Source organism: Oryctolagus cuniculus, chromosome 7 (genome assembly GCF_964237555.1).
Source record: "Oryctolagus cuniculus chromosome 7, mOryCun1.1, whole genome shotgun sequence".
Classification (NCBI taxonomy): Eukaryota; Metazoa; Chordata; class Mammalia; order Lagomorpha; family Leporidae; genus Oryctolagus; species Oryctolagus cuniculus.
In genome coordinates this window covers 125487058-125630202 of record NC_091438.1, presented here as the reverse complement: position 1 = coordinate 125630202, position 143145 = coordinate 125487058, and the positions used below count along the sequence as shown (strand labels likewise).

At 44.9% G+C, this 143145-nt stretch overlaps 3 protein-coding genes, 1 non-coding gene and 1 pseudogene across 14 annotated transcripts in view; 1 reads left to right on the top strand and 4 right to left on the bottom strand.

Annotated features, from left to right (window-relative positions):
* Nucleotides 1–7706, bottom strand: part of TAL1 (TAL bHLH transcription factor 1, erythroid differentiation factor) — a 15186-nt gene extending 7480 nt beyond the window's left edge. The window contains exons 1-4 of one of the 4 annotated variants that reach the window (XM_051856504.2): nt 7646–7706; nt 4998–5158; nt 1509–1955; nt 389–483 (exon numbers count right to left, since the gene is read on the bottom strand). In XM_051856504.2, the coding sequence (XP_051712464.1) occupies nt 389–483; nt 1509–1954 (541 nt within the window). In that variant the 5' untranslated portion in view covers nt 1955; nt 4998–5158; nt 7646–7706. The other 3 variants (XM_051856500.2, XM_051856499.2, XM_070076987.1) reach the window with 3 other exon arrangements.
* Nucleotides 7707–24504: 16798 nt separating this feature from the next.
* Nucleotides 24505–107750, bottom strand: STIL (STIL centriolar assembly protein). 7 transcript variants are annotated; one of them, XM_051856492.2, is made up of 18 exons: nt 107613–107750; nt 107184–107289; nt 91011–91094; nt 83999–84106; nt 81828–81940; nt 81351–81538; nt 80205–80452; nt 75824–75907; nt 70418–70504; nt 65405–65555; nt 62554–62663; nt 58085–58199; nt 55361–56323; nt 51739–51904; nt 47506–47737; nt 36667–36874; nt 35136–35386; nt 24505–26792 (listed from the first exon to the last, which is right to left on the bottom strand). In XM_051856492.2, the coding sequence occupies exons 3-18, from the start codon at nt 91049–91051 to the stop codon at nt 26003–26005; spliced, it is 3855 nt and encodes a 1284-aa protein (XP_051712452.1). In that variant the 5' UTR covers nt 91052–91094; nt 107184–107289; nt 107613–107750; the 3' UTR covers nt 24505–26002. The 7 variants fall into 7 exon arrangements, 6 of the variants coding, with proteins under 6 accessions (XP_051712452.1, XP_051712454.1, XP_051712458.1 ...); XM_051856494.2 differs by lacking the exon at nt 91011–91094 and adding an exon at nt 90870–90968; XR_007923643.2 differs by lacking the exons at nt 107184–107289; nt 107613–107750 and adding exons at nt 29396–29502; nt 93474–93815 and having other exon boundaries at nt 26656–26792.
* Nucleotides 70687–74144, bottom strand: LOC100340502 (sodium/potassium-transporting ATPase subunit alpha-1-like; annotated as a pseudogene). The gene is made up of 2 exons (XR_011390172.1): nt 73746–74144; nt 70687–73398 (listed from the first exon to the last, which is right to left on the bottom strand). The product of XR_011390172.1 is annotated as a sodium/potassium-transporting ATPase subunit alpha-1-like (transcript).
* LOC127493783 (U6 spliceosomal RNA) lies at nt 87045–87151 on the bottom strand. Its single transcript, XR_007924327.1, has one exon. It is a non-coding gene; the product is annotated as a U6 spliceosomal RNA (small nuclear RNA).
* Nucleotides 107654–138220, top strand: CMPK1 (cytidine/uridine monophosphate kinase 1). The gene is made up of 6 exons (XM_002715114.4): nt 107654–107815; nt 130801–130947; nt 134110–134262; nt 135833–135909; nt 136146–136242; nt 137155–138220. The coding sequence occupies exons 1-6, from the start codon at nt 107654–107656 to the stop codon at nt 137194–137196; spliced, it is 678 nt and encodes a 225-aa protein (XP_002715160.1). The 3' UTR covers nt 137197–138220.
* Nucleotides 138221–143145: the final 4925 nt, after the last annotated feature.

Genomic DNA, 143145 nt, shown 5'->3' with positions numbered 1-143145 from the left:
CATCCCAGAGTGCAGGGACCTGGGAAGGGACACTTGAAGGTGCAATCCCAGGCAGGGCAGGGCGCAGGCTGTACACTCCACAGAGCAACTGGGAGGAACGGTGGGGGATCCCCGGGCTCAGCACTGACGGCCAGAGGCACAGGGATGGGGACCAGACCAGAGATCTTGGCTAAGCGCCACCGTGTGTCCCTCTCTGGGACCCCTCTCAATAGGACTGGGAGCTCAGGTCCAGGGTGAAGGGGCCTCAGCACTTTTGGGGTTCCCACGTGGCTTTCCCACTGATGTGAGACTCCTTCCTACACAGCACCCAGTGTCCCCTCCCACAGGGGCTGTAACCCACCCCAAGTGTACAAAGGCAGAGGCGGGGCGGGGGGGGGGCCAGACTCACCATCGGTGATCTCCATCTCGTAGGGGGAGGGTCTCCTCTTCACCCGGCTGTTGGTGGTGAACATGGGGAAGGCATCAGGCTCTCCAAAGAACCCGCTGTGGGAGGGAGCAGCCAGGTCACATCGTCACCCGTGGAAGAGGAAAAGCAGCCCCCAGGGATTCTCCCCACACCTCTGGAGCCCCCAGGCCCTGGCGACCCTGCTTCACACTAGATGGGGGACAGGAGGAGCATTACCCACCCTCACTCACCACACACGCACCCCCCTCATGAGACAGACGGGGGCCCAAATCTACACATCCCTTCTCACACACACACACACACACACACTCAGGCAGAAGGAAACAAATAGGTGGAGCAGGCACAAATGCACATGCATACACACACACACACATACACATACACACACCCCTCCTACAGGCAGTAAGCGCCCATACATTCCCAAACAGGTGCCCACACAGGCAGCTCGGATCTTGACCCCAGCCTCAGCTCACAGGACCCGGGGCTCCCCACACTCACTCCAGGATCCCACTCCCCACCTTCACAGGAGCCCCCACAGCGCAGCGGGTGCTCACACTGGGAGCCCAGGCTACCGAGAGCAGCGGGCCTTCCTGCCACACCCCCAGGTGCTTTCCTGCACTTGCTCGCTCGCTCTCTCCTTCCTTCCCTCTCCCTCTCCTTCACTCTCCCCCAGCGTGTCTCTCTCTCTCTCTCCCCTCAGCCCCCCTCACCCCGAGCGCACATGGCCACTCCTGCCTGGGACCCACACACGGGGAGTGGGGTGGGGGGTCCCTCCTGCCACGCGCGCACTCAGCACCCGCAGCCACACACCCGCACACCCAAGGCGACACCCATCTCTTCAGCTGCAGCCGGGCGCACCGCGCAGCCACATCCAACCACACTAGCGCTCTCCGAGGGCTCCCTTCCCACTCCGCACGGGGGCTCCAGCCTCTACCTCCCCCGGGTTCCAGCGCCCTCCTCTCGCGGCTTTCGGCCGCACAGCCACGGCCGGCCGGAGCCCAGTCCATTGCCGAAGCGCTGAGGGCCCGGGGCTGCTGGCCGCGTTGCCCACCCGCCCGTCCCGTCCCGTCCCGGCCGTCCCGCCGGTCCCTCCGGCCCTCACCTGCCGAGCGAGGCCAGCGGTTGGCTGAGGCTGTAGAGCAGCGCGCGGCCCGGGGCGGCGGGGGCCGCCGGCGCGGACGGGCTCAGCTGCACCATGCGGCCGTCTCCGGGCAGCTCCGCGGCAGCCGGGGCGGGCGCGGGGGCCGGCGGGGGCCCCGGAGGTCTGCACAGCTCAGTGGTGGGCACCCGATGGCGCGCTTCGGCCGCCGCTGCGTCGCGGCCCTTTAAGTCTCGCGCGGCGCCGCCCCCACCGGCGGGGCCGCCCCCAGGGCCGGGGCGCGCGCCCAGCTCAATGACCCGGGGCTCCGCCGGCGGCGCGCGGCTCGTCTCCTTGGCGACGCCGTTCAGCAGGACCAGGTGCGGGGGGGCCATGCGGGCCTCGGCCTCGTCCCGTCCCTCTAGCTGGGGGTCACTGCGTGCCGCCTCGTTCGGCGGCTGCTCGGTCATCCTGCGGGCAAACAGATAGCGGGCGCCCGCTGAGACCACCGGCGCGGGCCGGGATGGGGGCTCGGCGCGGCGCTGCGAAACCCGAGAGGCCACGAAACTTGGCGCCACGTGCTGCGGCGAGATGAGGGGGGGTGGGTGTCTCCGGAGGGGGCCGAGGGGAGACACCGAGGCAGGGCCGAGAGACTCGAGGTCGGAGAAGACTACAGGGACAGGAGAAGAAAGAGAGGGAATCCAGCCGCTGCAATAATCAGAGAAGGAGGCAGGAAAAGTACAAAGAGGCGAGAAAGATCTCCGACACCCTCCTCCTCGGGCCTGGGGGAAGGGGCGGGAATAAACCCCGACCGCGCTCTCCCACCCCTACCCCCACCCCACCTCCACCCCACCCCCGCTTTGGTTTTGGCGGCGGGGGTGGGGGGCTATGGGGCAAAGGTAGAGTACTTTTGGAACCTCCCAGTGATACCCCCCCACTGCCCATTGCCACAACACACACACACACCCTGAAACCTGGTGAGGAGCACATGTGGGGAGAGGGGATGGAGGCCACAAGGACTGGGGTGCACCGAGCCTGAGCTGGCAGGGAATAACCCAGAAGAACCAGCTCCACCCCTACACATATTCACCCTGCAGAGGGAGTGCATCCCACCAAGCAACCCCGGCAGCCCCCCACCACCGCCCAGACCAAAGGAAGACGGACGGACAAGGGCAGCAGATCCTGGCATGACAGCCCACATGCCCTTCCCCATTCTGTTCAGTGGACTCGGGAGTGAGACCGGGTCTTCGAGGGAGCCTGGACATTCAGAGCATGCCCCACCCCAACCCCCACCCCCAGGCCAGGGGAGTCCCAGCTCCTGTACAAAAGCAGGTTTGAGTTTCAAGAAGGCCCTTGAACTCCTCCAGACACCCTGCCCCATCTGGGACTCAGTGATCTTCTCTGGGAAATGGGAGGAACCCCTCCTTGATGCATTTGAAAGTACTGTGGCAAATGCTCAAGTCAGCACCACGCACCTGCAACAGCCAGACCAGAATCCCAGTCTGTTTTACACTCCCAGGGACCCCCCCCCCACCTTCCTCCAGGAGGATCACAGCCACCCCACTTCCCACAAAGCACTGGGGCTCTTCCATCACTCGGCTCCCTCCAGCTGGAGCCAGCCTCCCCACTCCGACAACCGAAACGGAAAAACCTGGAGACTCAGGGTTCAGAGTCAGGGACGCTTGTGAGTTATTTTAATTGTACACATAAAATCAACCAGACAGGCTTCGCGATTGTTCAAAATAAGGCTTCTGCTCTCAGAATTATATAATTGGGAGTCTTTTACAACAGAAACTAAATGCACAAAAATCCAATTTGGCCCCAGAGTCCAAGAAGCCATTCACAGCAGCCACTGAGCTCCCGTTCCGCTACTGCAACACCCTGCCCCGGGGTCGGGCTGGGAACCACGCTTCCCCTCCCGGACGGGAGTCTGGACCTTCTGCAGCCTCCTGGGGGAGCGCAGCCCAATCGCAGCAGATACTGAGCACACGAAGACTCTTGTGCGCCTACTCGGGGGCTGCCACCCTCCCAGCCCAGCCCAGAAGTGCTAGAATTGTCCCAGATCTGGTGTACAGAAGCTGCAGGGGCAGGAGGTGCACTGGGCTTCATTAGGAGTGAGTTTTCAATTATGGCGGAGACAATAGGGCCAATATCCACAGTGCCACTGAGACCCCCTGGCCATTGGAAATGCACCAGCAACATCCAGCCACTCCTCCACTCCCCCTGGCTGGGAAGAACACCAGAAATACAGCAGTCCCTGGCCAGCCATCCAAGCCCCAAGGTGCTAGCTCCCTGACCCAGGTGTTTCAGCCTCAGCTGTAAACAAGTGACAAAAGGTGTGCCCTGCAAACAACAACTGTGCCCAGGCTGTTAGGATTCATTTGTCCCCTCTGATTCCTTCTGCAGCTCCCTCCACAGGAACCGGTTCCCAAGGGGGCAAGGGGAGCGCATGTTCCCGATGAGATGACCCTAGCCAATGCCCTCTCCCAGATGCCGGTAAACACCCGCATCCCTAAGGCTCCCTGGAGAACTGCACAGTCCCCGCTGCTTCCAAGACCTCCAGAAACCCGGCTGACTCTTCTGCAACCAGGATCACCCATCGAGGGCTCCACACCCTGGAGGACGCCACCAGAGGACCCCTAATGGGTGTCTGAGACGAGAAAGGAAAGCCTGCATGCTTTGTGTGTGTTTTTAACCTGGGTAGGAGCAGGCCTGAGGCTGAACGGCTCCTGAGTAAGGTACCAAGCACTGCAGCTCCCGTCTTTGTGCAGTCGCCAACACCCATCCGCACCTCCAGACGGCCCGACCTACTCTGTCCGAGTGTGCCTGAACAAGGAGGTCTGGCCGGCTCCTTCCTGGGGGCAGGCAACCCTCCCTGGCAGGTGCTGCGGGGCAGCTCCCAACGCCCCCCCTCCCCCAGGAAGAATTTCTCAGATGAAAACCGCCTCGGTGCCTCTGCCTAAGACCCGTTCTCCAGCCCTTCTAACCGCACCCATACCGCCCCTACACCGCAGCAGAGCTGGGAGACTGCACCAGAAGCCAAGCCGGCAGCCAGCGGTGCGACTCTGCCCTCGCCGCAGGAGCCGAGCGGTGTTCCAGCGGTCCCGCCCTAGGCCTCAGGGCCCAGTCAGGGCCCACCCTCGTAGGGACCGCGCCGGCCAGGATGGCTGCCGCCTTCTTCCTGCCCTTCTTCCTGCCGGAGATCCAGGCACGGCCTGCAGCACTCGGACAGAGCCGCCCCAAAGTTTCCCCGCCTCACGAAGGCAGCCACAGAACCCGGACCCAGGGGACAGTCCTAGAGGACTAGGTCCACCCAGGCTGGCTCTCCCCAGGGCGAAAAAGGCAAGGGCTTGCTGGAGGCCACCGCGGCGGCTCCGGGCGGCCGGATCCCCCATTTCCAACCCTCCCTCGCTTCTCCCTTCCCCCACCCAATCCCAGACTGGGCCCGCTCGCTGCGGGAGTCTTGCCCACCCCAGGCGGAGACCCAAGCCTTGCCCCCCCCCCCAAACTTACCTGGGGCATATTTAGAGAGACTGGCCCCTCTAAATAGGGTCCCTACTCCTCCACCAGAGAGGGGCGGTGGCTGAGGTCGCGACTGTGGATGGAGGCGTCCTCGCTTTCCTGGTCGCTCCCTAAGAGGCCAACAGTTAGGCTGCCGTGTGGTCCTGGGCGGACTGCCGCGCCCAAAGCGAGTTTCCAGGAAAGATGGGGGTGGAGAGAAAGAGGGAGGGCGAGAGGGAGGGAGAGAGAGAAATGGGGGTCAGTGGCTGGGAATTACCTCACGTCCCCCACCCCCCAACCCGTCCAGGGATTCGCAAAGAGCCTTCCACCCCCAACCTGCAGGTGTCTGGAGCCTTCCCCGTGAAAAGAGACCCCTCCGCCTGACCAATCAGCTACAACGATTTAGTGCGACCACTCCCGGCAGCGCGCCCGGAACCGGGCCGCCTCGGAGCCCTCCACCAGGGACGGGCCTGCCTCAGCGCGGCCCAGCTTGTTTTCTAAGCGCGGACGCGTCTATGCGGTTTGCTCGGCCACCCAGGCCAGGCCCGAGCTGCCGCCACAGTCGCAAGGGACAGCACCGGGGCTGAGGCGGATGGAGGGTGGGGGTGTTGGGAAAGGTTAATGCCGTCTTCAGACCCTGGTCCAGAGGGCAGAACCGCGGAGTACCTGTTCTCCAGGACCCCCAGCTCTCCACGTCCACCCCAAAACGAAACCAGAACCCAATTCCAAGGGCTGCAGTTTGCCGCAGGAATGGAGTCACAACGGGGGGGGGGGGGGGGATGAATACGCGATCTATTAGGGGCCTTTTTTTTCCTACTAAGGCGAAGAAAAAGAGGCAGAGGGGAGGAAGGAGAAGAGGAGAGGAGGAAGGAAGAAGGAGGGAAAGGGAAGAGAAGAAACACCAAGAAAAGGGGAGAGAGTCCCCACCCTCTCCACCGCCCCTACAGAACAGGTTTCGATTTTTCGGGATCTCGACGGGCAGAACCCCAAAGATCCGCCGCAGCACCGTGCGCGGCAGAAGGGCGGGCGGATAAAAACAAACCGATTCGGTCGACGAGGCTGTAGCCCAATTCCGGTCGCTTTTATTCCCCCCGCCCCCGGTGGGTTCTGTTTAATACGGTTTGCCCGCACCGTCCGGCGCCCACCGCGAGGGCCTCTTCGGTGCCGAGGCTTTGTGGAACAATTCTTCCTCGGGTTCCCATCCACCGCGGAGGCTTCCTTTCTCTTCGTCTAATCCCGTTGGGGGAGGGGAGGGGGGCCACCCATCCCCGTTGTCAGCCTGGAGGGGACGTCTGCTTTATGGTCGACTCTAGGCGCCCGTCCTCTTCTCCATTTTCCTCTCCCTACCCCGAACCCAGCAACTTAGAAAACGAAGCCGGGAAAAAAGCCCGCGTCGCTTTGTTCTCCCCGCAGAGACGCTAACGGGACCCAGCGACCGCGCTCTCGGACGATTATTTTAATTAAAACAGGCCGTTAACGAGGAAGAGGACAGCAGCGGTTACAGTAAAAGGCCAAACAAAATCGCTTCTTCCCGGGCTGGAGCAGAGCTGAGCCCGCCCTTGTACGAAGCCGACGCGACGGTCCCGCCGCGGGGAAAAATGTTCCCTCGCGAGCCGCGAAGCTTGGAGCGGGACCCCTCCCCCAGACCCCGGTGGCCGCACCCGCAACACTAACCCGAAATGGACGAAGCCCGCGTGCGGCGCGAACGCGGCCTGAAGGTGCCGGCCTGAGCGAGCGCCGCTCGGCTTCCAGCCGGGAAGAGCCGCCGCTCACCGGCGCACCCCTCTGCGCCGAGGCACCGACTGGCCCGGGCTCCGTCCGCCCATCCCCGTCTACGCGGGCTCCAGAATACATCATAATTTGGAATAAAATGTGAGAGCCCGCTCCCCGCCCCCCATGCCGCCGCGATCCCTCGCTCGCCCTCCCCCACTCCCGCCCCCAACGATTTTGCGCGGGCAGCGCCAAAGGACGCTAGCGTACGGGCGCACCCCTCGGCACGGCCGGGGCCCCACGCGACGGCCGCCAACACACATCACGAGCCGGCAGGGTCAGGCCCGCGCACGGTCCAGTGCGACACAACGAAATCACACCCGCGCTGTCGCCCACGGACGCGCAACCCGACCCAGCCGGGAGCACGCGCGCCCGGCCAAACAACGACACCTCCAGGACACGTCCGCCGCCGCCGCCGCCGCCACGCAGAGCCGCAGCCCAGCTCACACGGCCCGCGAGCGTCGGCGAGAGCTACAGTCACGACGAGGCGGAAGGGCCTCGCGGGGTCCGGGGCCACGCACCCACGGCGCACACCACGATACTCGGACACGCACCCTGCGGCGGGACGGCCTCGCTCGGGAGCAGTCGACATGGCCCACAGCGCCCACGCGCGCACTCTCCACCCCACCGCATGCACACAACACCGGGGAGAAATGAACACCAACCGCCGCCGCGCGCGTTGCTGTGCGCTGCGTAAGGAGAAGGGGAAGGAAGGAAGAGTCGGCGGCGGCGGGAGGGGCGGGGGCGTCCGTGGAAAATGCCCCCCACGGAAGGGCCGCGAGGAGCGGGAACCCCCCTCTGCGGGCGTGGACGGGGAGAAGGCGGACTGAGGAGGAACTCGGCGGGAGGCCGCAGGTCGCTCGTCCCCGGCCAAAGGCCCCAATGCTCACGTTTGTCCGCTGCGGGGGTGCGCGCGTGGCCATTTTGAGGCCGGGCCCGGGCGTGAGGCCGGCCCCGCCCGCGCCGCCCGCCGCCCCGCCCGCGCCCGCGCCCGCGCCCGCGCCCCGCGCCCCGCGCCGCCCGCGCCGGGCCCCGCCGCGCCGCGCCGCGCCGCGCTCTAATCCCGCTCACGTTCGGGGGGCCTCGTTAGCATGGGCCGAGGCGCGCGGGGCCGTGTGCGCCGCGGAGATAAGGCACTGCCGCGGGTCCGCCCGCCCCCGATAAGCGCCTCGGCCATTATGGGCCAAATGATTCATTTTAATTTGGCAAATTCACCGGGGGTGGGGGTAGGGGGGAGGAGAGGGGACCGGCTCCGGAAGGCGCCGCGTGCGGAGCTGCGCGCTGGCCGCCCGGGCAGGCCCAGCCTCCATTTCGGATCCCGAGGCCTCGCGGGAAGCCCCGCGCCCCCAGCCACAGGCCCTCGGCCTTCCACAGGCTTCCATTGAGCGACTTCCATTGAGCCCTTGGCTCTGTCCCTGACTCTGAAGACTGCGGCAACACCGAAGCTGCCACCTCCCAGTCCTCCCTCTCCAGGGTCCCGGACCCCTGCAGATCTGATCCCAGAAAGCCCCCAGCTCCTCCCTCCCCGACCCTCCAACCCCTTTAGCCCTGGTCCTTTTCTGCTTTGAAAATGGAGCTGGCAGCTCAAACCCAGAGGACTCCTGGGACGGAGTGGTGAGGCCTGAGCCCACAAACACCACTCCTGCATAGTAATTTTTTTAAGTTAGTTTATTTATTTGAAATACAGAGTTACAGAGGCAGAGAGAGACAGAAGTCTTCCATCTGCTGGTTCTTTCCCCATATGGCCGCAACGGCCAGAGCTGGGCCAATCTGAAGCCAGGAGATTCTTCCAGGTCTCCCACGTGGATACAGGGGCCCAAGGACTTGGGCCATCTTCTGCTGCCTTCCCAGGCCATAGCAGAGAGCTGGATCGGAAGTGGAGCAGCCAGGACAGGAACCGGCACCCAAATGGGATGCTGGCACTGCAGGCTGTGGCTTTCCCATTAAGCCGTAGTGCCAGCCCTACAGAGTGTTTTTAACAAGCATTTTAATCTTGCTACTGGACCCCATTCTAAGAACTGCACAGATACTAACTTATTTAATCTTCATAAACAACCCTGAGAAGGGGTTATTATTTTCAATTGCGTTCTGTCATCTTTGTATCATCCTTAATTCCAGATAAGGAGCCTGAGGCACAGAGAGAAAAAGCACCTTTCCCAGTGTCGGAGACCTAGTGAGCCGTGGAACCTGGTTTCCAGGAAATTCGGCAAGAGGTCTATTCTGTGTTCAGCTGATGAAGCGGGGCAGCCAGAACCTAGGCTGGGCTGGGGGATTGCACTGCCCTTACGGTGGGAACCGCAGCAACACTGGGGCAGGACCCTGGGTTCAGTGCCAGCCCAATGACCGGGGTCTCGGGTGCAGGGGAGAGGGCACAGGCTCACTAGTCACTTAGTCCCTCAGTCTCTCCGTCTGTAAAATGGGGATTAATACCTATCTCACAGAAATGTGAGGATGAAATAAAATGGCTTTTTCAAAGTAGGAGAGTTTGGCTTCTTTCTTAAATGCTTATTTATTGGAAAAGTAAAGAGGCCAGCATTGTGGCACAGCAGGCTAAGCTGCTGCCTGGGATGCACATTCCATATTGGAGTGCTACTTTGAGTCCCAGATGCTCTGTTTCCAATCCAGCTTCCTAGGAATGTGGCTGGGAGGGCAAGTGATGGTGGCCCAAGTACCTGCCACACTTGTGAGAGAACTGGGTGGAGCTTCTGGCTTCTGACTTCATTCTGGCCCAGCCCTGGCTATTGTGGCCATCTGGGGAGTGAATCAACAGATAGAAGATCTCTCTCTCTCTCTCTCGCTCTCTCTCTCTCTACCTTTCAAATAAGTAAAAATAAATAAGTCTAAAAAAGCAGCAAAAGAGATCTTCCATATCTTTCATCTGATCGTCTACTCCCCAAATGTTTGCAACAGCTGAGGCTGGGCTAGCAGAAGCCAGGTCTTCCATATGATGGGTAGAGCTCCAAGTATGTGGTTTAATTTTTTTAAAGATTTATTTATTTGAGAGGCAGAGAGATAGCAGAGTGAATCATCTGCTGGTTCACTCCCCAAATGGCCACAAGGGACAGAGCTGAGCTAATCTGAAACCAGGAGCCAGGAGTTTCTTCCAGGTCTCCTGAGTGGGTGCAGGAGCCCAAGCACTTGGGCCATCTTCTGCTTTCCCAGGCTATTAGCAGAGAGCTGGATAGGAAGTAGAGCAGCCGGGACACGAACCTGGTGCACATATGGAATGTGGGCACCACAGGCAGAGACTTACCTACTATGCCACAGCACCAGCCCCAAAGACCCAAGTAGTTCAACCATCATCTGCTGCCTCCCAAGATGCATTAGTAGGAAGCTTAAGAGTAGCTGGGACTTGAACCTGCACTCTGATATGGGATTGCAGGCATCCCAAGTGACAACTTAACCTGCCATGCGTGCCACAAATTCTGGCCCCTTGTAAAATGACCTTCAAAGGTGGTGGTGAGGGTGCTAACATATGGAAGTGCACCCGGCCCTGTGTTGGGGTCAGCCTCACATGTGTGTCCTGGCTGGAGAGGAAATTAAAGCACAGGAGGTGGCCTGGCCAAAACTTACAGTGGCCCAGAGGGAAAGCCAGGACCTAAACTCCCGTGTCCAAACAGCAGTCCCCCACCTCAGCCGCTGGGCCAGGCTGATTTCCTTCTAGTGTCTCTGGTATTGAGCTCCCTTTGGAGCCTGAGAGCTGGAGAAAGCTCCCACGGTGACCCCAGCGGGAGTCCCTGTCAAGGACTGAGCCCAGAGTGTGACGCTCATCAGGACTACCCCCTCCCCCAACACACACACATGGAGAACACACGGTTCACTCACTCAGTCCAGCCTGTCTCCTCTGGCCCGGGTGCTCTCTGGCAGGAGCTGGGCTGCAGGGGACTGTCACAGACTCCCATGGTAGCAGGGCTGCCTGTTGTCTGAGAACAAGAGTCCAATCCGCCCTTGCCACCGGGCCCTAGACTTTGCTGCCTCATTTAACAGAAAGAGTGGGAGTCATGCCATTCTGAGTGTGAAACTCAGCTCTGCCGCTCGCGGGCTGTGGGACACTAGGGCAAGTCATTTCCTGGCTCCAGGCCCTCCAACCACTCCCACATTGGAGACCCCCTCCAAAAATGAGGCCTGGAATGAAAGCCAAGAGTGAGATTTGGGCGTGCGGAGGAGGGAGCTTCCAGAACATTCCACATGGGCCCAGCAACCAGCTGGGCTGAAGGCTGAAAGCAGAAGGGCCATGTTCATGAGAGAAGCAGAGGAGAGCCCAGTATGGCTGGAATAAGCCACTGGACAATTTAATGGTTGGGGGAACCCATTTAATTTGGTTTGAAGGTGGGCATGGTGCACCATACAGGACCAGATTTGCATTTCTAGAAAGCTCTTAGGCTGCAGTGTGGCGAGGGGGTGTGGGTGGGTGGAAGGGGTGAGGGAGATCAGTTCTGGGACCAAGGCTGCTGGGCCAGGGGAGGGGATCAGAGCTTGTTCTGCTGCACCAGCAGAGAGGTGTGAAGGGGACCGAGAAGGCAGGGCGCCTGCTGCGGAGCTGACGCCACCGGAGAGGCCCACGCGCCACATCCAAGGGCCTGCGTGCAGCTGCCCGCTAATGGGCCTGGGAGGCAGCAGGTGATGGCTCAACTACCTGGGTCCTTTTCATCCAGGTGGGAGCCCAGGCTGCTGTCTTCAGGTGAGCATTTGGAGAGTGAACCAGCAGATGAAAGATGAGAGAGAGAAGAGAGAATGAAAATGACCTGTATTTAGGATATAAAACTTCACAACTGGCTGTGTGGGGTTGGGGTGAGGGAGTGGCAGCACCCCAGGAACTCCCTTCCCCGGGGGTGGGGGGGGCTCTGCTATCTGACCCTGGAGACTGGGGCATGGGAAGGACTTTGCCTTGGGCTTTGTCTTCTGACGCCTTTGAGGCACCTGCGGACTGTCAGATTGCTTTACAGCGCCTTAAAAACCTCCCAGAGTAGGGTGCTGGAGGACCACGGACTGCTGGGAATGTTTCTTGGAAGCCACGGCAGGGGGCACAGTCCTGGGATCTGTCTGCCACTCCTGCACACAAGGGCGCCCCGCACCTGTGACGTTTACACCCTCCCCCTTCCCCGCGTCCGGCGGCCTCCGGAAAAACGGAAACTGCGTGCTAAGCAGGGCGCCGTCCGAAATAGCATCTGGTGCCTGTCGGTCAGCACAACATTCGAGCGTCCCTGGACGGTGACGCGGCGCGGCCAGGAAATGCCACCCCTCCTCCCCCGCCTCGAGCCGGGCCTCCTTAGGCAGGAAACCCCAAGCCCCGCAAGGGAGGGGCGCCTGAGACCCGGAGCTGGAATCTGCAGCCGGGACCTGCGGGGTCGTCCACCCCCACCCCCAGCAAAGTCTGGGTTCTCCCGAGACCCCAAAACCGACGCTTTAAAAAAAAAGTTTGCACATTTGTGTCTCTGGGAACCGGCGGCTGTGTGCCGGCTCTGAGCTCTGGGCATTGGGCCACCGTCATTACGTGCCAGCTGCTGTCCTGGGAGCGCAAGTCAATTCCGGGAGCCCTGACAGCAGCCGCCAAGGCTCGCACTCCCCTGTCTGTACTGCGGAGGTAGCAGAGAGGTTGGGCACCCTGCAGGGGACACACAACACACAGCGGTGAGCGCTGCCTGGGGCAGGCTGGCTTCAGGCCCTGGTGCTCCCAAGGCAACAGAGCAAGTGCACTAGCAGGTAGGCCTGCACTCCCAGGCAAGTGAGTCCATCTTGGAGGTGGCAACTGTCCAGTAAGTCCCCCTTCCACTTCCCTGTGACAGTTCCCTCCATTTCTGTGTGTCCTGGGCCCCGGAAGAACCCCCACCCCCACCCCCATCAGGGAGCAGGCCTGAGCCGGGAATCCCAAGCTAGAGTCTCATCTCTGCTTCCAGACCCCAGCCCAGTGGTCGGGTTCCCAGGGCTGGGACTTGAGGCTTTTGGTGATTCTCAGAGAGGCCGCTTGGCTCACTAGGCTAATCCTCTGCCTTGCGGCGCTGGCACACCGGGTTCTAGTCCTGGTCAGGGCAACGGATTCTGTCCCAGTTGCCCCTCTTCCAGGCCAGCTCTCTGCTGTGGCCCGGGAGTGCAGTGGAGGATGGCCCAAGTCCTTGGGCCCTGCACCCGCATGGGAGACCAGGAGAAGCACCTGGCTCCTGCCATCGGATCAGCGCTGTGCGCCGGCCGCAGCGCGCCGGCCGCAGTGGCCATTGGAGGGTGAACCAACAGCAAAGGAAGACCTTTCTCTCTGTCTCTCTCTCTCACTGTCTACTCTGCCTGTCAAAAAAAAAAAAAAAAAAAGAAAAAGAAAAGCTCGGTTCTCGGGCTCCACTCAGGCCTGCCAAATCAAACTCCAAGCGAGCAGCCCAGCAGTGTGCACTTCCAGGCCTTCCAGGTGACTTCTGATGCACCCTGAAATCTGGGAACTGCTGTTCTAGTTTACTTACTCCATGTGTAGAAGGGCAAAGTAAGGTAACTGCGTGTATTAAGAAAGCACTGGGGAGCCACTCTGTGGGGTAGTGGGCTAAGCCTCCGCCTCTGGTGCCAGCATCCCATATGGGTGCCAGTTCTAGTCCCAGCTGCTCCACTTCCAGTCCAGCTCTCTGCTGTGGCCTGGGAAAGCAGTAGAAGATAGCCAAGTCCTTGGGCCCCTGCACCCACGTGGGAGACTCGGAAGAAGCTCCTGGCTCCTGGTTTCAGATCAGTGTAGCTCTAGCTGTTGCGGCCAATTGGGGGAGTGAACCAGTGGATGGAAGACTTCTCTCTCTCTCTCTCTCTCTCTCTCTCTCTCTCTAACTCTGTCTTTCAAATAGATAAATAAATCTTTTTTTAATCTAAATAACACAACTTTAAACAAAAAAAGAAGCACTGCTTTCCAGTGTTCCACAGCTGTTTCCCTTTCCTAACTCATGCGGCTTCCAGAAGCATACCGAAACCCAGAGCTGCTTTCCAAACTACAGAAGGGACAGTGCCCACGCTTGTCTGTCCTCCTGAGCCTGGAACCCCAGCGGCCCTGCTCTCAGTGGCTTTCCTCCCAGAGCTGGGGGATGAGCATGCATCAAGTGTGCAGCACCTGCTGCCAGGCCAGCTGTCTGTGGTAATAGACGGGGCCCCTGGCCCGTGTGTACGCATGAAGACCGTGCGAGTCTGAGCACCTGCCGCGTGTGCTGCACCTGCCGCGTGTGCTGCACCTCCCAAGCTTCTGCCTCTCTCCAACCTTGGATCCTCCACTGTGCCCCTGCCCCGCTGCTGCTCTAGTGCCACCTGAGAAAGGAGGAAGCGCACTCTTCTCACCCAGAGTCACTCAGCTGGTGCACACCCACGCCAACTTGGCCCTGCGGCCTCGCCAAGCCTGCTGCCTGTCATGCGTGATTTGCTACACTGAGACAGCTGCTTCAAAAATCTCCAATGCTTTTTATTTTCAAAATCTCATGTAAACTTGGATTAGAGAAATCTCGTCTCAAACTTGGATTAGAGAAATGTAAATTAAAACTGCAATAAGATATGATAACACACCCGTTAAAATGGGTAAAATGTAAAAGACTGACAGGGGTAGGTGTTGGGCATAGCGGGTTAAGACCCTGCAGGGGACACCTACATCCCGTATCAGAGTGCCTGAGTTGGAGTCTCGGCTCCACTTCCAATTCCAGCTTCCTGCTACTCGCACACACTGGGAGGCAGCAGATGCTGATGGCTCAAGTACTTGGGTTCCTGCCACCTACACGGGGGACTGGACTCCTGTCTTCAGCCTGGCTCAGCTCTGACTGTTGTGAGCATCGGGGCAGTAAGTCAGCAGATGGGTGATCTTCTCTCTGTCTTTCTGCCCTTCAAATGCTGAAAGGAGACGTCTGCACTATGGTGCAGGGGTTAAGCTGCTGCTCGTGTTGCCTGCATCCCATATCAGAGTGCAGATTTGAGTCCCAGATAATATGCTTTTTTTTTTTTTTTTTTGACAGGCAGAGTGGACAGTGAGAGAGAGAGACAGAGAGAAAGGTCTTCCTTTGCCGTTGGTTCACCCTCCAATGGCCGCCGCGGCCGGCGCACTGCGGCCGGCGCACCGCGCTGATCCGATGGCAGGAGCCAGGAGCCAGGTGCTTTTCCTGGTCTCCCATGGGGTGCAGGGCCCAAGCACCTGGGCCATCCTCCACTGCACTCCCGGGCCACAGCAGAGAGCTGGCCTGGAAGAGGGGCAACCGGGACAGAATCTGGCGCCCCGACCAGGACTAGAACCCGGTGTGCCGGCACTGCAAGGCGGAGGATTAGCCTAGTGAGCCGCAGCGCCGGCCGATAATATGCTTCTAATCCAGCTTCCAGATGATGTGCCTGGGGAGGCCATGGATGGCCTGAGTGCCTGGGTCCCTGCTACCCATGTGGGAAACCTGGGTGGAGCTCCTGGCACCTGGCTTCAGCCTCCTCCAGACTGGGGCACTGAACCAGCATGTGGAAGATCTCTCTGTGTTTCTCCCTCTCTCTGACACTCTACCTTTCAAATCAAGAAATATTTTTAAAAAGAAATTAAACAAATAAAACATTTTAAAAAGACTGATGATACCAAGTGTTGGTGTGGATGTGGGGTAATTGGAATTCTCATACATTGTTGAAGGGAGTACAGAAGTTACTCAACCACTTCCGGGGACACCAGCAGTCTCTTATAAGCATGCTGTTACAGATAGACTCTTACTGTGCGAATGTAAAAATATACATCTACAAGTACACTTGCATATAAGTATTCACAGCAGCTTTATTGTAGTAGCAAAAATGGACACAACCCAAGCAGCTGTGAACCAGTGAACGGGTAAACACCTGGCAGCACAGTTACAGAACAAAATGCTTCTCAGCAATAAAAAAGAAGCCGGCCACTGCTGCCTGCAGGAATGCAGCTCGGAAACAGAGTGCGGTGTGTGGTTCCACTTCCGTGAGCCTCTGGGAAAGGCAAGGCCAAGGTCTAAGGGCAGGGTGCAGGTCAGGGGCACCGCGAGCCGGGCCAGCCTGCAGAGGCCCAGGGCAGCTTTCCGGGGGAAGGGAATTCTCTATCTTTTTTTTTAAACCTTTTTTTTTTTTTGACAGGTAGAGTTACAGACAGTGAGAGAGAGAGAGAGAAAGGTCCTCCTTCCATTGGTTCACCCCCCAAATGGCCGCTATGGCTGGAGCTATGCCAATCCGAAGCCAGGAGCCAGGTGCTTCTTCCTGGTCTCCCATGCAGGTGCAGGGCCCAAGCACTTGGGCTATCCTTCACTGCCCCCTGGGCCACAGCAGAAAGCTGGACTGGAAGAGGAGCAACCGGGACTAGAACCTGGTGCCCATATGGGATGCCGGCGCCGCAGGTGGAGGATTAACCAAGTGAGCCATGGCGCCGGCCCCGGGAATCTTCTGTCTTACCGTATCTTGTTTGCACATGTATGCCCTTGTCAAAGCTCAATAAACTAGACACTACAACGAGTCTGTTTCACTGTATATAAACCATGCTTCAGTCAATCAAGCTCTGCCCTGATCGTACATCGTCCAGGAAAACGTCCCTGACCAGGGACACTGCCCTCCCCGCACCACGTGTAGCCCTCCACCTTCTTAACCACTCAGGGCCCAGCACGTGGCCGCAAGGAACCATCTCGGGAGAGGAGGCAACCGAGCTGACGGCCTTGAGATGAGTGACAGAGACATCTGCCAGGAAGTGGAGCCACTGCTTCCTCTGACCCCCAGTTTCCCGGGGTGGGGGGACCACAGGATCCCTCTGTGCCCTTTATCTCTGGCCCTCCCCTCCCCCCTCTCTCTCTGAATCTGCTCCTCTTTCCTGCCTCCTGCCCTGTCGCTGCTTTAATCAGTCTCTCACCCACCACTGTGGCCTCTCCACTCAGGATCTCACTGACGCTCCAGCTCTGCCCCAGTCCCCCGTGGACACGGGGCACCCCGAATCGCTCGCCACATTGCTCACGGTGGGTCAGACAGTCCAGAGCTGGTTCTGCGAGGCAGGGGCTGGGTGTGTGGGTGTGTGTGTGTGTGTGTGTAAGAGAGTAGAAAGGGAAGGGACTGTTAAGGAGGTGCACAGGCTTCATAAAACGGAGCAGGGACTCGGGCCCCTGGAGCACTGCTAGGCAGCTCTGAGTTACAAGGTGAAGCTGCGGCAGGAGGCCCCTGGGTGCTGGGTGCTCAGCCCAGCCCCCACCTCGCGGGACAGAGCCTCACAGTAAGGCCTAGGACATACGACTGACTGACTGCCAGGCCACTCCTCGGCAGTAGCTGAGACCCTAAGCGAGTTACATGCACTTTCTGTGCCACCCTTTCCCTGTCGCTAAAACCACGGTGAAGACAACACAGGGCTCCCAGCTGCTCGGGGAAGGCTCTGAGCAGACGAAGGGCCTTCAACAAGTTCATGGAAATGTGAAGGATGTAAAACTACGCATGGATCCCCAAATCTTCCTGCCCCAGAACAAAATGACCTTTTAGTCCCATTAGTCCCCTTGGATAATAAAGCGTTAGGCATGGTGCCCTGCAGCACTCAATAGACAGAGCTACCAGTTTTTTATTAGGAGCCTCTACTCCACAGCAGGCCCTATACACAAACCAGGGACACTGAGATGGAGGAGATGGGCACAGTGGAGAATTATGGCACAGCTTAATCGACACTGCTAGAGGGGCCAGCAATGTGGAATAGCGGGTAAAGCCACCGGCTCGTGTCCTGGCTGCTCCTCTTCCAATCCAGCTCCCTGCTAATGGCCTGGGAAAGCACTGGAAGATGGCCCAAGTGTTTGGGGCTCTGCCACCCATATGGGAGACCTGGATGAAACTCCTGGCTCCCAGTGATGGCCTGGCCCAGCCCCGGTCTTTGCAACCATCTGGAAAGTGAACCGGAGGATGGAAGATTCTCCCTCTCTCTCTCTATCTCTCTCTCTCTCCCCGTCTCTGTCTGTGACTCTTTCAAATAAGTAAATAAAACTTAAAAAAAAAAAAAAACACTGCTAGAAGGAGGTATGCAAAGTGTTTTGGAAACCCAGAAGCTGAGTCTGTATGTGTGTATGTGTGTATGTGTGTTTGTGTGTATGTGCTTGTATGTGTGTATATGCATGTGTGTGTGTGTGTGTATGTGTTGGCTTTTGTGGCAGGCAAGGCTCACACAAGACTTGTGACACTGGCATCATCTGCTTGAGTGACAGGGGTTGAGTAGGAAGGAACAACAGCAAGTGCAAAAGCCCGGAGGCGGAGGCGGAGGGTGCGTGGGGCCGGTGCGTGGGCAGGAGCACCGCAAACGGGACAGAGGCAGCTGGAGGAAAACTGAGGTAACGCAAAACCGCCTGGCAGGAACCTGGGCCGTGAACTTGGAGGAAGCGGCTCCGACCCGCCCTCCTGCTCCTTGAGAAGTGTGAAAGTGCACCCTGCGAGGCCCTTGTGAGGGGCGAGGAAATGCAGGCCCTGACGCGGGGGGGTGCGGAGGGACGGCCGCTCCTCATCTGCAAGGACAGTCTCTTGCAGGGTAGGCAGCCCCCCGGGGGTGGTGTTGGGGGTCCGGAGCGCTCCCCCATCGGGGGGACTCAGCGGTGCCCTCCCAACAGGTGGCTGAGACCTGGCACTGCCTCACCATGTGGGAACGGGGCTTTGAGGGCTGTAGCACACGCTTTCCCTCTGCCCCCAAGGGAGAAAGAGGAGAAAACAGAGAGGGAGAGGACACGGCCCTCAAACCGCAGCGTCAGCACTGACCTCCCCGTGTGACGCTGGGCTTTACACCTGCGTGTCTGCTGCCCCACGGGGTGGGTATGCCTGCTCTGGCGCTCAGGTTAACAGCATGGGCTCCGGAGCCAGAGTGCTGGCTCCCGGTATTGGCTGCCTGGCCTTGGGGCACATTACTCAACCTCTCCTTTTCCTACTTCTGCTCTATGAAAAGGGGATAATAAAAGTATCTACTTCGTGGAGTTGCTGTGAGGAGCAAGTAGGCTAACCAGCCTAACAGACTTGGGTCACAGCAGGGGTGTTCAGCAAAGGTTAAGAATTGGTCTTGGGGCTGGCACTGTGGCAGTGGGTTAAGCCTCCATCTGCTGCACCAGCATCCATATGAGCACTGGTTCAAGTCCCGGCTGCACCTCTTCAATACAGCTCTCTACTATGGCCTGGGAAAGTAGTGGAAGATGGCCCAAGTCCTTGGGTCCCTGCACCCATGTGGGAGACCCAGAAGAAGATCCTGGTTCCTGGCTTTGTATCAGGCCAGCTCCAGCCATTGCAGCCATTTGGGGAGTGAACTAGCGGATGGAAGACCTCTCTGTTTCTCCCTCTCTCTGTCTGCAACTCTCTCAAATAAATAAATAATCTAAAAAAAAATGTGTGAGTGTGGGTGTTTGCGTTGCTTTCTTTTGTGGCCTATCCAGGGGAACAGGGACGGCCTGAGTTTGACTGCTTACAATCTAACCTCCGGACTCAAATACCTCGGCACAGGATGGCGTGATTGGAGGCTAGCGTCCCGGGTTCCAGTCCCAGCTCTCTGCTTACCCCATCATAGGAGCTGGAGCAAACCCCTTCTTCTCTTTGGGAGCCAGTTGCCTCACGTGTACAATGGGCACCCAGTGACTTCTGAGGCCCTGCAGCCCTGACACCCGTGGATACCTGATGTCATCCCTTCCATTGTGTTTTTCATTCGACCCCCTGCCCTCGTGGCCCAAAACCTCCTGCCAAGAGGCAGGACACAGAGCTCTCCCCAAATCCATCCTTTTCCTGGAGTGAGCCTCCAGCAGGAAGCCGGAGAGCAGGATTTCCTCTGAGGATGTTCCCGGTGCCCCAGACGCTTCCGGGCAGGGCAGTGCAGAGGAAGAGATAGGGAGCATCACCCCGGCTTTCAAGCCCTCACGCGCCGTTTGCTGTGTTTTATGTTTTTCCTCCGCAGAAACTTGAGCTCCTTTAAAGCCGGGACTTTGAACGCTCTAATCACAGGAATTCAGAGGTGCAGAAAGAGTCCTTCAGACAAACCAGCCAGCGTTTCGGTGGGGAGCACCGAATTCCCGTTTTCCTTTTTCACCCTGAAGTGAATTAAACACTACAGAACAGTAACATTAACATCAGACATTCCTCACCCCGCCTGCGGGATTCCCCACAGCGGTTCCGGGCCAACCCCGGGCTCTGGGCTGCAGGAAGCCCGGCCCTCCGCTGCGCATGCCCCGTTTGTGCAGCCGGGGGCCCACCCCTGCCGGCGGAGACTGTCACAGTGTGGGGCAGAGACAGTGGGCACCCAATCGCTGCTCACTCCTAATGTGGTGTTCTTTCTACTCTCTCTCTTTCCTATCTGTAGTTCCCTGGCCCCGGCCTCCTCCGCCGATGCCATCCTGATTCATGGCTCCCTGCTTTTGCACAAATCGCTCCCTCTGTCAGAAACCTCCCTTCCTCCCCACCTTTTCTCCCTATTGCTTCTGAAATGTCCTAGAATGTCCTCAAAATAACCTTCCTCCCAGCTTTTCCTAAAAACATTTTTAGATTCATTTATTTGAAAGGTAGAGTAACACAGACAGAGGGGGAGATCTTCCCTCGGCTCATTTGCTCTCCAAATGGCCACAACAGCCAGGGCTGGGCTAGGCTAAAGCCAGGAACCAGGAACACCATCTTGGTCTCCCACATGGGTGGCAGGGACCCAAGCGCATTAGCAAGAAGCTGGAGTGGAAGCTGAGCATCCAGGACTTGTCACTAGCATTCTGATACGGCACACCAGCGCCTGCAAGCAGCGGCTTCACCTGCTTCTCTGATGTTCTCACGTTCCCTACTTCTATGACGAGCACTTTATCTGACTGTAATGCTGCCGTTTGCATTAGATTGAGTTCCTACCAGGCCTGTTTTTCTTCCTGTATCATTTCATGCTCAGCATGTAGCTCAGACGCCAGCAGGATCATCATGATTCACCTGTTGAATGGTTGGGTGTGAAAAACGGTGCTGGTATGGAGAGGAAGGGCTGGAGGGAGCAGCTGCTACTGGACCGGATGCTGGGCGGGAAGACTAGGCTGGAGTCCTGAGAGTATGGCTCCAAGAGTCTTGACTTCGGACAGCTATATGTTCCTTGTGTCTGTTCCATCACCCGTAGAAAGGGGCTCGTGGCGCTGCCATCCTGTTGCAGTCAGGCTTCAGCTGCGAGGATTCTGAGAAACTATGTGGGAAAACGCTTTGGGAAACGTGATGCAGTTGGCAAACTCTTTCCTGACATTGGCACTGCAAGTGAGGGCCTCTCCATTCACCTAGGAAGCTTGGTTCTGTCCTCATGAGCAATGCCTAAAGAAGTGCACAGAGGGACATCTGTTCCTCTCATCTCCCGGAGCCCTGAGAATCTAGGCTCAGTAACTGCTCAGCACATCATACAAACCACCGCAATGAGGCCAGCACCGTGGCTCAATAGGCTAATCCTCCGCCTGCGGTGCCGGCACCCCGGGTTCTAGTCCCGGTTGGGGCGCCGGATTCTGTCCCAGTTGCCCTTCTTCCGGTCCAGCTCTCTGCTGTGGCCCGGGAGTGCAGTGGAGGATGGCCCAGGTCCTTGGGTCCTGCACCCACATGGGGGACCAGGAGAAGCATCTGGATCCTGGCTTCAGATTAGTGCGGTGTGCCGGCCGTGGCAGCCATTGGAGGGTGAACCAACGGTAAAGGAAGACCTTTCTCTGTCTCTCTCTCTCACTGTCCACTCTGCCTGTCAAAAAACAAAAACAAAAACCAAACCACCGCAATGAATCCTTTCACAGGAACAAAGCCAGATCTGGCTACTGCAGGACTTGGGGGAACAAACAGGAGCTTCTGCCCCTGGCTAATGGGCACGGCACCCTTCCTGAAGGAAAGGAGAGTAGGAGAGCTTGGAGGACAGCACGGTATTTCAAGTCATTCAGCTCAGAGCCACTTCTTGCAGGCGCTCTTCCTGGAGTCCTCAGGTCTGCACTCAGCCCTGGAGTTACACAGCCAGCTTCAAACGCTGGTAGTCTCTTCCTTGGGAATGTTACCCCCTAAGGCCCTCCTCTCGCAGGAGCCAATGACTTAAGTGAACTAAGGCAGGTTAAGTCCAAACAAGAGGGGACCAGCATGGGGACACTGCTGTGGCTCCTGGATCTGGAGCACTCATTGGCTTTTTCCTTTTTTTTTTTTTTTTCAAGATTTGGTTATGTATTTGAAAGGCAGAGTGACAGAGAGATATCTCATCTGCTGGTTCACTCCCCAAATGCCCCTGACAGCCAGGGCTGGGCCAGGCTAAAGCCAGGAAGTCCATCTGGGTCTCACGTGGGTAGCAGGGATTCAAGTGCTTGAGCCATCATCAGCTGACTTTGCAGGCACATCAGCAGGAAGCTTAATGGGAAGCTCAGTAGCTGGAGCTCAAACTGGTGCTCGGATATGGGGTGCAGGCATCCTCCATGGCGGCTTACCCTGCCGTGCCACGCCGCCCCACACTGGCCTTTCATCATACTCAGAAGGTTGTGATGTTTCCTGGGTGGACCTGTTTTCCTAGTCTTTACAGACTTTACAAGGCTGCATCTGTCTACACCCACTTTTGTGAGGCTTAGCACAGGGTGTGGGTAAGGCAGAGGACAAGCGAGATAGAGTGATTGTTGATTTAAATTAACCAGCCAGGGGCTTAGAGGTTGAGTGAAGGGATGCTTGGTGAAGGCGTTGGGGGGTGGGGGTGAGCTGCTAACTGGCTGGGACCCTAGGCTAATGGGTTTGTCTCCTACAAGTTAGGTAATAGGAGCTCTATCACCGATGTATTTCACTAGAAGGACTCATGTGTCTTTATTTTTTATAAAATATTTATTTGAAAGTTAGTTACAGAGAGGGAGGGAAGGAGACAGATCTTCCATCTGCTGTTCACTCCCCAAACAGCTGCCAATGGTCAGAGCTAGGTGAATTCGAAGCCAGGAGCCATAATCTTCCTCCAGGTCTCCTATGTGGGTGCAAGGGCCCAAGCACTTGGGCCATCTTCCACTGCTTTCTCTGGCACATTAGCATGCAGCTGGATCAGAAGTAGAGCAGCCAGGACTCAAATTGGTGCCCATCTGGGATGCCAGTACCTCAAGCAGTGGCTCCACCAGCTACACCACAGCACCTGCCCATCACACGTGTTTTTTTTTTTTTTTTTTTTTTTTGACACAGTGGACAGTGAGAGAGACAGATAGAAAGGTCTTCCTTTTGCCGCGACTAGCATGCTGCGGCCGGTGCATTGCGCTGATCCGAAGGCAGGAGCCAGGTGCTTCTCCTGGTCTCCCATGGGGTGCAGGGCCCAAGCACTTGGGCCATCCTCCACTGCCTTCCCGGGCCACAGCAGAGAGCTGGACCAGCAGAGGAGCAACCGGGACAGAATCCGGTGCCCCGACAGGGACTAGAACCCAGGGTGCCGGCACCACAGGCAGAGGATTAGCCTATTGAGCCACGGCGCTGGCTCACACGTATCTTATAAACAGTGCTCTGTGGGACTGGATGACAAAAATTCAGATAAATGTCACTTGAGGGGCAAACGTCTCGAAAATTTTTAAATCCAATTTTCTCAGTACTAATGTATTTTCCAATGATATCTAAAAGCTATCATAGCAACTAATTTGCCAAATAACTTGCCATAGTGAACCATTCTTTTTGGAGAACTTTCTAGAGTAGCTTTCATTGGTAGTCTCTCTTGTCCTGGCAAGTGTTTAGTAGAAAGACATGTTTTATTCAATTAATCTGCAGTCTAAATTCAGTCCCCCAAAATACTTAATCATCTTATCAGAGGCCTTAACTTAGGTGTGACAACCAAGTAACCGAATCAGATTTTGTCTAAAAAGCCTCAGGTTCAGTATTCATTGCTCACTTGGATTCTTATTTGGTACACAGGTTACAGAGTTCCTAGTGATAAGGAAGACAACTGATGAGGCTCAGTTGATCCCATCACATTGACTGGTTTTACGATAGTGTGCAATATAAACTGTACTATGCTCACTTCTTGAGTGAAATACTGAGGGCTAACCTTAAGCAGAACACACCTGAAGTGGTATAGACAATTCCCTTACTTAAATCTACTTCAGTGAAATATGGATATATATTTCATGCTTTTAAAATAACTAAAGCCTCCAACAGTGTGCAAAGAAACAAAGGGAAAGACATCACCATTGCCATGGCCATATCTTAATTTTAACTTGAAAAGAGCAACAATGTAGCAAAGATGTATGGCCTAGTCCCAGGGGGCACAGAAGAGCACATGACACTAGGTTACTATACATCTGCTTACTAACTATAGATTGTTTTATCCTTATTGTCTCAAAAAGTGACAACTGGAATGGAAAAGTGTTTAGAAATCCCAAATCCACAGCTTTCAGATTACATAGAAAACTTTTTAAAGATTTACTTATTTATCTGAGAGGGACAGTTAGAGAGAGAGAGTGTGAACCCTCTGAAGGTTTACTCCCCAAATGATCACAATGGCTGGAGCTGGGCTGATCCGAAGCCAGGGGCTTCTTCCGGGTATCCCACGCAGGTGCAGGAGCCCAAGTACTTGGGCCATCTTCTACTGCCTTCCCAGGCCATAAGCAGAGAGCTGGATCAGAAAAGAGGAGCAGCCAGGACACAAACCAGCGCCTATTTGAGATGCTGGCACAGCAGCCAGGCTTAGCCTACTAAACCACAGTGCTGGTTGTGGTTTATTTATATAAATAAATGTTTTTTTATATACATATAAAACTTTTATGTATGGTAATCACATCTTAGTTTTGGCAGAAAAGTTTTCCTCTCAAATGAAAGGGGACTTTTTCAATTACATCCAGAAATAAATCACTTAAAACTTAAACCTTTTTTTTTAAAGATTTATTCTTATTTATTTGAAAGACAGAGTTACAGAGAGAGGAGGTCTTCCATCCGCTGGTTTACTCCCCAGATGGCTGCAACAGCCAGAGCTGAGCCGATCTGAAGTCGAGCCAAGAGCCTCCTCCGGGTCTCCCACATGGGCGCAGGGGCCCAAGGACTTGGGCCATCTTCTGCTATCCCAGGCCAAAGATGAGAGCTGGAACAGAAGAGGATCGGAAGAGGAGCAGCTAGGACCAGAACTGGTGCCCATATAGGCTGCTGGCGCTTCGGGCCAGGGCTTTAACCAGCTGCGCCACAACACCAGCCTCAAAACTTAAATCTTAAACAAGGTGGGAGGGGGAGAAAAGAACTGTTTCATATATTCAACACCTTGGATGGATCTCCAAATGTTTTGCTGAGTGAATATAGCCAATTTCAGAAAGCCATACACGATATGATTCCATTTATATGACATTCTCAAAATGACACGAGTCAGTGATGAAGAATGGATCACGTGTTGTTGGGGGTGAAGGAGCCGGGAGGAAGGGTGTGTTTTACGAGTGCATGAGGTGTTTGTGGTGATGCTGATGGTGGTGGTAGGAGAATCTGTCAGTTTCACAGAGCAATACATCAAACAGTAAATAAATATTTGTAAAACTTGTGAACCTTCGAAGTCTGTGCTTTAGTTATTATTATCATTCCCAATGTCAATTTTGTGGTTTTGATAATGTACTATGATTACATCAAATATTATCAATGAGGGGTACCAGGTGAGGGGTAAACCTGAACATTCTATATTATTTTGGGGAGCTTAAAACAAAAGGCAGAGAAGGATCAATTACAGCAGAGAACAAAGGAAGACTTTTTATTAAGTTCTATTAAAAATATTAAGGTATTTGAAAAACTCACTTTATAAAACACACTCATACCCAATAATTTTCTCATCCTGTGGTAGCCAGTGCTCTGTTTAAAATGCTACATTAACATCAACCCATCTGACTGCAGAAGTTTTATTTCCGCAGAGTTTAACAAATACATCTTAATTAAGAGGAAATACATTCCCTGTATAAAACATTTTAAGTTATTTTCAAAAATAACTCTTTCCCTTACACTCCAGAAGGGTGGATTTTGCTCATTTAGCCCAGGTCATGATAATTTCATGCTCTTTCAGTGCCACTGAGCAGATGCAGAGATGCAACCTGCTGGGAAAACGGACTCGCTTCTTAAAACCTCCCGATGAGAGAGTGCATATTCAGAGCTGCGTGGTGTCTGTTCACCTAAGTTTGTCGAAGTAACTGATCTCAGGGTTGGTTGGTTTAAAGGTGCAAGATGGAGAACAGCTCCGACGGACCAACTTAGCCTTCCCACAGACAATCAGGTCACCTGTTCAGCCCTTTGCAATCGGCAGCTACCAAGAGACAGACTGACTCCTACAATGACTAGGAATCTCAAAACTACCAAAAGGCTCTGGGCTTCCTATCACAGGGCAGGGAATTAAAGGTTTAAAATAGCTTGGGCAGCTGTCTGAGCCGCTTCACATCTAAGAAGGTGCCTACTGAATTCATGCTATTCATCTGCTTTAAAGTCTCAGAGGGCTGCGAACTTGCAGGGAACAGTGGAGCTTCCCTCTTGTTTTCCTTCTCAGGATGGTGAGTGAACTCTGCTTTTCCAGTTCGGAGGTTCACTGCAGGACTTGGTTTAAGTTTCTTTAATAAGAAATCTGGGTTTTCACTCGATGGCTGGTTTGCGTTCTGCTCTACAACTGTGTTTGTAATATTTCTCAGCACTGGCATATCTGTGTGGGTGCTCACAGCTTCACAGTTGTGACAATTCCCTACTTCCCAGGCATTCCTGGAAGGCTCTTTCTGACGACCGAGTTGTTCGGGTGTGGATGTGAGATTCTGCATCAGCGTGGGTTCACTCTTGCCGTCCGCACCATTGGGAGGGTCCTCCTCATCTTCACTGTTGTCACTGCTTTGTATGAGTCCGTATCTCTTCATGTATTTTTTGGTTGCAAATGACATGTTGTTTGGTGAGATTAAACTCAGCCCCACTGTGCTTCTGTCTGTATTAATATGTAGAAGGCTGAATGATGAGTCACAATTATTTTGGTTTGATCGAGTAAGAGATAGTTGTGACAGCTGATTTTCATTTAAGTATTTCAGAGCTATAGCATTTGCCTCCATGCTTAAATCCACACCATTGGGGCTTAAACCACTCATGCCAACATTAGCAAGTGACATGTAGTTTAATCCGGAGATCACTGCTTCTGGGCTGATGCATGCCAACACACTGAAAAACACAAAGCAATCATTCATTATTTACCTTATTTTCCCCTCCATTTATTTGAAAGGCAGACACAGGGATCTTCATCTGCTGGTTCACTCCCCAGATGCCTGAAAACGCTGGGGCTGAGCCATGCCCAAACTGGGGAGTCCAAACTCAATCTGAGTCCCTCATGTGGATGGAAAGGAACCAAGCACTTGAGCCATCAACTGCTGCCTCCCAGGTTGTACATTTGCAAAAAGCTGGAACGCCAACCGAGGCACTCGGATAGGGGACGCTGATGTCCCGAGAGTCATCTTAACCGCTGTGCCAAATGCCTGTCTACTTTATTTTATAATAAATAATACCATTCTAAATGTGCTCTATTCTACAGAAGTAGAAAGGTCTTCAGCTTAGAGCTCACAGTGTTTTTTATCTGAGCACTCTAAGTCTTGATCCAGATACATATTTGAGTAATACATATGATAAACTGAAGGTATTCCATGATTTGTAAAAACTAAAAGTGGACACAAATTCATTTCCTAAATTTGTACATCAGTCATGATTTTAAGAACAAATATAAGGCCACAAATGTGATTCAATAATGCCATGAGTCATTTGATTTGCAACTATTAACCCCAAATACAATGAAAGATGAGCTAATACTAAGTGTAAGGTAAAACACAAAAATAAAATCAAACATTTGATGATACAACAGTACAAATGTTGGTAAATGGGGCTGGTGTTGCAGTGCAGTAAATTAAGCCACCCTGTAATGCTGGCATCCCATATGGGAGCCAGTTCCAGCCCTGGATGTTCCACTTCCAATTCAGCTCTCTGCTAACATACCTAGAAAAGCAACGGAGAATAGTCCAAGTCCTTGGGCCCCTGCATCCACGTGGGAGACCCGGTTGAAGCTCCTGACTCCTAACTTCAACTAGCTCAGCCCTGGCTGTTGTAGGTATTTGGGGAGTGAACTAGCAAATGGAAGATCTCTTTCTTTCTCTAATTCTGCTGGTCAAATAAATCAATCTTTGTTTTGTTTTAAAAGATTTATTTATTTGAAAGGCAGAGTTACAAAGAGAAAGGAGAGAGAGAGATCTTCAATCTGCTGGTTCACTCCCCAAATGGCTGCAGTGACCAGGGCTGGGCTAGGCCAGAGCCAGGAGCCAGGAACTCTGAGTTTCTCACATTTGAGCAGGGGTCCAAGTACTTGGGCCATCCTCCACTGCTTTCCCAAGCACATAAGCAGGGAGCTGGATGGGAAGTGGAGCAGCTGCTTGAACTGGTTCTCTTCTCCCATATGGGATCTAGCACTGCAGGCAGCAAGTACTGGGTCATCTGCTGTGGCTTTCCCAGGCACATCATTAGGGAGCTGGATCAGCAGCGGAGCAGCTGGGGCTTGAACCAGCACTCCAACATGTGATGTCTGCATCACAAAGCTGCCCACTAAACAGGATCCTTTTATGATAATATTCAGAGTCACAATACTTTTTGAATAGGCTTTTTCTACTTTTTTTTTGCCCATGTCCTCAAAATGATAAGCAATTTGCATATCAAATGAGAAAACTTGTACATTTAAAAAAAGATGTAAGTATAGTACCTACAGATAATATTAATGAAAATGATTTAATAAAAGCAAATGAAGACTTCTAGTTAAAAATGCTATTTAGAAGAAGACTAGTTTTAATTAGGTCAATGATAAAATATAAAGATCCATGAAGCAGTCAGTACCAGTTAGGAAGCTTCTTCACGCTTTCTTGTCTACTTTAGCTCACTAGTTTCAACTGGGAGGTGGGGATAGAACACTACTACTTTGAAAGTAAAGCCCACCAGTATTACTCAGAACCAAAGCTTATGAACTTGAGTGTAATTAAGATGAAAAGCAAAAAGAGGTCACTCCACTAATCAAATCCTAAAAGCCTTGAGCATAAATATTCTGTTGGAATCTCATTAGATGTGTAGTCACAAAATGATGATCAAAGTCCATGAATAAGTCTGTGTAAAACAGTCACATGCCAACAACTAAGGAAAGCTCAAAATTGTTCCAATTTACTTAAAGATGAAAATCACCCTTAATTTATTGTCCTGATTCCAGATTAGTTATCTCCTACTTTTTTTTTTTTTTTTTCCAGGCAGAGTGGACAGTGAGAGAGAGAGAGAGACAGATAGAAAGGTCTTCCTTTGCCGTTGGTTCACCCCTTAATGGCTGCTGCGGCCAGCACACCACTGATCCAAAGCCAGGAGCCAGGTGCTTCTCCTGGTCTCCCATGTGGGTGCAGGGCCCAAGCACTTGGGCCATCCTCCACTGCACTCCCTGGCCACAGCAGAGAGCTGGACTGGAAGAGGAGCGACCGGGACAGAATCCGGCGCTCTGACCGGGACTAGAATCTGGGGTGCCGGCGTTGCAGGCAGAGGATTAGCCTAGTGAGCCGTGGTGCCAGCCATATCTCCTATTTTTTCAACCAATAAGAGAGAGTCAGGAATCACTCAGAGAGACTGTTGAAGATATATTTTGAATTCCAATGGTCACTCCAAGTTGGAAACCTACAGGTAGAGGTTGCTGCCAGATCTCCATCTCCTGTACAATTTCGTGTTATGTCTGGGGCCTTCTTCCCCTGCCTTCCTACCTCTGGATCCTCTTACTCTCTGCAATGTTCTGGAAGAGGAGAACAGAAAAAATTCTTCTTTCCCCTGCCTCAGCTACTCTTCTGGTAGGAGTATGTGCTCCTGGAGTCTAGAATGGGAACACAAAAGGAATTTTAACACAGACAAAATGGTAAAAGATTGCTGGTTTATAGGATCAGAGGAAAAAAGATTACTTTTCCTGGAATGCCTAGCCTATCACTTGTAATACTGTTTCTATAGGAAAATGTGTCTAAAATTCTAACAATACAAATTCATAAATACCGACAACAATATTACAGAGATAACAAAAATGAATGTTCATTACAAACTTTAGTGATGACTTAAGTGGTTGGGATTTCATTCATTTAGCAAATAACTCATTGAAGGCCCATTAAATGTGGGATACACAGAACTCACAGCTACAGCCAGCCTTCTGCATCCATGGTGCTGCATCCTTGGATTCAACCAACCACAGACCAAAAAATATTCAGGAAAAAAATGCTCCTGTACTAATATATACAGACTTGTGTTCCTGTCATTCCTCCCTATATATAATATAGTGTAACAACTATTCATATAGCATTTATATTAAGTATTACAAATAATCTAGAGATAACTTAGAGTATTCAAGAGGATGTGTGTTAGTTATATGAATATTATGACATTTTATAAGGGATATGAGCATTCATGGGTTGGGGTATCCTGGGCAGGGAGTTCCTGCAACCTATCCTCCATGGATAGTAAGGGGACTGGTATATAATTCTTACAATCTTACCAGACTGTCACAAGCACATGCTAGCATCTATTAGGACAGGTGTTCTGAGAGAACAAAATATCAAGTCTCTGAGAGGTCCAGAAAACCTCAAAAAAGTGCATGACATCTGAGTTCAGCTTTGAAGGATAAGAACTCTGGCAAGCAGAAAGGTAAAAAAATCCATCCCAGATAAAAGTAAAGGCAAAGACCTTCACATATGTCAAAAGCAGGCGGCCAGCGGTGCGGCTCACTTGGCTAATCCTCCGCCTGCAGTGCTGGCACCCCGGGTTCTAGTCCCGGTCGGGGCACCGGATTCTGTCCCGGTTGCCCCTCTTCCAGTCCAGCTCTCTGCTGTGGCCAGGGAGTGCAGTGGAGGATGGCCCAAGTGCTTGGGCCCTGCACCCGCATAGGAGACCAGGAGGAAGCACCTGGCTCCTGGCTTCAGATCAGCGCCAGCTGCAGCAGCCATTAGGGGGTGAACCAACGGAAAAAGGAAGACCTTTCTCTCTGTCTCTCTCTCTCACTGTCCACTCTTCCTGTCGAAAAACAAAAACAAAAACAAAAAAAACAAAAACAAAAAAAAGCAGGCAAGTTGCACTAAAATCACTAACATGTGAAAAATAATTTCTTGTATGTTAGAGAAATAGTGTCTGTGCAGTTTCCTTTTTAATCAATTTTGATTTAATAATTTAATATTTAATAACATTAAATATTAATGTATTGAACATATGATAAGATAAATTTTCAAAAATTTAAGGGTTTTTTATATTTTACATTGGGTTATACAGTATGAAAATACTGCCAATGTTAGTGACCTTTCCTGTGTACCTCTCTAGCACACTACAGCCTTCCTTTTCATAACAGCTAACAGAACACTTTATAATCGACTGTATCTGTGTGTCTTTCCCACTGACTGCAAGCTCTATGAGAGCAAGGGAGTTTTTACTAAGTTATTATGCAATTTCTCATAGCTGGCTCATAGCAGAAGCTCAATACACATTTGCTGAAGTGAAAGTACTGGTGAAATGCTAATATATAGAGCTAACAGGAATGCAAAACCTTACTCTGTGAGAAAGTAATTTAGGGGCCAGGGCTTGGTACAGCACTTGAGATGCTACTCGGATGCCTGCATCCCATTTAGCAGTGCCTGGGTTCATGTTCTGGTCACACATCTGATCCAGTTTCCTCCTAATTTGTACTCCCAGGAGACAGCAGGTAACGACTCAAGTACTTGGTTACCTGTCACTCATGTGGAAGACCTGGATCAAGTTTCTGGCTCCTGGCTTTGGCCTGGCCTAGACCTGGCTGTTGTGGGCATTTAGGGATTGAATCAGCAGATGATGATCTGGCTGTTTCTCTCTCTCTCTCTCTCTCTGCCTTTCAAATAAGTAAAAATTAACAAAAGTAAAAAAGGAAGCCACTTAGCAACAGTTTTAAACTGTTCATTCCATTTTGACTTAGTCTTGCCATGTCCAAGACTATTCTTCAGCAACTAATACTAAAACTGAAAATCACAACACTTGCAAAAGGTGTTTATCATAGCAACATTTAAGACAGAAACTGCAAGCAATCTGACAAGTCACTTCTCTCAGTTCTGACCAGAGAGAAGGGCTAGGTAAACAAATGTTATGTCCATTCAATGCAATATTATATCTCCACTAAACAGGATGCTTACAAAGGGTCACAATAACTTGGGGAACACACTTATTTAAATAGATACCCAAAAAGTTTCTTTGTGTGTGCACATGCATGGACAGCACAGCTGAAACACAAAGCAGTAAAATATACACCCCATCAACTGTCATCACGAAGCTGCACATAAGCAGGAAGGCAGCAGAGCAAGTATATTTTTTATTTTAAAACTGGGCTTTGGAACTAGAGAAGAGTGGTTTTAAAAATCACACTGTGGCGTAGAGGGTGAAGCTGCCACCTGCAGTGCCAGCATCCCATAAGGGCGCTGGTTCTAGTCCTGGCTGCTCCACTTCCTATGTGGCTCTCTGCTGTGGCCTGGGAGGGCAGTGAAGGTTGGCCCAAGTCATTGGGCCCCTGCACCCATGTGGGGGGCCCGGAGGAAGCTCCTGGCTCCTGATCAGTGCAGCTCCTGCCATTGCAGCCAACTGGGGAGCGAACCAGCGGATGGAAGACCTCTCTCTCTGCCTCTCTTTCTCTGTGTAACTCTTTCAAATAAATAGATTAAAAAAAAAAATCTTTTAAAAAAAAAATCACAGCTGTGACGTCTTGGGTAAAATAGCACTTAATTTCCCTGAGGTGCAGCTTCCCCAGTTATAAAACAGGAATAATAGTATCTACCACATAGTTTAGTTGAAGGATGAAATGAAATAGTGCTGCATAAAATTTTAGCAGTTCTGAAACACTACAAGCACTCAATAAACAGTTGCTGGTAGAATTATTTAAGAAAAAGACTGAAAAGAAATATATAAGCAAAATTTTAATAATAGTTGAGTTCAATAGATAAGAATGATTTTTTTCTGTTCTAAAATTTCCAGAATAAGCTTAATTTCTTTGATAATGGAAATAAAACAAGTAACTTCTATTTCCTAAGCAACAGTTTATACTATATTATATGTTTTGTCTTTTTAAAGATTTACTTATTTACTTGAAAGTCAGAGTTACGCAGAGAGAGAGAGAGAGAGAGAGAGAGAGAGAGAGAGAGAGGTCTTCCATACGCTGGTTCACTTCCCAGATGGCCACAATGGCCAGGGATGCACTGATCTAAAGCCAAGAGCCAGGAGATTTTTTCTGGTCTCCCATGCAGGTGCAGGGGCCCAAAGACTTGGGCCATCTTCTACTGCTTTCCCAGGACACAGCAATGAACTGGATAGGAAGTGGAGCAGCCAGGACTCTAACTGGTGTCCATATGGGATGCCGGCATTGCAGGCAGCAGCTTTACCTGCTACGCCAAGGTGCTGGCCCCTATATCATATGTTTTTTAAATTTCCAAATGAAGATATAACTAATATTACTTAAAATGTTTGCCAACTTACACCTCTACAGAAATATTTAATATATTGATTTTTGAACTGAGAATTCTTTTAGATCTGAGAATTGAATTCCTTTTGCATCTGCTTTCATTTCCTTGAGAAAATTATCTTATATGGAACCAAAATCCTATCTGAGTGTATATGAATTTTAATTCATACATAATCAAAATTATCTTATTTTTTATTTTAATTTTTTTGAAAGGCAGTGAGACAGAGATCTCCCATCTGCTGGTTTACTATCCAAATGCTTGCAACAGTTAGGGTTGGGCCAGGATGAAGCCAGGAGTCTGGAACTCTATCTTGGTGGTCTTCCATGTGGGTGATAGGGACCCAAGTACTTAAGCCATCATCTGCTTCCTCTCAGAGTGTGTATTAGCTAGAAGCTGGATCAGAAGTGCAAGAACAAGGACTCGAAGCAAGCAGTCCAATATGGGATATGGGCATTCCAAGTGGCAACAACTGCTGAGCCAAATACCCACCCCAATAATGGAAATTTGAAAAAATGAGTATACCTTACAAAAACCTGTTTTATCATGTTATATTAAGAAAAAATAAAATTACACGTATGGCAAAAGTGATGTTTTTTGCATGTTACTAGTTGAGATGACTCTTTTTTTCATTTTCTAGGTTAAATCATGAGTATATATAATTTAGATAGTACAAATTTATAATATAAATCATTTCAATGATGAGAACAAAATCTTGATTAAAACAATCTGACTACCCCACACTGACACATCAAAAGGACTTTATTTTTATATCATTTTAGATACTTAGAAAACAAATGAAGTTAATTATATACTAAAATTTATTAATTTCAATGTCTCACACTGAAGACATTAACATAGGATGACCATGGTGAAGAAATACAGTATCTAAAAACTACTCTCCCAGGGGAGCCAGACCAGAACTGAAGGGTTCCAGAGTTACCAGGGCAACTGGTGCCTTCCAGCAAAGGTCACCCAGCCTCTGTCTTGCAGCAGCAAAAAGCTGGTCTCATTCTCTACAGCACAGTGGGAACATACATTGGTATAACTATTTGGTGAATGATGTAATATCTAAAGCTTTAAATGCACATACCCTTTGATCCTGCCTACCCAGGAATTTACCTTACAAAGATACTTCCCAAGTACCTGTACAATAATGTTCACTTAGCACTGTTTGAAATTAACAAATAAGACATTCATCCATTAACAGAGTACCAGGGTTCAATGTAGTATAGTACATGGGTACAACAAATATTATGCAGACATTTAAATTTAAGAGAAAAACAATATATGCCTACAAGTATTCAACATAAAATAAGTTAAAAAGATCACATAACTTAACACACACATAGGATATCTGAAGTTTCACAGAACATTTCTAGAAGAATACAAAAGTAACAGGTAAGAAAAGTAACTGTAGAGAAGTCAGACTGAGGAGTTTGGGGAGTGGGGACTTTTGCATTGTATCTTATATACTTCTGTATTGTTCAACTGTTTTCTAAACTATGAATCTGTATTACTTTTCTAATTGGAAAACAACAATAAAAAAAAAAAAACATGCTAGCCTTAAATAATATAATTTCCAGACTTTATCCTCTTTTTAACAAGTATGTGCTGAGGTCGCCTTCAGTGAAGAGAAATATGAACAGAAGGGCATGACCTTGCACGTATTCCTAGAAAAAGGAATATTTTTGCTTTTATGATAGCAAAAACACCTAACTAAATACCCAGCTGCTGGTGTAGACACTATCACCACCAGAAAGTCTTTTCAGACACTGCCAATAAAACTCATTTCTCTTTTCCAAAGTATGCTGTTGCCATCTCTACTCAGTCGACATCCTACAGTACCTCTCAAATCACTCATATATGCAACTTTTTTCTCCATCCTGAATAAAACAATCAGTCACATGAACTAAAGCACAAGCTGACACAATTTCTCACCATACTGCTGCAACACATTTAAAATGTGTTAGTCTTTTGAAATGAATTTTTAAGTTACCTGGCATGATCCACTTTATGTGCATTTTTCTTCACTTTAGTGGGAGAATCAATTTTTACTCCAAGGCTTCTTAGCTGCTTAAGAGTTGCATTAAGGACACAATCTTTGTCTACCAGTCCTGAATCACGCTTTTTCTTCTTTGTATGGTAAACATTTTGGGTTCTGGTACATTCGTGGTTAATGATTACTGCTTTGGCAGATGGCTGCTCAGTTTCTTTGGAGGAGCTACTTAATAGATGGTTTACTTGGCCCTGAAGAAAAGAAAAATACACACTTTAAAACCACTATTCAGGCCGGTGCCGCGGCTCACTAGGTTAATCCTCCGCCTTGCGGCGCTGGCACCCCAGGTTTAGTCCCGGTCAGGGCACCGGATTCTGTCCACGATTTCAACTTTTTTTTAAAGGTGTATTTGGTTATTTGAATGGCAGGGTGACAGACAGAATATGAGAGACAGAGAGAGATCTTTGATTCACTGTTGCACTGCCCAAAAGGTTTCAATAGCCAGGTCCAGGCCAGGTCAAAATTAAGAGCCAGAAACTCCATCCTGGTCTCCCATGTGGATGACAGGGCTCAAGTTCTTGGGTCATATTCTATTGCCTTCCCAGGTGTGTTAGCAGGAAGCTAGATGGGACCAATGTAGCTAGGACTTGTAAGCAGACACTTAACCACAATGCCAGCCCCCCAAAATAATATCATGTCAAATTACACAAGCTGTCAGGTATATTTGCAAGTATTGTGGAGTTTTAATGAAAGAAGCCCATCCCAATGATTTCATCCATTTTTTAAAAAAGGTTTATTTTATTTATTTGAAAGAGTTAAACAGAGAGAGGGAGAGACATAGAAAGAGAGAGGGAGAGATCTCCCATTTGCTGATTCTCTCCCCAAATGGTCACAATGGGCAGGGCTGGGCCAGACTGAAACCAGGAGCCAAGAGCTTCTTCTGGGTCTCCTGCATGGGTACAGGGGCCCAAGCATCTGGGCCATCCTCCATTGCTTTCCCAGGAGCATTAGCAGGGAGCTAGATCAGAAATGGAACAGGCAAGACTTGAACTTATGCCATATGATATCTTTTCTGAGTTTTCAAGAGCATAAATTGTCATACTCATCTTCATATTATCCATTTTACATAGCTCACTTCCTTACACTAAGCTAAATATTTAATAAATATCTGCTTATTTGAACTGAAATCATTAAATATTATGATAAATATCTCACTATTTTCCACTTTTCACACTTCCTACAAACTCTTGTTTCTTCTCTAGTACTAACTTTAATTTGAACTTGGCATAACAGGAACACATTTTAAAACTAAGATTTTTCTTCTGGCTAAGTACCCGATGACTGGCATGTTTATAGTGAAATACTGAATACCATAATTTGTGAACAGCTAAAAGAGACAAACGATAATACTGTTAATTAGGAAAAATATTTTTATTTCATGCTCTCAATCAGCTTAAATCTAGGAAAAGTTTAGTATGCACTATACTAAATAAACATCTCACAAAAGATGAAAAGCTCTACATTTTCTTACCAGTAAATCCTGATAAATTCTCTGGTTTTCTGATGGTCCATGTGGCAGGGGTTGCATTACTTGCTCTATTTTTGGTTCCCCTGACGTTTCCGGGTCATTGGCGCCCTCTGTTGGTTGAGTCTGTAAGCACATGCTGACACTCTCCACCAGCCCGCCACTTGGAAAGAACACAGACACCTCAGATTCTTTCCTTTTATCTGGAGAAGAACTGTTTGAAAAGATGTATAAGGCAAGTGTTAGTTAGCAAGCACCTTTAACACAGATGTGAAATGCAGTAACTTGGGAAGGAAAGGGTAAGATTCAACAAACATGTGGTTTTTATTTTCAGCTCTTTGTGATACCATACAAACATTCCATCCTGAAAGACTGCATATAAACTGAATAACACCTTTTAAAAGTTATGTTATTAAGACAACTATCTCTGAATCAGGCTGGAAAACATCAGATGATTTCTTCTGACCTTGATGCAATGAAAACTTTAATAAATTTGTTCACTTAGAATTTAAAAATTATAGTTAAAATCCTTGTCCAAGTAAGGTTCATAATTTGCCATTTATAATCACATTATATATTCGGTGGCATTTATTTTCTATATGCTTTTATGTATTTTTTCAATTTTATACAATAAGCATTAGTTTCAAAATAAAAAACATTTTTATAATACCTTAGGAACAGTGTTAAAAATAAATTTTGTGTTAAACAGTAATCTGTGGCTATTCCAAGAAAATAGGGAAAAGTGTTAATAATAAATATTAGCTAGTATAAAGCTTATTATGGGCCAAGTACAATTTCAAACATATCATATCATTTAATCCTTACCAAAAAAAATCCCAAAGTATATTGTATAGTATCTCCATTAGACAGATGAAGAAAATGGAGCACAGAGAGGTTAAGTAATTAACCTACACAAAGTATGAAAAAAATAAAAGTCACAGGTAATTTAGGACATTTGAGAACCACTGCTAACATTTTAGAGTATTTCCATCTGTTATTTTTTAAGATGATTTGAAATGTGGAGTGACCAAATAAGTGAAGAAGAAAAAGCTTTTTTACAGAATAATTCCGATTTTTAAATGTAGAAGGAATGAGTAAATACAAACTCACTATTAGGGAAAAATACCATCATTGCAGGCAAGATACATAGACGGATGCTAAAATCAAGGGGAGACTGCTTGTGGAGAGGATATTTGCAGAGTTTCCAAACATCTAAAAGGCATGTACTAATTTATTTCTCCTCAGAGAATATCAAAACAGTGAACGTAACTGGCAGACATCACCTTCACTGAGTGATCAGGTTAATAATATATACGACACATACCCATAGGTATGAAGCATAAACGGATATCACAATATCTCTGTGCTATTCTCACCAAAAACACGAAAACTCAAATTAATCATGAGGAAGTATAAGACACATCTAAATTAACAGACATTCTATAAAACAGCTGACCAGCACTCACCCAAAGTGAAAGATAAGAAAAGACTAAGGGGGCTCTAACAGACTGGGTTAAGAAGACACATTAACCACTAAATCAATGTGGTTTCCTATATTGGTCTAGAACAAGATTATTTTTTAAATGATATAAGTAACACTTGCAGTTTATTATCACAGTGCCAATGTTAATTTCCTGATTTTGATGATTCTATCATGGCTAGGTAAGATGTTAACAATAGAGGAAAGTAAACTCTACTGTATTTCCAATTTTTCTAAATCTACATTCAGTTCCTTTTTATCTAAAGAAATTTAATAAGGCTGAGATACTGAAGAACGACTAATATGACAAAAATACAATTCATATCTAATTTAGTAAAATTTACAGAGATCGTTATCATCACCATTTTTAGTACCTTAGACACACTTGTTCTTCAAATAGCTGCCATAGCTATGTCTGGGCCAGGCTGAAACCAGGAGCCAAGAACTTCATCTGGGTCTCCTACATAGGTGCCAGAGGCCCAAGTACCTTGGCCATCTTCCCCCTGCCTTTCCAGGCACATTAAAAGCATTAAAAGGAAGACAGATTGAAAGCAGAGCAGCTGCAACCCAAACTGGCACTCTGATATGCGATGCTGGCATCCCAACTGGCAGGCAGCTTACCCACTGTGCCAAAACACTGGCCCAAAGACACACTGGTCTTAAAATCAGGAGGAAGCTTTGCTAGTAACCCAGCCTATCGCCATCCTTATGAGACTGTATTTAACAACGCCACACTTCTGGATGACTTTCATTTCGGCCTGCTGTGGAAGTGTAAATCCTTATACAGACAGCTGCTTAAAGAGGCGTCTGGTGAGGATGCCACTGTAAAACCATTCTCCAGTTCTCTGCAGTGCAGGCATCAGGACAGCAGTTTTCCAGATTCCTCTCCAAAATGTCCTTCAAGTCACTGATTGGCAATACATTTAAATACTATCCTCCAAATTGGAAATAATTTCAAATATATAAAACTAAATAGTTGGGCTAGTATGTACAAACACAAGTTGACAAGCTAATTCTAGAGGAATATATATGCCTAGAAAGGGAAGGAATCACTTGGTGATTTTAGCTAGAAGCTTCACCAGCTACAAAAACTCCCACAACAGAGACTGATAATACCCTGTGCTTCATCTTGTCATTCAAATACTTATATTCTATTGCATAATCTTTGGACTGGAGAAAGAAAAATGAAGAATATTTGTAATCTTGTAATGGAGTATCCACTTGCCTTTGAAAGATTCACCAGTAAGGGTCCTGCATGTGCAACATTTGTAAGGATATACATTGAACCAACACTACTTCTCCTTCCTTTTAGAATTATAAAACACCTCTAACTCTTCAAATTATATTTATTGGTAGTTCAATTCTGAACATATTTAGCTTATGTATTTTAAGTACTTGGGAAAAACTGGATAGTGGTATTGAAATAGAAATGTAAGTTAGTCATTTAATGATGGATGTGTACAAACTGTTCTTTGGACCATAGGAGAGGCAGAGAATGAAAATATGTAGCTTTTGGATTGATTCATGTTATATTTTTATTGGCTTGATCTTTAGAAACTGACTGAATCAGATATAAATATTTAGTTTTTTTAAAAAGTTTTTAAAAGTTTTAAATGATTGATGTCACAACATGTCTGGCTGCTTATGGACCCTGCTAAAAATGGTAAATCTTTCTTTTGAAACACAGGGAGGCATTCTGAGTCAATTCTATGTACAATTCTCCATTTGTTTTTTGAGTGATAAAGGGTAGTATGAAACAAGGGGACATGGAAATGGTTTATGATATAAGAAAAATAAGGCATTGTTTATGTGCATTTGACAACATTGTATGAAGTACAAAATATTATTTATGGCATTTGCTGATGTAGATTGCTAATGAGAAGTTTGCTAAAAGGTATAAATATTTTAATGCAGGGTTATAGAAATGCAATTGTTCGAATAGCTTAATAATATATGTAAAACTTTTTTTTTTTGATTATTGTTGTGGATTTTCCCCCCAGGAGAAATTTAAGTGTAAAACTGTTATAAGGAATTTTATTTATTTTTTAAAAGATTTATTTATTTATTTGAAAGTCAGAGTTATACAGTGAGAGGAGAGGAGAGGCAGAGAGAGAGAGAGAGAGAGGGAGAGAGAGGGAGGGAGGGAGGGAGGTCTTCCATCAGATGGTTCACTCCCCAATTGGCCACCCGCAAGGGTCAGAGCTGCGCTGATCCGAAGCCAGGAGCTAGGAGCCTCCTCTGGGTCTCCCACATGGGTGCTGGGGCCCAAGAACCCAGGCCATCCTCCACTGCATTCCCAGGCCATGGCAGAGAGCTGGATCGGAAGTGGAGCAGCCAGGTCTTGAACCGGCACCCATATAGGATGCCGGCGCTTCAGGCCAGGGCATCAACCCACTGCACCACAGCACCTGCCCCATAAAGAATTTTATTAAGGCTGCTGTATATGGAATTTGTGAATGTTGATGTGAGTCTTCCTTATTTTAAAAATATGGTATACAATTTTGGTTTAATTATGGAATTTCAAATCAACTTCTATCAAAAAAAAGACAAAGCCAAAAGTAAAATATAATTTCAAAAGAACTTCAGTTATATTATACTGCTTAGTTCTCTTGAGCATACAAATATGATACACTGAAAGAGACAGCAAGAATTAAATCATATATAGAGGAAAAGTGCCTTAAAAAGATCTTAAACTGAAGAAAATATTGGCAAATCATATATCTGATAAGGGAAAAAGGGTGACTATCCAAAATATATAAAGAACTCTTACAATGCAACAACAACAAAAAATCAAAATACCTACTTTAAAATGGGCAAAAAACATGAATAGATATTTCTCAAAAAAAAATATTAACAAGAGAAGGATGGCTAACAAGCATATGAAAAGACAAAAAGTATCACTAATCAGAGCAGTCAAATCATACCACCTCTCAACCATTAGGATGACTACTGTCAAGAAACTAGAAACTAGGGGTAGGCATTTGGGATGTTCCTTAGGATGCTGGCATCCCTATCAAAGGGCCTGGGTTAGAGTCCTTGCTCTGCTTCTGATCTAGTTTCCTACTAACGCATATCTGATTCAACAATCTCACCTTTGGGTGTATATCCCAAAAAACTGAAAATAGGTTTTGAAAAGCTATTTCACACCTACATTTACAGGGGGATTATTCATAAGTACCACATGGAGGAAGTAACTCAAATGATCAACGGTGAATGAATGGGTAAACAAAATGTGGAATATACATAAATGGAATATTATTCAACCTTAAAAAGAAAGAAAATTATGTCACATGTCAAAGCATAGATCAACTTTGAGGGCATTATGTTAAATGAAATTAGCAAGCTACAAAAAGACAAACACTCTGATTCCGCTTCTATGATGTATCTACAGTAGTCAAATTCATAGAAACAGGCTTCGATACTGTGGCTTAGTAGGTTAAGCATCTCTGCCTGCAGCGCTGTCATCCCATATGGGCGCTGGTTCAGGTCCTGGCTGCTCCGCTTCCAACCCAGCTCCCTGCTGATGGCCTGGGAAAGCAGTAGAGGATAGCTCAAGTGCTTGGGCCCCTGCATCCACATGGGAGACACAGAAGCAGCTCCTGGCTCCCAGCTTCTAATCAAGCCAGCTCTGAGTGAACCAGGGGATGGAAGATATCCTTCTCTCTGTCTCTCCCTCTTTCTCTCCCTAACTCTGCCTTTCAAATAAATACATAAATCTTAAAAAAAAAAATTGATATAGGGCTGGTGCCATGGCTCACTTGGTTAATCCTCTGCCTGTGGTGCTGGCATCCCATATGGGCGCCGGGTTCTAGTCCCGGTTGCTCCTCTTCCAGTCCAGCTCTCTGCTGTGGCCCAGGAGGGCAGTGGAGGATGGCCCAAGTGCTTGAGCCCCTGCACCCACATGAGAGACCAGGAAGAAGCACCTGGCTCCTGGCTTCGGGATCAGTGCAGCGCCAACCATAGCAGCCATTTGGGAGGTGAACCAGTGGAAGGAAGACCTTTCTCTCTGTCTCTCTCTCACTGTCTATAACTCTACGGTCAAATTAAAAAAAATTGATATAGCATTAATGGAGTTATAAAGCATCTAGCATAGTACCAGATACACTCTACTTTGTTTCTATGAATCTGACTTCCTTAAATATCTTCTGTAAGTGGGAGCAGAGTGTTTGTCTTTTCGTAGCTTGCTTTTATGCTTTCTTCATCTCCTAAGCCTTCCTCATGCTCCAGGTATCGGCTTAGGTCACTATCTTCCCCCATGTTAACTAGTCTCACTTTAATGAATATCATCACAAATCTCAAATGAAGAAGCCAAAATCCAGACTTAAGGGATTTTATGGCTTTTTGAAATATTGCTTCCAAGGAGTAGGGGCTTTATTATCCAAACATTTGCAAAACAATTTGTTAAAGAGGTCCATCTACGTTACTGGGTTGCCTGACTGTCCTTTACTTAAATAACAGTAATTAGGTACTAAGGCATGTTCCAAGTGCTTTACACACATTAATTCACTTAATTCTCACAACAGTCTTCTGAAATGGGTTTTTATTATTCCCATTTTATAGATAAGAAGACAGTCACCAGGAAACTTGGAGGTCAAACCCTAGCACTCTTGACACCAGATCACATGCTCTTAATCACTCTGCTCTACTGTCTTATGGGTTTAAAATTTTCTGTTCTGGTTTCTAATCTAGCAAGCAAAAACAAAAGCTGAAAAACATGGAATAGAACCAAAACATCGCAGACTTCAAACCTCAAAAGATTTAAGATTAAATCAAAAATATGAAAGATAGTTCTAACATGCAAAATGTTATTAGATATGTCTAAAGTATGGCTTCTAAAGAAAAATAAGGGTCATTTTAAAACAGTCTCTTATAAATATCACTTGCTACTTTCCATTGGGAAAAAGCAATCAATAAGCAATTAAGCTGCAAGGCAAATAAATTTATCTTTCACACACTGCTTCAACCTCAGAAAGATTGATCCAGCAAGACATCTTAAGGGGGACAAGGAGCCCAGTCGGTAGATGCCATCTCTAAATACTCAGCAATGGGAACCACTGCACAATGAATCAGAGCAGATGCTTGAGAAGGATCCTTGAAAGGTACCCAAACCACCATGGACCACATTGGAAGCAGTATTTAATTCAAATCAATACATTATGTTGAACAAAGACTAGATTTACATCTAGTTATGTGTTAAGATCAATGAAGCTGATTAATGGCTCTGAAAAAGCAATTAACTTCATTCTACTAATTAACTCAGATGTTTCTGAAGTTAAAAACCACAAAGTTTAAAGACTTTTAAGTTCTAATTTGAAAATGCCCATAATTCTAGAAGGTAGCATGCTGTTTATAGAATGAAGTCAAAGAGGATAAATACGGATAACTATAGGAAGCTGGCACTTTGACGCAGTAGGTTAGACCTCTGCCTGTGGTACCGGCATCCCATATAGGCACCAGTTCACATCCCAGCTGTTCCTCTTCTGATCCAGCTCTCTGCCATGGCCTGGGAAAGCAGTGGAAGTTGGTCCAAGTGCTTGGGCCCCTGCACCCAAGTGAGAGACCTGGAAGAAGTCCTGGCTTCAGATTGGTCCAGTTCTGGCAGTTGTGGCCATTTGCAGAGTGAACCAGCAGATGGAAGACCTTTCTATCTGTAATTCTGCCTCTCAAATGAATAAATAAAATCTTTAAAAAAAATTTAGGGACTAGTGCTGTGGAGTAGCAGTTAAAGCCGCTGCCTGCAGTGCCAGTATCCCACATGAGCGCCAGTTCGTATCCCAGCTGCTCCACTTCCAATCCAGCTCTCTGCTATGGCCTGGGAAAGCAGTAGAAGATAGCCCAAGACCTTGGGCTCCTACACCCATATGGGAGACCCGGAAGAAGCTCCTGACTCCTGGCTTCAGATTAGCACAGCTCCAGTCATTGTGGCCAATTAGGGACTGAACCAGCGGATGGAAGACCTCTTTCTCTGCCTTTCCTCTCTCTGTGTAACTCTGATTTTCAAATAAATTTTTTTAAAAATTGTATTTAAGAGGCCGGCACTGTGGCTCACTTGGTTAATCCTCCGCCTGTGGCGCTGGCGTCCCATATGGGCACCGGTTCTAGTCCCGGTTGCTCCTCTTCCGGTCCAGCTCTCTGCTATGGCCCAGGAAGGCAGTGGAGGATGGCCCAAGTGCTTGGGCCCCTGCACCCGCGTGGGAGACCAGAAGAAGCACCTGGCTCCTGGCTTCGAATTGGCGTAGTTCCAGCCAGAGCAGCCATTTGGGGGGTGAACCAGCAGAAGAAAGACCTTTCTCTCTGTCTCTCTCTCTCACTATCTAACTCTGTCAAATAAAAAAAAAAAATTGAATTTAAAAAAAGAAAGATAACTATGGTTCATTCCTCAGTTTTTATTATTGTTCCAAATAAAATGTGAACCTAGCTTGGAGCTCACCACAAATTGCTCTTCCTATCAGTGAACATTCATGAAGAAATTAATACAGAGGACTAGACACCTGACCAAGTTCCAAAATACAGAAACGAATATGATTCCCACCCTGTAGGAACTCATTCTAGCCAAAGAAATGTACACAAAAGATCTTTTCAATATACTGTGGTAATACAGTGATTACTTAATTGTATTATGTTTGAAATATATACTACATTGAAATGAGATAAATGCTTTCTGTAGTATTCTGGAGAGGCAGTTTGTAGTCAGGGTAATTTAAAATGTTAAATATCATCATAAGGCTTATTTAAAAAAATGTAATTCACTGCCTGCCCCATGCCACCTCACTGCCAAGTTCACCTCTTTTAACTGTTTCAGAGGATATTACTCTAAGGTATTTTATACCTTTTTTTTTTTTTAAGATTTTATTTATTTATTTGAGAGGTAGAGTTACAGAGAGAGAGACAGAAAGGTCTTCCGTCTGCTGGCCTGCTCCCCAATTGTCGCAACTGCTAGAGCTGGGCCAATCCAAAGCCAGAGCCAGAAGCTTCTTCCAGGTCTCCCACAAGGGTTGAGGGACCCAATCATTTGGGACATCCTCTATCGCTTTCCCAGGCCATAGCAAAGAGCTGGACTGGAAGAGGAGGGGAGTAGCCAAGACTAGAACTGGCACCCATATGGGATGCTGGAGCTGCAGGTGGAGCCTTAGCCTAAATGCCACAGCACTGGTCCTGCTTATGTTATTTTTTATCTTCAAAATTTATCCCATACCTGGTCCCTTCCAACATTTCCACCATAAGTCCAAATCACCTTCATCTTGTTTGGTCTTAAGTCTACTAACCACTCTCCCAACTTTCAATATGAACCTCCTTTAATTCTCTAAAAAACAACCAGACTGGTCTTCAAAAAAATGAAAATCAGATCCTAACACTCCATTATTTAAAATCCTCCACTGGTTTTAATGAACATAGAATAAATCCAAAGTATCTTTCTACATCCTACAGAGTTCTATGTAATTTAACTGCTGCTGCCATTTCTGGCCTCATTTCCTATACCCTTCCTGTCTCAATGGACTATGGCCAGCACCACTGGCTTTCTTGTTTGTTTCTGGAACTGTCAAGCTCATGCACACCTCAGGGTCTCTACACCTGCCACTTATCTTACTTCCAGGGCCGGTCCTGTGGCAAGGTGGGCAAAGCTGCAGCCTATAGCTCCAGCATCCCTTATGGATGATGGTTTGAGTTCCAGCTGTTCACTTCCGATTCAGCTCCTGGCTTATGTGCCTGGGAAAGCAGCAGAGGATAGCCCAAATCCTTGGGACCCTGCGCCCACTTAGAGACCCAGAAGAAGCTCCTGGTTCTTGGCTTCGGATTGGCTCAGCTCTGGCTGTTGCAGCCATTTGGGGAGTGAACCAGTGGATAGATCTTTCTCTCTCTAATTCTGCATTTCAAATAAATAAATAAATCTTAAACAAAAAACCCAACACTCTTCCCCAGATGTTCTCAACACTGGCTTCTTCTCATTCATGTCACTGCTCAGTAGTCACTCCCACCAGCTCACTCCCATGTTACCACTCCAATTACACTGAATTGGATCAACTTGGCTCACTTTACTCAGAGCTGTTGTCACCATACAAAATGGTTTCGTCTTTGCTGAAGTGTTTAAATTCCATAAAATTAAGAGATTTGTCTAACCTTCCGTCTACCTTTTCTCGAGTGCCTACTTCTGTGGTAGCATAAACAAGAAGCTCAAAGAGTATTTGTTGACTTTGTTTCCACATTTGCAGAGGATCTGAATTACTTTGGAAACCTCATTTTTTAACAGGAGATTTCATAATGAAAAATTTCCAACAGAAGATAAAATTAACAAAAAAATATAATGTTTCAAGAATTAGTAACTCTTAGTCAATTTTATTTCATTTATACCCCAAGCCATCTTATTTCCTACCAGATTATTTTGAAGCATAACACAGATAACATACCATATATAAATATTCAGCTTGTATCTCTAAAAATAAAGACTTTTTATATATAATTGCAATATGAGGAATCTTTAAAAATGCACAAAATTCTGGGCACCTACAACCTAGAATTATCAGAATGTCTAGGGTGAGACTTGAGAATATGTATTTTTTCAAGTTTTCTTCAAATATTTGGATTCAGCCAGATTGTTAACATATCTAATGACTGACATAAGGGAATGGTTCTAAGAGGCTCAGAATTATCAGTTACGTAAGACATATCAACTAAAGACACCAGTGAAATATCATTTAGAAAACAAACAGCTTGAGTTACAAGATCAAAGGAATATCGGAACCTAGAAAGAAAAAACTGTACAGAATGATGACTATAATAATGTACTGTATATTTCAAAATCTCTGCGTTGCCGGCGCCGTGGCTCAATAGGCTAATCCTCCACCTTGCGGCGCCGGCACACCGGGTTCTAGTCCCGGTCGGGGCGCCGGATTCTGTCCCGGTTGCCCCTCTTCCAGGCCAGCTCTCTGCTATGGCCAGGGAGTGCAGTGGAGGATGGCCCAGGTGCTTGGGCCCTGCACCCCATGGGAGACCAGGAAAAGCACCTGGATCCTGGCTCCTGCCATCGGATCAGCACGGTGCGCCGGCTGCAGCGGCGGCCATTGGAGGGTGAACCAACGGCAAAAAAAGGAAGACCTTTCTCTCTCTCTCTCTCTCACTGTCCACTCTGCCTGTCAAAAAAAAAAAAAAAAAAAAAAAAAAAAAAAAAAAACAAATCTCTGCGTAGATTTTAAATGTTATCACCACAAAAAATAGCAAGTAAGGTGATGGGTTTACTGATTAGCCATATTGTAAACATATGTGCAACTATCATATTGTACCCCATAAATACAAGCAATTATTTGTCAATTAAAAATAAAATCAAAAGAAAAAAGAAGTAGAATGAAACAGAATCAAAAAGACCTTACTTGGATATAGAAAGTGGTTGATTAAAATCTTCTTCCACAACAATGTTGCTCTCTTCAAAACTTGGAATATCAACTGCTTTTAAGGAAGATGCACTACCTGGAGGACTTGTGATTTCATTATTAATATCAACAGAAAAATTCATGTCCTCACTGGAAATCTTGGTATCATCCTGCTTCAGCTGAGGGTCTGGCTCTTCATCATCACCTGCTGCATTCCAAAACAAGCTAGCACCTGGAGGTTCAATGAGTTAACAGACACTGGAACAATCAGCTATACAAACAACACTCTGACAAACTTTTGTTAAGACTAGCTGTAGGGGCCGGTGCTGTGGCGTAGCAGGTAAAGCCGTCGCCTTCACTGCCAGCATCCCATATGGAATATGGTTCGAGTCCTGGCTGCTCCACTTTCGATCCAGCTCTCTGCTATGGTCTGGGAAAGCAGTAGAAGATGGCCCAAGTCCTTGGGCCCCTGCACCCAGAAGCGGTGCAGCTCCGGCCGTTTCGGCCATTTGGAGAATGAACCAGCAGATGGAAGACCTTTCTCTCACTCTATCTTTCAAATAAATAAATAAATCTTAAAAAAAAAAAGACAAGCTGTATTATTATTTTTTAAGTTATACAAGTTTCATGTATTTTAGCTGTATTATTTTAAGACAGTTACTTAGAACTGTTTTTTTTTTTAATAATTTTTTTATTTTTATTTTTTTTTGACAGGCAGAGTGGACAGTGAGAGAGAGAGAGAGAAAGGTCTTCCTTTGCCGTTGGTTCACCCTCCAATGGCCGCCGCGGCCGGAGTGCTGAGGCCGGAGCGCTGAGGCCGGCACACCACGCTGATCCGATGGCAGGAGCCAGGTACTTATCCTGGTCTCCCATGGGGTGCAGGGCCCAAGGACTTGGGCCATCCTCCACTGCACTCCCTGGCCACAGCAGAGAGCTGGCCTGGAAGAGGGGCAACCGGGACAGAATCCGGTGCCCTGACCGGGACTAGAACCCGGTGTGCCGGCTCCACAAGGCGGAGGATTAGCCTAGTGAGCTGCGGTGCCGGCCAGAACTGTTTTCAAATTTTATTTCCTCAGAAATGCCATGAAGAGTTAGGCCAAAAAATAAATAAATAAATAAAATAAAATAAAATACAATCAAAATCAAAATCAAAATCAAAAACAGGGGCTGGTACTGTGGTGTATCAGGTGAAGCTGCCTGAAGCACCAGCACCCTACATGCACGCCAATTGTGCCCCAGCTTCTCCACTTCCTATCAACTCATTGTTAACGTTGCCTGGGAAAGTGGAGGAGCATGGTCCAAGAGCTTAGGCCCCTGAACTCATGGGGGAGACCGGGAAGAAGCTCCTGGCTCCTGGTGGCCCTGACCCAGCCCTGGCCACTGGGGCTATTTGGGGAGTGAACAAGTAGATGGAAGATTTGTCTCCCCTCTCCGCTGACTCTCTAACTCTGCCTTTCAAATAAATAATAGATCTTTAAAAAAAAAAACAACTGAGGGCAAAGCCACTCTTCAAGAGAAGGGGCTCTGAAATGATCTGCTTTACATATTAAGCTTCTGAATACAATTTGCAGATGTATGTTTGAAAATTACTGTGCTGGGGTCAGCATTGTGATACAGCAGGTTAGGCTGCTACCTGCAATGTCATCATCCGATATTCACTGCTTCACTTCTTTTTTTTTCCCTAAGAATTATTTTATTTATTTGAAAGTGTTACAGAGAGAGGTAGAGACAGAGAGAGAGGTCTTCCATCTGCTGGTTCACTCCCCAGATGGCTGCAATGGCCAGAGCTGCGCCGATCCAAAACCAGGATCCAGGAGCTTCTTGCGGGTCTCCCACGTTGGTGCAGGGGCCCAAGGACTTGGGCCATCTTCAACTGCTTTCCCAGGTCATAGCAGAGAGCGGATTGGAAGAGGAGCAGCCAGGAGTAGAACCGGCGCCCATATGGGATACCGGCGCTTCAGGCCAAGCCTTTAACCTGCTGTGCCACAGCACTGGCCCCACAATGCTTCACTTCTGATCCAGCTCCCTGCTAATACACCTGGGAAAACAGTGGAAGCTGGGCCAAGTGCTTGGGCCCTTGCCACCCGTGGAGACCTGGATGGAGTTCCAGGCTCCTGACTTTGGCCTGGGCCCAGCCCTGGCTGTTTGTAGCCATTCTGGGAGTGAATCAGTTGCTGGAAGATTCTCTCTCTCTCTTCCTGTAACTCTGCCTTTCAAATAAATAAATAAATCTTTAAAAAAGAATTGCTGCTCTGAGTAACAGGAGAAAATATATGAAACACAATTCCCTAGGTTCTCTGGCTTTAAACTTTAAATATCTGACTACATTAGAGATGTAACAGATGTAAGTAGTATCAGGCAAGTATTTGTTTCTCAAACTTTATAGGCTAGGTACACATATTTTAGGATCTACTTGCATGCATTAACTGTTGATGTTTTTCTCTGAATTAATTCATTTTTACCAAGCTTTATCATTTCTCTGAAATCACAGATTTGATGTGCTAGTTATTTCTAATACTCATAAGAATAAATACATCTACAAAACATAAAATATTCATCTATATACCACCCTAAAACATCTTTTGCACCATAAGCCATCTACAATCTGCAACTTGAGAAATACTGCTACATGTAGTGGTTTAAGAAGTGGTTAGGCAGGGTTACACTGTGGCATAGGTTAAACCTCCACCTGCGACACTGGTATCCTATGTGGGCGCCAGTTCAAGTCCTGGCTGCTCCACTTCTGATCCAGCTCCCTACTGATGGCCTGGGAAAGCAGTGGAAGATGGCCAAAGTGCTTGGGCCCCCACACCTATGCTGGAGACCCAGAGGAGGCTCCTGGCTCCTGCCTTCAGATCAGCCCAGCTCTAGCAGTTGTGGCCATTTGAGGAGTAAACAGGTAGATGGAGGATCAATCTCTGTCTGTCCCTCTTTCTGTGACTCTGTGTTTCAAACAAATAAATCTTAAAAAAGAAGGGAGGGAGGAAGGAAGGAAGGAAGGGAGGGAGGAAGGGAGGAAGGGAGGGAGGGAGGGAGGGAGGGAGGTTGGTTTAAGCATGGGTATTGGGGTATTGGGTATTTGGTGCGGTGGTTAGAATGTGACTTGGAACACCTGCATCCCACATTGGAGTGCTTGGGTTCCAGTTTGAGTTCTGCTTCCAATCCAGCTTCTTGCTAATGCACATCCCATTAGGCAGCAGATAATGGCTCAAGCAGTTGAGTCCCTGCATTTGGGGAGTGAGCCAGTGGATGAAGACCTCTGTCTCTCTCTGTTGCTCTGCTTTACTAATAATTAAAACTTCAAAAACTTGTTTCTTAAAAAAAAAAAAATATGGTTAAAAAAAAAACCAATGTTATGGCTCAGCAGGTTAAGCCACTGCTTGTGACATCAACATCCTATATTAGAGTGTAGATTCAAGTCCTGCTCTGCTTCTGATCTACCTTCCTGCTAATGCATCTGAGAAAGCAGTGGAAGACAAACCAAGTAGTTGGGTCCCTGCCACCCATGTGGGAGATAGAATAGAGTTCTGGCTCAGCCTGAGCCATTCCTGGCCATTGAAGCAATTTGGGGAGTGAACCAGTGGGTGGAAGATCTCTCCATCTCTGTCACCATGCCTTTCAAATTAATAAATAAATCTTAAAACAAAAAGCAGGGGCCAGCATTGTGGTATAGCAGGTAACATCACTGCCTGCAGCACCAATATCGCATATGGGCACCAGTACATGTCCTGGTTGCTCCACTTCTGATTCAGCTTCCTGCTAATGGCCTGGGAAAAGTAGCAGAAGATGGCCCAAGTGTTTGGGCCCCTTCCACCCACATGCGAGCGAGGCCTAGAGGAAGCTCTTGGCCCCTGGCTTTGGCTCAGTGTTGGCCATTGTAGCCTTTTGGAGAGTGAACCAGCAGATGGAAGACTTCTCTCTCCCTCTTTCTGTAATTCTGCCTCTCAAATAAGTAAATAAAAATCTTTAAAACTATTTAAAAAAATAAAAAAGAAAAGTAGCAAAGCCAAACAAAGTATCATGTTTTGTAGGTTTGTATCTGTGTCCAGGTATAGTTTTATTTCATAAAGACTAAAAATTACACAGGCTTAAACAAGTCACCTTAGTTTAGGTTCTATTGTACTGTGCACCAATTTCAATGTGAATATTCAAAAATCAGGTAAGAAAAGTATTTTAAAAGATGCTTTTAAGATGCATAAGTTTTAAGTTCATAAAAGATAAAGAAGAAATTACCTGTGCTCACAGCAATGCTCACACTTTTTTTCATCTGCAACCCAAGGGAAGGCTGTGCTTCCATGGAAGCCGGCTCCATTTGTCTCGCAGCTTGCACTGTGTTTTCAACACTGGTTGTCTTAGAGGAAGCGGACTGCAGAGACTGTGCTGCTAATAAACGCTCGATCTGTATCAATTAAAGGCACACTTTAAATTGATGGTGAAGTAATCAACAAAAAGTGGCAGCAGCAGAGTCTAATAATGAATTCTAAAGTGACCCAATAACTGACTTTAAATTATTTTCTCATATTTCAATTATATCACATCATGAAACATTTAATGTAGAAAATTATCAATTATTAAAAAGAACTTTAAACTAAGTATAAATTTAAAAGTGAAACAAAGCTGTTTAGTATTCATAAACTGACATGTAAGAAAAGTCTCAAATGGCTAATAATTCAAATCAACATTTTATTACTATTTCACTTATAAATCAAAAGATTGGGGGTGTACGCTGGAGGTGAACATTTCACATAAGATTTTTTTTTTTTTTTTTTTTTGACAGGCAGAGTAGACAGTGAGAGAGAGAGAGACAGAGAGAAAGGTCTTCCTTTGCCGTTGGTCCACCCTCCAATGGCCGCCGCGCTGCAGCTGGCGCACCACGCTGATCCGATGGCAGGAGCCAGGTACTTATCCTGGTCTCCCATGGGGTGCAGGGCCCAAGCACTTGGGCCATCCTCCACTGCACTTCCTGGCCACAGCAGAGAGCTGGCCTGGAAGAGGGGCAACCGGGACAGAATCCAGTGCCCCGACCAGGACTAGAACCCAGTGTGCCGGCGCCGCAAGACAGAGGATTAGCCTAGTGAGCCGCGGCGCCGGCCCTATAAGATTCTTCTTATAAAGGTTAATCAGAAATGCCTATAACTAGAAATATTAATAATATTTGATATGGCGTGGGTGTAGCAGGTTAAATGGCCACTTGGGATGCCTGCATCTCCTATCAGAGTGCCTGGTTCAAGTCCTGGAACCTCTGCTTCCAAACCAGCTTCCTGCTAGTGCATCCTGGGAGGCAGCAGATGATGGCCTAAGTACTTGGGCCCCAACCACCTCACGGGAGACCAGGATGGAATTGCAGCTTCTTGGTTTTGGCCTGGACCAGCTCCAGCTGTTGGTAGCATTTGGAGATGAAGCAGTGGATGGAAGACTTCTTTCTTGGTCACTCTGCCTTTCAAGTAGATAAATACAACTAAAAATCTTAAAAATAGCTAATACTGGGAACCGGTGCTGTGGTGGAGGGTTAATCCTCTGCCTGCGGTGCTGGCATCCCATATGGGCACTGATTCTAGTCCCGGCTGCTCCTCTTCCGATTCAGCTCTCTGCTGTGGCCTGGGAAAGCAGTAGAAGATGGTCCAAGTGCTTGGGACTCTGCACCCACGCAGGAGACTTGGAAGAAGCTCCTGGCTTCGGATCAGCTCAGCTCTAGCCACTGTGGCCATCTGAGGAGTGAACCAGTGGCTGGAAGATCTCTCTGTTTCTTCCTCTCACTGAATGTAACGCTATCTCCCAAATAAATAAATAGAATCTTAAAAAAAAAAAAATAGCTAATACTAGGGCTGGCGCTACAACCCACAGTGCAGGCATCCCCTATGGGAGCCGGTTTGAGTCCTGACTGCTCCAGTTCCAATCCAGCTTCCTGCTAAGAAGAAGGCCGATTTGGGGCCCCCGCACCACTTGTGAGATCAGGAAGAAGCTCCTGGCTCCTGGCTTTGGATTGGCACAGCTCTAGCCATTGTGGCCATCTAGAGAGTGAACCAGTGGATGGAAGATCTCTTTCTCTCACTCTGCCTCTCTGTAACTCTGCTTTTCAAATAAATAAATCTTAAAAAAAAAAAAAAAGTATGGTATTGTAAAAATTATAAGAAAAACAAGAAAAGGACGGAGAGTGAGACTGAGGAAGGGTTAGGTAGGTTAGGAAGTATCATTATGCTTTTAAAATTGTATTTATGATGGCCGGCGCCGTGGCTCACTAGGCTAATCCTCCACCTACAGCGCCAGCACCCCAGGTTCTAGTCCCGGTTGGGGCGCCAGATTCTGTCCCGGTTGCCCCTCTTCCAGTCCAGCTCTCTGCTGTGGCCCAGGAGTGCAGTGGAGGATGGCCCAGGTCCTTGGGCCCTGCACCCCATGGGAGACCAGGAAGAGACACCTGGCTCCTGGCTTCAGACCAGCACAATGCGCCAGCCATGGTGACCACTTTGAGGGTGAACCAATGGAAAAAGGAAGACCTTTCTCTCTGTCTCTCTCTCTCTCACTGTCTAACTCTGCCTGTCAAATAAATAAATAATAAATAAAAAAAATTGAATATATGAAATACACAAAATTTATTCCCTCTGTATAAATAAAAATATTTTTAAAAATCATATATGGTTTTTATGACAATCCTGTGAAGACTACTATTAAATACATTTTACAACTAAGAAAATTTATAGCACTGAAAAGTTAAGTTACTTGTCCATGTCAAATAACTAATAAGTAGCAAAGCTGAGATCCAAATACTAAAATCCTTCCTACTCTTATTTATTTAAGATTTATTTTATTTATTTGAAAGGCAGAGTGACAAAGAGAGAGGGAAAAACAGAGAGAAAGAGATCTTCCATCTGCTATTTTACTCCCCAAACGGCTGCAATGGCTGGGACTAGGACAGGCTGAAGCTAGGAGCTTGGATTCTGTCTGGGTCTCCCATGTGGCTGGCAGGGGCTCATGTACTTGATCCATCTTCCACTGATTTCTTAGGTACATTAGCAGAGAACCGGATGGAAGTGGAGCAGCTGAGATCTGAATGGGGTTCCCCAATATGGGATGTTAGCATCATAGGTGGCAGCTTATCCCACTGGGTAACAACATCCTTCTTCCTTAAATTAATATATAATTCACATGTCATAAAATCCACTGCTTTAAAGTGTACAATTCAGCGGTTTTAGTGTCTTAAGTTTACAACCATCCCCAGTATTTAATTCCAGAGTACTACCCCTAAAAAAACTCGGGGCCCATTAGTAATCACCCCGCCTTCCCCATTTCCCAGTCTCCGTCAACCACTAATATATTTTCTTTCTTTAGGAATTCGCCTATTCTGGACATTTTATATATAAACAGATCCATATAATATACAGCTTTGTATCTAGTTTCACTCAGCATATTTTCAAGGTTGTAGCATTTATCAATACTTTATTGATTCTGATTGCTGAATAATATTCCATTTACAAATATGCCACATTGTGTTTATCCATCAGTAGGAAGACATTTGGGTTGTTTATAGTTTAGACTATAATGAATAATGTTGCTACAGATATTTATACACAGGGCTTTTTGCAGAAATTTTTTTTCATTTCTCTTGAGTATATATGCAAAAGTGAAAGAATCTCCCTTTTAAACCACTGATTTTTTATTTCCTTATAAATGGCACTATTGTACTCAACTAATCACATTAATTTTAGAGGATTAACCTTATTAATATAGAAAAATAAATATTATCAGTAAACTATTAAGGTTGGTTGAAATATAAACACATAAAAAATAATTACTGAAAAGAGTTGGTAGTTTTCAGGAAACCAAAAATTTAACAGAACAAAGAAAGTTCCAAACAAACCTGGGCTTGAAGTAGTCTCAGCTGTCTGTCTTGTTCTGTGAGGAACCGATACGCATCTGGAGTCAGGCCCATCATGCCATTATCAGACTCAGTCTTCGGTGTGTGAATGCACACTGCACAGGGCTGTGGGTTAGATGAATCCACACGTGAAGGCAATTTTGTCACAGGCGATGGTTCTATATTGCTGCAGGGAGAACAACTGCTCATACCTCCCTGAGGTCTCAAGGCTATTGGACTACTTGAAGAATACAAGGCATTATGGCACATAGCAGGACATCCATTTGGGTGAAATAAAGAAGGTTTTTGAAGAGCTTCAGACTGCAGGTCTTGAACTGATCCTACTTTATTTGTTCCTTGCCAAGAATTTACTGGACTACATTGAATATGGCCATGATGCTGACAACAACTGCAAACATTTGTGGGATAGTAAGATGGTGGGGGTGCAGCGGGCATATGAAGTTCCATTGGTCTTCTCAAGTTATGGGGTGAAAAAATAAAATTGTGTGGGTGAGGCTGTGGAGCAAGAGAAGACTGTCTAGAATTGAAGGTAGAAGGTCTCATGGGATACTCTTCTTTTGGTACATTTCCAGCAGACACTGCTTGAAGCTTTTCAGCTGTATCAGGAGATGGCCCATTAGGAGAAGATGGTTTGACAACATTCCCAATGTAAGGGCTCCCTTTCGCACAGGTAGATGGCTGTCTTACTTTGCAATGTCTCAAAGGAGCAGTGACTTGCTTTAACTGATTTGATAGCTGTCTCAGGGAAGGTTCTACAGGTTCAAAGCTGTGTTTCTCATCACAGAGCTGGGGTTGCAATGGTCTCAAGTGTTCAGAGTGGTTCATTGACAAGGGAGGATTTTCATCATTCACCATTTCCAGTGGATTAGGCAGAGGCTTTGATTCTATAACATTGCCATCCAACACAAGTGAAAGTTCAGGAACTGATGGTTGAATCTTAGAAACCTATAAATGAGAAAGAAGAACAAAAAAATGTATTTTTAAGGGGAAAATGTGCATATAACTTTCCTTAGACTGGGATTTCACATATTATATCTGATTATGTATTAAAAAGTATTCATTATTTAGATCATAAATAAATATCTACTGGGCATCTTCAACGTGCTAGGCACTAGGAATACAACTGTGAACAAAATAAATAAGGCTCTTACCCTCTGAATGTAACTAAACATTTCAAATGCTTATTTAATAACTGAATGTCTTTTAATGAAATACTGATTAACACTGCCTAGATTACAGAACATGGGAAACTATGCAACAGACATTTTTACTCAGCAAAAAAATTAATCACACGTAGAATGCTTCAACAAATCTAGCAGCAAATAATGTTTATACATCCTTAACAAAGAATCTTCAAATAAATATTTCAAAATATTTCTCCATTAAGCGAAGTCACTCACTCCTATTCCTCCTACTGATATCAAAAGAGCTGAAAGACAGCAAACTGACTGTGATGAATTTGGTCATAAATTGTAGTTTTTAAAAACCTATCCCATTCCTTTTTCTTCTCAAGTAAGCAACAGTCCAGTAAAGGTAAATAACAAATCTAAAATAGCCTTCTGGTAGACTACAGTCAAAAAGCTATGGGCCGGTGCCACGGCTCACTTGGCTAATCCTCTGCCTGCGGCGCTGGCACCACGGGTTCTAGTTCCAGTTGGGACACCGGTTCTGTCCCGGTTGCTCCTCTTCCAGTCCAGCTCTCTGCTGTGGCCCAGGAAGGCAGTGGAGGATGGCCCAACTGCTTGGGCCCTGTACCCGCGTGGGAGACCGGGAGGAAACCATGGCAGCCATTTGGGGGGTGAACCAACGGAAAAGGAAGACCTTTCTCTCTGTTTCTCTCTCTTACTGTCTAACTCTGCCTGTCCAAAAAAAAAAAAAGCTATGATAGGGGTTATTAGTAATTAACCTCTGAGAACAAGCAGGATATTTTCTAATATGATAATAAAAACCAACATCAAACTGTGGTTATAGAGAAAAATGTTCAATCTATATGGCTGTTAAAAGCACCAGATTCTGGGGCTGATGCTGTGGTGTAGCAGGTAAAGTCACCCCCTGCGGTATCAGCATCCCAGGTGGGCACCAGTTCGGGTCCTGGCTGCCCCACTTCAGATCCAGCTCTCTGCTGTGGCCTGGGAAAGCAGTAGAAGATGGCCCAGTTCCTTGGGCCCCTGCACCCACGTGGGAGACCCAGAAGGAGTTCCTGGCTCCTAGCTTTGGATCGGCACAGCTCCAGCTGTTGCACCCAGTTGGGGAGTAAACCAGTGGATGGAAGAACTCTCTCTCTCTCTCTCTGCCTCTCCTTCTCTCTCTGTGTAGCTCTTTCAAATGAATAAATAAATCTAAAAAAAAAAAAGCACCAGATTCTGAAATTAAACATCCTAAATTAGAATCCTACCTTTACTACATTTCACAGGTTTATTTAATAACTGAATGCCTTTGTGTGATTTTCAGCAGGAAACTTAACCAATCTATGCCCCAGTTTTCTCTAGGAATACTAATTATGTACTTATTATATTTATATATCACTACATGTATATATATACCGGTGAGATATCTATCTATCCATATATACATAGAGAGAGAGAGAGAATCACATATACGTTAGAGTGACATTTAAATAAGCTTGTGTCATATTCAGAGCTTTAACATGAAAAGACTTTTAGGTCTCTAACCACAAAGGTGAACTCATTATAAGATCAGTGATACCTTCTGACTCACTGGATGAGGACTAGGAATTGGTCTTGGAGAAAAATCTTCATCTTCAACACCAGAGTCCTGATCATTTACTGGCATTTTCCCAGGAGATAACTTTTGGGAAGATCTAGAGAGTAGAGGGAGAGACAAAAAAAAAAACAAAAAAACCCTGAAGTAATCTAGCGTTCTTCCCGTTTTTTTTTTAAATTGAATAAAGTCAATTTAATAAATTACAGTGGTATTTGCATCACTTAATTTAGTATCTGAAACCATAGATTATTATCTCTTTCAGCTCAATCTCCATGTTAGATGACCAGCGAAGCTGGTCTAGTCAGATTCATGATTAATAAACTTCCCCTTATGCTAGATCATGTTAGGTTTAACCCCATATTGTTAATGTCACAAGAATCAACAGTTAGTGAGCATCTTTTGGTTGACTACTTCAGAAATAAATAAGACACATGCTGTGAAAAAGTTCATAATCTGGTGATAGAAATATACACCCACCGTACTAAATATTAAATAGCATGAAGTTAAGGAAAACCAGGGGCAAGCGTTTTCCCTTGTGCTTAAGATGCAGGTTAAGGCTCTTAGTTCTTCATTGAGATGCTGCTTGGCCCATCAGGTATACCCTCTGCATTATTACTTTCCACTGACTTTTAGTAACACTTCACCAAAAAAAAAAAAAAAAAAAAAAATGCAGGTTGAGACATTCACATGTACCTGAGTTCAAGTGCCAGCTCCATACCTGATGCTGGCTTCCTGCTTATGAGGAAGGAACCTGCAAGGCAGCAGGTGATGGCTCAAGTAGTTGGGTCCAAACATGGAACTACATTTTCCTATATATTTGTATCTTTGGTGGGAAAATACTTTGAGAAATTGAGGCATCACCTCCCATTTAGTAAGTTGTAGTCATTGTATCACAGGTAGCATGCCTTAGCAGAACACAACAAAATTTTGAGTACTGGCACGGAGTTTCAAAAGCAGAATTAGGGTTTTATTTTTAATGATTTATTTTATTTATTTGAAAGAGTTACAGAGAGAGGTAGAGACAGAGAGAGAGGTCTTCCATCCACTAGTTCACTCCCCAATTGGCTGTAATGGCTACAGCTGCACCGATCCAAAGCCAGGAGCCAGGAGCTTCTTCCGGGTCTCCCACGTGGGTGCAGGGCCCAAGCACTTGGGCCATCCTCTACTGCTTTCCCAGGCTGTAGCAGAGAGCTGGATCGGAAGAGAAACAGTTGGGACTAGAACTGGCACCCATATGGGATGTCAGTGCGTCAGGCCAGGGTTTTAACTTGCTGCGCCACAGTGCTGGCCCCTGAATTAGGGTTTAAAACTAAGATTTAGGGCTGGTGCTTTGGCTCAGCCTTATCTCTGTGTAATTGTCTTTCAAACAAATAAATACATTTTTAAAAAATTTTAAAAGAAAACTTTAATATTTAGAACAGTACATGTCGGGGCCGGTGCCATGGCTTACTTGGTTAGTCCTCAGCCTGTGGCGCTGGCATCCCATATGGGCACTGGTTCTAGTCCCAGCTGCTCCTCTTCCAGTCCAGCTCTCTGCAACGGCCTGGGAAGGCAGCGGAGGATGGCCAAAGTGCTTGGGCCCCTACATCCGCATGGGAGACCAGGAGGAAGCACCTGGCTCCTGGCTTCAGATCGGTGCAGTTCCAGCCATAGCAGCCATTGGGGGGGTCAACCAACAGAAGAAAGACCTTTCTCTCTGTCTCTCTCTCTCTCTCTCACTGTCTATAACTCTGTCAAATAAAAAAAAATTAAAAATAGAATAGTACATGCATCAAGTTTTTCATATCATAAACTAGTAATAGGATGCATTAGGAAAAAGGGAAGATTAAACCAAAAGGAAGCTCCTGCATCCTGTATACTCCTCAGGATACTCCTTGGTAGCAAGGAGAACAGAAAACTCCAGGCAGATTTGAAGATATCGAGGAGACTTGCCCTAAAACCTAGTAACCTGGAAAAGCAGACACTCACAGAAATCTTTCTGTGCAAGTATTGCAGCAAAGCAACCAGAAAGTCTGTATGGTATGCTTAGGCACCTGCACCAGTTCCCCAAAGAACTCACCCAACATTCAAGAATGACATGGAAAATACAGAATGATATCCCATGTGCTCAGTGTGGCATGAACATGACAGAGAACTAGCGACCTGAAAAGTGTCAAAGGAGATGCAGCAGGAACCTACATAAACTTGTGAATACCAGCTGTAAATGAAAACACCTCAGGCTGGCACAATGGCACAGTGGATAACGCTGCAGCCTGCAGTGCTGGCATCCCATATGGGCGTTGGTTTGAGACCTAGCTCATCTTCCAATCCAGCTCTCTGCTATGGTGTGGGAAAGTAGAAGATGGCCCAAGCCCTTAAGCCCCTGCACCCACGTGGGAGAACCAGAGCTCCTGGCTCCTGGCTCCAGACTGGTACAGCTCTAGCCACTGTGGCCATGTGGGGAGTGAACTATTAGATGGAAGACCTCTCTCTCTCTCTCTCTGCCTCTGCCTTTTAAATAAATAAATAAATCTAAAAAAAAAAAAAAAAAAAAAAAAAAAAAAAAAAAAAAAAAAAAACAAAAAAAAAAAACAAACTCAACAGGGACGGGTATTTGGCTTAGAGTTAAAACTCAAGTTAAGATATCCATGTCCCATATCGGAGTACATAGGTTGGATACTTAACCCTGTTCTTGACATCAATGCAGACCCTGGGAGGCAGCAACTAATGACTCAAGTAGTTGGTTTCCTGCCCTCTATTTGGGAGACCTGGATTGAGTTCCTTGGCTCTCAGCTTTAGTCCCCAGCTCAGGGCCACTGCAGGAATCTAGAGAGTCAACACGCAGATGAGAGTGTTCTTGCTCTCAATCTCTCAGTCTCCCAATTAAGTAAATCTTCTCAGAGACACAGCAGCATAGATGTATGACCACCACATGACCCCTTATCATCAGTATTGGTATACCACTACACATAACCCCAGAGGAAAGGAGATGAAGAGACCTTGAATTGACTGAAATTGGTTTCTATAACCCACTAGAATGAATTGGGGCCCAAAACAGACATTAAGTTCAATAACTTAAAAAACACTGCATTTTTGTACACCTGAGTTGTGGCATGGAATTAATGTTTCACACTTACTTATGATACATACAAAATTGATATGGAGCAATAAAATCATTTTAGCCTTTTAAGTACTCAAAGCAAAAAGAAAAAACTTACATAGTTACAATACCAATTTGTCACATAAGACAAAATTTTACTAAAATATGAGATGAATGATCTTTATTAAAGCCTTGGTCAGAGTTGAAAATAAACGAGGCTTTTAACAACACTGCTAAAGAAATTCCAACCATCTCCTCAGTTTGGCTTTTTCTTCCATAGAGTCAAAAAAAATGAAGCCCTAGAATTTAGGATGTGGAGGTGTTCCTGCAAAGCCATAGAATTTGGTGGTTCTCTTGGGATCTAACCTGTTTCAAGGATCTTGAGGGGGTGGTTATTGTGAATTGTCCAAGTGATCTCAATGTAGTCACAAAGGACTGAAAAGAGGGAGGCAAGAGGATCTGAGTCAGAGGAGGATGAGAGTGGAAGCACAGGCTGGAGACTAAGTAGAGATGTAAAGTGGAGTAAAGAGGGAGGAAGGGAGAGAGATGAAGATGCTATGCTGCTGCCTTTGAATCTGGAGTGAGGTGCCAACAGACAAGGAATGTGGGTGGTCTCCAGAAGCTGTAAAATACAACAAAACCTATCATTCCCACAGGAATGGGGTACCTTTTTCAGTCAGGAGCCTTTTGGATATTTATAACACCATTTGTGGGCTACACAAAATTAGCAACTTGAAAAGTAGTCTGCTGTAGTTATACTGAAGTTCAAGTCCTGCAGGAGGTTGCCTTTGCATGACCAGAGCAAATGATTTCAGAAGCCTCATATACCCTGTGGCCTGGGTGTTCTCCATCCCTGCCCTAGAGCCCCTAAAAGATATGCAGTCTTGCCAACACTTTGACTTTAGTTCCTGGATTTCAGATTAGTCAAAAAGTGGAGAAAATAACAAAAACTGCTAGGATGAATTAGGAAACTCACCTGGGTCTCTCACATGAGCAGCAAGAACCCTGGCCCCTTGGGAAAGCAGTAGAAGATGGCCTAAGTGTTTGGACTCCTGCACCCATGTGGAAGACCCCAAAGAAGCTCCTGGCTCCTGGCTCCTGGCTTCAGACTGGTCCAATTCTGGCCACTGTGGCCACTGGGCAAGTGATCCAGTGGATGGAAGACCTTTCTCTCTGTCTCTCCCTCTCAGTACATAACTCTACCTCTCAAATAAATAAAATCTTAAAAAAACGAAAAAGAAAAATACCTATGGGACATATGATTTACAAATAATCTTATCGTAAATAATTGAAAAGTTATGTTGATTACTCACCAAAAACTAACAAATGATTTTTTAAAAGGTTTATGTCAGGAAAAAAATTTATCCTTTACCTCTTAAATGAAAAATTCTTTGACACCTTGTTGAAGAACTCTGTTTCTGCATTATGGCTTTCAGCACTCAGTTCAAAATGGATTGGATTTTTGTCAGAAGGTTCAACATTCTGAAATAAAACAGACTTAAATAAAAACACCAGAGAACTCTACTTGGATGAGCAGTCGCTCAGAAACACTAAGGGGGTGGAGGGACACTTCTAATTTCTATTACTGTAATCTTCTTTTACAACTGTCTGTTTCCATGGCTACATAAACAAAAACACTTAATCATCTACATCACATAACTTAACCAGGAACCCACTGAATATAACTATGAACTGAGGATACCATCTAAAGAATAAAATGATATATGTCTCTACCACAGACATCTGGTCTAGTGGTTAGGACACCACTGGGGACTACTACATCCTTCATTGGGAATGCCTAGGTTCAAGTTCCAGCTCCATTCCCTATTCCAGCTTCCTGCTCGTCACACCCTGGGAGGCAGCTAGGTCCCTCTCACTCATATGGGAGGCCAGCATTGATCTGGCTCCCAGCTTTAGACTGACCCAACTCCAGCTGTGGTACATATTCGGAGAGTGAACCGGCAAACGGGAGCTCTTTCTGTCTGTCTATAATGAAAATGAATAAAAATGCATATAAAAATAAATCATAAATTTAAAAAAATAAGCAATAGGTCTCTAAACTAGAAATTATCAGATCTCATTTAGAAATATTACATTTATAATTAAAGCTTAAAAACTTGACTCATGACTTATAAATGAACTTACAGAAGGCACAACAACAGGGTCTGAATATAGATACATATGGTTATTTAGAAGCATTAAATATTTCATACTAGGGGCCGGTGCTATGATGTAGCAGGTAAAGCTACCACCTGCAGTGCCGGCATCCCATGAGTGCCAGTTCGAGTCCCAGCTGCTCCACTTCCCATCCAGCTCTTTGCTATGGCCTGAGAAAGCAGTAAAAGATAGTCCAAGTCCTTGGGCCCCTGCATCCACAAGGGAGACCCAGAAGAGGCCCCTAGCTCCTGGCTTTGGATCAGCCCAACTCCAGCCATTGCAGCCATTTAGAGAGTGAACGAGCAGATGGAAGACTTCTTTCTCTCTGCCTCTGCCTCTCTGTAACTCTGCCTTTCAAATAAATAATTTTTTTAAAAAAATTTCTTTTTTTTAAAGATTTGTTTATTTGAAAGTCAGAGTTACACAGAGAGAGGAGAGGCAGAGAGAGAGAGAGAGAGAGAGGTCTTCCATCTGATGGTTCACTCCCCAATTGGCCACAACAGCCAGAGCTGTGCCAATCTGAAGCCAGGAGCTAGGAGCTTCTTCTGGGTCTCCCACGTGGGTGCAGGGGCCTAAGGACTTGGGCCATCTTCTACTGCTTTCCTAGGCCATATCAGAGAGCTGGATTGGAAGAGGAGCAACCGGGACTACAACCGGCATCCATATGGGATGCTGGCGCTTCAGGCCAGGGCTTTAACCCACTACACCACAGCACTGGCCCCTAAAAAAATTTCATAATAAACTAAAGAATGCATTTTGATTGTTGGTCTTAGACCTAGGATAAGCAACACTCTTACTGAAAAGTGGTCATTGAACGTTTTTATATACTGTTATCTATAATTTAAAGGATCTGCTTTTTCTGTGATCATCACTTAGATGATTTGTATTGACCTAATACAGAAATAATATATTCTGGTGTCACAAATTATATATATATTGTCTTCTAAGTGTGAAAAACATTTTTGTCTTATGAACATATTTTAAAAATAACACTGTTAAGAAAAAGAAAACTCAGTACAAAATTAATGCTCAAGAATATAAAATGGCACAACATATAAACTATTAATACATTCTTCAACAATTTAAAAAAAAATTGTGGGTAAGTTAACCTGTGGGTAACCTTAAATTCTGTATATAATTTGGTTCTGGAGATATGGGTTAAGATTTACTAATGGGGGCCAGTGCTGTGGCACAATGGGTTAAAGCCCTGGCCTGGAGCACTGGAATCCCATATGGGTGCCAGTTCTAGTCCCAGCTGCTCCTCTTCTGATCTAGTTCTCTGATATGGCCTGGGAAAGCAGTAGAAGATGGCCCAAGTCCTTGGGCCCCTGCACCTACATGGGAGACCCAGAAGAAGCTCCTGGCTCCTGGCTTCAGATCAGTGCAGCTTTGGCCATTGCGGCCATCTGGGTAGTGTACTAGCAGTTGGAAGACCTCTCTCTCTGTCTCTACCTCTCTCTGTAACTCTGTCTTTCAAATAAATAAAATAAATCTAAAAAAAAAAAAGAAAAAAGATTTCCTAATAAAATATAACAATAAATGTGAATAAACTTAATATTTAATAAGATTATTTATAAACAAAGCCAGGGTCAGCATTGTGGCATAGTGGGTAGAGCCACCGCCTGCAGTGCTGGCATCCCATACAGGTGCTGGTTCAGTACCGGCTGCTCCACTTCCAATCCAGCTCTCTGCTGTGGCCTGGGAAAGCAGTAGAGGATGGCCCAAGTCCTTGGGCCCCTGCTTGGGAAGACCCGGAGAAAGCTCCTTGTTCCTACTTCAGATCACCGAAGCTCTAGTGGTTGTGGCCATTTAGGGAGTGAACCTGCAAATGGAAGACCTCTCTCTCTCGCTCTCTCTCTCTGCCTCTCCTTTTCTCTCTGTGTAAATCTGACTCTCAAATAAATAAATGTCTTTTTTAAAAAAAGAAAAAATAAGCAAACCCCACTAACTTGAATTACTATTTTAAAGGGTAGAAGCCACTGGTTTTAGCCTCCAAACAGTTGTTAATATACCAGGTGTGTTAGCTCCAAACAGTTATTAATATACCAGGTAATCAAATGACTTACTTTGAAAAGATGTAATGTTTCTTGGCTGGTTAGTAACTGAAACTGAAGGTCACAGATCCCAACGTCACAAGGAAGGCATTCATAAAACTCAGGTTCCTTATGTGTCACAGAGTAGAGAACTATGATGAAATTTCCAGATTCTGAAAAAACCCTGGACATAAAATGCATTTAATTAAAATATACTGAGGTAAACTTCATGGGAGGTACTTAATCTAGTTAACAGATTGACTAAAGAGTCCAATTTTTGGAAGAAAACTGGGAGGCAAATTTATGCATACTTCTTAATGTTAATTTTTAATTTTTAAAATATATTTTATAAAAGAAAAAACAAAAAACATAAAAAGAAGAAAAATAGAAAATATATTGTTATGAAATACAAGGGATCCTCGGGGCCGGCGCCATGGCACAGTAGGTTAATCCTCTGCCTACGGTGCCAGCATCCCATGGGGGCACCAGTTCTAGTCCCGCTGCTCCTCTTCCAATCTGACTCTCTGCTGAGGCCTGAGAAAGCAGCAGATGATGGCTCAATTGCTTGGGCCCCTGCACCCACATGGGAGACGTTTAGAAACACCTGGCTCCTAGCTTCAGATTGGCACAGTTGCAGCCATGTGAGGAGTGAACCAAAGGAAGGAAGACCTTTCTCTCTGTCTCTCCCTCTCACTCTCTGTAACTCTACCTCTCAGATAAATGGATTAAAAAAATCTTTAAAAATAAAAAAGATAGAAATACAAGGGGTCCTCAAAAAGTTCATGGAAACTGTTTATCAGAAAACTACATATGGAGTGCAAAATTTTTTAGACCAAAATACACTTGTCTTTTTATTTTTTTAAAAATTTAAAAATATTTATGTTATATGAAAGGCCGAGTTATGGGGTGGAGGACAGAGACAGAGATTTTTCTATCCACTGGTTCATCCCACAAACAGCCACAACAGATGGAGCTGGGCCAGGAGCTTCTTCTGGGTCTTTCACATGTGTGCCTGCAAGCACTTGGGCCATTCTGCTGCTTTCCCAGGAGCATTACCAGGGAGCTGGATTGGAACTGGAGCAGCCAGGAATAGAACTGGCCCCATATGGGACGCCAGTGTTTAAGGTAGAGGTTTAATCTGCTACATCACAGCACTGGGCCCCTGAATTTGTCTTTTGAGATGATTCTGCCATGAACTTTTGGAAGTTCACTCATACATACTCCTTATAAAAACCTCAAACCAAACTGAAATGTATAAAATGGAGAATGAAAATCACCCCACTCTACTCTATAGTTTAGGGAATACTTACAGAATTTTTCAAGCACCCACCAATGTTCTATATAATTCAACAAAAATGGAGATACAATTTGCAACAGCTTTTATAAAATTATAAAAAATTTTTATAAGAAAAAATTATTTCCCCAATGCAGAAAGAAAGACAGAAAGGGGGAGTGGATAGAGACAGATCTTCCATATGATGGTTCACTACCCAAATTGCTGGAAGACCTGGACCTAAGGCAAGCTGAAGCCAGGAGCCTGGAACTCTTTCCTGGTCTCCTATGTGGGTGGCAGAGCCCAAGCACGTGGGCCATGTTTCACTGCTTTCTCAGGTACTCAAAAACTGGTACTCCAACATGGGATGTCAGCGTCCCAAGTATCAGTTTACCTTGCCTCACCATAACACCAGCTCCACAACTGTTACTTTTGAATATGACAATCTACCTTATATCTCTTCCTATATCACTATTCTGTATTATCACTCAGGGTCTTCCATCCACTGGCTTGCTCCCCAAATGGCCACAATAGCCAGAGTTGGGCCGGTTCAAAGCCAAGAGCCAGGAACTTCCTCTGGGAAGTTCCTGCACCACACAGGTGCAGGAGTCCAAGCACTTGGACATTTTCTGCTTTCTCAGGCCATAGAAGAGAGCTGGATAGGAAGTGGAACAGCTGGGACTCGAACTGGGACCCATATGTGATGCCAGAACCACAGGCTTAGGCTTAGCCTACTATGCCACAGCGCCAGCACCCTTACGCTTTTTTTTTTTTTTAACAGGCAGAGTGGATAGTGAGAGAGAGAGACAGAGAAAAAGAGAGAAAAAGGTCTTTCTTTTGCCGTTGGTTTATCCTCCAATGGCCACCATGGCTGGCGCGCTGCGGCCGGCGCACCGCACTGATCCAAAGGGGTGATCCCATGCGGTGCAGGGCCCAAGCACTTGGGCCATCCTCCACTGCACTCCTGGGCCACAGCAGAGAGCTGGACTGGAAGAGGGGCAACCGGGACAGAATCCGGTGCCCTGACCAGGACTAGAACCTGTGTGCCGGCGCCGCAGGCGGAGGATTAGCCTAGTGAGCTGCGGCACTGGCCAAGATTTTCTATTTCAATAAGTACATCTGGAGTAGGCAAACCCTTTCCAAGTAAGATAGAAAAAAGACTGATAAGTTTGACTTTTAAAGAAAAGTCTGCTGGGGCTGGCGCTGTGGCGCAGACGGTTAAAGCCCTGGCCCACAGCGCCGGCATCCCATATGGGCGCCGGTTTGAATCCCGGCTGCTCCACTTCCGATCCAGCTCTCTGCTATGGCCTGGGAAAGCAATAGAAGATGACCTAGGTCCTTGGGCCCCTGTACCCATGTGAGAGACCCAGAGAAGCTCCTGGCTTCTGGTTTCAGATTGGCTCAGCTCTAGCCATTGTGGTCATTTGGGGAGTGAACTAGTAGATGGAAGACCGCTCTCTCTCTCAGGCTTTACTTCTCTCTCTAACTCTGTCTTTCAAATAAATAAAATACATCTTTAAAAAAGAAAAAAAGTCTGCAAAAAATACTATTAACTAAAGTTAAATGTAAAGACAATTGGGGGGTATCTTTGCTTTCATATACTCATACACATACTTCTCTGTATTATATTACACACACACACATATAAGTAGGCTGGGAAGCAAGAGGTCAATGTGCTCTTACAAAGCAAATGACGGTGCCGGCGCCGTGGCTCAATAGGCTAATCCTCCGCCTGCGGCGCCAGCACACCAGGTTCTAGTCCTGGTCAGGGCGCCGGATTCTGTCCTGGTTGCCCCTCTTCCAGGCCAGTGGCCCGGGAGTGCAGTGGAGGATGGCCCAAGTGCTTGGGCCCTGCACCCCATGGGAGACCAGGAGAAGCACCTGGCTCCTGCCTTTGGATCAGTGCGGTGCGCCGGCCGCAGCATGCTGGCTGCGGCGGCCATTGGAGGGTGAACCAACGGCAAAGGAAGACCTTTCTCTCTGTCTCTCTCTCTCTCACTGTCCACTCTGCCTGGAAATAAAAAAAAATAAAATTAAAAAAAAAAAAAAAAAAAAAAAAAAAAAAAACAAAGCAAATGACGGGCCTGTCTCATGACACAGTGGGTTGAGCCACTGCCTGCAATGCTGGTACCCTACATGAGCACCAGTTTGAGTCCTGGCTGCTCTACTTCTGAACTACCTCCCTGCTTATGGACCTGGGAAAGTAGTGGAGGATGGCCCAAGTACTTGGGCCCCTACTATCCATGTGGGAGACCTAGATGGAGTTTCAGGCTAAATAAATTTTAAAAAAGACGCCCAATCCAAGAGAAAAAGGCCAGAAGACACAAATTATGGTTTTCAAGAGATGAGGTCATAAAACACTGGAAAGGGGTCAGCATTGTGGTATAGCAGGGTAAAGCTATCAACACAGTTCCCTGCTAATGGCCTGGGTAAAGCAGCAGAAGATGGCCCAAGTACTTAGGCTCCTGCCACCCATGTGGGAGACCTGAATGAAGCTCCTAGTACTGGCTTCAGCATGACCCAGCCCCAGTGGTTGCAGCCATCCAGGGAGTGAATCAGCGGATAGAAGGTTGATCGATCTCAGTCTCTTTCTCTCTCTGTAACTTTCAAATAAAGAAATGAACAACTCTTTAAAAAATTGGAAAGGATAATTTTTTGTCTATCACATTAGCAAAGAACAAAAGTTTAACAATGGGGGCCAGTGCAGTGGTATAGCAAGCTAAGCCTCTGCCGGAGGTCCCGACTTTTCCTCTTCCAATCCAACTCTCTGCTAAGCAGAGGAAGATGTCCCACATGCTTGGGCCCCTACACCCATGTAGGAGACCCAGAAGAAACTCCTGGCTCCTGGCTTTGGACTGGCCCAGCTCAGGCCATTGCGACCATTTGGGGAGTGAACCAGCAGAAAGAAGACCTTTCTCTCTGTCTCTCCCTTTCTCTGTAACTCTACTTCTCAATTAAATAAATAAAATCTTTATAAAAAACATTTAACAATGGCCCTCTACTTAGCTCTCTGAACTCATCTCCTGCTACTCTCCCTTTCCCTCACTCTTCACTAGCCACAGCAGCCCCCTTGCCGGGCCTTGAAGAGACAAGGTAAGTTTTCACCCAGGATCTTTGCATTTGATGTGTCCTTTATCACAACAGCCACAGGACTTACTCCTTCACCTCAAGTATCTGCCTCCCTGACCACCTATTTAAAACTGCAACTCTGTACCTGCCACTATCCTGCCACAACATCCTCCTCCTGGCTTTATTTTTCTCCACAGAACTCATCATTGTTTTTTGTTGTTGTTGTAGTTGTTGTTTTGTTTTGTTTAATTTATGGTTATAGAAAGACATCTTCCATCTGCTGGTTCATTCCCCAAATGGCTGCAATGGCCAGGGTTAAGCCAGGCCAAAGCCAGGAGCTTCATCTGGGTCTTCCATGTGCATGCAGGGACCCAAGTATTGGGCCATCTTCTGCTGCTTTCCCAGGCACATTAGCAGGGAGCTGGATAGCAACTGGAGCTGCATAGAGTTGAACTACAGCCCAAGTGGGATACTGCCATCACAGTCAGCAGTCTTCCCACTACTCCACAATGCTGACCCCTATAAGAAACCCCTATAAAGTTAAAATGCCGACCCCTATATAAAACCCCTATAAGGTTTTTCTTAATGTACTTGTTTATTAGTGCTGTGGAAGTTTAAGGTAATATTATATGAATTTTAAATGAGACCAATAAAATACAAATGGAGGAAAAGAGAAAAATAAGTACTGCAGGACTATCACTTGCCTTTCTTGAATAGCAGAACTGAACATGTATCGCAAGCAGCAAGCCCATACTTGAGGACTATAGATATGTATAATTCCAGAGAGCCAACTAAAAGAAAAAAATAGAAATTAAAAACCAGTCATTTACTAATGAACATACTTTATGTTCTCAAGGTAATATTAACCAGCAACATGTTAAAAGGCACAAATAACAAATCAACAAGCACCAGAGTATGCTGATACTTAAGAAAGAACAATGAAGTTACTTCAGAGTCTACGTGGCATTGTGGCCAGCACGTTAAGCTACTGCCTGCAACACTGGTGGGGGATGGGGCACTAGTAGTAGGTTTCCTTCTCCACCCAGCCTCCAGGGCGCCGCCTGATGATGAGCTTCCTGATTTCGTCATACACGAAGATGAGGAGAGAGTAGGGGAAGGCACAGAACCACCAGGTAGGCTTGAGGGGATACATCCTAAGGGCAACGCCCATTCCAGGGCAGGAGAGGAAGGCAGCCAGGGCTGTCTCTTCAAAGAGGCCAAATATCAAGATCTTGTACTTCATGCCCTGCTGGAAGACGGAATTCCTCCTGGTCTTGCAGATGACCAGATCAGCCCACTGTACCACCACGATACTGACGAAGAAGGCCATGTGGCAGGTGAACTCCACGATCTTCCTCTGCTCGTAGGTCCACTGCTGCCCGCAGCTGTCTTCCACGTCGTTGATCTAGCGGTCATCCCAGTCCACTCGGATGCCCAGCAGGTGGAAGGGGAGGAAACCATTCTCAGCCAGAATCACGAAGTACGTGAAGAAGCCCCCGAGGGCCTGGATCATACCAATCTGTCCGTAGGCCATGCTGATCAGCCGCTCGTTCACCAGTTTGTCCATTTTGGGATTTCTGGGCTGCCTCTTCATGATGTCACGGTCAGCTTGCTCATAAGCCAGGGAGATGGCAGGAACCATGTCAGTGCCCAGGTCAATGCACAAGATGGTCACGGTCCCCAGTGGCAGTGGAATGTTTGCAATGATAAATATCAGGAAGGGGGTGATCTCTGGAATGTTACTGGTCAGGGTGTAGGCAATGGATATCTTCAAGTTATCAAAGATCAGATGACCTTCCTCCACGCCAGTCACAATGTAGGCGAAGTTGTCATCCAGGAGGATCATGTCCGTGCTTGCTTGGACACGTCGGAGCCCGCAATGCCCATGGCCTCGCCGATGTCTGCCTTCTTCAGAGCAGGAGAGTCACTGACACCGTCGCCGCTGGCAGCCTTCCACAATGATGAGCTTCTGCTGCGGGGAGGTCCTGGCGAACACGATCTCCGTGTGGTACTTCAGGATGTCATCCAGCTGCTCGGAAGTCATGTCCTTCAGGTCACTGCCATGCATGACGCAGGCCTTGGTGTCTCTGGGGTTCACCTGGCTCACTGGGATGTTGAGGCGGGCAGCAATGTCTTCTACGGTCTCATTGCCTTCAGAGATGATGCCCACACCTTTGGCGATGGCTTTGGCTGTGATGGGATGGTCTCCCGTGACCATGATGACTTTAATTCCAGCACTACACTTGCCCACGGCATTGGGGACAGCTGCCCGTGGAGGGTCAATCATGGAGATGAGCCTGATAAAGCAGAGGTTTCCACAGGGAAGTTCACTTCATCGGTGTCAAACTGGAATCCTTCAGGGAACTGTTCGTCTGGCAGAAGGTGGCAGAACCCTAGCACTCGCTCGCTGAGGCCCCCCAGCTCCAGGTAGGCGTTCTGAAAGGCAACCTTCAACTCCTCGTCCAGGGGCTGCTCCTTGCCGTGCAGGAGGATAGAGCTGCACCGGTCCAGGATCCTTTCTGGAGCGCCCTTCATCACCAGCAGGTGCCGCGGCTCATTGGCGTTGAGGTTCTTATGAATGGTACTTATTGGTGGAGTTGAAGGGTGTCTCGACGATTTTGGTGTATCTCTCCCTCATCTCCTTCATGGAACCGCAGCACAGCTCGATGCACTTCAGGAGTGCCGACTCGGAGGCATCCCCTGCAACAGCCCGCTTAAGAATAGGTAGGTTTTCCTGGTTGGCCTGAAACACCGCCCTGTTACAGAGACCTGCGATTCTGGACAAGGCGAGCCAGGTGGCTGACGTTTTGTCGAATGAGACATCACTCTGGTTCTCTGTCGTGTCAGCTTCGTGGATCTGACTGTCAAACCACATGTGGGCCACTGTCATCCGGTTCTGAGTCAGAGTTCCAGTTTTATCTGAGCAGATGGTGGATGTGGACCCCAAGGTCTCCACAGCTTCCAAGTTCTTCACCAAGCAATTTTTCCTTGCCATGCGTTTTGCAGTAAGCATCAGACACACCGTGACGGTGGCCAGCAGACCTTCTGGCACGTTGGCTACAATGATGCCGATGAGGAAGATGACAGCTTCAAGCCAGGTGTATTCGAGGATCAGAGAAAGGATGAAGAAAGACACACCCAGGAACACAGCCACACCCGTGATGAGGTGGATAAAATGTTCAATTTCTGCAGCAATGGGTGTCTGGCCCCCTTCTAGCCCAGAAGCAAGTGTGGTGATTCTTCCCATCACCGTGCGATCCCCAGTGTATATAACGACGCCACATGCAGTGCCTTCAACACAGTTGATGAAAAAGGCGGCGATGTTCCTCGTCTCCAGTGGGTTTTCATTTGTAAAATCCGGAGACCTGGTCTGGGGTTCTGATTCACCAGTGAGTGAGGAGTTATCCACCTTGCAGCCGCCGCCGATATGATTCTGAGGTCAGCAGGGATGCGGTCTCCCCCCTTCACTTCCACCAGGTCCCCGACCACCACATCCTCTGCATTTATGCTCATCTTCTCACCATTTCGAATCACCAGGGCTTGCTGAGGGACCATGTTTTTTAAGGACTCCATGATCTTTGAGCTTTTCACTTCTTGATGGTAGGAGAAGCAGCCAGTGATGATCACGACCGCAGCCAACACCACGCCAAGGTACAGATTATCGTTGTCAAAATCCTCTTCCGGCCGGCGCCGCGGCTCACTAGGCTAATCCTCCGCCTTGCGGCACCGGCACACCGGGTTCTAGTCCCTGTCGGGACGCCAGATTCTGTCCCAGTTGCCCCTCTTCCAGGCCAGCTCTCTGCTGTGGCCAGGGAGTGCAGTGGAGGATGGCCCAAGTGCGTGGGCCCTGCACCCCATGGGAGACCAGGAGAAGTACCTGGCTCCTGCCATCGGATCAGCGCGGTGCGCCAGCCGCAGCACGCCAGCCGTGGTGGCCATTGGAAGGTGAACCAATGGCAAAAGGAAGACCTTTCTCTCTGTCTCTCTCTCTCACTATCCACTCTGCCTGTCAAAAAAAAAAGAAAAAAAAAATCCTCTTCCGTAGCAGCTAGGATGCCGTAAGCCAGGAAACAGAGAATCGCTCCGATCCACAGCAGCATGGAGAAGCCCCCGAACAGCTGCCGACAGAACTTCACCCATTCAGGAGTGGTGGGAGGGCGAGTGAGGGTGTTGGGCCATCTTGGGCCAGGATCTCAGCAGCTCGAGCAGTTGTCAAGCCTCGGCTCAGGTCTGTCCCGTATTTCCGATGCAGCTCATCAAGGCTGTTTGTGGTCATCCATAGAAACTTCTTTCTTTAGTTCATCCATGTCCCTCTCCTTCTTGGCCTTTTTGCCCTTTTTGTCGCCATGTTCGGAGATGGCTGCAGGTTCATATTTATCGCATCCAACCCCCTTCCCCATGATCGCAGTACTCTGAGCCCGGCGCCAGGTCCTATGGCGGTGAGGCGGAGAGGAGAGGAAAAGAGCAGCTCCCGGCCAAGAGCGAGTGGGGCCGGGGGAGCCAAGCGCGGGGAGCTAGGGCTGCACTGGGCGGGAGGGAGGGAGGGTGGCAGGCGGCTCAGGCTGACGCCGCCGCCGCTGCTGTTGGGGCTGCTACCACTGCTGCTGCCACGTGTCCTCCTCCTCCCGCTGCTGCTCCGCGCCCCAGACCCCGCCGCAGCTCAAGCCCGCGCCACCTGCTCACTTCCTAAAATATGCAACCTGCGTCTGTGAATATTTTTATATACAGATTTTCTATAAACTTTTTGAAGACCTCTTCATATATCCATATAACTATATCTAGAGAGAGACAAAAAGAGTGAGAAGAAGCATGTCTGTATTCTCTTCTACCTGAGATATGGAAGAGAAAATGGTAAACAGTAGTAAAAGAAAGCTGCTAGAATGAATTACCTTAGACAGAATGGGCTAAATTAGAGGAGACTGAAGTTTGTAATCAAAAACTACTCTATAGAGTTGTTGAGAGGATTAAATGCCATAATATATTTTGGTACTCTGTGACACAGAAGCCTTTTAACAAATATTCACTTAGACATCAATAACCTATAGCCAATACCAAGACCACAGCAAATAGACTCTAAGTAGATTTCATGGTCCAGAGACCAGCTGTACGTTCTCATTAACTTGCACATGCCATTCCCTCACATGAGTTTCCTTTCCCAATAATCCTCCCTTCTACTAGTGAAACAATTAAAGGTCCAGCCTACATGTACCTTTCCTAAGATAGTACCCCATCATGCCTCTTTCACAAACAGTAATAGTCCTCACTCTATCCTGCTCATTTTATAATAAATCATATTCTTTATTAGTTCTTTGTGTGAATATTTGATTGCCTCATTTTGAACATAAATTCTTTGAGGAGTTTTAAGCCCCCCAAAAGCACAAAGCATAATACTACATATATGGTAAGCACTCAGTAAATACTGAATGAACTTAAGTTTCTCAATGATTTGTCCTTTAACCACTAACTGAACAGAAGTGGGCTCTGGGTTCTTCAAAGTACCAAAGGACGAGGGTAATGAGAGAAAGCTGAAAAAGGGGGAACTCTAAGACTACAACCTCAACCAGAAAAATTCAACTTTTATCTGATTTATACATAGGAATTCTTCCTAAGACTAGGCAAAATCCTATTTCAGCTGATTTTATTATTAAAAAAGAATGCTTATGAACTGGCCTTTGATGATCTGAACATAGTACTACTGATTCACACGCTTGTATATATCTGAATACATAATTAGCTTAAAAATGCTTTAAAAGGAGCCAGTGCTGTAGTGTAGCAGGTTAAGCCGCCATCTGCATTCCCAGCATTCCATATTTCCCGGTTGTTTTACTTCCAAATTCCCTGCTAATGTGCCTGGGAAAGCCACAGAAAATGGCCCAAGTACTTGGGCCCCTGTACCCATTTGGGAGATATAGACAGAGCTCTTGGCTCCTGGCTTTGACTGGCCCAGCCCTGGCCACTGCAGCCATCTGGGGAGTGAACCAACAGATGGAAGACCGTCCTCTCTCTTTCTCTCTCTGCCTCTCCTTCTGTCTCTGTAATTCCTCCTTTCAAATAAGTAAATAAATAAAGCTGTTAAAAAAAAAAGTTTTAAGAAATAATCCAACACTTACATTCCTACTAATGGTAGAGAATAAACCTTGGGATCAGATTCCAGCAAAAGTAACAATTTGCGTGTTTCATCCATGGTAAGATACCTAAACAGAAGACATTCATGTGAAAGCAAATTAAAGTATGTACTTCCTGCCTAAAACAGACAATCTGAGTGCTAAAGCATATTTTAAGTCAGGCACATGGTTGATACAAACATTATCACACATGGAAAACAGTTCAAAATGTTTGACTCAGTAAAAACAAAATTCCAGTAAGAGGAAGAGATGAAGGAGATTTAATGTCTTCAAACTTCTACTATATATGACTTTTAAAACTTTACTGATAACTCACTTAATCAAATATTTAACACAAAGGCAGACAAATTCAGGACTAAATAAATTTCCCTGGAAGAATCTCCTGTTACTGGAAGTGTTCAAACATCCAGCTTGAGTTAACAGGACTGCAAGAGATGTAACTTCTCACTAAAGGAGGTAACTTAAGGGAGGTATAATCGACCACCTTGTACTAAAAAACTTTGGAACCATCACGATAAAACCGTAAAGCTAGGGCCGTACTGTGGCACAGTAGATTAATCCTCCACCTGCAGCGCCAGCATCCTATATGGGAGCTGGTTCTAGTTTTGGTTGTTCCTGTCCTGATCCAGCCCTCTGCTATGGCCTGGGAAAGCAGTAGAAGACGGCCCAAGCACTTGGGCTCCTGCACCTAAGTGGGAGACCCGGAAGAAGCTCCTGACTCCTGGCTTCGGATCAGCCCAGCTCCAGCCACTGTGGCCATTTGGGGAGTAAACCAACGGATGGAAGACCTTTCTGTCGTACCCTCTCACTGTCAGTAACTCTACCTCTCAAATCAATAAAATCTTAAAACAAAACAAAACCTAAAGCTTTCTGTTCCCCAAAAGGACATTATACAACATTTATATATCATTATATTTATTACTGGCAGTAGGCTTTGGGAATATAAAAAAACTGAGGTAGAATTGTTGAGAGTTAATTTCATTGTTTTGGTTTTAAATCACCTACAAGGGAGACCTGTATCACATTCCTGGCTCCCAGCTTCAGCTGTTCATTGTATTTGGGAAGCAAATCAGCAGAAATGAGAGCTCCATCTACCTCTTTGTCTCTCAAATAAATTAATTTTTTAAGATTGAGTTAATTAAAGCCATGTTAAAAAGTCTTGGTAGCACCACTGATGATGATCTATGTTATTGTTAAAATAACCCTAATACACAGATAATGAACTTATCAGGCTATGTGACAAGAAGATTAAGCCTGAATTGGCATAAAATTTATGTATCAACAATGATACTTAAACTTGCTTTGCATGGCTTCCCTCTGCCTTATCTTTAAAAGATAAATTCTTATCTTTAAAAGAATTAGTTCAGGCTTTCCATGATCTTCCCAGGCAATTTTGACACACCTTCCTACTTCCCCAACTCTATATTTAAACCCCCATTATAATACATCAAGTTTAGATGCTAAGATACATAATGGACAGTAAGTACGATTTTTAAAAATGTATTTCCAGAGTCTAACACAATACCTACTACACAGTGAATTCTAGTATTATGGTGAATAAATGAATGTAAGCAGTTGCAGAAAAGAACAAATGTATCAGATTAAATTCTAGACAGGTAAGGACAAGGGAAATAGACATTTGGATAGAATATTGAGCATGTAGGGTCTGGCGCCGTGTTTAGAAGGTTAAGCCTCCACCTGTGGCACCAGCATCTCAAATGGGCACCGGTTTGTAACCTGGCTACTCCTCTTCCAATCCAGCACTTTGTTAATAGCCTGGGAAGGCACTGAAAGATGGCTCAAGTGCTTGGGCCCCTGCACCCATGTGGGAGACCCAGGAAGAAGCTTCTGGCTCCTGGATTCAGATCCGCCCAGCTCTGGCCATTGCGGCCATTTGGGGAATAAACCAGCGATGGAAGACCTTTCTCTCCGTCTCTCCTTCTGTAACTCTGCCTCTCAGATAAATAAATAAAATCTTTAAAAAAAAGAATATTGACCATGCTAGTTACTATTAGCATGCAAGGGGTCACAGATGGATAATTCAAAGGTAAATTCATGTTGTAAAGGTAAATGGGAGGCCGGCGCCGCGGCTCACTAGGCTAATCCTCCGCCTAGCAGCGTCGGCACACTGGGTTCTAGTCCCGGTCGGGGCGCCGGATTCTGTCCCGGTTGCCCCTCTTCCAGGCCAGCTCTCTGCTGTGGCCAGGAAGTGCAGTGGAGCATGGCCCAAGTGCTTGGGCCCTGCACCCCATGGGAGACCAGGAAAAGCACCTGGCTCCTGGCTCCTGCCGTCGGATCAGCGCGGTGTGCCAGCCGCAGCGCGCCGGCCATTGGAGGGTGAACCAACGGCAAAGGAAGACCTTTCTCTCTGTCTCTCTCTCTCACTGTCCACTCTGCCTGTCAAAAAAAAAAAAAAAAAAGGTAAATGGGCATGGATATTAAAAAAAAATAGGGGCCAGCGCTGTGGCCTAGCAGGTAAAGCTGCTGCCTGCTGTGCCAGCATCCCATATGGGCACCACTTCGAGTCCCAGCTGCTCTACTTCAGATCCAGCTCTGTGCTGTGGCCTGGGAAAGCAGTAGAAGATGGCCCAAGTCCTTGGGCCCCTGCACCCGCGTGGGATACCCTGAAGAAGCTCCTGGCTCCTGGCTTTGTATCAGTGCAGCTGCAGCCATTGTGGCCATTTGGGGAGTGAACCAGCGGATGGAAGACCTCTCTCTCTGCTTCTCCTTCTCTGTGTAACTGACTTTCAATAAATAAATAAATCTTTAAAAAAAAGAAAAAAATAATATTCTAATAAATTTCAATAAAAATTCCACATTTCAGTTAAGAAACACTAATAAAATTAATAAATGTTCCATTTATTTAATTCAAATTATCGTCTGATTACTATGACGTTGGCCACTCCAGGTCTTCGGCATTCACCAACACTTTTTCCTCTGTGTACTTCAACCTGAAAGCATCACTGGGCAGAACCTGAGGCTCTAAAAGGGCTTTTGTTGCTACTCCATGGACTTTCTAAAAGCAAAATTCTCTTTTCTTCACCTTCTTTTGAAAAGTTATTTTTAGATACAACTTGGGAGTTGAGCCCACCCTGGCAAATATTTACAGTTCTAGAGAATTTACAGGAAGTAGGATGGAGTCAGTGGGAAAGGAAGCCAGAAGTATAAGGCTCAGAGCTACCTCTGGTCAACACTTTAAAGCAGAAGGTGCTAAGATAATTGAAAATTAATCATGATGGCCGGCGCCGCGGCTCAACAGGCTAATCCTCCGCCTAGCGGCACCGGCACACCGGGTTCTAGTCCCAGTCAGGGCGCCGGATTCTGTCCCGGTTGCCCCACTTCCAGTCCAGCTCTCTGCTGTGGCCAGGTTGGGCCCTGCACCCCATGGGAGACCAGGAAAAGCACCTGGCTCCTGGCTCCTGCCATCGGATCAGCGCGGTGCGCCGGCCGCAGCGCGCCGGCCGCGGCGGCCATTGGAGGGTGAACCAACGGCAAAGGAAGACCTTTCTCTCTGTCTCTCTCTCTCACTGTCCACTCTGCCTGTCAAAAAATAAAAATAAAAAAAAATTAATCATGATGTGAAGGGGAAGGGGAGAGGGAGTGGGAGAGGGGAGCGTTGTGGGTGGGAGGGAAGATACGGGGGGGGAGGAGGCTATTGTGGTCCATAAGCTGTACTTTGGAAATTTATGCTCATTAAATAAAAAAAAAAAGCAGAAGGTGCTTACAGTGTCTAACCCAGTTCAGCAGACAACAGATAAAAAAAGCAGATGAGGATTCAGAGAAGCAGTGGCTGAGGATTAGAAAGCATACTCTTGCCTTACATTTCCTTAAGAAACTAAGAGTGGTGATAAGAAACTAGAGAAGGCTCTGCTCCAGCTATGTGAGAAAGCTCTACCCTCAAGTAGTTGACAGTTTGTTAAACAAGAGTAAATGTTAAGTTTTTATTTCATTATCCCTTTTCTCTACCTGCAGTGTTCATCATTCACAGTTAAAACCACATATTACAAATTCTCCAGCCTCTCTTAGGTTCAAAACTATTCATTATAGCTTACAATCCTAAAACTGAGGCAAAATACAAAGGAAAATTAGTACTAGAAGGTACTTTTTCCAATATTTTCAAATCATAAAATATCAACCAATTTTCATATAATTTTTACTACCAAATTTTATGGGATGGTGGACAACAACTCTTTGAAGGAAAATTCTGTATTCAAAAAAATTAACCATGTTTTTCTTTCCTGGTTATTGATCAAGTCACCAGTTCTCTGGCATGTAAACAAACTGCAAAATTATATTATGTGGATACCTTAGAAAATATACTAATGTATCCAATATTTAACATTTTGGATTAATATCTTTTACTTACCCATATTTATAGGTTCCTTGAACTTGAGAAATATTCAAATTACTGCTTAAGTTTCTTGCCAGAGCTGTTGGAATAATAGGAATGGGTCTCACAGGTGTGCATCTGAAGTTATTTGCTAGGGTTACTGCTGCCCAATGCAATTCAAAATCCACGTCGTCCAAATTCTCCTGGGAAGTGATATGAGCTCTTAGGGAAAGCAGCTTACCACAGTCCAAGGACTCTTTGCTACATACATGGTGCTGCAAAGCCTGAGGAATCAATATGACACAATTACTTTAAAACTTTGAAATGTGCCCTTACCTCTGAAGCTCACTTTATATTGGTGTATATATATGTATAGTATCTTACAATGACAAAATTAAATTAGTTCTGATTTATCACATTCTCTCATTTCATCCATGTGACCAAAAGTTTACAATAATTACTTCAGAAAAATAAGATTTATTGTCCCATGGTCCACCACAAGTTTCCAACTTAGATATCCCAGCAGCACCTTGAATTTTTATTGGGAATGTCTACCTCTAATAAATATTTACTCTACGGGAAAAAAAAAAGTCACCAATTCTGACTCAGCCTCAGAGAATATAATATCCCTTCCTCTTTGGTTCTTCTTGTTACTCTGAATTATGAAATTATTTCTTCCTCAGTATTTGCTCTACCCACTGTGTCCTTTCTTATCTCACTGCCATCACTCTATTAGCAACATACCTGCCTCTAATGGACACCCAACTACTTCAATGGTCTAACTACTCAGAGGCTACTCTCTCTGAGTTAATCTACCCTACCAGATTAACTGCTTCTGACAGTATTTCCTCTTTGCAGAAACTTTCAATGGATACATGGCCCATATGACAAAATTTAAATTCTTTAGCCAGAAAATAAGTCTGTCTCTTACCTGACCAATCTAATATTCCAGTATGGTTGTCCATAAATCCAGCAGAAATCTACACCCCTAAGAACTCTAAGCACATCTAACTTTCCTATCTTGATCACACTGCTTCCTTTTCTGAAATGCTACCAATATCACCCATCCAGGATTGTGCCCTCAAAAACTACATCTAACTGAATTTGTTAAAATATAACATAGAATGCCTAGTTTGATACCTGGTTTAAATGAAGAATAAGTGATTTACCAATGAATCTCACCTTAAAAGTTGAACTCAAGTCATCTGCATTGTGAACCATCACTTCTCTTGAACAAAGTCCTTGAGTATGAATTTTGCATGGAATCAAAAAATCTCCAGGAAGAGAAGCACTAGGAGTTCTTTCTAAACATTCAGGTACTTCTCTACCAGGATCAAAGCGATCTACTATCAATGTCACACCTTCTTCATCTAAAGAATGAAAATAACAGCTATTATATAATATGCTCATTTATAAAGTTCAAATCAAACAAGGCTACCTTTCAGCAAAGCACTTAGTCCATAACAACAGTAAACTTTTAAAAGTGACTTGCTGATACATTCTACCTGACTAGATTGTAAAGTCTGTGTGAGTCACTCATCCTCATAATCTTGTATATGGCAAAGGAAATCAACAAAAAGCACATACAATAGCTGGCTGAGTCAATAAATACAAATGCTATTATAGCCACACAAGTAATTTTTTTTTATAGTACATTACCTTCATCCACTGTGAGAGAACCAACTAAAAAGCATGACAAATTTTTTTGATTCTGCTTAGCATGACGATAAGCAAGTCGAAGGGTCTTTTCAGTCACCAAAAGCTTTGGATTTCTGAAAAACAAAAAAAAATCCTTTATGGATGTGGTAGATTTTATGTCCTTAAAAAAGCCTCTCCTCTGTGAAATGCTAGCTAAAATATAAAACACACATCTTTTAAAATATTCAGAAACATTATTTTCAGGAAATCCCAGAGTCAAAGGCAGGGGTTAAAGAGGGTCACCAGGAAATAAGAATGGCAGTAACCAGACACTGAAGCTAGAGTTCTTCTCTAGGTATTTACTTAACTTTATGAACCAGAGCAGGTATCAACAAACAACGAAGCTGGTATCTTATTTTTGTAAATAAAGTTTGATTGAAACAGTCACATCTACTTGTTAACATATTATCTATGGACTTCAGGTATTAGCATTGTTGAATGTAGACTATAGCTATGATTAAAATATATAATGACATTTAAGAAAAAACTATGAACAAGAAACAAGATACTATGAAAAAAAATATTAGGTAAATTTGAAAAAGAACCATATAGAATTTATAAGGACTAAAAAAATATAAAAAATGGATTATGCAATTAATCATGGATAATACATAAATGTTATTATTCTATATACAATATTCGTATTTCCAACTGAAAAAGCTTAAATGAACAAGTTAGATGGAAGCTTAGCACAGCTACAGAGAAAATTAGGGGGTGTGGATATAGCTTAGTAGTTAGGCCATCAGTTGGGAGGCCTATATCCCATATGGGAATGCCTGAATTCATGTCCCAGCTGCATCTCCTGATGCCAGATTCCTACCAATGCACACTCTGGGAGGCAGCAGGTGGTATCAAGTAGTCAGGTTCCTACCACCCTAAAATAAAATAAATATGTACAGAAAGTTTTTAAAGGTTTATTTATCTACTATTTAGTTCAAAGGCAGAGTAACACAGGAGAAGAGGGAAGGAGAGAGAGAGGGAGACTGGTGGGGGTGGGGCAAAGAGAGTAATAAAGGGATAGATATTCCACCTGCTGGTTCACTCCCCAAAAGACCACAATATCCAGGTCTCTGGGTCAGGTATTCCATCCAGGTTTCCCAAAAGGATGGCAGGAACCCAAGTACCTAGGCCATCATCTGCTGCCTCCCAGGACATTAACAGGAAGCTGGATCAGAAAGGGAGCAACTGCAATTCAAACCTGGATGCCAGCATCACAAGCAATGTCTCCTTTGTTTTTTAAAGATTTCCTTATGGGGCTGGCGCTGTGGCTTAACCCAGTGGGGTTAAGCCGCTGCCTGCAGTGCTGGATCCCACATGGGCACCAGATCGAGCCTCAGCTGCTCAACTTCCAATCCAGCTCCCTGCTATGGCCTGGGAAAGCAGTGGAAGATGGCCCAAGTCCTTGGGCCCCTGCACCCACATGGAACACCTAGAGGAAGCTCCTGGCTCCTGATCGGTGCAGCTCCAGCTGTTGCAGCTGTTGAATCTTCTGGGGAGGACCACTCTCTCTCTCAGCTCTTTCAAAATGAATAAATCTTTTTAAAAAAGAAAAAAAAAAGATTTACTTATTTCTTTGAAAGACAGCGTCAGAGAGAGAGAGACAGAGATCCCTTTTTAAAAAGATTTTTTTTTTTTTTTGAAAGGCAGAGTTAGAGAGAATCTTAAATCTGCTGGATCACTCCCCAAATGGCCCCAATGGCCAGGGCTGGATCAGATGGAAGTCAGGAGCCTGGAGCTTTATCTGGGTCTCCCAAGTAGGTGCAGGGACTCAAGCACTTGGGCCATCTTCACTGCTTTCCCAGGCACATTAGCAGGGAGCAGGATCAGAAGTACAGCAGATGGGACTTGCACCAGCACCCATATTGGATGCCAGCATCGTAGGTGGCAGCTTAACCAACAATGCCACAAGGCCAGCCCTGTAGGCAGCATCTTAACTAACTGCTGTGCCACAGTGCTGGCCCCCACAAGGAACAGATTTAAAAAGAAGCACGACTATTTTCTCAAAAGGGAGCTTTTAAATTTTTTAAAAGTAAAGGGGAAAAGAGTATTTGGTCACAATAAACTTTGTCATACACATTCTTTTATAACTCCTGTTTGCACTAGTTTGATTGGAAAAGGGTGACAATGTATACCTGTAGTAACAGAGATGTAAGTAGATGAAATCTCCAATTGGCATTGGGTTCCAGAGTGCACATTTTGATGGAGGAAAATAAAAAGGCACCATCCTACTCGAAGGAAACCTTAAAAAATTAAATTAAAGCATAAGAAGAAGCCTACTTAATAAAAATTTGGTAAGAAACAGTTAATCATCTTTAAATGACAGGGCTTTTCAGATTACCTTTGCAATTCAAAAAATATTTTTAAACTGTTAAAAAAGAAAAAACACTTATTGCTCTATATCAGAATAAGCACTCAAATATGGGTATGGTTCTTTTTTCCTATTCATATGTAAACTTATATACATACAAGCTTTGAAAAAAGAAATGGCTGATCAATCCTATAAAATCCTCTTTAAGTAACAGAAAAATGAATATAAACCATTCCTTTACCCTTAAATTTAAAATTAAAATCTGTCTTTCTGAACTAATTCCTAGATAATTCGTAAATAATACCTAATAAGAAAATGAAAAGAACAAAAACTAGACAGTCTAATTTCTTTCTCAGGGCTTCCAAATTTGGTATTTTGAGCCCTATCATGCAAGTTCAGTTACTGAAGTATCAACAGGACATCACGGCCAACAATTCCTTAACAAAGACCTTGGGAAAGTATAAAACAAGGTTTCAATGTTAAAAATATAGGATTGGCCGGCGCCACGGCTCACTAGGCTAATTCTCCACCTGCGGCGCCAGCACACCGGGTTCTACTCCTGGTTGGGGTGCCGGTTCTGTCCCAGTTACTCCTCTTCCAGTCCAGCTCTTTGCTGTGGCCCAGGAGTGCAGTGGAGGATGGCCCAAGTCCTTGGGCCCTGCACCCGCATGGGAGACCAGGAGAAGCACCTGGCTCCTGGCTTCAGATCAGCACAGCGCGCCGGCCGTGGCGGCCATTTGGGGGGTGAACCAGCGGAAGGAAGACCTTTCTCTCTCTCTCTCTCTCTCTCTCTCTCTCTAACTCTGCCTGTCCAAAAAAAAAAAAAAATATATATATATATATATATGTATATATAAGGTAACATCACAAAGTTTTCATTCTACCTGAATAACATGAAAAAAATACAGTCAGGAAGACAATGGAAAAGGAATACTGATGAGAAAATTGCAGTCAAAGTCATACAAACTAAAGAAACTCTCAGTTAGCTTCCTTCCTCCAACTACATCTGCACGGAGGTAGCCTAGTAAGTAGTTGAATTGACAGAATGTTTTTCATATCCTCAGAATACCTTGTTCTACATCTTGTATCTAGAACATGTATCATCTGATGAAGCTTCTCCACTAAGACTAGCCTCAGATCTTTCTTTCTTTCAAGGTCCTGGACATAACTAGAGTATTTTGCATTCCTTCTAACCTTATACACTCAATTTCAGTTCAGTCTTCTCAATGTCCACAAATAAAACATACTAAAGCATGATGAAAAATATTATTTATTTATAATACATACAAATATAGTTAAAATATAAATTTATATTTATATTCATATTCTTTATTTCAGTTACTCAGTTATATTTCACCTCTTTTGAATTCCTACACACTCAGAACTTGAGATTTATAAAGCTGACTACAAAATTATTTCTTAAAATCACAAGAAATAGATTTAAGAAGAAGGATTATTTTATCTGAAGGGAGCTTCTGAATCATAAAGAAAAAATCATAGTGGGCATTTTATATGCAATATTTCTCACTAAAAGATGCCTGAATCACCTCATTATCTACTTTCTTGGTAACTGTAACTTCCCTAATTTCATACAGCAATTAAGTAGCAGAGTTGAAATTCAAATTTATGTGTGTCTCATTTCAAAGCTTATACTTCTATAAGCTGAATGATGTAGTAAAGTTTGGGTTCAAATTCTGACTCCAACATATTCCTGCTGTGTGCTTTCAAATCCTTGTTGGAGTTCAAAATATCTATATAAAGAATTTTCAATCTCCCAAATTATGAGGACAGTATGAGTTTGAGAAATTTGTTTTTTAATAGAAAGTTTTATTTGATAAATATAAATTTCATAAGTACAACTTTTGGATTACAGCAGTTCTTCTCCCCATACCTGCCCTCCCACCCCCAAACCATCCCACCTCCTACTCCCACTCCCATCCCATTCTTCATTAAGATTCATTTTAATTATCTTTATATATAAAAGATAAACTCTATACTAAGTAAAGATTTCAACAGTTTGCACCCACACAGACACACAAAGTATAAAGTACTGTTTGAAGACTAGTTTTACCATTAATTCTCATAGTACAACATATAGGACAGAGATCCTACATGGGGAGTAAGTACAGTGTCTCCTGTTGTTGATTTAATAATTGAGGCTCTTTTCACGAGCTGCCAAGGCTATGGAAGCCTCTTGAGTCCACAAACTCCAACATTATTTAGACAGGGCCATTTGCAAAGTGGAAGTTCTCTCCTCCCTTCAGAGAAAGGTACCTTCTTTGATGGCCCCTTCTTTCCACTAGACTTACTCACAGATCTTTCATGTAGGTCATTTTTTTACCACAGTGTCTTGGCTTTCCATGCCTGAAATGCTCTCATGAGCTTTTTAGCCAGATCCAAATACCTTAACGGCTGATTCTGAGGCTAGAGTGCTGTTTAGGGCGTTTGTCATTCTATGAGCCTGCTTCCCATGTTGGATCATTCTCTCCTTTTTAATTCTATCTATTATTATTAGCAGACACTTGATGTTATTTATGTGATCCCTTTGACACTTAATCCTATCTTTATGATCAGTTACGAACTTAAACTGATCACTTTAATTAGTAAGATGGCATTGGTACCTGCCAACTTAATGAGATTTGGAGTCCTATGGCAAATTTTTAGCTTTACCCTTAGGGATAAATCCGAGGGAACGTGTGCCAAACTGTACAACTCCTCCTCTCTTATTCCCATTATTATTTTTAACAGGGATCAATTTTCAATTAGATTTAAATACCTAAGAATAATTCTGTGTTAAGTAAAGAGTTCAACCAATGGTATCAAGCAGAAAAGGTTAGTACTAAAAAGAATAAAATAGTAAGCTGTTCCTCAAATTTATGGACTACTTCATGAATTTGCGTGTCATCCTTGCGCAGGGGCCATGCTAATCTTCTCTGTATCTTTCCAATTTTAGTATATGTGCTGCTGAAGTGAGCACGAGTTAAAGAAATTTGTTCAGGGGGTCGGCACTGTGGAATAGTGGGCAAAGCCACTACTTGAAGCACCAGCATCCTATATGGGCGCTGGTTTGAGACCTGGCTGCTCTACTACCAGCCCAGCTCTCTGCTATGGTCTGGGAAGGCAGTGGCCCCTGCGCCCCTGTGAGAGACCCAGAAAATGCTCTTGGCTCCTGGCTTCGAATGGAAGCAGTTCTAGCCATTGTGGCCATCTGGGGAGTGAATCAGCAGATAAAAGACTTCTCACTCTCCCTCTCTCTCTCTACCTTTGCTTCTCTGTAACTGCCTTTCAAAGAAATAAACAAATCTTTAAAAAAAAATGTGTTCAGGGTCAGTGTTGTGGTGTAGTGGGTTAAGCCACTGCCTGTGATGCCAGCATCCCACATGGGCACCAGTTCAAGTCTCAGCTGTTCCACTTCCCATTCAGCTCCCTCCTAATGCACCTGGGAAAGAAGCAAAATATGGCTCAAGTATTCAGGCCCCTGTACCCACATGGGAGACCTGGGTGAAGCTCCTGGCTTCAGCCTGGCCCAACCCTGTCCGTTGCTGCCACTTGAGGGATGACCTAGTAATTGGATGATCTCTTTCTCTGTATCTCTCTTCTTTCTGTAACTCTGCCTTCCAAATAGATAAATCTTTTAAAAAACTTTTGTCCAAAGTCACAAAGCTAGTGACAAAATTATAAGTTTGTCTAATATATTTATAATTTACCTATCAGTGAAAGACAGTGTAACATAGGGACTGAAAGCAAGGAATCTGGAATTAACTGCTTGGGTCTGAAACCTGGCTTCAAACAAAAATTTTTTTTTTTTTTTTTTTTTTTTTAATTTTTTACAGGCAGAGTGGACAGTGAGAGAGAGAGACAGAGAGAAAGGTCTTCCTTTGCCGTTGGTTCACCCTCCAATGGCCGCCGCTGCAGCCGGCGCACCACGCTGATCCGATGGCAGGAGCCAGGATCCAGGTGCTTTTCCTGGTCTCCCATGGGGTGCAGGGCCCAAGCACCTGGGCCATCCTCCACTGCACTCCCTGGCCATAGCAGAGAGCTGGCCTGGAAGAGGGGCAACCGGGACAGAATCCGGCGCCCCGACCGGGACTAGAACCCGGTGTGCCGGCGCCGCAAGGTGGAGGATTAGCCTATTGAGCCACGGCGCCGGCTTCAAACAAAAATTTTTAAATATTTATTTATTTATTTATTTGAAAGGCAAAGACACAGAGAAGGGAAGAGAAAGGGAGAGAGAAAGAGAAAGAGAGGAAGAGAAAGAAAGAGAAAAAGAGGAAGAGAAAGAGAGAGAGAACGCGCCATCTTCCATCTACTGGTTCACTCCCCAAATGGCCACAATAGCTGGGGCTGGGCCAGGCTGAAGCCAGGAGCCAGGAGCTTCTTCCAGGTCTCACATATGGGTGCAGAGGCCCCAAAGACTTGGGCCATTCTCTGGTGTTCTCCCAGATGCATTAGCAGGGAGCTGGATCGGAAGTGGAGCAATCAAATAGGCACCCATAAGGGATGCTGGCACTGCAGACAGAGGCTGAACCTTTCACGCCACAGCGTTGGCCCCTGACTTCCAAATTTACTAGTTTAGGTGACCTTGATCAAGTTAATTCTATTCTCATTACCTCAGCTTCTTCATTCATTAAATGGGCTATCAGTACTTCCTTGCAGAATTATACTGAATATTAAGTGAGTCAATATAGGTCAAATATAGAAAGCAATTCCTATTTCACTGTAAGTGCTCAAAGTTGGCTGTTTCTTTTTTACCCTCAGCAGTCAACAGTACCTTTTTAGCCCAATCTGCACTACTTCAGGTTACTTCCTCAGCAGTACAGAGTAGAAGTCAGGTTAGGTTTAAATCCTAGCTGTGCAACTTACTAACTCACCTTGGGTTGGCTAATATCTCTGTGTTAATATCTCTGTGCTATAGTTTCTTGAATTAAAAAAATAAAATTAGTAATAATAGAGCCTATCTCATGGGTTTTTTGTGCATATTAAATATAAATGTGTGTCAAGTGCTAAGCACAGCACCTTGTACACAGCAAGACTTCAATAAATGTATGCAAGGGCCGGTGCTGTAGCACAGTAGGTTAATCCTCAGGCTGCAGCACCAGCATCCCATATGGGCACCGGTTCTAGTTCCGGCTGCTCCTCTTCCAATCCAGCTCTCTGCTGTGGCCTGGGAAAGCAGTAGAAGATGGTCCAAGTGTTGGGCCCCTGCACCAGCATGGGAGACCGGGAAGAAACTCCTGGCTCCTGGCTTTGGATCTGCACAGCTCCAACCATTGTGGCCATTTGGGGAGTGAACCAACAGAAGGAAGACCTTTCTATCTCTCCCTCTCACTGTCTGTAACTCTACCTCTCAAATAAATTAAAAAAAAAAAAAAAGGAAAGAAAATAAATGCAAAGAACTTATTATTAAAAATAAATAAATAAATAGGGGCCAGCTCCATGGCACAGAAGGTTAATTCTCTTCCTGTTAGACCAGGAAGAAGCTCCTGGCTTCGGATCGGCGCAGCGCCGGCAGTTGTAGTCATCTGATGGGGGGGGGGGGACCAACAGAAGAAAGACTCTGTCTCTCCATTTCACTGTCTGTAACTCTGCCTCTCAAATAAATAAATAAAAAATCTTTAAGAAAAAAAAAAATAAATGTATGCAAGTAGATTTTGCAAGCCAGGAAGAAGCACACTGCAACTTGCGCCCTGAAACTGGGTGCAAAATTCTGCATGTATGCATGTAAATGTTTTATTTTAGGGAATGAAATACAGGGCTCTTATCAAATATCCTAAGTGGTTAACATCCACCTTCACCCCTCCTCCCACTGCCACACCCACATTACTCAGAACTGCTGTCTTAAATCCCAGAGATTACTGAAAACCAGAGTCCACTAAATGAATAGAAGAAACTAGAGTTCAATATATCAGGAATAACCAGTTTAAATCATACGTGTATGTGTTACTTAAATGTAAGGAATTAATTTGACCCTACAGTCAATCTGACAACAAAACAAATAATATATTTAACTTGTTGTTCAGCTGTACCTTTCAAAAACAGAGGTGGCAGTGGGGTAGAATAGAAAGGCTAAAATTAAAGCAAAATATGATAGCCTCCTTGGCTCACATGGTCTTCATCAAGAACATCTGGCACAAGGAAAAACAATACAGAGAATAAAGGTACCCCATGGAACCAACTGTAGTTTGGAAGAAAAAAATTTCACATGTCAGCATTGTTTCTCCCTAGGGGAAAAAGAGCCTAATCCAAGGGCCCAATAACATAAGCCAATTTGCTTGGTCCCCATAGTAATGACAGACTGAGAAAATCAGGAGACAGGTGGCAAGCTCCTCCTTTCTATCCCACATTGAGTGGGAGATTTGGGGACATTTAAGGAACTCGGTATACACAATGTGAAATTCTCATCAAGAAACTAGTGTCTAGAAGGAAGAAAGCCAACTACTTCTGTACTTTTCTAGGATATAAATAAATACCTATGTAATTATTATCATTAGAAGTTCAGGTATTATTTCTCATCAATAAAAAGATTTTCTGTGTAATTAAAATTAAGCAAAGGTGGTAATAAAATAATATTTACTAAGCATCTGCTATGTTCCACTTTAGTTTATTAATCTCATTTAATCCTTCACGGATATTACCATCCCCATTTTTCAGATGAGAAACAGACTTAGTTAACTAACTTGATCAAGGTCACCCACCTAGAAAGTGGTAGAGTTGGGATATGGACCCAGATTTTCCTGATTCTAGATAACGCTCTTTCTTCTCTTTGAACCTATTGTCTCAATTTATGCAAGCAGCTGTGGAGAAAAAAAAAAGCATTTTACAAAAAATTTCTATACCTTGTATTCATCTGAGGCCTTACAGGACATATAGGCTCCATAATACTTGATCAATGATTTATTCAATTTCAAATCCTCAGTACCCTAAAAAAGTAAAAAGAATGTATTACTAATGGCTAGTAAAAAAAAAAGGTAAGAATAAACATGATTTAACCACATATTAACAAAATTACAGGCAAAATCAGGTCACTTACATGAAATATGTGTTAATATAGATTAATTAAGATTTAATACCCAAGGGGCCGGCACTGTGGCTCAGCGGGTTAAAGCCCTGGCCTGAAGCGCCAGCATCCCATATGGGCACTGGTTCTAGTCCCGGCTGCTCTTCTTCCGATCCAGCTCCCTGCTGATGGCCTGGGAAAGCAGTAGAAGATGGCCCAAGTCCTTGGGCCCCTGCACCCACATGGGAGACCCGGAAGAAGCTCCTGGCTCCTGGCTTTTCAGATCGATGCAGCTCCAGCCACTGTGGCCATCTGGGAGTGAACCATCAGAAGAAGACCTCTCTCTCTCTCTCCACCTCTCCTCTCTCTGTGTAACTCTGACTTTCGAATAAATAAATCTTTAAAAAAAAAAGATTTAATACTCAAATTGAAGCGAACATTTGGACTAACAGTTAAGACCTCCATTAAGACACTCATAAAAGATATCCCATATCAGAACGCCCTTGGCTCCCAACTCCCCCTTCCCACTAATGGAGACCCTGGGAGGCAGCAGTGATGGTTCCAGCAGTTGGGATCCTGTTACCCATGGGAGAAAACCAAACTGATTTCTGGCTCCCTGCATGGCACTAACCCAGCCCATCACACACGCTTTTGGGAAGTAAACAAGTGGATGAGGGGTGTCTGTCTCTCTCTCTTAAATAAATTGTTATTAATTTAAATAAATGAATGTATTTTCTGATCATTTTCATACTTTGAAATCATTCTTTCTAGAAATAAATGTTAATATTTATTCTAGGCAGCAAAAACCTATCAGTATACCTATTCATTAAGAAAAGCACAGATTCTGTCATCAAATCTTTATACCCACTTGTTAGATAGATAAGACACATAGTATTGAATATATGGAATTTTGATTGAAAGCCTCACAATCCCCAGAAAATCACAAAGCAGCAGATGAGTACAAATTGGGCTAGATATTTATTGAGCCTATAACAAAGTCATCAAGGAAGGGCAAGTCATACCGGAAGGGCAAGACTGCATCCCTACAAAATGACTTCTATCAGTCAAAAAAAAAAAAATCAGTGCTTGCTTTTCTTTTTAACTATTTATTTGAAGGCAGAATGAGAGAGAGGGAGCTCTTCCATCTATTGGCTCACTTCCCAAATCACAACAGCCAGGAAGGCCAGGCTGAAGGTAAGGGCCAGAAATTCCACCCAGGTCACCCCACATGGATATCAGGGACTCAACTACCTGGGCCATTATCTGCTGCCTCCCACGAATATTAACAGGAAGCTGGGTCAGAAGAGGAGGTAGGACTCATTCCAGGTACTCCGATAAGGGATGTGGGGGTCCCAAGTGCTGGTTTAACCTTCCTGCCCGGTGTTTTTTTCTGATTCACAGGCCCTCTCTGGGTAGTCTCCTTCACCCCCACCACTTTCACAGCCATCTATATACAAGGGTGCCTCAGAACATTCACAGAAAGAGGCAGGTGTCGTGGCGCAGCAGGTTAAGCCAACCCTGGGATGCCTGCATTCCATATCAGAGTGCTGGTTCGAGTCTCGACCACTCTGCTTTCTTTCTACCCAGCTCCCTGCTTACACCCCTGGGAAGTAGCAGATGATGGCCCAAGTCCTTGGGTCCCTCTCACCCACATCGATTATCCAGATGGAGTCCCTGTTGCCTTGTTTTCAGCCTGGCCCAGCCCCACCCGTTGCAGCCAGCTGGGGATTGACCCAGTCGATGATAAATCTGTCATTCAGCCTTTCAAATGAATCAATCTTTTCAAAACAAAATTGATGGGAAAATGGAATTAAAATGGAAACATTTGTGAGAACAAAATGCTACCATGAGTGCCCTTGTGAGGCTGACTTAGACACAGCTGACTTCAAGTGTCTAAAAATCCCGTATTTGTCTCTTCTTTTATGCGTTAGGATGAAAAGGGCCAGTTCTCATTTCAAACCAGTACATAAGGTGGTTCGCTCTGACAGTACTACGCAGTCAAAGCCAACGAAAGTAAACCCACACGACACCTGTTCCTAGCAAAATCCGTACTCCCGGCTTACCGCACCACCCGGCGCCGAGTGGGAGCCCCCAGGTCGCCCTCGCCCCTCCCCACCACCTCGGTGGCCAGATTCCCCGAGCAGCCCCCGCAGTGCTACCAGAGGCGTATTTCTGTATACGCGAACTGCAAACATTAACTGATCCCAAGCTGAGTCCCAGCCTGGGCCTGGGTCCTCCAGACGTTCCCACGGTGGAAACAACTCTAAATGGCTGTTACCGACTGTAAAGCTCTCTCACGTACCGCAGAACCGACGACTCCCAAGGAACTGGCGGCCCGGTCGCTGCCCCTCTCGTCATCGGCCCCACGGTCCTGGAGGCCTGAACCGACCCACGGCCTGGTTGCCCACCCGCCTCCCCCGGGATCGTTTCCGCGAGGACAAAGCCCCACTCAACGCTAACACCGCACCGCTGGGGTCTGTCCGTTACGCCGCAACAGAGGCAGGCTCCTAGGAGCGCCTCTGAGGCTTCGGACCCCGCCTCTGGGACGTTGGGGTCGCGGGAAGCGAGGCGGCAAACACAGGCTCGCGAAACCGAAGGGCGCGCCGCGCCTGCTGACTGGTCAGAAACTCAGCCAGTCAGGAAGCTGGGGCGGTGCGAGAAGCGCCGCGTGCGGTCACCGCGACGGGCTGCTATGACAGCCAATCAACACCCCGCACCGGTTCCGCTCTCGGCCAATCCCAAGCCTCCTTGGAGAACGGAGGGCGCCACTCGTGCGGCAGGGCCTGGATTCTGAGTATTTAAACCCGTCATTCTGGCAACGGTTAAGTTCCGGGGGTGGGGAGGGGTTTGCGCACGCGCAGTGGAAAGCCCAGCTGGCTAGACAGAACGGAGGAAGTCGGAAGTGCTATTTTCCCAGTGGTCGCTCTGCAAATAGAAGCGGTCGCTTTAGGAACAGTTCTGAACACTTTACTGCGATAGCCAAAAACAAAGTGGAAGTTAGTTTTTTCTTTTTTTTTTTAAGATTTATTTATCTGAGAGGCAGAGAGCTCTTCCATCTGTTAGTTCACTCCCCAGATAGCCGCAATGGCTGCGCCGATCGGAAGCCAGGAGCTTTCTCCTGGTCTCCCACGCGGGTGCAAGGACCCAAGGACTTGGGCCATCTACCACTGCTTTTCCAGGCCGTGGCAGAGAGCTGCATTGGAAGTGGAGCAGCTGGGACTCGAACCTGTGGCCATATGGGATAACCGCACTGCAGGCCGTGGCTTTACCCAGTGAGCCACAGCGTGGGCCCTGGTAGTTAGGTTTCTTTTATTTCTTGAGAAGCAATTGCTCCTCTCAAAATTCTTTTTCCAAATTATTTCCTTTTGAGCAGAAAGAACATGACAAGTGTATAAACCATTTATACTCTACAGCTAATACATGTAGTATAATATACAGTATTGATATTTTATATATTTACATATGGGATTAGTATTCGTGTGGTAATCTATAGTTATTTCTACAGTTAGTGCTGTAATTGTGCCTTCTCCAACAGTGTCTTACTGGATTCTTCTAACAGCCAAATTAGAGAAGTGTTATTATCCCTGTTTATCAGGGGACTAGCAGTAAATGGTGCTGCAGCTAACTGTGCAGTCAGGATTCGAGATGTCACTTTGCTCAAGATTCACTTTTATTAGTTTTCCGAGCAACATGGGGCATATCTTAAAGTCTGAACTATATTTCAAGGCTGTCTGTTCAGAATAAGCATCTACCGTTTTATTTATTGTCTTTTTAGCATCCTTTTGAGAGAGTGAAAACATTATCTTGAAAACTTCCAAGAAATATATGGTGTGTAGCATTCTCTGCTTTCTTGGAAAAATTCTTGGAATCATTTAAGGGAAATGACAGATCCCCAGCGCTGGTGTGAGAATAATCTCTGTGAGTGAGATCCCAGTGGAAAGAACAGGTCTTCAAAGAAGGAGGTACCTTTCTCTGAAGGGAGGGGAGAACTTCCACTTTGACTATGACCTTGTCTAAACAAGATAAGAGTCGGTGAACTCAAAAGGCTTCCATAGCCGGCCGGCGCCGCGGCTCACTGGGCTAATCCTCCGCCTAGCGGTGCCGGGACACCGGGTTCTAGTCCCGATCAGGGCACCGGATTCTGTCCCGGTTGCCCCTCTTCCAGGCCAGCTCTCTGCTGTGGCCCGGGAGTGCAGTGGAGGATGGCCCAAGTGCTTGGGCCCTGCACCCCATGGGAGACCAGGAAAAGCACCTGGCTCCTGCCATCAGATCAGCGCAGTGGCCATTGGAGGGTGAACTAACGGCAAAGGAAGACCTTTCTCTCTGTCTCTCTCTCTCACTGTCCACTCTGCCTGTCAAAAAAAAAAAAAAATTATTTATTTACTTGAAAGCCAGAGTTACACACAGAGAGAGTGGAGGAAGAGAGAGAGAGGTCTTCTATTTGATGGTTCACTCCTCAATTGGCCGCAACAGCCAATTGAGAGCTGCGCAGATCTGAAGCCAGGAGCCAGGTGCTTCCTCTGGGTCTCCCACGCAGGTGCAGGGGCCCAAGGACTTGGGCCACCTTCTACTGCTTTCCCAGGCCATAGCAGAGAAGGAAGGAGAGCAGCTGCGCCTTGAACCCACGCCCCTATGGGGTGCCGGCCCTTCAGGCCAGGGCATTAACCTGTGCCACAGTGCCAGCCCCAAAAATAATTTTTGGAAAGAATTCTCCTTCCCCTTGGAGAGCTCCCTTGCCCTTTTTGCCATGCAAAGTCACAAGAGGAGGAAGGTTATGAACCAGGAAACTGGCCCTCACAAGGTATTAAATCTGCCAGCCTCTGACACACTGAGAAACTCATTTCTTTCTTTTTTTTTTTAAGATTTATTTCATTTATTTGTAAGAGTTACAGAGAGAGGTAGAGACACAGAGAGAGAGGTCTCCATCTGCTGGTTCACTCCCCAATTGGCTGCAGCAGCCAGAGCTGCACCAATCCGAAGCCAGGAGCCAGGAGCTTCTTCCGGGTCTCCCATGTGGGTGCAGTGTCCCAAGCACTTGGGCCATCTTCTACTGCTTTTCCCAGGCCCTAGCAGAGAGCTGGATCAGAACAGGGGCAGCCAGGACTAGAACTGGTGCCCATATAGGATGCCAGCGCTTCAGGCCAGGGCTTTAACACACTGCGCCACAGCGCCGGCAACACATTTCTGTTGCTTATAAGCTCCCCTGTCTATGGTATCCTGTTACAATGACCCAAGTGGCCAAGTACACTCACAACTATTTTTCCTTATTCCCTTTCAATCCTGTCTGCGTAACATGGCCTTTATGATCAGACCAAATAAATGTTCAGTGTTACAAACCCTTATGGTGCCTGTTAACAGGCTGGCTATGGCCATCAAAGAGCCATTGTTACCACCAGGAACAGGGAAGTTGGAACCAGTTATTTCTCCTTTTCCTGCTTCTGTTACTTACTGTACTAAGTTTCTCCAAACATCCAACTTGTCATTTCTCATTTTACACTTCTGGCCCAAGTTGTACTACTGCATTATTTTTTCTATTTTAATGCGGATTTGATTCCATAGGTGTGAGGAAGGACTCAAGATCTGCATTTTAAAAAATGTTGTATTTCGGCCGGTGCCGCGGCTCACTAGGCTAATCCTCCGCCTTGCGGCGCTGGCACACCGGGTTCTAGTCCCGGTCAGGGCGCCGGATTCTTTCCCAGTTGCCCCACTTCCAGGCCAGCTCTCTGCTGTGGCCAGGGAGTGCAGTGGAGGATGGCCCAAGTCCTTGGGCCCTGCACCCCATGGGAGACCAGGATAAGTACCTGGCTCCTGCCATCAGATCAGCGTGGTGCGCCAGCCGCAGCGCGCCGGCCGCAGCGGCCATTGGAGGGTGAACCAACGGCAAAAGGAAGACCTTTCTCTCTCTCTCTCACTATCCACTCTGCCTGTCAAAAAAATAAATAAATAAAATGTTGTATTTCTTTTATTAGATAGATAGATACCTTTCATGCTCTGGTACACTCCCCAAATGCCCATAACAGCCAGGGCTACAGGCTAGGCCAAAAGCAGGATCCAGGAATTCCCATATTGGTGGCAGGAGCCCAAGTACTTGGACCATCATCTACCGTTTCCCAGGTGCCTAAGCGGGAAGCTGGATCAGTAGTAAAGGAGCCAGCACTTGAACACAAGTACTCCAATATGGGACATGCGTGTCCCAAGAACCCACTGTACCACAGCAACCACCCCACTGCTGCTTTTTGTTTGTTTGTTTTTAAAGGTTGATTTTATTTATTTTAAGATAGAGTGACAGAAAGAGAGGAAGAGACAGATAAAGAGTGAAGTCTTCCATCCACTAGTTCATTCCTCAAATGCTCACAATTGCCAGGCTGGACCAGAGCAAAGTAAGGAGCCAGGAAATCTATCTAAGTCTTCCATGTGGGTGGTAGGGACCTAAGCACTTGGATCATCATCCACTGCCTCCCAGGATGCATTAGCAGGAAGCTGAATGGGAAGCAGAGCAGCCAGGATGGAATCAGCATTCCAGTATGAGGTGTGAGTATCCCAAGCAGTAGCAACCCACTGTGCCACAACAGCTTCCATTTTTAAAATTTTTTTTTATTTTTATTTTTTTGGCAGGCAGAGTGGATAGTGAGAGACAGAGAGAAAGGTCTTCCTTTTCCGTTGGTTCACCCTCCAATGGCCGCTGCAGCCGGTACACCACACTGATCCAAAGCCAGGAGCCAGGTGCTTCTCCAGGTCTCCCATGGGGTGCAGGGCCCAAGCACTTGGGCCATCCTCCACTGCACTCCCGGGCCACAGCAGAGAGCTGGACAGGAAGAGGAGCAACCAGGACTAGAACCTGGGGTGCCGGCGCCGCAGGTGCAGGATTAGCCTAGTGAGCCACAGTGCCGGCCACAACAACTTCCATTTTAAAAAACATATTTTGCCAGTGCTGTGGCGTAGTAGGTTAAACCTCCGCCTGCAGTGCTGGCATCCCATATGGGCTCCAGTTCATGTCCTGGATCCTCCTCTTCCAATCCAGCTCTCTGTTTATGGCCTGGGAAAACAGTGGAAGATGGCCCAAGTGCTTGAGCCCCTGTACCTACATGGGAAACCTGGAAGAAGCTCCTGGCTCCTGGCTTTGGATTGACCCAGTTCCAGTCATTGCAGCCATTTGGGGAGTGAACCGGTGGATGGAAGATCTGTCTCTCTAATAAATAAAAAAACTTAAAGAAAATCATATTTTAAAGGGAATTACAGGGGCCAGCACTGTGACATAGCTGCCTACAGTGCCAGTATCCCATAATGGGCGCTGGTTTGAGTCCCAGCTGCTCCACTTCTGATCCAGCTCTCTGATATGTCCTGGGAAAGCAGTGAAAGATGGCCCAAGTCCTTGGGCCCCTGCACCCATGTGGGAGAACTGGAAGAAGCTCCAGACTCCTGGCTTCAGATTTGCCCAGCTCCATCCATTGCAGCCATTTGGGGAGTGAATCAATGGATGGAAGACCTCTCTCTCCCCCTGCCTCTGCCTCTGGAATTTTGCCTTTCAAATAAATAAATAGTTTAAAAAAGGGGGGGATTACAATCTGTCAACTCATGCAAAATTATTTTTAGACATTTAAAACTCTTGGGACACATAACAATAGCAGCTCAAGTCAGGTTGACTTTAAAAAAAAAAGATTTTATTTATTTATTTGAGAGGTAGATTTACAGAGAGAGAGGAGGAGAGACAGAAAGAAAGGTCCTCCATCTGGTAGTTCACTCCCCAAGTGGCCACTTATTCTGGGTCTTCCACGGTGCAGGCACCCAAGCACTTGGGACATCATCCACTGCCTTCCCAAGCCACAGCAGAGAGCTGGATCAGAAGAGGAACAACCAGGACCAGAACCGGTGCCCATATAGGATGAAGGAAAAACAAACAAAAACACTTTTCCTCAATAGTAGAGACAAGGGCTGTAAACAATAATCAAGTCTCAAAATGTCAATTTAATTCCTATACATTATATTTTGTTGTACTCTGTTACCACAGATCAAGAAAACATGTGATATTTGTCTTTTTGGGACTAGTTATTTCACTAAGTATAATGGTTTACAGTTCCTTCCATCTTGTTGCAAAAGACAAGATTTCATTCTTTTTTACAGCTCAGTAGTATTCCATAGTGTATATATACCACATTTTCTTTATCCAGTCATCAGTTGATGGACATCTGGGTTGATTGCATAGTTTAGCTATTGTGAATTGAGCTGCAATAAACATGAGGATGCAGACAACTCTTCCATAGGCTGATTTCATTTCATTTGGGTAAATTCCCTGGAGTGGAATGGCTGGGTCATATGGTAGAGTTATTTTCAGATATTTGAGGAATCTCCACATTGTCTTCTACAATGGCTGTACTAATTTACATTCCCACCATCAGTGTGTTAGGGTACCCTTCCCCTCACTTCCTCACTAGCATTTATTATTTTTTTTATTTCTATGTGATAGCTATTTTAAATGGGCTGAGGGGAAACTTCATTGTGGTTTTTATTTACATTTCCCTGATGGCTAGTGATCTTGAGCATTTTTTCACATGTCTGTTGGTCATTTGAATTCCTCCTTTGAAAAATGCCTGTGCAAGTCCTTTGCCCATTTCTTAACTGGATTGTTTGTTTTGTTGATGTTGGATTTCTTGAGCTCTTTATAGATTCTGATTATTAATCCCTTATCAGTTGCAAAGTTTGTGAATATTTCCTCCCATTCTGTTGGTTGTCTCTTCATCTTGTTGAGTGTTTCCTTTGCAGTTCAGAGGCTTCTTGGCTTGGTGTAATCCCATTTGTCTATTTTTGTTTTTATTGCCTTGCTTCTGGAGTCTTTCCAAGAAGTCTTTGCCTACGTCAATGTCTTGCAGAGTTTCCTCAATGTTCTCCTCTCATAATCTGGTAATGGTATCTAGCTGTAAATTTAGATCCTTGATCCATTTTGAGTTGACTTTTGCATAAGATGTAAGGTTGGGATTTTGTTTCATACTTCTGCATGCAGAGATTCAACTTCCCCAGCACCATTTGTTGAAGATTCTGTCTTTTCTCCAGGGATTGATTTTAACTCCTTTGTCAAAGATTAGTTGGTTGTAGATGTGTGGACTGGTTTCTTGGGTTTCTATTCTGTTCCATGGGTCTACATGTCTATGTTTGTGTCAGTACTAGGCTGTTTTGATTATAACTGCCCTGTAGTATGTCCCAGATTTATTTTATTTTTTTAAAACTTAGATTATTTAGAATGAAGATTGTAATTTCACACAGTGGTAAATTTTCTAAAACTATTTGCTATATTGAGCTGATGTACCATCATCTTGATTTTGAAGACAGGAAATTGTAGTTACAACCAACCTACCTAAACTTGAAAAGTTAATGAGCAAAGATAATGTAAGATCAGCTGAACACAGATTCCTTTCATGGGTCTGCCCACAGTTCTGCTATATGCCACTAAGCTCAGCCCACAGAGTCACTCTCAGGGCTAAGCATATTGGTGGCACTTTTAATACACAGATTTAATTTTTTTAATTTGAGAGGTAGAAAGACAGAGGGAGCGAGAATACCCATGTACTTCCATCTGCTGGTTCATTCCCCTAAGCCAGGAACTCTATCAGGAGTCTTCCACATGGGTGACAGGGACTCAAGTACTTGAGCCATCATCTGCTACCTTCCAGGATACACACTATCAGGAAGCTGTAATGGAAAGCAGAGCTGGAACCTGGAACCAGGCACTCCAATATGGGATGCAAGAGTCCCAAGCAGCAGCTTAACCAAATGCCTGTTCCAGCAAACTTCAAAATTACAAAGTCCATTAAGAATCAGGTTATACAATGGGCTAAGTACTCCTCCAGGAAACAGATCATAGAATTTACTTATTTTTATTTATGTGAAAGGCAGAGTGAGAGTGACTTTCCATCTGCTGGTTCACTCCCCAAATGTCTGTAACAGCCAGGGCTGGGCCAGGCCAAAGGCAGGAGCCAGCCATTCCATCTAGTAGACTGGATTGGAGGCAGGACTTGATCCCAGACACACTGAGCATCCCAAGTGGCAGCTTAACCTGCTGCACCACAACACCAGCCCTTAGATCCCAGTATAATAGTTGGCAGTGAAGGCCCAAACACAAACCATGCAGCATGCTTATTAAGAGAATGAATCATGTGTAACAATAACATGTCCTTGTGCCTTTAGTTCAATTCTGTAAGAGTAAACAAACATAGCCCCTTCCGTCAAGGAGCTCTAACGCTGGTGTGGAGATAACCAGTATAACACAGAGGGAACAGTGCCATCACAGAGGGAACAAGGGACTTGGTGGGGGAGGAAGGAAGCACAAAACAGGTGCATCTGGCTCAGTTTTGGGATTTAAAAAAAGCTTCCTGGAGGAGGTAAAATTTGAGCTGAATCCTGAAAAATGAATAGAACATAGCCAGCAAAGAGGAGTGATCAAGAATGGGAAATGAAGATATGAGTTAAGTCACTACTTGGGATGCCTTGCCTGCATGTGTATAGGTTTTTCATACTACATTTTCCATGAGTTTTATGAAGTATGCTTGTATGAGAATAGATGATCCATCTCTAAAGGACAATTATGATAAATAAGATGGACCAATGGTGATAGGGTCCTGTGGGGAGCAACTCGGACTAGACTAAGTTACTGGAATTAAGACTTATTCTATGTATCTGCTCTCCCACAATATGGCGCTGGGAGAGGAGGAAACAGCTTCTACTCAGCTGCCTCCAGTTCAACCAATAAACAGCAGGACCTGCTCCTGATTGGAGGAGAGCAGTGTACTCGGCGTGTGGGTAGCAGAGTTGGGATTGGTGGAAGAGGACTATAAAGGAGGAGGGAGACAACATGCACCAGGAACATCTAAGGGGAACACCTGAGGAACATCTGAGCAGCCCCCGAGAGAGCCGGCCGGCGGTGTGCCGCTCCCCCGCGGAAGTGGGGAAGGTGGCAGGGGGAACCGCCCTTCCACGGAGGTGGAAGGGACGGTAGCCAACCCGGGAAGAACCAGCAGCAAACCCGGGGAGGGCCGAGCAGACAAAAGAACAACGCAGGGTCCTGTGTCGTTCCTCCACCAAGAGGGCGAGCGACATAATGGTGCCGTGACTTGGATATGAAGCCTAGGCAGGGTTTAGTGTCGTTCCTCCACAAAGAGGGGGAGCGACAGGGTCCTATTTCTTAAACCCCTAGAAAAGTTCCTAAGCACTAAGAACACAGATATACCTGGGAATAGTCTGCATGCACTAAATATATGCTGAAAGACCTAAAGTACTCAGTGATAAAGAAACACAGAAAGTTGAGGCCAGAACTGTGGTACAGTGAGAAAAGCTACTGCCTGCCATGCCAGCATCCCATATGGATGCCAGTTCATGTCCTGGCTGTTCTATTTCCAATCCAGCTCCCTGGTAATGTGCCTAGGAAAGCAGTTGAAGATGGTCTTGGGCTCCTGCATCCACATGGAGAGACTCAGACAAAGCTCCAGGCTCCTGGCTTCAGATCGGCCCAGCTCCAGCCATTGCAGTCATTTGGGGAGTTAACCAGTGGGTGGAAGACCTCTCTGCCTCTGCCTCTCTCTAACTCTGCCTTTCAAATAAATAAGTAAATAAATAAATCTTGTTTAAAAGAAAGAAAGAGAAAGAAAAAAGGAAGGAAGGAAAGGAAGGAAAGGAAGGAGGGAAGAAGGGAAGGAGGGAAGGAGAGAAGGAAGGAAGGAAGGAAGGAAGGAAGGCAGGAAGGAAGGAAGGAAGGAAGGAAGAGAGGAAGGGAGAGAGGAAGGGAGAGAGGAAGGGAGGAAGGGAGGAAGGGAAAGCAAGCAGGCTAGGAGTGAAATTTTAAGGAGCCATATCACTACACATCTTTTTGAGATCAGCCTTCTCACCTATAACGTAATACTTTAAAGGGATTTTGTTAGTGTGGGACCTTTTATGGAGTCAGAACTATATAAGAAGAATACAGATTTTAGGCTGGCACCGCGGCTCAACAGGCTAATCCTCCGCCTAGCGGTGCCGGCACACCAGGTTCTAGTCCCGGTCGGGGCACCGGATTCTGTCCCGGTTGCCCCTCTTCCAGGCCAGCTCTCTGCTGTGGCCCGGGAGTGCAGTGGAGGATGGCCCAAGTGCTTGGGCCCTGCACCCCATGAGAGACCAGGAGAAGCACCTGGCTCCTGCCTTCAGATCAGCGCGATGCACCGGCTGCAGCATGCTGGCCGCAGCGGCCATTGGAGGCTGAACCAACAGCAAAGGAAGACCTTTCTCTCTGTCTCTCTCTCTCTCACTGTCCACTCTGCCTGTCAAAAAAAAAAAAAAAAAAAAGAATACAGATTTAAAAGCCACACATGGCTGAGTTTGAACTTAACTTTGCCATCTACTTGTGAGCTTGAGCAAAGTACATCTTCCCAGATCTGTTTTTCAGTCTGTAGAATGATATGACTAACTTTCTAGCATTCTGATGGTTTTACAAGGCAAAGCTAGTGTGAAGCCACCATACAATTGGTTAGATTGCATTGGTGGTTACAATTTTGAAATATTTACAAGTGTGCTGGGATATATCTATTCCCTTAAGCACTACTGGTGCCCCCCCCCCACCTCTCTGCTGGAACACTCTGGACCTCCCCATGAAGTAGCAGTTAGAGGATGTTTGGCACAGCAAATCCTGGCACAAAAATATCTAGATATCTGGTTGTTTTGATATTTTAAGTTGAGATATCATCCAAAACTTAAGAAGTGTAAGGGAAGTGCCTGGCATATAGCGGGCATTAAATGATATTCATCAAATTTATTCAACCTGAAGAGTCAACCTATGGGTTTAGGTAGGGAATGGCCCTTCCTTGAGTGAAATCCATTTAATTGGGGCATGTATTATTGCAAATCTATATGCTTGCATTTAGGTGAGACTCATAACTTTTCTGCCACCTCCAAGGAGTAGGAATACTGCTATGTATCTATGACAGAATGTACTGGACGAATTAGGATCAAGGTTCTGAGTGGTAGAGCTTTCACTGTGGACAAGCAGAAGGGTTAAGTGGTCAAGCGTCACTGTGGCATGGTGTCCTTTACAAATTCAGACCTCCATGGTAAGGCTCTCTGTGACTATTTGGTATAGTAAGAAAGGTAAAAAACTATTTGGAGGCGCTGGCATTGTGGTGCAGCAGGTTAAGCCACTGCCTGGGACACTGGCATCCCAAGTGGGTGCTGCTTCAAGTCCTGGCTGCTCCACTTCTGATCCAGCTCCCTGCTTCTGTGACTAGGAAAAGCAGCAGAAGATGGCCAAATGTGTGGGCCCTCCTACTCATGTTGGGAGACCTGTGTGGGGCTCCAGGCTCCTGGCTTCAGCCTGGCCCAGCCTTGGCCATCGCGGCCATTTGAGGAGTGAACCTGTGGACTGAAGATCTCTTTCTCCCTCTTTCTGTAACTCTCCCTTTCAAATAAATCAGTAAATCTTTTTTAAATGGATTCTTAAAAAAACTATTAGAGATCTTTAACTCCTTGGCTTGTTTCTCTTTTTGAGTGTTCCAAGGTGTCTGGCCTAGGAGTGCTAGAGATGGGCTCAGGGGATGGAAGGTTCTCCTGGCATCCCTTGACCACACATGGGTGGTAGGAACCCAAAATACTTGAGCCAGCATCTGCTGCCTTCCAGGATGCATTAGCAGGATGCTGCATCAGAAGTGGAGGTGCTGGGGCTTGAACTGACACTCCAGTGTGTGACATAGGCATCACAAGTGGCAGCTTAATGCGCTGTACTGAAATGCCTGTCCTTTTAGTTATTTATTTATTATTTATTTACTTGAAAGACAGAGTTACAGAGAGAAGTATAAACAGAGAGAGAGAGGTCTTCCATCTAATGGTTCACTCCCCGGATAGCTGCAACAGCAGGAGCTATGCCAATCCAAAGCCAGGAGCCAGGAGCTTCTTCCGGTTCTCCCACACAGGTGCAGAGGCCCAAGGACTTGGGCCATCCTCTACTGCTATCCTAGGCCATCGCAGAGAGCTGGATCTGAAGAGGAGCAGCCGCGATTAGAATTGGCGCCCATATGGGATGCCGGCACTTCAGGCCAGGGTGTTAACCCACTGCACCACAGCACTGGCCCCCAGCCCTTTCAATTATTTTAAACTCAAGACCTCAAACAACATTGCCCAGAAGTCTTACTGATTAGTTTTCTTTAGAAAAAAGTTTTACACTCTCAGAAATATATTTTCATACCTTCTCTCCTCAAACATCCTACTCCTCTTCTCCTTACCCTTAGCTGATATTGCCTTTTCTTTACTGAGAAAATAAGTTATCAAACAGGATCTTTTTATCTTCTTCATACTACCATTAAGCTTCAAATTTTCCTCCAACTTTGTCCATCTTGCAAATCCTATTCTTTATGAACATTTTCTTCTTTAAGATTTCTTATGGCATCTAAGCCCTTCTACATGTTTTGGAACCCATTTGATTTCTCTACTCTGGGTTAGCTCTCTCCTTTTCTATCAAACCGTTCCTATGAGCCTCAGTACAAATTTGAGTACTTGTACTGTTCTTTACAAGTACTTGTACAAGTACTTTAGTACTAGTACTAAAACTTGTACTAGTACTAAAACAGTACAAGTTTTAGTACTTGTACACTAAGCTGCTTGTGATAATGTGAAAGTTCTGTGTGTATACTGTTCAATACAATTATCATGATACATGCAATATGTAGTATTACTGAGGAACTGAATTTTAAGTTTTATTTAATGTAATTTAAATAACTGCACATAACTAATGACAACCACATTAGAAAGCATGGCTTCCATCTCATACCCTAAATAAACTTTGCCTGAACTCCTTATATTTTCCAGGCCCCTATCTTTTTCATCCCTCATCTCCTATCCACTCCTTTCCATATAGCTTCAAATTATTTTTTAAAGATTTATTTATTTATTCGAAAGTCAGAGTTACACAGAGAGAGGAGAGGCAGAGAGAGAGAGAGAGAGGCCTTCCATCTGCTGGTTCACTCCCCAACTGGCCACACCGGCAGGAGCTGTGCTGATCCGAAGCTGGAAGCCAGAGCTTCTTCCGGGTCTCCCACGTGGGTGCAGGGGCCCAAGGACTTGGGCCATCTTCTACTGCTTTCCCAGGCCACAGCAGAGAGCTGGATTGGAAGTGGAGCAGCCCGGACTAGAACTGGCGTCCATATGGGATGCCAGCACTGCAGGCGGCGGCTTTACCCGCTATGCCACAGCACAGCAACCTGCTTCAAATTAAAAATAGGGTGGGATCTGCTTTGGGCAAGATCCCTAGCGTTTCCCTTCTGCCAAATCTAATGTATCTCTACTCATCTTTTTCTAAAGATTGATTTATTTGAAACTGACAGAGAGAGAGAGAGGGAGCAAGTGACAGGGAGTGATCTTCCATCTCTAGATTTACTCCCCAAATGGCGGCAAAGGCTAGGGCTGGGCCAGGCAGAAGCCAGGAGTCAGGAGCTTCATCTGGGTGCAACACGGCTGCAAGAGCCTAAGTGTTGGGCCATCTTCAGCTGCTATCCCAGGCCATTAGCAGGGAGCTGGCTTTGGGGAGCAGCGGGGACTCCAACTTGCACTCCAGCAAGGGCGATTTTATCTGCAGGGCCTCCTCCTACCTTTCTGACACTTCCTGCTTAAGCTCCTCCTCTCTCTAGCTGTGAAAGTCCAGGTTTACCAAGTTTTAGTTTTTGGACTCCTTTTTCTCACTCCTTTAAGATTTTTCCCTAATGATGGGACAGGAAAACGAAGTTACAGTACAAGGGCTTCTCACTGCAACTGGAATAAAATCTAAACCCCTTTCCTAAAGGCTCGATCTCCCACGAGCCCAAAGCGTCCCACCTCTTCACCTGCACGGCCCGGGTCTCGCCGGCCTGCTCTCAATTGCTCTACAGCACCAAGCCGGTTCAGGGTTTCTGCACAAGCTGTTTTGTTTGTGGGATGCTCTGTCCTGGTCTGCCTGGGTTTGCTCTTTCTTATCCTTGTCTCGGCTTAAATGTCACGTCTTCAGACTTCGACTGCCGTAACGCAATGATACCTTTCTGGTTTGTTCTCTGTGTGTTGCTTCCGGCTGTCCAGCTGGTGTGTTATTATCCGTGATCTGTTTGTTTAGGTTGGCTGACTCCCCGCAGGAACTGAAACGGCTAGGGAACACAGCAGACAATGGACTTTGCTCTCCCACGTATCACGTCCCAGCCTCTAGCACACGCCCGATTCAGGGAAACCCCTCTCTGGGGAACCCAGGGAACCCTTAAAAGACCACCACAGTGGGAGGACCGGAAAGGGGGCGCTGACTCGGAAGAGGCTCGCGCAGGCGGCGCCGCCGAGGGAGCGGCGGAAAGCCCCGCCCCTTCCGGCCCCGGCGCGCACGCCTAGGCGGCAACGGCGGCGGGGCCGCGGCGGGCGCCGGCTCGGCCCGCCCCTTTCTCCCGCCACCTCTCCGCCCCGCCCCGCCCCTCGCCTCCACCGTGCCGGTCGCTGTCAGCTCCTTCAGTGGAGAAGCGGTGTATGCTGAATCGCTGTCGCCGCCGGCTGCTGCACGTCCTGGGCCTAAGCTTTCCGCTGCTGACCCCTCTTCTCTCCCCTCCCCACCTCATGAAGCCGCTGGTCGTGTTCGTCCTCGGCGGTCCTGGCGCTGGCAAGGGGACGCAGTGCGCCCGTATCGTCGAGGTGAGGCCCGGGCAGCTGGTAGGCTCCTTTGGGCTTGACTTGTCGCGGTCAGGCCTGTCCCGCCGCACCCCTCGGCACTGCAGAACGGGGACTACGAGCCCCGGCGGCCATCGCGGTGCCGCGTGGCAGCGGTCGAGGGGCCGTCGGCGCGTGGCATGCCGGGACTCGTAGTCCGCGTGTGTCCGTCTCGCGGGGGGGAACCGCTTGGGGTCGCTTTGTTACAGCGCCCCCTTTTTCCTAGGTTTTGGGGACCGAGTTCGTCTCCAGAGGGGCTGGGAGAGAGGGCCCTGGAGGGCAGCCTCTGGGAGCCCCCAGCACGCGGAGGCCAGCGTGTCGCCGTCTGTGGTGGGTGGAGGCGGCAGGAGCGCACATTGGGGTTAGAGGCCGTGTGCGCCTGCAGCTGCCGGACGGGGAGACCGGTTTTCCCTCTCCGTAGGCTCACCACTCCTGACGGGGTTTTACCCCAGAAAGGAGCCCCGGGAGCGGAGCGTGGGCCGCTGTCTCGGGCCGGTCCGCGGCAGGCTTTGGGCAGGCGGGCCCTGCGGCCAGCCCAGAGGCTCAGCCTGGGTTCCTACGGTTGGTAAAGCCGACGAGCGGTGTCCTGAGCCGGAGCCTGAACCTGGGGCCCTGCTGCCAACCACACTTGGTCGTTGTCCTTGTCGCTTCCTCTCAGCCTCGGTTGTCCCTTGTGTGATAAAACAAGAGGCTCCGCGTCCAGATTTTCTCGGAACACAGAACCCTTCCAACTTCAGAATCACATCATTTGCTTTTTCTTTGGCTTCGAGGCGTGAGAGGTTACCAGTCGAATTCTGTAAACTGTTTTCATTCTAGAGTGACAGCTACATGGTTAGCCGCTGTGGCTCAGGGAGGAGAAAGGCTCTCTGAACGAGCCGGAGGAGCGTTTGGGAGGGAAGGCAGCCGGCATGCTAGTGAAAGGAGAGGCGCCCGCGGGTGGCATGGAACACTCAGGGGATCGCTGAAGCTCAGTGACCAACGGAAGTTTTTGACCCAGAACTCCTAAAATAATTGCCTGCTCTTCCAGGACAGGGCCTCTGTTAGCGCTGGGCTTTTACTTCGCTTCTGTGTTCATACAACCGACTGCTGCCCTCTGTTCTGTTCCCTAAAGAGCATCCAGAGATGCCGGGATGTCTTCTCAAAGTCATTACTGATTATTTTTAGGAGTGAAAGTGAAATTCGCTCAACACAAAAAGACAATATTTTTCTTATTTTTGTTGATTCTTTTCATTTTTTTAAAAGGCAAATAAAAGGGTGATTTTAAGTAAAAACTTAAAAGACAAAAGTCTTATGTCTGGGCTAACTCTTATATGTAAATAGCATAATAGGGGGAAGAAGCAGATTTTAAAGTCAAATAGATATGCGTTCAAAGAAACAGATGCAAATAATTTTTTACTCTATTTTAAACGTCCTGATCTTTTATTGGCTATTTTTATTTTGAAGTACTGTTAGTTTTTGAAAATTGGTTTATGACTGTGATCTTTGAATACTTTTAAATATTTTGTTTCTGAATTGTAATATATGTTTAAATATCTATACCTAAACTAGCATTTCCATATTACTCCACTGCATTAAAAATAATCTATAATTCTGTAACTAATATTATTATTTGATCAGTAATAGCTGATGATATTTATTAAACCTGTTAAATACCAATTATAAGATTCTGTGATGAAATGCATTCTATAATACATTATGTAAGGTTTCACAATTCTACGAACTTAAGCTGTTTTGTCATTTTCTTTTGTGAAAATACTTGCTCTTGATATCAATTGTTAATAAATGTTATTAACCTGGTAATCAAATAATTCCAAAGAGTGTATAATTTAGCTATAGCTGTCCCCTGCTGATTAAGCACTCAATATCAGTTTAGTCAGAGGTGTTTTTTCCCTTTTTGAATGCCTTGTATTTTGATTCTGTATTTTATTATATAGCCAGTCATAAATTGAATTCCAAAAGAGTATTAATTTTAGAACTAAATTTTTTTCTGCAGGGAGAGAGTTGTATAAATCAGTGTTAAATTCCCCAGCTATCATGCCAAAGCTAATTTAGTTCACAGGGTCTGAAATAGAGTTGCTTCTCTGGGAAAATTAAGTTGATTTCCAACTCAGGCTTCCAGAAATACATCTTTGAGTCCTGGTTACAGAATCGAGTCCTACAGTAAAGCTCAAGAAGGGGAGATGTTGATTACCCTGTTTTGATTCATACATGTTCACATTGTATACATATTGAAATATTACATGTTAGCCTATAAGTGTGTGCAACTGTTGCTAATAAAAAGTTAAATTTGAAAGAACAAACAGACCTGAGGATGTATTGCCCTTTATCATCCGGGATCATTGTAGTTATGGAAAGGGTGTGGTTACAGGGAGGCTGGTGCTTATTTTTTTCTGGAGGCGAATTTACTCTGCTAATTGCTCTCCCAAGATCATGAAGAGAAGGCAAATTGGTTAGAATATCTTTTGAGTGTCCTGAATTGAGAAGGAAAGTTTCAAGAGAGGTTTCGAGGTTGACTTTGCCCATTTATTGGTACTCATCTTTTCCAGTTTTTTGTTAATTTGTTTTTGAAACTTAACCATTTTTCTAAATCAGTATGATACTTTCTGAGTGCTCAGAGTGACTATTGTGTAATAACGTGCTTCTAAAAAATGATGGAGATGCTGTGTCATTTGTCAGACTAAGCTTTGTTTGTGTTTGTTGTTTTGGCCCAGGAGAATTATGGCATCATACTAAAACTTTTCTTTGAAAATAATAATAATAATTTTGGATGTGTTGGAAGGAATATTTAAACCTCTTCTCACTTAAAGATTATGAACATTTTGACAAATTATTACTGAAGCTTGTATCCATGCCAAAGTGCTTTCTGTAGCAACCAGAAAGCACTGTTGTCATTTTGCTGTTGTACCTTCCTCCAGGGCCTGGATGCATTTTGCATGGCCACCATATTTACTGTGCTTAGAAATTTTTAGGTGATATTGACTTCAGGCATGAAGAAACCAGAGGCTTGATTTTATTTATCTTTGTGTCTTCAGTGTTGAACATTGTACTGGGTGCTAGTATGTGCCTAATAAGTACTGTGTGAAGGTTCTTCAAAAACTTTATGGAAAATTAGTTAAAAGTCTATTTTGGTGCCAAATTTTTTTTAATTCATGCATAGTTTTTTCATAACACACGTGTCCCATGAACTTTTCGGAGACTCTTTGTATTCATTAAATTTCTTTTCTGTGTAGTTTTATTTATTTGTGAGGTGGAGAGACAACACAGACACTTTCCCATCTGTTGACTCTACAAATACCCATGCTGTCCTTGGCCTGGTTGGATCAAGGCTGGGGAGTCTCAAACCAGCCTAGGTCTCGCATGTAGGTAGCAGAGAAGCCCGTTTATTTGACCCATTGGCATTAACTTTCAAAGTCTGTGTTAGCAGGAACCCAGAGTCAAGAACTAGAGCTGGGTCTCAAACTCAGTACTCTGATGTGGTATGTGGGCCTCTTAACTGTTAGGGTAGCCTGTGGCGTGATTGGATGAATATTTAGGGAGGACTTTTATTTATCTCAAGATGTAAAAATTTCTAAAATTTGGTCCCCAGAGGGCGCCCAAGTAGCAGTTAACTCTCCCAATTTTAGGACCAGAAGTATGTGGGTAACACCTAGCTTTGTCTTCCCAGGATTCTCATATATTATTTCTGTTTACTCTCGGTGAATAAATGCTCCTCATAACAAATTCCTCAAACAGGTGAGAACTGAGATGAAGTGAGATTGGAAAGAAAATTCACTGGAGATGAAAATCCAGTGTTTAGTGATGGTGTTACAGCACAGTGGGTTATGCCATTACTTGGGATGCCCACATCTCATGTCATATTGCCTGGATTTGAGTAAGTCTCTACTTCTGATCCAGCTTCCTGTTAATGCTCATTCTCTGAGGCAACAGATGATAGGTCAGTGTTAGGGTACCTTCCATCCACAAGGGAGACCTGGGTGAAGTTTCTGGTTCCTGGCTTTGGCCTGCCCCAGCCCCAGTTGTGATGGGCATTTGGGGAGATTTCTATCTCTTTCTGCCTTTTAAATAAATAAATAAACTTTAAAAAAAAATCTAGTTTAAGAATAGGCCTTTTTCCTTTTGGTATGATAGGTTGTGTAATAAGTGTGTTTTGTGTTTGTGTTAAAGCTTAAATTATCTGTAAAAGAGATGGTCCCGAGAATCCTGACTCTTCTGAAGCACCTCTGTTTCATTGAGGGTGCTTATAACAGACTTTGTAATGTTTTTTTTTTTTAAAGATTTTTTTATTTATTTATTTTTTTCATTATTTTTTTTTTGACAGGCAGAGTGGACAGTGAGAGAGAGAGACAGAGAGAAAGGTCTTCCTTTTGCCGTTGGTTCACCCTCCAATGGCTGCCGCGGTCGGCGCGCTGCGGCCGGCGCACCGCGCCGATCCGATGGCAGGAGCCAGGAGCCAGGTGCTTTTCCTGGTCTCCCATGGGGTGCAGGGCCCAAGCACCTGGGCCATCCTCCACTGCACTCCCTGGCCACAGCAGAGAGCTGGCCTGGAAGAGGGGCAACCGGGATAGAATCCGGTGCCCTGACCGGGACCCGGTGTTCCGGCGCCGCTAGGCGGAGGATTAGCCTAGTGAGCCGCGGCGCCGGCCTCAGACTTTGTAATGTTAACAATGTGAAGGAGGGGAGACTATCTTCAGATTATTTACTCTCCTTACTTTTGAGAACATTCTTTTTTGCCTTTCCATTTTAATCATAAAAGTAATACCTGCCTGTTAGAAAAAGTTATATCTCTTCTATTAATTGTTTCCCTATCTCTTTCTCAATATTCTTACAAACAGAATTGTAAATACTTTCTTAATCTCCAAAGGGGGATTATTCTGTGCTTTACTGAAAATATCATGAGTGTATTTTCAGGTTTTTGTCTGTAGATACAATTCATTTTTATAAGTAGTTGCAGAAGATTCTGTAATGTGACTATTACCATAGCTTAGTTGTCCCATCCGGCCTCCCTTTTTTTTTTTTTTAAATTTTTTTTGACAGGCAGAATTAGTGAGAGAGAGAGAGAAAGGTCTTCCTTTTTCCGTTGATTAACCCCCCACAAGTGGCTGCCATGGCCAGCACACTGCGCTGCTCCGAAGCCAGGAGCCAGGTGCTTCCTCCTGGTCTCTCATGCGGGTGCAGGGCCCAAGGACCTGGGCTATCCTCTACTGCCCTCCTGTGCCACAGCAGAGAGCTGGACTGGAAGAGGAGTGACTGGAACAGAATCCGGCACTCCAACCAGGACTAGAACCTGGGGTGCCGGCGCCGCAGGCGGAGGATTAGTCAAGTGAGCCGCGGTGCTGGCCCCCATCTCCTTTTGATGGACCTTAAGTATAGTTTTCAGAGATTATCAGTAAACTTCCTTGTAAATACAACATTGCAGGTGGATGCCTTTATTTTATGAACAAGATTCCTAAAAGAGAATTACTGGATCAGAGGGTTTATGCACTTTATTTATTTTTTAAGATTTATTTAATTATTTTGAAAGAGTTACAGAGAGAGGGAGAGACAGAGAGATCTGTCTACTGGTTTCATTCCCCAGATAACCACAACAGCTAGCACTGGGACAGGCCAAAGCCAGGAGCCAGGAGCTTCAACTGGGTCTCCCACATGGGTGGCAGGGCCCCAAGCACCTGGCCCTTCTTTTACTGCTTTTCCACAGCCATTAGCAGGGAACTGGATCTTTTGCTGCTTTTCCAAAGCTATCAGCAGGGAGCTGGATTGGAAGTGGAAAAGCCTGGACATGAACCAGCAGCCATATGGGATGCCAGTGTTGCGGGTGGTAGCTTCACCTGCTGTGCCACAACATTGGTCCCTGCATTTAAGTGTTGACATCCCATATGGGCGCCGGTTCTAGTCCCGGCTGCGCCTCTTCTGATCCAGCTCTCTGCTATGGCCTGGGATAGCAGTGGAGGATGGTCCAGGTCCTTGGGCCCCTGCACCCTTGTGGGGGACCTGGAAGAAGCTCCTGGCTCCTGGCTTCGGATCAGCTCAGCTCTGGCCGTTGCAGTCATTTGGGGAGTGAACCAGTGGAATGGAAGACCTTTCTCTCTGTCTTTCCCTCTCACTGTCTGTAACTCTATCTCTCAAATAAATAAATTAAAAAAAAAAAAAAAGAAAAGAAATGTTAGACTTTTGTTCTCACGACTCTCCTCTCTGCTGTTTGGGTCATGCCTGCCCTCTGGGGAAGGCTCGTCTGTACTCTTGTGTTTCAAATGTCAGTCTCTTTGGGAAGCACCTTCACAGACATGACCAGAAATAATATTTTCCCAGCTTTCTAGACATCCCTTAACTGGTCAAGTTGATGCCTAAAATTAGCCACCTAAGTATAAGAAACCTTATACTTAATGCATTTCACTGGGTAATTATTATTTTAACTTCTGCAAATTTGTTAATCTTTATAAAGTTTTTCTGAATAAATTCTTCAATTTTTTTATAAAAGGGGTCCATAAAGGTGAAATGACATAATTAGCTGATTGTATTAAAAATACTTCCTTGTATTTGTAATTTGTTTAGAAAGCATTTTTTGAGAGCCAAGTGTTACGATAGTTGCTGAGATGAGCAAGAAACAAACCTAGCTGCCCAAAGTTCACAGTGCTGTAGGGAGATAAGGAAGCGAATCAGTGGTGACTGTAGGATAGAGTGAGTAAATTCTGTGGTATAAATATGCCCAATATACCATTCAGATGGGGACATGTGAATTTCAGTCCAGTGGGTCAGGGAAGGCTTCCCAGGTGGGTGATGTGTATGAGTTCAAGTTTTGAAGAACAGTAGGAAAGAAGCAGTTGGTTGGAGAGGGGGAGTGTAAAGCACTTACAACCTAGGGTAATGGAGGTTTCGATTCTGAGAAAAACCTAGAGAATAAACCGACATAAGTGAGGTTGACACAGAAACACTTCCTGAATGCAAACTGTATGTGCTGTGTTTGTGGTGAGGATACATTTAGAGGCTTTCTGTTTGGACTGGAGATTGACACACTTAATAAAATTTTATATAAAATATAAAAGAATTTTGCAAATTAAAGGCTTAGCCATAAACTGTTTTTAAAATGTTTTTCTTTTAATGTTGCCTGCCCTAACTAGAGTGCCGTGTTTTTGAGAATGGGGACCCTCTCTTTGCCCACTCTCACTCAGTCACATCGTGTTTATGATGCCCACTTATCTTGTAGATCTTAACTTAAAGACTCCCAGATGTTCTCAGTTCCTTGGCATCCTTAGTGTTTTTGGGATTTTTTTTTTTTTCACAGCAGCCCTAGTCCAAAAGAAATACCTAACAGTTAAAGTTCTAAGGTAATTAGGTCCAAGATTATTTGACAACTCCATTAGATTATAAACTCCATATGGGTAACAACCCTAGACTTTAAACTTTATCCTCATAGCTTTAGTGCATTGCACAATATTTGGCGTAAGTTAATGCTCAGTAAATATTTGTTAAGTAGGTTTCGAAGCAACTCAGAGCTGTAATCCTACTCCTTGGTGAGTTTTTAAAATATTTGCTCTTCAGTTTCCTCCATTGAAAATTAGTGATACTTATATACTTTATAGGAAATGGTGGGGATTAATCAAGAAAACTCATGGAATAAAATGTCTAGCACAGTACCTAGTATATAGTAGATATTTTATATGTGTTAGCACCTTCCGCCTTACCTCATTTTATGCTTATCTATTGTCATTCAAAGAAATGTCTTGAGCAGTGTAAATATATGCTCTTGAGTAGACATTGTTAGTCATCACATTGATGAAAAATTGAAAGCCACACAAATAAATATTAGAAGTATCATATCCTATGTATTGTCTGTTAGAGAAGTGATGTGTAGAGTGAGGTGCTAGAGCCAGACTGCCTGAGACTGAATTTCTCCCATCCAATAATAACCAGGCCTGACCCTGCTTAACTTCCGAGATCAGACGAGATGTGGTGTGTTCAGGGTGGTATGGCTATAGCCTTAAGACTGAATTTCACACTACCACTTCCTGTGTGTGATTTTACCCAAGTTGTTTAACTTCTCTAAGTCTCAGTTTTCTCATCTTTAAAATGAGAATAATATGGTACATTATGCAAGGGGTCTTTAAAAAGTTCATGGAAAATGCATTTTATAAAATATTCATATATGTATTTCATTTTGGGGGGAACCAAAATTTATCTTTTAATTTCATTTTTCCATGAAGTTTTTTTTTATTTTTATTTTTTCCATGAAGTTTTTATAATACCCTCTATATGAGTGTTTCTCTGGAAAAAAAATAATTCTTACCCCAAAATATATTTTCACCTCAATCAAGATTAGATTTTTTTTAAAGATTTTTATTTATTTATTTGAAAGCGTAACTGTGCCACAGAGTTATCCTGAATTTTGGTTTTCTTGGTGTGCACTGGAAGTATAGGAATAATCTAGAAGACACTGTACTGGGAATTGAATTGATTGATTTAGGTATCAGTCAAAATTTTTCTTTGCCACTTAATCATTTAATGATTATCATTATCAGGACATTATTTGAGGACAGAGAGAGGAAAGGTGGGGAGAGAGAGAGAGAGAGAGAGAGAGAGGTTTTCCATTGGCTGGTTCACCCCCCCAATTGGCCGCAACGACTGGAGCTGCGCTAATCCAAAGCCAGGAGCTTCCTCCGGGTCTCCAGTACAGGTGCAGGGGCCCCAAGACTTGGGTCATCTTTCGCTGTTTTTCCCAGGCCTAGTAGAGAGCTGGATGGGAAGAGGAGCAGCCGACCGGAGCCCATATGAGATGCTGACTCGATTAGATGTTTCCAATTTAAGTCTGTCCTAGCTCAAAGCCCTTGATTAATATCAGTTGTTTCCTTCCTTCCCTTGAAATTTACTTGCTTTATACCCATTAGGTTAAAATTTCTGTGACAATAGGTTAGTCTGACTGAACACTACATTCCACTTAATAAGCTAATAGAAGACTGTAGTTACTGAAGTTCTCCTAAAGTCACATAGGAGTACATTATTTTTTCAATCATTATTTATTTGAAAGACAGAATGACAGAGAGAGGGAGAGATAAGAGAGAGAAAAAGGTCTTCCATCTGCTGGTTCACTCCCCAAATGGCCACGATGGGCAGGGCTGGGCCAAGCCAAAGCCAGAAGCCCAAAGCTCCTTCTTAGTCTCCCACATGGATGGCAGGGGCTCAAGAACTTGGGCCATTTTCTGCTGCTTTCCCAGATGCATTAGCAGGGAGCTGAGTTAGAAGTGGAGCAGCTGGGACTTAAACATTGGCTCTCTGATGTGGGATGCTGACCCCATGAGTCCATTATTTTAATGGTTGGCCTTCTGAATTGAAATTCAGAGCATTGCAGAGAAGTTGCCCTAGTTGTGGGGCTTTTAATCCAGGTAAGAGAGAGGTGAGGACAGAGGGTAATTATATTTGAATTGTGTTGGAGTGGTCACACTGACTTATTTATTACCTTAAGCTAGTACTGTTAGCCCAATTATCATATGAAAATGTATTTGCTTTCACATTTCTGTTGCTTTAACCTGACAAAACAAGAATATTTTTACAGACTAAACATGTGATAAGAGCATTTAGAACTTAATAGAGAGCAGGTGTGACTGACATACTGTTTGCTGACAGTTTTATGCTGCCTGGTGAGTAAAGTTAACAAAACATCACTTTGGTAAAGGAAAAAGCACCAGTTGTTTCTATTCTCAGGAACTTTTACTTTGAGGGGCTGGGAAACACATGTTCCATGCCTGGTTTCCATCAGTATTCCATGCATCAGACCCATTCATTGGTTCCATTCACCATTAGGATGTATATCCCATATCGATAAGGAAATAAATAACTTGGAGCCACACGAAAGACTGCCTCTCTGCCCACTTCCTGTTTGGAGCTTCTAGGACATATTAGTCATTGATGTTTGCTATTGGAAATTATTGTATATTTAATCCACAGGATTTACCTTTGGAATTATGTTGGTTTAGATAAGTATATGAATTTTGGTTTTCTTTTTTTTTTTTTTAAGGTTTATTTCAAAGCCAGAATTAGAGAGGGAAAGAGAGAGAGAGAGAGAGAGCTCTTCCAACTACTGGCTCACTCCCTAAATGGCTGCAACGGCCAGAGGTGGGCTGAATCCAGGAGCCAGGAGCTTCTTCCTGGTCTCCAGTGTTGGTGAAGAGGCTCAAGCACTTGGGCCATCTCACTGCCTTCCCAGTCCATTGGCAGGGAGCTGGATTGAAGTGGAACAGCCAGGACTGGAACTGGCGCCTATAAGGGATGCCAGCACTGCAGATGGCGGCTTGACCCACTGTGCCACAGAGCTATCCTGAATTTTGGTTTTCTTGGTGTGTACTGGAAATATAGGAATAATCTAGAAGACACTGTACTGGGAATCAAATTGATTGATTTAGGTCTCAAATGGTCAAAATTTTTCTTTGCCACTTAATCATTTAGTGACTATCATTATCAGGTGAAGCAAATACAAAACGGAAATGACAGTGCTTCAGAAGTAGAGAAAGGTAAGGAGGAGGCAGAGGAAGCAACTTGACTGAGTCAGGGTGGGGCAAATATGCTTAGCTTTTTGTGTGGATAAAGTTCCTGACCTTTTCTTGCCACAGGATACAATAAAACCCCATCAAATTTGAGTCTCTTTTAAACTTTAACCCCAGATTCTGTTATTCAAAGGCTATAGTAGCTTTAAGGCCAAAGACTGCAACTCTGTGTGGGTCATCTAGGAATTGCCTTACAGGCCTGTGGTGGACTGATAGAGTCACTGAGACACAGGAGACCTGACTTCTAATCTTGAACTGCTAGGTGGAGAGGAGGGCTTCAGTGAAATATGTTTCCATTTAAACCTTTGCTGCTATGCCTTTTGGATCCTCTCAACTGAGTGTGTCTCTAAATTCCCATCTGTTTCGAGGATATAAAACTGGACTGTTTTCTGTCTCCTTCTACAACTCTTGACTCCCTGCCCACGCAGTGTGTGTCTGTTTTGCCATATAATACTTTTGTTTCTCCTTTGTTTAAGGAGTGGATCACTTTCCAGAGAAATTTTATGTAAATATTTGAATTGATTTTTAGTTTTTAGTTTTGGAGCAATTCATCGATACCTGTCTCCAAAGCTGCTATTCTCTACAATGATTTAGTTTTAAATCTTAAATAAGCTTTTGGTTATGCAGGTACTATTTCTCTTTTTTTTTCTTGAAATCAGATCCTGTTTCTTACATTGAGATTCCTGTCCTTACTTAATATGAGGCTATTTTGAATTTAATTTTGCTGTGATGTTAGGATTTGCTATTAATAAAATTGACCATCTTGCTTTGTATTTGCTTTTTAAAGATTTGTACATAAGCTTTTTTAAAGTTAAAATTTTTTTTAAAAAAATCTTTTATATATTTATTTGAGAGGTAGAGTTACAGAGGGAGGGAGAAATAGAGAAAGGTCTTTCATCTGCTGGTTCATTCCCCAAATGGCCACAACGAAGGAGCTGGACCTATCAGAAGCCAGGAGCCAAGAGCTTCTTCTGGGTCTCCCACATGGGTGCAGGGGCCCAAGCACTCAGAACATCTTCTACTGCTTTCCTAGGCCATAAGCAGAGAGCTGGATTGAAAGAGGAGCAGCTGGGCCATGAACCAGCATCCAAATTGGATGCTGGCACCACAGGTAGAGGCTTAATCTATATGCCACAGCACGGGTTCCTGAAAGTTAAAAATGAAAGGTCTTAACCAGCCTAATCCTACTTTTCTTTTCTTATTTAACTACTTACTAACTTTTTTGTGTGCCTTTCTGGCCCTTTTTTCATGTATACTGATATAAAGTATGTATGTATGTGTGTCCACACATACACATTGCTTATTATGTGAGTTGCATTGTTTTACTTAGCAATATATCTTGGAGAGCTTTCCATATTAGAACATCTAAGTAGCTCTTCATAATATACACAATAACATATTTAGGTATTAGTATATTGTGGACATTAACATTTTCTGTTATACACAAATGATGTTGCCTTTGTGCATACTTGCAATAATACTGTAACTCCTAGAAATGGATTTATTGAGGCAACAGGTATAAAAACTGAAATTTTGATAGACTTTGACATATTGCCCTCAAAAAAAGGCTGGATAGTCCCACAAAGTACGAGGTTACTGGTTTCCCTATCTCCTTGACCTTGCTCCAAGTACAAGTCTTTTTCACTTTACCCCATCTGATGGTGGAAAATGGATTTGCATTGTTTTAATTTGAATTTTCATGATTATTAGTGAGGTTGAGTCTCTGGTTTATTTTCTGTGATTTGTTCCTTTTTTCTAACTCATTTTTGTATTGAATAGTTTTCTTTATTAGTAGGATCTATTTATATACAATGTATATCACTCCTTACCTTTGTATAGTAAAAATATTTTCTCCTAGGATATTGCTTGCAATTTTGTTGTTTATAATACCTTTCTTTCTCCAAAAGTTTTTTTTTTTTATTTTTGTGGTCAACTAATTCTTAGCTGTTTGGGTTCCTATTTAGTAATACCTTTTCCTGTCTCAAAATTCTTTTCCTCTAGTGCTATCATAGGGTTTTTCCTTGGCGGGTGTTTTAGGACCTTCATTCACCTATAATTTTTGTTTGTGTATGATAAGATGCAGAGGTCTAATTTAATTTTTCCCCTAATACCAGTTGTGCAAATACTATGTAAAATCCTTCCCCACAGATTTTTTAGATGCCGACTATCATACTGAATTCCCATATATACTCAATTCTGTTTTGGGACTCTTAAAGAGTTTCATATTTTTTTGTCAGTTTTTATACCATTATCACACTGTTTCAATTTGTAAGTCCTCATTTGTAGTTGATAATATTGTTTTCAGTTTTGGTCATTCAATTACATTTATTCTTCCTGATAAATTTGAGAAGAATTTTACCAAATTTCATTTAAAAACAAATAAAACAAATTCCAATAAAATTTTTTGAGGTTGCAATAAATTTATATATTAGTTTGAGGAAAATTTAAATATTTATAGTATGACTCTTTATACCTGAGAATGCCTTTTCTTTATGATCTTGGTTTTATATATGTCCTATAGTGTTCCTCTTAGTTTCTTCATATAATTCTTTGTTTTTTTTTTTGTTTTTTTTTTTTTAAGATTTATTTTATTGGAAAGAGTTACAGAGAGAGGTCAAGACAGAGAGAGAGAGATAGAGAGGTCTTCCATCCGCTGGTTCACTCCCCAAATGACTGCAACAGTCAGAGCTGAGCTGATCCGAGCCAGGAGCAAGGAGATTCTTCCCGGTCTGCCACATGGGTGCAGGGGCCCAAGGACTTGGGCCATCTTCTAATGCTTTCCTAGATCTACTGCTTTATTTAATTTGTTTCTAAACCTTAAACACACTAGGTCAGTGTTCTGAGTATGTTGCTCATACAAGGTCCTTTGATCCTTGCTGAATTCTGTGTTTCTCTGAATGCATCTCTGTTAGTTTGATAATTTTGCTTATTGCTCAAATGTTATGTTTGCATAATGCCATTCAGAATTTTGTCTTTTTTGCACATTTTCCTGAAAAATGTTTTTAATATTTATTTGAAAAGCAGAGATACAGAAAGAGAAGGAGAGAGAAAGAGAGGGAAAGAGAGAGAGAGGGAAAGAGAGAGAGAATCTTCCGTCTGCTGGTTCACTCCCCAAATGGTCACAATGACTGGGGCTGGGCCAGGTCAGAGCCAGGAGTCAGGAGCTTCTTCCAGGTCTTGCATATAAGTGCAGGGGCCCAAGTACCTGGGCCATCTTCCACTGCTTTCCCAAGCACATTAGCAGGGAGCTGGATCAGAAGTGGAACAGTTGGCACTCGAACCAGCACCCATATGGGATGCCAGTGCTGCAGGCTGGGGCTTTAACCACTGGGCCACAGCGCCAGCGCCCCTAAATTCTTGTTTTTAATGAGCACCTGAGCCATTAGTGGTTATTTTAGTGATGAGGCTCTTTATAAGTTGCATTCTCAACTACTTGTCTCTCTTAAACTGACTTTGTTGCTTTTGATATTCCTTGAGTAAATTGTGTTCTCCTTTATAACACTATTAACCTTTTTAAAATAAGAAACAATTTGGTCCTTTTAGTTGTTGTTAAGAAGCCTATGTTTTATAAAGAGCAAAATAGAGACCAAGGCTTCATGCCAGAAGTTTGATGGTTGTGAAGTTCTGTGTTACCTCTGCTGCCTGCCCTTCTCTAAGTGTTCTTACAGGAACTGAATTAACTGAATTCCAGATTCCTAAACCATCGGCAACAATATTTTGATTGTAGTGATGTAGGAGAGACTTCTCAAGATACTGCTTCTGCCCAGAAGTAAGATGAATATATAGTTTGTAGGCTCTGCAGTGACAGTAAGAATTGATCATTTAGTTACCAAGAGTAGAAAATGTTTCCTAAGAGTAAGGGGACCTTTGTACCTATCCCATAATGCTGCAGGTTTTCAAATTATTGTCTCTGAGTTCCTGGAATCCCTAGAAGTCATTGTCCTGAACTTTATTTGGTCTTCTTTCTTTATTTTTAAAATTTTAAACATTTATTTGAAAGACACAGAGAGTGACAGAGACATAGAGGTCTCATATCTGCTGGTTCAGTTCTCAAATGCCCACAACAGCCAGGCATGTGCCAGGAGCCAGGAACTCAATACAGGTGTCTAGCAAGGACCCAACCAATTGAGCCATCATCTGCTGTCTATAAGAGTGTGCAATAGCAGGAAGCTGGAATCGGGAGCAGAGGTGGAACTCAAACCCAGGCACTCTGACATGGAATGCAGACATCCCAAGCAGTGTCTTAACTGCTGGGCCAAACACCTACCCCTGGTCTTCATCTTTGACCATTTTCCATCCTCTTCAGGATGCAGATTGATTTAGAACAACTGAGAATGCTACAACTGACCAACTGCAAAATGAAATTGGAGGGGCCGGTGCCATGGCGCAGTAGGTTAATCCTCCGCCTGCGGCGCTGGCTGCCCCTATTCCAATCTAGCTTTCTGCTATGGCCTGAGAAAGCAGGCAGAAGATGGCCCAAGTGCTTGGGCCCCTGCACCCACACGAAGACCTGGAAGAAGACATGGCTTCGGATCAGTGCAGCTCCAGCCGTTCTGGCCATTTGGGGAGTGAACCAACAGAAGGAAGACCTTTATGTCTCTCCCTCTCACTGTCTGTAACTCTGCCTCTTAAATAAATAAATAAAATATTTTAAAAAATGAAATTGGAGTGTGAAAATTCCAGCTCATAGACGCTATACCATTTGGTATGTTTGAAGCCTTCTGCAAAATATTACGCCTTAACATTGTTTGGTGGCTTCAAACGTACCCTTTTTCTGAACTTTATTTATTGTTCTGTATTCTTGCCATTACTTCTGGAAGGATCAACTTCTCCCCAAGAGAGTGCAGGTAAAGATTTTAAGTTACCCAAATCTGAAGAATTGCCTTTATTAATAGTAAGGCTCAAGTCACTTTATGTATTTGCCTTCCTTAAATCGGCATATTACTCAGCACTCTGTAGACATGCTTTGTAGACACCCTGTAAATATTTATGGGTTTAAAATAAGTTCAAAGTGTTGCCTGAGTTAAGATTTTCTTACATGAATTGCAAAATATCAAGGAAAATGACATGGTGCTGTAATTGTCCACAGCTGAATAGATTATATCCCTCCTCTTTTTCTCCTCTGCAGGATGTAAGCTTTTATAATATCACTCTTTAATTAGAACAAAAACTATGTTTCATGTTAATCTGAAGTCTGTCTGCTATAGCTCCTTGTTTTCTAAGAAAAGATTTAGCTTCATATATAACTTCTATACTTTATAGTTAATATGTAGACTTGCAGTTAAATAGGCTTGGTCAAATGCAGTGTACACATTTAGAAATACAATGAGGGCAGACTCAAAATGAGATTGGAAATCCATTATAAATTTAGGTCAGATATTACACTTAGCTTTTTTCTCACTGCAAATAGTCTTTTTCTTAATGATAGCCTCTCTTTAATGGTGATTATATAGGAAGAAACCTTTTTTTCCAACCCTCTGTGGGTGGGACTGGAAGGAATTCTAAAACATTGGCCAATAAGTCTCTGGGCACTGTATCTGACAGTCAAAGAAAAGTATGATTCCCAGGTTTTTCAGGTATTGTTCCTGGAAAGTCCTTTCTAGACATCATTTAGATTAATTGGAAAACTTCTATTGGAAATGTCTTTAAAACAAATGATAGCTTTACATGAAATGTTGCTAGGCTTTAAAGCTGTCATTTGCCACAGGTACCAGACTGGGGAGTCTGGATGACTGCGTGGTAGCAGCGTATTTCTGGAAGTTCTGCTGGAAGTGGATTGTTGACAGCCCATTACCAGCATTTATATTTTAAGGTTCATTAATCTTTTTTCTTTTTTTTGTTTTAAGATTTATTTCTTTGAAAGGCAGAGTTTATGGGGCTGGGGGGGGGGGGAGATACAGGAGATCTTGTATCTGTTGGGTTCACTCCACAAATGGCTGCAACAGCCAGAACTGGACTGGTCTGAAGCCAGGAGCCAGGAGCTTTTTCAGAAGTACTTGGGCCATCTTATGCTGTTTCCCTAGGCATATTAGCAGGGAGCTGGATCAGAAATGGAATGGCCAGGGCTCGAACCTGTGCCCACGTGGGATGCCAACATTTCAGGCAGCAGCTTTACCTGCTATGCTACAGCCCCAGTTCAAGGTTCACTAATCTTTTTTTAAAGATTTATTTATTTTACTTGAAAGGTGGAGTTGCAGAGAGGAAGAGGCAGAGAGAGAGAGATTCCATCTACTGTTTCACTGCCCAAATGGCTGCGACAGCTGGAACTGGGCTAGTCTAAAGCCAGGAGCTTCTTCTGGGTCTCCCATGTGGGTACAGTGCGCAAGCACTTGGGCCATCATCCACTGCTTTCCCAGGCACATTAACGGGGAACTGGATCAAAAGTGGAGCAGACAGAACTTGAACCTGCACACACATGGGTTGCTTTTGCTGCAGGCACTAACTTAACCTGCTGTGCTACAGCACTGGCCCCCTAAGGTTTACTAATACAGAAAATGCAAAGTAAACTTAATCTTAAATGATTCATACATATGCATTTAATGGATACCTCAAGGGCCTGTGTGGTGGCACAACAGATTTAGCTACAGCTTGCAACACTGGCATCCCATGTTGAAGTGCTTGTTTGATCTGGGCTACTGTGATGTGGAGCTTTCTGATTGGTGCTCCTGTGAAGGCAGTATCCCAAGTACTTGGCCCCCTACGGCCCATGTGGGAGACCAGGATGGAGTTCTGACTCCTGGCTTCTGCCCAGCCCAGACCTGGCTGTTGTGGCTGTTTGAGCAGTGAACCAGCAGATTGAAGATCTCTTTCTCTCTATCTCTTCCTCTCTCTCTCTGTCACTCTTTCAAATAAATAAATAAAGCATGAGAGTTTTAATTTACTCAGTTGCTTTAAAAGTATGTTTGTATCTCCTATTTCTAGTTTGTTCCTCCTGTGTAATGCAAGAGAGGGTCAGTAGCAGTCCTGCTGCCTTCACAGGAAATTCCTGGTATTTGGATCTCTGCTCGCCTTTGAGGACTTCCCATTTATGTATTATTTGTACCCTGAAAACTGTTTTTGCTGGTCTTTGCTTTTTATTGTGTTATTATTCATACAGAACCACAATATCTTAATTTAGAAGGAAGGAAAGGTAGTTGCTAAAAAGTGAGAGAAAATGATCAGATGGTTTGAGACTGGATGCCATAACATGTCAACATTTGCCTAACAGTGGTAAACTGGAGTGCTAGTCTGTACTTGTTAGAGCATGGTGTTTTTCTCCCTTCAGATCTCAGTGTGTGAATCATAAAGGTTATTGAATTTTTTTTAACTTCTTAAAGGAGGAAATAAAAAATTTCGACAGCTATTCTAAAAGAACTGAGTTTATACATTTGTCACTAGAATACTATTTTTAGTTGAATAGTAGCTTGTAATTGTCATTACTGTAGTTTACAGAATTCACAAGCTGCTGTGGTTTTGAGTGTTGTTCTTAAGACTGTAGTTAGTGACCCACCAGGTTTTAATTGCTAGGAAACTTCAGAGAACGTGAAAAAGTTTTGGTTACGGCTAGAAAATATGCATTTTTGCTTTCCTCAAAATTGGCATCAGAGACAACTGAATGATAGCAGAATGCTTTGGAAATATGCTCTCTAAAGCCTAGCTATGATTAAAACACCATAATAACTAGGATGTGATAGTTTCTCTTTTGTCGTTGAACTCTGTGGCAGGAGAAAACTTCAGCATAATCCCTAAGAAAAATATAAAAATGTAACTGATTAAATAGAGAATTTGAAAAATGGAATGTGGATGACAAATTGAGAAACACATGTATAGGTTTGACATGATTGTAATTTCCTTGTTAGGATTTTTCAGGTCAGGTGGTTTTCTCTTCTTGACAAATTTAAACAAATTTATTTTTTAAATGTCATTTGTATTTATCTACAATTTATAACTAGTTTTTCTTTTGAAAGAGTGAAATAATGCCAAGCCCCACTTTAATGCAATATAAAGCTTGCAAATTTGAGCTCTCCAACGTCAAGAAGCAAACAGTGAGTGTACTAATTTCTAAATTACTAGTTAGGCTTCTAAATGTATGTGTTTTTCATACAGCAGAGCATTACAGAGCCATCTGTATTGTTGGTATTTCACTGAGTGTTTGCCATTGTTTAGTACTGTTTGTCTCTGCATTTATTCAATATTACCGTATGTTATAATCTCTAGACCAGAGTAGAGCATCCGGCAAGGAGAGACTTCTAAGTAGGAGCCAAGATAAACAGTGGGAGATGAAGCTGCTATAACATTTTGTGGACGGCAGTTGCAAAATGATTTTTGAGAATTATACATAGTAAATGGGAAAGTAGGTCACACCTCATTTTTTGTGAGGTCATTTTTGTACCCAACTTTAGAGTAGTTTTCTTATACTGGATGAGCAAAGTAGACATTTATAAATGGTATGGAAATTATTTTAAAATAATGGTTTAAATTATTAAGCAGCTTTGTATTTATTTCTATTTTCTGTGATAGGATTTTTTAAAAGAAAACTATTAGAGTAATTAAATACACTTTAGATCATTTCTTTTAAAAAATTATTTATTTGAAAGGCAGACTTACAGAGAGAAAGGGAGAGAGAAAGAGATCTTCCATTTGCTGGTTCACTTTCCAAATGACTGCAATGATCAGGGCTGGGCCAGGCTGAAGCCAGGAACCAGGAGCTCCATCCAGGTCTCCCTGGTGGGTGCAGGAGACCAATCACTTGGATCATCTGCTGCTTTCCCAGGCACATTAGTGGGGAATTGAATTGGAAGTGGAGCAGCCAGAAATTGAACTAGTACCCATATGAGATGCTGGCGTTGCAGGCAGTGGCTTAAACCTGCTATGCCACAATGCTGACCCCTAATGATTTCTTCTGATGGGAGGGCGTATATAACTAAGAGATAGACATGAATTTGTGGTTTTGGTTTATTCTCATCAAACTTTATACCTGGTGTTAGTAAGCAGGTAAACTAGAGTGTTGTTTTCCTTTTCTGACCACCTTACTGCTAGCTCGCGATTTAATCATCAAGAACAAGTTTAATGGCCAGCGCCGCGGCTCACTAGGCTAATCCTCCACCTAGCGGCGCCGGCACACCGGGTTCTAGTCCCGGTCGGGGCGCCAGATTCTGTCCCAGTTGCCCCTCTTCCAGGCCAGCTCTCTGCTGTGGCCCGGGAGTGCAGTGGAGGATGGCCCAGGTGCTTGGGCCCTGCACCCCATGGGAGACCAGGAAAAGCACCTGGCTCCTGGCTCCTGCCATCGGATCAGCGCGGTGCGCCGGCCGCAGCGCACCGGCCGTGGCGGCCATTGGAGGGTGAACCAACGGCAAAGGAAGACCTTTCTCTCTGTCTCTCTCTCTCACTGTCCACTCTGCCTGTTAAAAAAAAAAAAAAAAAAAAAAAAAAGAACAAGTTTAACTAGCAATTTGGGGAAATTTAGGGGTAAAGAATGTATGGCTTCTACCATTCAGAAAAAAAAAGAAAATGTACCATAACCTGGGTCTTTTTCAGAGTCTTTTTTTTTTTTTTTGTAAAATGTGAAACTGAAACAGCTTACAAAAGGTGGCAGTGTGGGTTGACTCCTTGAAATGAAAGATAACATTTATCGATTATTTATTGTATACTTAGATAAAATGAAAATCTATTGAGGGAGTTGTAAGAATTTGGGATGAGGGCTGGCGCTGTGGCTCACTTGGCTAATCCTACGCCTGCGGCGCCAGCACCCCAGGGTTTTAGTCCCGGTTGAGGTGCCAGATTCTGTCCCAGTTGCTCCTCTTCCAGTCCAGCTCTCTGCTGTGGCCTAGGAAGGCAGTGGAGGATGGCCAAGTCCTTGGGCCCTGCACCCGCATGGGAGACCAGGAAGAAGCACCTGGCTCCTGGCTTCGGATTGGCACAGTGTGCCGGCCGTAGCAGCCATTTAAGGGGTGAACCAACGGAAGGAAGACCTTTCTCTCTGTCTCTCTCTCTCACTGTCTAACTCTGCCTGTCAAAAAAAAAAAAAAAAGAATTTGGGATGAGATGGGTGATGTAACTGAGCATTGACTATAGTTCTCTCTTTGAGAGAAAAAATATTTTAAAACGGATTATATAGTTCTTAGGATTTAATTTTTTTAAGATTTATTTATTTATTTGAAAGGCAGAGTTACACAGAGAAAAGGAGAGGCAGAGAGAGAGAAAGAAAGGTCTTCCATCTGTTGGTTCACTCCCCAGTTGGCCACAACAGCCGGAGCTGCGCCCATCCAAAGCCAGGAACCAGGAGCTTCTTCCATGTCTCCCATGTGGGTGCAGGGGCCCAATGACTTGGGCCATCTTCTACTGCTTTTCCCAGGCCATAGCAGAGAGCTGGATTGGAAGTGGAGCAGCTGGTGCTTGAACCAGCGCCCATATGGGATGCCGGCACTGCAGGCCACAGCTTTACCCACTATGCCACAGTGCCAGCCCCAAGAATTTAATTTTAAAAAGTATATAATTTCATGTGGAGGAAGCTTTTCATTATTCAGAATTATTTCTTAGATCATTCCACTCAGGGAGAAGTGGCAGTACAATAGCATTACATCTAGTGGGACTTGGCTTAGTTATAACCCTATACCTTGACCCAGTATATTATTGTAAGTCCTTAATAATGATCATTGCAATCATAATAAATATTCTACTGACCTTTCATATGATATTCATATCTGTTATATCAAATCTCCTTGTTTGACTTTCATATCAAAACTGTTAAGCCATGTCTTGGTCAGTCATTGTGGTCCCATAAGCTTACATTACCTGGGCCTGGCATTGTGGCCTAGTGGGTTGACATCCCATAGGGGCCCGGTTCAAGATCAGCTGCTCCACTTCCAATCCAGCTCCCTGCTAATGTGCCTGGAAAAAGCAGCAGAAGATGGCCGAAGTACTTGGGCCCCTGCAACCACGTGGGAGACTTGGAAGAAGCTCTGGGCTCCTAGCTTCAGCCTGGCATAGCCTCGGCCTTTGTGGCTATTTGGGGAGTGACCAGTAGAAGGAAGGTTCTCTCTCTCTCTCTCTCTCTCTCTCTCTCTCTCTTTCTCTCTTTCTCTCTTTCTCTCTTTCTCTCTCTCTTTCTCTGTCTCTTCCCTTCTCTCTATAACTCCGCCTTTCAAATAAATAAACATAATAAAATAAAAATCTAAAGAAAAGATTACATTGCCAGGCATGGGCAGTGTGGTGTGGCAGGTTAAGCAATCTGCATGCAACAACAGTATCGTACATCAGATAGGCAGTTCAAGTCCTGGCTCTCCACTTCCTATCCAGCTCCCTGCTTATATGCCTAGGAAGGCAGCTGAAGATAGCTGAAGTGCTTAGACCCTAGCCACCCATGTGGGAGACCTAGATGGAGTTCCAGGCTTCTGGCTTCAGCCTGTCCCAACCCTAGTCATTTTCATCGTTTGTGGAGTGAACTAGTGGATGGAAGCGTGCTCTCGCTCACACACTCATGTGTACGCGCTCTTTCTTTATCTCTCTTACTCTCTCTTATCTATCTCTCCCTCTCTGTAAATCTGCCTTTCAAAGGAATAAATAAATATTTTAAAAAGTAAGGTTATATTGCCTGGACAGGTCTTGTGTCCAGGTCAGTGAGTTGAGCCATCCCTTGGGATGCCTGCATTCCATATTAGGTGCCTGGTTTGAGTACCAGCTCCTCTTCACGGATCCAGCTTCTTGCTAATGGTGGCCTATATACATGGGCCCCTGCCACCCATGCAGAACACCTGGATGGAGTTCCTGGCTCCTGACTTCAGCCTGGCCCAGCCCTAGATGTTGTAGGCATTTGGGGAATGAACCAGAAAATGAAAAATCTTTATCTTTCCCTCTCTCCCTCCATTTTTCTGTCCCTCTATTTTACAAAAATAGGTAAATAACATCTTTTTAAAGAGATTTTGTAGAAGTTTGGTACAGCAAACTATGGTTAAAATTTTGTGGGTTTTGGTATAGCTTTAAATGTTTCTTTGAACAGTATTACTATTTAAACTTTGATTGTGTTTGTGAAGGAATATAGTGAGGTGTTAAGGCCTTGAATAGTTAGATAAATTTTGACATAATTTTGTGGTATGTGAACATTATAGTTATAAAGGATATAGGTATTTATTGAGCAAGCTGGACTATATTAAATTTTTTTAAAGATTTATTTCGAAAGAGTTAACAGAGAGAGAGGGAGAGACAGAGATCTTCCATCCACTGGTTCACTCACCAGGTGACCGCAACAGCCAGCACTGGGCCAGGTGGAAGCCAGGAGCTTCTTCCAGGTCTCTCATGTGACAGCCAACACATGAACCAGCACCCATATGGGAAGCTAATGTTGCAGGCAGCTACGACACTGGACCCTAGTAAATTTCTTTACATTTTTTCTTTATTATTTTATAAGCAAGCCCTGAATTGAATAAATTATGATTTTTCCCTATGTGATTTTTGTTTCAGAAATATGGCTACACGCACCTTTCTGCAGGAGAACTGCTTCGTGATGAAAGGAAGAATCCAGATTCACAGTATGGTGAACTCATTGAAAAGTACATTAAAGAGGGGAAGATTGTGCCTGTCGAGATAACCATTAGTTTATTAAAGCGGGTAAGGAATCTGAACACAAACCAATTCAAACCAGCAAGGAAACAGAAATTTAATCTACCTTTCATTTTAAGTAATGAGATTTTCTTGCTAGTAGAAGATGGTCATGGACTTGGAGCGTGGCAGAACTGGAAACTGTACTTTCACCTGGGGAGAAATTGGATAGTAGCAAGGCTTTCCTGCCTTGGTCTAGGAACAGCTATAACTCAACCTAACGTTCATATGTATGCACGTGGCTTTTCCTTCTCAACATTCACTTATTCTCCCTTTCTTCTTTATCCCCCTTTTCTTCTCTTTCCCTCTCTCTTTTTTTTTTTTTTTTTTTTTGGTTTGTTTTTGTAAGCATTCTTATTCTTTCTCTTTTTTTTTTTTTAATTGAATTTTTACTTATTTGAAAGGCGGAGTGACAGAGAGAGACAGATCTTGCATTTGCTGGGTCCCTCCCCAAAATGTGGGCAACAGCCAGGGCTAAAGTCAGAATCCAGGAGCTGGAAACTAAGAACTTAATCCAGCAATCTCACAGAGGTGGCAGGGACACAGCAACTTGTGCCGTCACCTGCTACCTCCCAGGGTGCACATTAGCAGGGAGTGAGAATCAGGAGTGGAGCCAGGACTTGAATCCAGGCTCTGATATGGAATGAAGTCTCTCCATGTGGCATCTTAACTGCTGGGCCAGACGTCTGCCTCCTCTTTTTTCTTACTTTTACCATCAGTAGAACCTCCTAATTAGTCGTTTAGCCTTTAATCCATCCTTGTCCCTTCTAATTCATCATACTTGGTATAGTTACAATCTTCTTTTTTCCTAAAAGGCAATATAACCCTGTTATTATCTTACTTAAAATTCATAAATGATCTTACATTGCTTCTGTAATAAAATTCAAAAAATCCTTTATGTGGCTTAAGACTTTCTTCATTAGTCTTGCCCCTGTTTTCTTTCCTATCATATCTCCCACCACTTTCTTCACATGTCCTAAGATTCAGCTTACTTCAGATTCATCAATGCTGCTGTTATGTTCTCCCATTTCTTTTTTGTTTTTAAGATTTATTTATTTATTTGAAAGGCAGAGTTACAGAGAGGCAGAGGCAGAGAGAGAGAGAGAGAGAGAGAGAGAGAGAGAGAGTCTTCCATCCACTGGTTCACTCCCCAGTTGGCTGCAACGGCTGGAGCTGGGCTGATCCGAAGCCAGGAGCCAGGAGCTTCTTCTGGGTCTCCCACTTGGGAGCAGGGGCCCAAGGACTTGGGCCATCTTTTTATTGCTTTCCCAGGCCATAGCAGAGAGCTGGATCAGAAGTGGAGCAGCCGGGTCTCGAACCAGCACTCATATGGGATGTTAGCACTGCAGGCGAAAGCTTTACCCACTACGCCACAGTGCTTGCCCCTGTTTTCCCATTTCTGAGCCATAATACATCTTTCCACCCTCCAGGAGCCACATTATGCTCACAAAATCAGGTCTGGCCTTGCCAAGGCAACTGCAGATGGGATTTGAAATTCAATAAGTCTATAACAGGCTAATTTTTAAGTTGTTAATTTTGTATGGCCCATGATAATGGTATAAATATCCAAATGGTCCTTTGTAGAAAAAAGATTCCCTACTCCTGCTTTAGAGGAAACACTGATTCCTGACTTGCTTGCCATTTATATTTAGGTTTCATCTGTGGCCACCTCTTTGATAAAGGTCTCTGGCAGTTTCTCAGGCATTTTGCACTTCGTTGTTTTGTCACGGCACCATTTACATGCCTCATCATAGAACTTAACACATCTGTGTGTACTTATTTGTCACTCAGTGGACTGCAGGCTCCCCAGGGACAAGAGCCATGACCCCACTCTTCATGTTCCTTAATAGTAGGCCTTGAATGTGTGTTGAGTGACTATAACATTGGTGTGCCTTCTTCTGATGTTTTCTACTCCTGTCAGTGGGGTCCAAAGCATTTGGTGATTATTAGAGGGAAAACTAGATACTGAGATAAAGCCAACCCTCAGATAAAGTAATCAGGGGTCCTGACAGCCATTGCTCTGTCTCATGAGCCAGTAAAGCTTGTGCACGGAGGGTAATATCAGCATGCTTTGGAATAGAAGCTCATTTGTGATTTGTCAGAGTCAAGCATCTGTGCTAATCCTGTGATGAGTGGAAGTGGCAAGGACTTGGAGATTGCAATTTGCATCTCCCATTTACATATTCTCATATTGCAGGCTTTCAAAGAGGTTAGTGGAATATGTTATTCTTGACATCTTCCTGAAATTGCTACCTGTTTGGGGGCAACTAGTGGGATTTAGGTTTAATTAGCTCCAGTTTAAAAAAAAAAAAAAAAAAGCATATAGGAGGTGGTCATGGTGGGCATCATGGTGCAGAGGTTAAGTTGCAGCTTGTAGCCAACGTTGTTGGCATCCAACATTGGAGTGCCGGTTCGGGTCCCAGCTACTCTTCTTCCAATCCAGATTCCTGCTGATTTGCCTGGGAAGGCAACAGATGTCCCAAATATCCCACTGTCAATATGAGAGACTAGGATGGAATTCCAGGATTCTGGCTTCAGCCTGGTCCAGGCCCAGCTGTTGTGGACATTTGGGCATGTACCAGTGAATAGAAGATCTCCCTGTCTCTCCCTCTGTGTGACTCTGCTTTTTAAATAAATCTTTAAAAATAAATAATTAATCCTACACTAAATTAGTACTAACAATTTTCTTTATATTTGTCCAAAACATTTTGCTGTTAGACTTGAATTATAGCAGAACTGAGTACTTGTAGAAGCAGCTTACTTCCTAATACAGCTAAGTGACTTGGGAAGGGCAAAGAAAAGTATCAGGGTCTCAGTTTATGAGGCAAAAATATTGATTAGTGATTAGTTTCCTTTTATTACTACTGATTGTTTACTCATAATCTTGTGAATGTTTGTGTGTATGTGGAAGTTGTTGTATATGCTTACTATAGAAATTTTGGAAACTACAGAAAAAGTTGCATGTGTGTACAGTATGAGAGGAGCACATATCCATAATCCCATCATTGACTTATTTATTTCTTGTCTACTTTTTTCCTGTGCATCTTTCACTCTTGACTTGTGGCTTAAAGAATAATAATACTTGTAAAACAAACACTCATCTAAATACAACCTTGCTTAACCAAAACCTTGTTTTGCTAGTGTTGAACCTGAGATTTCTTTTTCCTTTAGGAAATGGATCAGACCATGGCTGCCAATGCTCAGAAGAACAAATTCTTAATTGATGGATTTCCAAGAAATCAAGACAACCTTCAAGGTTGGAACAAGACTATGGATGGGAAAGCAGATGTATCTTTTGTTCTGTTTTTTGACTGTAATGATGAGGTAATGAAAATCTTCATCTGCCCACATAGACTTTAAACGACTGAGGATCAACTGTTAGAAAAGCAAAGTGATTTTCTTGAATTGATAGATTGGATGGACACAGCAGCACTTCTTTCTGTTGGAGTATTTAAAACTATTTGGCATCAGAAACCTTGTAGATTTAAAAGTTGCTTTATTTTTAAAATAAGAATCATTTAAAAGTAGGTATTGATGTGCACAATAATGTTAGATAATGAAACCAAATCATTTTCTTAAGGATGCACTGTTATCAGAGAGTATCTTGCCTTAGGATATTGTTTATTGGAAAAGAAACACATTTCTGGGAAGTTGGTAAACTTTCTATCTTAAAGAAATGTAAGGCTGGCGCTGGGGCTCACTAGGCTAATCCTCCGCCTTGTGGCGCCGGCACACCCGGTTCTAGTCCCGGTCGGGGCACCGGGTTCTTTCCTGGTTGCCCCTCTTCCAGGCCAGCTCTCTGCTGTGGCCAGGGAGTGCAGTGGAGGATGGCCCAGGTGCTTGGGCCCTGCACCCCATGGGAGACCAGGAGAAGCACCTGGCTCCTGCCATCGGATCAGCGCGGTGCGCCGGCCGCGGCAGCCAGTGGAGGGTGAACCAACGGCAAAAAGAAGACCTTTCTCTCTGTCTCTCTCTCTCTCTCTCACTGTCCACTCTGCCTGTCAAAAAAAAAAAAAAAAAAAAGAAAAAGAAAAAAAAGAAATGTAGATAGCCTAATTTGTTTTCTATGAGTAAAATGATCTGGAAAGAGGCAAGAAAGTGTTCTTTTTCTTTCTGGCATTCCTCATAACATACGCAGAGATACCTTTGGATAACTAAATGGATTTCTCGGAACCATTTAATTAAAAGACCTGACTCTTGACAGCTGCTGTAATATAAATTTCATTAAGTTAATGCCAACAGCCTGAGTGCATAAGAATCTAAAGTGGTGCCTTGAAAGAAGCTGGCTATTCTTAGGCTGAGTTGCAAATGTTCCTCTGCTGGACTTGCTGCAGCCTGTGAGTTGTAAAATGTTGCTCTCTTCTTCCAATCCCCAAAAATATGTTTTCACTTATTCTTCAAAGTTAACTTTAGAATGTTACCACAGCTTTATAACTAAGGAATGTTTATTCACAATTAACAAGGGATGCCTCATTCAAATGCAAATATGTTGACTCTTAAACATTTGGATATTTATAGAATTATCAAAAAGTAAGCGAAAATGGAACCAGGTTTGAGTGAAGCATATAATTCATACCTAATAAGTTAATAACATATCCGAGATGGAACCAGACACATACTGATCTTCTTTTTATTGCGGTTTGAAAAAAATACACACAGGAAAAACTGAGTCATGAATGAGTTCTTACTATGCTCTGTACTTATTTAACCTAGTTTATATAAGTTGAACCACATGTTTAAATTTAAAAGAACTTTACATGTTGATTAATGAATTAGACATATTCAGTTTAATGTGGGGTTCTTTTTGTAATCTCTTAGAACTTTATTTTTCTTTTCAGGTTAAGAGAATGTCAAATTCACTATTTTTGAAGTAACTTTGTGTATCTCTTTGTAGATCTGTATTGAGCGATGTCTTGAGAGGGGAAAGAGTAGTGGCAGGAGTGATGACAACAGAGAGAGCTTGGAAAAGAGGTACTTTGCATATGACCCCTCTAAACCCCAGTGTGTAACCTGAGTGTCGCATTAAGTCCTGCCCCATTTTGGTCCAGAAGAAGAAAATAACATGCTGAAGTATGTGAGCTGGCTTCTGTAAGGAGCTGATGAGTGAGTCAGCGGTGTCAGTTTTGGTGCTGTTCTCTGAACTGGCCTATAACACAGAGGACAAAGGATGTTTACCTAGAACACTGCAATATTCGTTTCTTTTACAGAATTCAGACTTATCTTCAGTCAACAAAGCCAATTATTGACTTATATGAAGAAATGGGGAAAGTCAAGAAAATAGATGCTTCTAAATCTGTTGATGAAGTGAGTATCCCTTGCCTGCCTTTGAGGGGAAAAAGAAGTCACGTAAAAGTGTGTTTGTTCCTTTTGGGGTAGGCAGGAGAAAAAGAAATACTGTGACAGATTAGTTAGTTTTCAAGACATTTGAGACTAAATGAAGAATTAGTTTTTTCTCCTTTTTGAATGTCAGAGTCTGAAATGGGTTTTATAACTTCAGACTTTTCCTGAGAAGTGAGTGGTTTATTAATTCCAAACCTCTTTTCCCAAGCACTGGAAAATTGGCATTTTGAGTACTGTACTGTGATTTGGCTCATGTTCATTTTTTAAATCTGCAATGTGAATGGCAGGTCATCTAGCTCAGGAGCCCCAGATGCTTCTTCTGTTCCATCCCAAACAGCCCAGAGCGGCCGTGTTTCCATGACTCATCACTTCTCTTCCTTCAGTGAGGCAGTGATCTCTAAATTGTAGTTTGCAAGTCCATGGTGGCCGGCAGATATTTCTTGCACCTCTTAATTCACCTAATTCCCTTTCTCTGATTTCTTGAATCTCCTTCCTTTTATATTAAAATAGAAAAGAAAGATCTAGAGGAAGAAGATTTGGTGAATCTTTTTTAATTCATTGCCGCTTCCTGTAGACATGAATAATGCCTGAGAAGGCTTAGTGTTTTAGAATCAGAATTAAGAAGATGAGCCAGTTCAGTTTACATTTTGTAAAATTTTTGGTAGCCTAGCAAGAAATGTTTTATTCTAAAAACACTAGTAAAATTGAACGCCACACATTTGTAATGTTATATAAGTTATTTATGTCTGAAGTGAAATAGATGAAACTAAGAAATTACGATTTGAAAATTTATATAAAGTTGACTATTTTTAACAGAAATTTAGCTATATGGTATTTTAATAATATCTTCATTTAAAATTCTATTTTCCTTTACAGGTTTTTGATGAAGTTGTGAAAATTTTTGACAAAGAAGGCTAACTCTAAACCTGAAGGCCTCCTTGAAATCATGCTTGAATATTGCTTTGATAGCTGCTATCACAAACCCTTTTGAAGGCAATTTTAATCTTTCAAAATTACATCTCAGATTAATGGCTGGAAAGTATTTAGTTAAAGACAAATTAAATTCTTTGTTTGTTTTGGTCACAGGACTAGACAGTGAATTCAGGTTTAACTTAATCTTAGTTATGGTGCTCACAAAACAAAGAAGGGTATCAGCTAGTCCTTTGTTTTTATTCAAAAAAATCCCTTTTATAGTCTGTGCCTTCTGTGAGCAAGACTTTTTAAATATGCATGTTTAGTAATTACAACATGTTAGGATTAGGGACTCCCACTTCCTGTTTTCTTGCAGGTTTTAAATTTCCAATCTGTTAAGTGAATTTGTGGACCAAATTTCAAAGGAACTCTGTGTAGTCAGTCCTTGCACAATGTGCTTGGTAAACAAACTCATAAAACGGATTCCTACCAATGTTTTAGTATTTAGCAAATAACTGACCATTTGCTATAGAAGGGTAAGAAAGTTTAGGCTTTGTTTTATTATAATTTGTACAAAGTTGTATGACAGGGCACACTCTTTGCTTCCAAGAGTTGGGTTGGGGGTCCTGAGGGTTCTGAGAGCCTGGCAGAATTATCAGCTTTATTCTGATATAATCTGAGGGTATGGGGCAAGGACCGCTTCTAATGGCTTGTGTTCCTTGTACTCTGTGATGTGATGTTTATGATTGTATGGAGCTTGATAAAATTCCAAGTGGTGGAACTTTGACACACATGTGCTAGATTTATGCTAAAACAATTCAGTTCTCATTTTAGTTAACACTTCAAAGTTTTTGTTTGTTATCTATACTAAATGTAGGGGTAGGGTAAATTAGAAGAAGCAATTTAATGGTTAAAGTTCCCATTTGTATTTTATTTTCTTGAATACTTTTTTCATAGTTATTTGTTTAAGAAAATTTAAAAATCATTGCACTTTGATCATAAAAATAATAAATATATCATAAATGTTTGATTCCCTTCTTGGCTACTTTTATTCAGTAATTTTTTTTTTTTTTTTTGGCATCATGTTGAAACATCAAAAAAACCTCTGAGAAATTTGTCTTTTCCTTTCTTTTCTTTTCTCTCTTTCACTAATGCTAAGTTGCAGCCAAGATTTTCAATAGGAAATTTCTGAAAATGTTTCTCATTTTCAGCACTTATAGTGTTTGGTACACAGGGTTAAATAGGGCAAGGGAGTTTTTCCTTGTATAATTAGATTTTATATTTAAAGTCACTGGAAATAATAAGGACAAATTAATGGATGTTCTTATATTGTAATGGTCATTTATATCTGTGTGTTAGGAAATTTGCTTATTAATGATAACTTTGTCAACATACTTTCCATGAGAAAACAAGATATTCCTGAGTACTGTAACATGTTGGCTACCAAAATTTGTGTTGAGATCATCTTGTGTTCTTGGAAGAGACTATAATGAGTTTTTTTTTTAATGAGTTCTTTAATGCAGTGTTTCAGTCCACCCAATACAGAGGGGCTTTATTGGTGGATCAAGCAGCCATAGCATGAAGCAAGAGTAAAGACTAAGGTTCTGAGAGCATTCCTACTCACGTGAGTGAGGCAGTCTGTCAGATGGGAGTCTAAATATTTACACTGATGTGAGAACAACCTTAACGTTCTGAAGAAGACTGCTGGTACTAGGTGCTTTCAGCAGATATCTTTCTGTGGCATTGAGACCAGAAACCAAGAAACATGGTAATTACTAAATTATGAGGCTTTGCCTTTTTTTTTTTTTTTTTTTTTTTTGCTTTTAAGTAGAAAAACATGTTGGCAATATTGAATGTTGGAGTTGATTGAGATACATCCGACTTTGCTAGTTTGGTCATTCCATTTGTTAAAGATATAGTTACAAAGAAGTTTTTGAGTTTCTTGAAAGACCCTAATTTGATTCTTGCTATTTTAAAAAAATTAACATTATTTCGTTTCAGTAATGTTGGATATGTATGAATTATTTAGTAAATAATTTCAATAAATTTTGTGCTGTGGCCTTTGTTACTTGCTGGTTCAGATTTCTGTTTTTTTTCAGCATGTTGAAAATCAAGAAGCATAAGATATATATATATATTTTTTAAAGATTTATTTATTTATTTAAAAGGCTGATTTACAGAGAGGGAGAGGCAGAGAGAGGTCTTCCATCCACTGGTTCACTCCCCAAATGGCCACAACGGCAGGAGCTTCTTCTGGTCTCCAACGTGGATGCAGGGGTCCAAGCACTTAGGCCATTTTCTGCTGCTTTCCCAGGCCATAAGCAGAGAGCTGGATCAGAAGAGGAGCAGCTGGAACACAAACCAGTGCCCATATGGGATGCTGGCTCTACAGACAACAGCTTAAACTGCTGTGCACAGCATCAGCCCCAAGAAGTATTGTATTTAACGTGTGAGTCCTCACATGGCAACAGCTCAGTTGAGGATCCAGGAGAATTTTCTGCTCTGTGTACTATGTTTATGCATGACTTTATCCCATTCCTTCAAGAAGTAATCTAGATTGAGGCACAAGTAGTTTATTTTGTTACCTGCTGGAGACATTAATTTGTCTTTTTGAGGGAGTAACTGACAGCAAGCAGTATGTCTGAGAACGTGGGCTTTGTGTGGACCTTGTTAATTTTGGTGGTTGCCAGACATTGTCGTGGTCCCTGAAGATAATTGTGGCTGAGGGTATCAGCCAGAGTAGGTCAGCATCTTTTTCCTGGAGGTATGGAGCTTCATCTTCACATGTATACTTAGCTTGCACTGCTGCTAGCTACAGATGCATTCTCTGCCTTCTAGAAATTTTCTGTCTGAAATGCTGGTATGAATAGACCTTCAGGTGTATTCTGTTGGTTAATTTCAGGCTTTTTTTTTTTTAAGATTTATTTATTTATTTATTTGAAAGGCAGAGATAGGCAGAGAGAGAGAGAGAGGTCTTCCATCCGTTGGTTCACTCCCCAACTGGCCGTAATGGCTAGAGCTGCACCAATCTGAAGCCAGAAGCCAGGAGCCTCCTCTGGGTCTCCCATGTGAGTGCAGGGGTTCAAGGACTTGGGCCATCTTCCACTGCTTTTCCAGACCATAGCAGAGAGCTGGATCAGAAGTGGAGCAGTTGGGACTTGAACCAGTGCCCATAAGGGATGCCAGCACTGCAGACAGCGGCCTTACCCGCCATGCCACAGCGCCAGCCCCAAATTTCAGGCATTCTTACATACTGTATTTCAATTCTTCCTAACTCATCTGCATATTTAAAGCTAAATTCTTACTTCTAAGCATTTTTTAAATAAAAGAAAAGCAGCTCACTTTTGTACCAGAGAAAGGAAAACAATGGTCCTACTCCTCTGTCTCTATTTCCTCATCCCTGTGCTCAGTATACACATTCTTGGATCCAGTTGTGCTTTCTATTGGGTGGGTGCGGTGGTAAGATCATTTGAATAGAAAGGTAGGATTCTGTTAAGTCCAGTGCATTTCATACAAGATGGCTCCTTTAGGAGCTTGTTCCACCAGTACTCCTTGAAAATTACCCACAGTTCCTGTGATCACAAACCACAGTCCTGCTTGCTCCCCTCAGTGAGTATTTTTTTATGAGAATGGGTTTCAGAAATGAGACTTCCTTAACCATCTATTTTCACTTATCTTTAATTTGTGGTTTGAGTAATCTTACGGATTTTTCTGACTTTATATATTTGACTTAAGAAAGTAATTGTTTAATTTGTAGTCATAGCTAAATCATTTTTATATGATACACAGATTATAGCTAATTAGTGAAATAATAGCTAGCATTATAGGCATTATCACAGTCTGTAATCACATTTGTGCAAGGGTTTACCATCTTAAATTAGCTAACTGATTACTAGCAAGCCGGTTTTCAGGGCTGTGGACTCGTGTGATTGGTTTCAAGAGTGTTACAGGTCCTACATCTTCCTCAGGCAGAGTGCCTGTCACCATCCAAGGTATGACAGCAACACCAAAATGATCGTGTTGCCAAAACTGGCTGGCCGTTCAGAATGCCTGAGACATTAGTGATAGTGATACAGCAGTCTGTTAATGCACAGCCGCTGCACTCCACAGCCTCCGCAGGTAAACTGCAATCTAGTGGTTCTGTCACTGTGTTGTGTCTCTGTGTAGTGACTTTCTTACCTCTGTGATCTCATTTGGTTTTCCTAACAATTCTAAGGCAGGTTGCAATGGTGATTTTCCTATTTCATGGATGATTAAATGAAGGCCCAAAAAGTCCAAGTCAGTTGCCTACGATCCGTATAGCTAGATAGTTGTGGCTTTGGAACTGGACCCAGAAATCTGCGCCTGCGAGATCTGCCTCTCATCTTCCTAACAGCCCCTGCTGCCTACCTGGAACAGGGCAGTGTCCTTTAACACCCCACCATGCTTCCTCTGCAGTGGAGCCAGGTACCCTCGTTTATGTTCTTTATTGCTTATATCACCATGGGAAGTTACTGTGTTTACTTAGTGTTGACTCTCCTACTGGATTTTAAGTGTCGGGATGCAAAAATGTCTTTCTGTTCATTCCTGTTTCTCAGTGTCCAGACCAGTGCATATACAGAGTAGGTACCCAGCAAATATTTCACAGAATATAGGAAGCTGGCACTGTAGGTGGCAGCTTTACCTACAATGCACAATGCTGGCTCTAATGCACAGTGATTCTTGATCAACGGAGTCTGAATGGGAATTTAATCTTTGTTCAGTTCTATGTCTCTTCTCTCGATGACCCAGCAAAGTGTGGTAGTCAGCTTTTGATTCAAACGCCTGAGAGGAGCCTCTTAAGAAAGGAAGGTGGCCGGCGCCGCAGCTCACTAGGCTAATCCTCCACCTAGCAGCGCCGGCACACCAGGTTCTAGTCCCGGTAGGGGTGCCGGATTCTTTCCCGGTTGCCCCTCTTCCAGGCCAGCTCTCTGCTGTGGCCCGGGAGTGCAGTGGAGGATGGCCCAAGTGCTTGGGCCCTGCACCCCATGGGAGACCAGGAGAAGCACCTGGCTCTTGCCTTCGGATCAGTGCGGTGCGCCGGCCTCAGCGCGCCAGCCGTGGCGGCCATTGGAGGGTGAACCAACGGCAAAAGGAAGATCTTTCTCTGTCTCTCTCTCTCACTATCCACTCTGCCTGTCAAAAAAAAAAAAAAAAAAAAAAAAACCAAGGAAGGTTTATTTTTATTTTGGCTTACAGTTCTGGAGATTCCTAGTTCCAAGATTGGATGGCCCATTAGCCTGGTATCTGATGTAGGTAGGACACTCTAGGAAGAGATCCTGTGGCAAGACAGGAAGCACACTTGGCTTGTCCAACCAACCTTCTCTCCAAAACTGCCTTCCGAGCACAAGCCTCCAGGGATCTGAAGAGTTCCCTCCCATGGGGCCCACCTCCCAGATACCATAATTAGATCAAGTCTCCAACCTTAATCCATTAGCCACTAACAATGTATTAATCATTAATCATCAAACTAATACTTTGGGGACCAAGCCCCCAATACCTGGGCCTTTGGAGAGCATCCAGAGTTATCCAAACCGCAATACAGAGTAGATTCGTAAGTTTTTGTATTGTGAAAGAAGGAAAATGGGCAGAAGTAGAGCTAGGCCTAGAACCCAGCTCTCCTTTCTCCCCACTTACTCTTCAGCAGCACCATGCTTTGACCTCCGTCATTCCTATCAAGGATTTGGCGGCCGGCGCCACAGCTCAATAGGCTAATCCTCCGTGTCGGGGCGCCGGATTCTGTCCCAGTTGCCCCTCTTCCAGGCCAGCTCTCTGCTGTGGCCAGGGAGTGCAGTGGAGGATGGCCCAAGTGCTTGGGCCCTGCACCCCATGGGAGACCAGGAAAAGCACCTGGCTCCTGCCATCGGATCAGCGTGGTGCGCTGGCCGCGGCGGCCATTGGAGGCTGAACCAATGGCAAAGGAAGACCTTTCTCTCT

Excerpts from the sequence above, each read along its gene's own strand:
- STIL (XM_051856492.2), bottom strand. The coding sequence starts at position 91,051 with ATGGAGCCTATATGTCCTGTAAGGCCTCAGATGAATACAAG. Across the intron at positions 81,539-81,827 it reads TTCTCTCACAGTGGATGAAG|ATGAAGAAGGTGTGACATTG; the intron begins GTAATGTACTAT and ends TTCATTCTTTAG. Across the intron at positions 35,387-36,666 it reads GAATTTATCAGGATTTACTG|GGCCAAGTAAACCATCTATT; the intron begins GTAAGAAAATGT and ends TCTTTTCTTCAG.
- CMPK1 (XM_002715114.4), top strand. The coding sequence starts at position 107,654 with ATGCTGAATCGCTGTCGCCGCCGGCTGCTGCACGTCCTGGGCCTAAGC. Across the intron at positions 130,948-134,109 it reads CCATTAGTTTATTAAAGCGG|GAAATGGATCAGACCATGGC; the intron begins GTAAGGAATCTG and ends TTTTTCCTTTAG. Across the intron at positions 135,910-136,145 it reads AGAGAGAGCTTGGAAAAGAG|AATTCAGACTTATCTTCAGT; the intron begins GTACTTTGCATA and ends TTTCTTTTACAG.